A 144,179-nucleotide genomic window follows, 5' to 3' on the forward strand; every position below is an offset into this window, starting at 1 on the left:
AAGTTGCTCTCAGACAATTATCCGAGAGAATCTGAACAATTCTCAGATCAATTTTTCCCTTAGGCATCATTCAGCGGCATTGAGCTCCTGAAACCAACCTGCCACCTTGCCAAACTTGGCAGGACTGTGGCGTTGGCGCTGTTCTTTCAGCGCAATTTTCTTCCACGGATTCTGTGATTCGGGTCACTTCCGGAGCCTGGATGCCGACTCTGCTGAGCCCGAGGAGTCACCGCCGCCTGGCTCCGCCAGGAACTCGGCGCCAGCATCTAACTTTTTCTCTTCCTTTTCCTCTGGATTGCTCCCAAGTCAGAGAGTTCCTTAGTATATTTTAATATGCTGGTTTCTAAATTTTACATATGGCAATTATTTAGTATTTTATTTCACTAACCCAGACCAAGCTTCTTGGCGAAAGCCGCTTCCCCACAAGACAATAAATGGCCGACCCGAGCGTGGCAGGATAAGTGCCCGCACTAGGAAGCGCCCGCTCCACTGCCCCGCGCTAAAGCAGGTCCAGCGGGGCAGGTACAGTCACACACGCAACCCTGATTGATGCTCTGTGTGCACGCTCGGTGCACCTACTGCTGAGCACACAGGTGAGTGCACTTATTTATGGGGGTAGGACAGGCTCAAGTGGGCTTCTGGAGAGCTCTGGCCGCGTGGGTGGACGGCGGACTCACCCTAGGGCCTGGGCATTCGTGAGCATGCTTGTGTGAACAGACGCGGGGGTCCGTAACTAGGTCCCCGTGCCTCAGAGGGACACAACTTGACTGCCAATTTCTCTTCGGAGCACCCACTACCAAGACCAAGAATCAGCCTTCCCTCTCTTCTCCACCCCCCGCGGGTCCCTGTGGAAAGGGGTCCTCTCAAATGGGGAAACAAACCAAGAAAAAGACTATTTTCTGTTGCTTATGCCCAGTTTTGGGGTAGGGAGGTGGTTAAAAAATAATCATACACCTATAAAGATTTGTCAAAGAAGGTTGAATGAATCTTAGGCTCAAAAAGAAATGGGTCGGGTAGGAGGCGATGGGGAAGGACTGGGAACAAGAGGGAGGGAAACCATGATAATAGACTTCTGAAAAGCTGGGTAAATCTTAGCTAGAATAATGTCAAAGGAAGAAAGTAAATTATTCAGCTATCAGGAATCTTATTATTAATTTTGGTGTGGCTGTGTATTTGTTGTCATTTGCTGAATATAATACATATAAAATGGCATGGTTATGTCTTATACAGAAGCTTACAATGACAATATGTACTTACAGTTGGTCATGTTTCAAATCTATTTCTAAACTTGGTGTATTGGGGTCTGAAAATTTCATGTTTTAAGTCTTATCTTTAAAATGCTTTGTACTTTTAAGTAGTAGGGGCAAGATCATAAACAGTGGTGAATTTTTCCTTCCAAACGTTACAAAAATATTAAGAAAAGCAGATTGACTACCTTTCAAAGTTTAGCCTCATACTCACCTTTGAAAAAAGTTTCCCAAATGTGGTTCATCCTGGAAAGAAGAAAGCTCAACTGACCCTCTCCCCTTTAAACGTGACTGCTCCTCGATCCCTGCTGACTTGATCCTTCAGGGTGACTAGCTCTGTGAGTTCAGCCTTTAAGGAAGTGGGTTCTTTGCAAGGTCCAGAAACACCCACTGCGGTCTCCCGGCTTCTCTGGGCGCACTCCTTAGGCTGTGAAGCCAACAGGGGATCTCAGATGCTCTGCCCCATGCACATGGGAGACAAATCTGAATCTGCAGTTTCAAGCCCAGTTTTCACCTGAAGGCTGTGTGGGTGATGCCCCAGCTTCACGTTGCAAGTGCATATTCAGCTTAAGAACTATGTAGAGGAATCTGGTCCTACCCAGCTACGATCATCTTCGAAAAAGTCAAAAAACAAACAAAAAACCTGGAGCCCAAATATTCTTTTTTCCAAGAAATAAAATCTTTCATAGACATAAGTAGAAAATCCTTGTTTGTTCTCCCTTCTCTCTCATATATACGCATACACACACATATATGCATTTTGATGACTTGATCTAACTCTACATTTTATCACAACAGATACAATATCCTCCAGGAAATAATTCCCAGAAAGGCAGACTGTGTCCTTCTACACCAGGAAAAATGCACAGAAGACCCATTTCACCATCTTGGAGCGCTGTTCTCTATCAGATTTTCCTTGTTTCTCTCTCTTTATACTGTCCAGCGATGGTGAGTCTCCACAAACAATCAGAATTTGCCTTTTCCTGAATTATTCAAATGATCAAAAGGTGAGTGATGGGAGGAGGACTTATCTGAATTATTCGACAATTAAGATTTCAGGATTTTTATTTTATTTTATTTATTAATTTTAGAATGCAGGATTAGCATTCCCTATCCCCAACCTCAGGGGGAACCTTGAGTCTGTGAACCCGCCTCGCCTCACACAGTGGAGCCTGTAGAATGGGTTCTATGCTATTTGAGCAGGGAAGATATTTGTAATAACTTCAAAATCTCCCTTGGTTACAAATACCTAGGACAGTGAGGAACATCCTCAACCCCGCACCTCCCTCTCAACCATTTCTTCAACCTTGGTAGCTTCAGCATCAAGTATCAAAAGCTGTGGGGGAAAGTACTCCTTCTCTAGGCAGAAAAAGCACCTCTTCCAGCACTCCCCGACCTAGCCAGCTGTAACTGCAGGCTTATTCTAGGGGAGCCTCAGTGGAAAAGCCAGAGTTGGGGGGAGGGTTCATAATCCCGCTCTAGATCTTTCCTTGCAGAGAGATTAGTTACATTGTTTAATTTTCTTCTCTACCGGGGCTGTTCAGAGAGCTCAGGGATATTGTCTTTTCTAATTCCCCGGAAGCTTCATATTCCTGCCCCTGCAAACTGACGACCTCCTCTAGCAGAAATCAGGCGGAGGGAATGGCAGGAACTGCGTGGGGATTTCTTGGCGGAGGACTTGCCTTCTTCCCACCCCACAGCTGCGCAAGCTCGACTGGCGCTTGGGGGCTCCCGCCTTGGAGGGGTGTGGGCAGTGGACTTCAGGGCTTTTTCTCCGTCCCGCCCTGCAGGGGTCTGGAGTCCAGTGCCTCCAGGGAACCTTCTCCAGGCTTCAGGCGGCAGGGAGAGCGTACCAGTCTAGGAGGCAGTCCCAGACGGTTTGCACAGTCCAGAGATGGAAGTCCCACACTCCCAGTCTGGAACAGGGCGACCCTTATTTTCTCAACTTGAACCAAACGAAATCTGCAGCAGTCAGGAACTTCAGCTCCCAGACCGGGTGGCGCCTGCCTGTCCACGTCATTGTTTTTTTGAAGGGGATACATTTAAAGGGGGGAAAAAATCAACAGGGGAGAAACTTGCATTTTCAAACATTCCTAGCGGAACTTGTATGTGTTGGCTCTTGCGCTAGGGCCAGGCATCCGCCCAGCGCTCCCAGCCTTCCCCAAGGAGGTGGGTCCTCCTCCAATGTCTCTACTCGAAGCTGCTGCGGCGAGTCACTTTCCCCCAATAGCCCTCCGGAGACCCACCGACCCCAAAAGCCATTTTTCAAGAGGCGCAGTCCCCTCTCCAGCCTTCTCCAGAGGCCGGCCGGCGGGCGGTGGCCAGGGGACCCGACCCCACCAGCTGAGCCCGCTCTTCTCCCATCACTGGGGCGCAGCTCGGTCCCCCAGACCTTCGAAGCCCTCAGACCCGGCTTTTGGGCAGACTGCAGGGAAGGAACGGCAAGAGTGAATTGAGGGGTTACTGACTCCCGCAACCTCCAAAGACCGCTCTTTGAATGGTTGTAACGCTCAGAGCTGCACACGCCAAAGGCGGTTATGGGAACCCTTCTTCATCACGGCATTGGAAGGACAGGGCAGAAATTTCAATTGAAATGTCTACACTGAAGGGTTATGTCTTCTCCAAGTTCTTTTACTTAGACAGCCTTGGTTGTGTTCTGCTTTGGAATCTGAGGGACCTTCCTCTCTCCCCGGGTTTTGTTTTTCCAGCATGCGGTCCTGCTATTCTCAAGAAATGGGGCAGGGGAGGGTGCATAAAATAAAGCTCCAGTGAAAATACAAGAACAGAAAAATGCTCACTGCACACAGGCATGAACAAAGTAGTGAGTGTCGCTGCAGAAGAGTACCTCTGGGGGAGAATGGAGACGCCCTTTGATTTTAAATAGCAACCTAAAGGCCCAGAATATAGGTAACAGGGGGAATTGTGTTGCTGGAATCTTTGCTTTCCTTGATGGGTCCTGCGAAGTTCTTCGCTCCCCACCCCGAGTGAGAATCCAAGGGCGGCGGGTGTTTTTTTTTTTTTTTTTTTTTTTTTTTTGATAATAAATAGTCAAACTCTTCTTGTAATGACCTCATCCCTGCCAGATGTGTCTTCTGATCTCACCAGAACGCAGCACTTTAAAAAATTGAATCCAGTTTTGGAATTAATAAGATGTAAAATATGTTTATTTTATTTGGGGTTGAAGGGCCAGGCAATTCTTCTGCCTTCATGGATTTTACTGGCTTCTGTGTCCAGTGGCAAATTTTACTGGATTGTCTTTGATAGCAATGATTTTTTTTAGGGTCACATTCGCTTCCAGGCTCTCTGAGACCTAGGAGTTTCAGGTTCATATTCATTACACAAGAGATGAGAAGTTCCACTGGGAGAAGGAACCAATCTCCTGCAAGATGGCCTCAGTAGTCAAGCTATAGGAACCTTCCTTATCTTCACGAGGCAACTGAGTATGGCTTCCTTTGCTCTGGTCTTTCACAGAAGTTCTTTTCTCTCCCAGTCCCTTTTTTCACCCCACCATCCATCAACCTACGCCATTCAGAGACAAGTCCCTTTGGGGAGTGATGATCTTCCTTTTGGTGAAAGAGATACCCTCATAAGTTTGCTCCCTATGAGGGTTGAACCTCTAGTACTCCAGGAGGACCTTCTGTGTCCAAATTTGCCACTGAACACAAAAGCCAGTTAAATTTCAACCATTATAAATCTATACTAACTGCTCCCTCCAAATCCTGGGCCTACAGCTGGACTACACCCCCAGCTTTTTTTGCAGTTTCATATGGCTGTGTGACTAAGTTCTAATTATTGGAATGCATGTGCCATTTCCTGGCCAAAGCTTTTAACAAGTGGGTGTGTTTCCATCCTCCTCCATGCTCTCTGTCCTCTTCTTCTGTCAGGATGCCCACCATGACACCCTAGAGAATAGTTGACACACGATACGAAGATCCTGGATCCATATCCCTTATGGAGAGGACAGCCACCCACTGTCAAGAATCATCTGCCTAGGACTTTACCTGAGGGAGGAATAACCTCTATTGTGTTTAAGTGACTATATGTTTTGAAGTTTATTTACTATCACATCCCAGTCCAACCTTTACTAACACATCCTCTTTAAAAGGCAAAATGCAATTTCATTTTTGTATTATATCACCCTTTATCAATGTCAATGGATGTTGGCTAACACTTCTTGGCTTTTGGATTAAAACTCCAGGGGTCCCCAAGACTCTTCGGCCTGCTTTTAGGTAATAGCCCTATAACAACTTCAAGTCATATACACAATTTCAAATCTTAGGGAGAATCTCCAGGGCAATGTAGCTTCAAGACTCTGAGCTTGGTTTAATGTGATATTTTCTCCCTTCCCTCACTCAGGATTGCTTTAGCCTAGATGCATGTAGAAGGAAAGGGGTAGTTTTTGCTTTTTTATTTCTTAATCTTGTGTTTCTCTTCTTCCTCCAACCTTATCTGCTGTTTCAGACCCACTAGAGTTTCAAGGGATGAAGGACTGGCTCAGAGAATTTTCTAGTGGTTTCAGTTGTAGAGATAACCCAACTAGATCAGGGCCACTATAGTGGAAACTACATAGCACCAAATAAAGCAGAGAATTTTGGCAATTCATTACAAAACAGTAGATTTCCTGAATTATTCAGTTTTATATATTTCCAAATCTAAGTAAAGAATCACTATTCATTTCACTACATTGTATGGTAATAGCTCCAGTTGGTCCCTTGGAAAAACAGCTGGCACAAAAGCATTTTTTTTTCCAGAGGTGATGATAATACATTCTTTTGCATTGGTTCACCCAAATTTCTCCTCCTATTCCTTGGATATGTAGACTAGACCCAGTCCCAGCAGATGAGGAAATGAGTTCCTGGTTTTTTGGCCCCTGCCAACACCAAGAACTGGGCAGTCTCCTTCATGAGTTTTGTTTTGCATTCTGTTTATTCTCTCATGGAAATAACAGCAGCTGCCTTATAGTTAGGCTGCCTGCCAGACTCTCTGGCACTTTTGAGACATGGCATCTCTCTTTATAATGAGTGCCAAGCCACTCAGGCCAGCCTTGGGTCACCAGGTGGGGAGAAAGCCTGTCATATAGCATGCCAAATGAAAAAAAAAGAAGTGTTAATGATGCAGTTAACTTTGTCTATGGACACTGCTTGACTATGAGATTTTAGGACTGTCTTCATGCTGACAAAGGAAAATTTCAGTCCTTCATTGGATTACTTCCAAATATCCAGATATATGGTAGCAAGTGGATGGGTTAGCCAGAGAACATTTTTCTCTTGCCTACAACCAGTTGCTTGGCATTACAGAGACCCTTATTATGTGTGTACACCATTGAGTGGCACCAGCGCTATCCCAGCCTGGGCTGGGGGTAGAGACATAGAGTGGGATGTGGGCAGATAAAAAAATTGAAATCTAGGAGTAAGACTAATCCATACTTGGAGACCTACTTACCACTGTGAGCCCGGGAAGGATTCTGGATGTTCATGGTTAACAGCTAAATCAGTCTGGGAATTACTCTGGTCCTTGGAAAGAATGTATATTGTGTTGAAGATTGAATTAGCCATCACGGATGACCACTTGGTACACTTTCTCTGGATTATTTCTAATCTTCTATTCAAGTATATAGTGGATTATATTCATCATCATCCACTTTCAGGCAACAACGGAAGTGGAAAGTGCCTGGCATTCAAAGGAGAGGTTGTGGGTCCATATAATGAAACTCATTCTGACCGTGGGAATTGCTAGATAATGGAATGGGATTGATGTGTGGGACTCCCATTTCCCTTGTGTAGTATTTTGCATACTAGATCTTTCCTAATTTACCTGAGCAGAAACTAGACTGGAGACAGGGGCACGTCCAAGATGACCTCTCAAGGCCTCTTTTCTTGCCTTTGGCTTCTATAATTTTCTGACAACAGCTGTACCTGTAAAATGTGTCAGATTCAGTAGCAGGGTCAGGGGCTGCTGTCACTTGGCGGACTTCAACAACATGACCCTGGCGAAGACTTTGGAATAAAAACATCAGGAAAATAAACACTCAATGCTCCATAGCCAGAGGACCGGCTGGGAGCTGTCAGGTTGAAATACAAGTCTATTTGGGATGGGAAGGAAAAGGAGCAAGGCCTCCGACACTCCTCTGCCTCCTAGAAAATATCCCTCCAGCAGCAGAGGTGATGCCAAACACACCAAATTAATTAAGAAAAGAGATGGGAGAAGTATTAAGGCTGAGCTTCTACTCCAGCCAGTCTGTCAGTCAACACTCGGTCAGGAACAAGGCATTGCCTGGGCTGGGGGAGGGGAGCACCAGGAAACCAGAGACAAAGCCAGTTCCTGTGGAGAGCCGTACCCCAACTGTGCAGGGAGATGGAGCATATACTCAGACCCAGGCAGAAAGGTGAGAAGATTGAGTGACAAGACAGATGAGGGACATCAATGCAGGGAGGAGAAGCTGCAGCAGAAGCAAGAGGAAATAGACAAGGTAGTGATCTCCTCAGAGGGGAGAGATTCTTGGGGAGGAGAGCAGAAATGGGGCCCAGGGGAGAAGTAGGAAAAGACTTGTGTCCCAGGCTGGGCAAGAGCTCATGCAGTTTACAGCCTGGTGGAGAGAAGGCACTCATCTGGCTAAGCAGAAATTCTATATTAAGGAGTCAGGGAGAAGAGGCTGGGAAACTGTACATATGGCAGGATAGGATGAACCAAATAGGAATTGCCAGGAAAAGGTGTTTCTGACAAAAATGCTGATAGGAAGAAGCTTTTGTTCTGACCACCCTTTAGAAAAGAGGTAGCGTCCAAGCAGATAAGGGTGATGCAGTTATGTTGTCAGCTGCACAGCGTAAAGAGAAAAGCATGCTCTTCATTTGCTCCAGCCTTAAGTGACAATAATATCTGGTCAGCTATAGCAGGGGTATGCAAGGAAGATCTAGGGAATGTGTGGTAGCACATCTATATATGTCTCCTTGTGTACCTGTACATGGGTGTTTAAGTTTGCCTGCGCATGTGTTTATATGTTCTGATTGGGCTGCATCTGAAACACTTTAGAAAAGTATGCGAATGATGTAACCAGTAAACTAATACATTCTATTAGTAGGTAGACTCATGACACGGTTTGAGTAATATACACCCATGGAGGAAAACAATACAAAGCCCTCTACGCCATGTACACATACACATGGGCAGATGTTGAATAACATTCATATAAATATTAGAAATGCACATATACAAAGACATATCATTTTAAATATGGAAAAAGATGCAAATGCTATTGAAGAACTGCTATCCACTTCATAGGTATGCTGTAAGAAAGACTAAGAGAAAAGTAGATTTGAAATGGCATTTAAATCATCTTATCTATTTTTAAAAATTCTTTGGTCTATAAGAAACAATGCCAGCTTACCAATTCCTTCAAGCAGCATATGCCTTGTTTTCTGAAAGAACTATTGAGATTCGTCCCAGTCTCTAGCCCCTACTAGCATGTGTACTGTAGAGGAAAGTGCACTGAACCCTGCTGGAGTCAAAAGATAATGGATTATTCATCCTTATCTGCCTCCTAATAACAAAATATCCTTCAGTAAGTCATCTATCTGACACACACACACACACACACACACACACACACACAAGATCTCTCTGTCTCTCTCTTTCACACATATTATCCAAGTGCCTAGAAAATTAGAAGTTGACCACAATTGTCTACGAAACATCCAAACAACTTTTCAGTTCTGTTTTCTAATGACAAAACTCCAAATACAAGTTTTGACATTGTGAGGACTAAGGAGTTAATGACAGAAAAGATTATAATCCCGGCACTTTGGGAGGCCGAGGCGGGTGGATCACGAGGTCAAGAGACCGAGACCATCCTGGTCAACATGGTGAAACCCTGTCTCTACTAAAAATACAAAAAATTAGCTGGGCATGGTGGTGCGTGCCTGTAATCCCAGCGACTCAGGAGGCTGAGGCAGGGAAATTGCCTGAACCCAGGAGGCGGAGGTTGCGGTGAGCCGAGATCGCGCCATTGCATTCCAGCCTGGGTAACATGAGTGAAACTCCGTCTCAAAAAAAAAAAAAAAAAAGATTATCTTTAAAAGCTGAGAATGAACAGGTCAGTAGCTACCTGTTTTACGCAAATCTTGGAAATAAGTGCTTTTATTATGACTGTAATTACACAATGTCACAATAATGAGATGATTTAATTAAGTCAGCGAAAAAAATTAGGTATGTTGGCCATATGACATTGGATAGTCAAAACGTTAGCAGATCCTGTCTTTGTCTGTTATGAGTGTGCCCACTTCCATTATAAAAGAGGCTTGGGCCCTTTTCTTTCTGGATCTCTCTCACCCTCACCCCCAATACCCAGCAAGAGAATTTACTTAGGGCTCCTGGAGTGGCCACATTCTGAAAACCTATAGTATATACTAATATACCTTAATATTCTACATGTATGTGTATGTTGAATAACAGACCATCAAATAATAACATGCTTTCTTTTCTTGTTATTTTATTTTATTTTATTTTGCTTTAAGTCCTGGGATACATGTGCAGAACACACAGGTTTGTTACACAGGTATACACGCGCCATGGTGGTTTGCTATACCTATCAACCTGTCATAAAGGTTTTAAGTCCTCCATACATTGGGTATTTTTCCTAATGCTCTCCCTCCCCTTGCCCCCAGCTCTCCGACAGGTCCACACGCTTTCTTTTCAAGGTCCCTGGTAGAGCATTAGCACTTGTCACAATATTCCATTGCAAAAAAAAAAAAAAAAAAGGTTTGCAGCTGGTAAACTTCATCTTGAATGTCAACAGGGGGCTGATCCCATAACACAGCAGCCTGAGATAACCGGTATCACAAAGTCAAGCCTGGCTTTGATTACTTAGCATTTATATAGCACTTTATCTGGGTCCTGTATGTCAGCATCATTAATGGGAGATAACTCACCAGGAGTTACAGCCAAGAACAAAATTCATGACCAAAAAGGAGGAAAGAAGAGAAAGCTTAAAGAATCTGAGTAATCCCATAGGGTATGTGGTTACTCAGTAATGGGGAGGGGCAGACATGTTATATAAAGAGAACAAGGAAAGCTCTTTTGCCCCTCTCCTGTGGACAGAGTGGCTGAAGGTGCAGAAAGAGAGAATAAGTTCAGAATTAAGGAAGAAAACCCCTGCCAGTGAGGCTCACTAAGCCCAAGAGTTTGATTTTAAAAATTTATAGTTTGTCTTCTATCATACCTGAGATCCCAAGGAAATGATCATCTATCAAAGACGGTGAATAATACCTGGATGTTGGCTCTGTCTGAAGCAAGGGGATGACAAGACGCCCTTTTAAAGTAGCTTCGAAGCCCAGAAGTCTATTTAAAAAATAACACATTCAGAAATTCATCAAAGTTACATTGTGGCATCTTGATAAAGTACAAATTAACTCAAATCTGTTATAAAAGATAAAAATATAATCATTCAATTAGCTGGAAGCATGCAAATGATCACTGTAGCATCAGAAAATTTAAAGCAAGGCTTCCTAGCTGTGGTTCAATGCTAAAAGAATGAGTTTTAGAGACAAAAGACCTCAGTTTAAATCTTGGTCCCACAACTTTTTATCTGTGTGAATTTGGAGAAATTATTTAACTTCTATGAGCCTTAATTTTCTCATTTGTTAAATGGAAATGTTATAGTACATAGTAATGAGATGGACTTGTGTTTCTAGCATTATAACAAACTAGAATACTATAAAGCACCTAGAAATAGTGGATAAAATACAAAATTTTCTTTTAAATGCGCAGCTGAGCTTGATAGAAAAAAGAAAAATCCTCTAAGGAGCCAAAAATAAGAAAAGAACTAAAAACCTGGATGGCAAATGTGGGAGCTGATCCTGGAGCTTCCCTGGAGTGTGTTTAGAGATGGTTGGTGATCTTGGTAACCAAAGGGTTTCAACGGTCATGTACAAATAAGAATCAAAGTTCAGCCCAAAAAAATGGTAGGAAAAAATACCTGTCCACTGGTAAAGGGAGAGATTATAAATTATAAAACCTTTGTCTAAGTTTAAAATGACTCTTTGGGCTGGGCATAGTGGCTCATGCCTGTAATCCCAGCACTTTGGGAGGCTGACATGGGAGGATTGCTGGAGTCCAGGAGTTCAAGGCTACAACTGGTAGTGTAATGGCATGATTGTGCCACTGCACTCCAGCTGGGGTGACAGAGCAAAATGTGTCTCTAAATAAAGTAAAAGAAAATAACTCTTTAAATAGTTAGGGGAAAATTCCAAGTGTCAAGAAAGTGCTTGTCTTAGTTTCATTGCAGCGATGGCTTTCTTAATGTCAGTGAAATAATGGTGCTTCTTACCTTTAAGAGTATCTTAAATTATGTGAAGTACAATTGTCATTGTATCAGTCAGGGTCCAGATTGAAAAGAAATTTCTCTACATATTTTAAACAGCAGGGAATTAGAGGTTTACAAATCATCAAACAGGCTAGAGGAGAGCAAGTTCAGGTCACCTTACTGTCATTATCTCACCTGCCTTTCACATTAGCAAAGATAGATGCAGCACTAACAGTGATGCCTCAGAAAGGTGCCCCCACCATGCTTCTGCACTCTATGTCTAGGAGAGTCACTAAGGATAAAAATCAAATAGATAGAAGTGCATCCTTTAATTGTCAATTTATGAAATTACTCATTAGAAAGTAAAGCTACATGAGATACTGTTGTGTATCCACCAGATTGGGTCAAATTAAAAGATCAGATAAACAATAACATCAAGCATTGATAAGATTGTTGAGAAATGGGGTTGCTTATATACTGTTGAGGAGTATAATTTAGCACAACTTTGAAAAACAGTTTGGTATTATCTGATAAGATTGAAGGTATGCATACCTTGAGACCCAACAATTGTATTTTCTAAGTATGTAACCTATAAAAATGCACACCTGTATGCACTAGTATATAGGTATGGCTATGGTTTGAATGTGTCATCCAAAGTTCATGTATTGGAAGGAACAATGCAACAGTGTTGAGAGGTGGGGCCTTTAAGCGATGATTGGGTCATGAGGGCTCTGCCCTCATGAGTGGATTAATGATCTTATCGTGGGAGCCGGTTATCTCCAGAGACAGTTTCTGTAAAAGGATGAGTTCAGTACCTCTACTCTCTTGCACTTCCATCTCCTGCCATGAGATGATTCAGCAAGAGGGCCCTCACTAGATGTGGGCCCCTTGACCTTGGGCTTCCCAGCCTCCAGAATTATAGGAAATAAATCTCTGTTATTTATAAATTACCCAGTCTCATGGATTCTGTTACAGCAGCACAAAACGGACTAAGCAGATCCCATAATGCTCACAGCAGCGTTGTTCATAACCGCTCCAAGCTGGAAACCAAAAATGTTTACTGCAGTAGAATAGCTAAATATTGAGTATATTAGACAATGAAATATTTTATAAACACACAAAAATGAATGAGCATCTGCCAAACACAATCATGGAGGTGAATAATTAATATATAATATTGGTCAAAATATCAGGACACAAACATTTACATACAGTTTTTATCATTTTTAAAAGTTCAGAAAAGAAGGCTGGGTGTGGTGGCTCATACCTATAATCCCAGCACTTTTGAGAGGCAGAAGCTGGCAGATTGCTTAAGCTCAGGAGTTCAGGACCAGCCTGGACAACATGGTTTTTTTGTACAAAAAATACAAAAATTAGTTAGGAGTTGTGGAGTGTGCCTGTAATCTCAGTTACTTGGAAGACTGAGGTGGGAAGACTGCTTGAGCCCAGGAGACTGAGGCTGCAGTGAGCCATGATTGCACCACTGCACTCCAGCCTGGACAACAGAGCGAGACCCCGTCTCAAAAAACAAAAAAGTTCAGAAAAGATGAAAATAAACTATATTGTTTAAGAATGCATACTAATTGTTAAAAATGTGGTAGAACTTTTTATTTAAACAAAGACTTGATTGCCATAAAAGTCAGGGTTATGGTTACCTTTAGCGGAAAGGAAGAGAGCTGTGATCAGCAAGGGGTGCATGGAGGGCACTTGGAGTCTGACAACATTTTATTTCTTGATCTATAACTCAGCTACAGTAATTAATTCAACAATACATTTACGTTTTATGTGCTTTTATATATGTGTATTATACTTCAAATTTGTTTTAAGTTTACAAAAGAAACTTAACGGAGTCCAAGGTGGGCAGATCACTTGAGGCCAGGAGTTTGAGACCAGCCTGGCAAACATGGCAAAACCACCACCTCTACTAAAAATACAAAAAGTGGCCAGGTGCGGTGGCTCATGCCTGTAATCTCAGCACTTTGGGAGGCAGAGGCGGGAGGATCACGAGGTCAGGAGCTTGAGACCAACCTGGCTAACATGGTGAAACCTTGTCTCTACTAAAAATACAGAAAATTAGCCAGGCATGGTGGCTTGTGCCTGTATTCCCAGCTACTCGGGAGGCTGAGACAGGAGAATTGCTTGAACCTGGGAGGCGGAGGTTGCAGTGAGCTGAGATGGTGTTAATTGCACTCCAGCCTGGGCAACAGTGCAAGACCTTGTCTCAAGAAAGAAAAAAAAATTAGCCAGGCATGGTGCCGCACACCTATACCCAGAGCTCCTGGAGAGGCTGAGGCACAAGAATCGCTTGAACAGAGTAGGCAGTGGTTGCAGTGAGCTGAGATTGTGCCACTGCACTCCAAACTGGGTGACAGAGCCAGACTCTGTCTCAAAAAAAAGAAAAGAAAAGAAGAAAAACCCTAAATCAATGACTAAAAAGAGATCTAGGCATAGGTGACAAGAGAATTACGGTTGGAGGAGAGCTATGATGAAATTTTCCAGTAGATCATACGAGGAGATAAAGATGTAGGAAATATTAGAGGCTAAAAAAAAAAAAAAAACAAAACAACAACACACTGGAGAATAAGAAGGTACAACATACCTGTATTACAAGTTCTTGGGAGAGGGAACAAGGAAAACTGGGGAGGGGGCAACATTCAAAGAGATTGTGGCTTAGAATGTACCAGAATTAATAGAAGACACAAATCCTCAAATTTAGATAACACAAGTCTTCAGCAGGATCAATTAAACTAAATTTACACCCATATATATTGCCATGAACAAAAGAATTCTAAGCTCAGAGAGAAAAATACACTCGATATAACAACAATTATATTCACAAGAGACTTTCCAAAATCAACAATACAGAACAGCTGACAATTAATAATTTATTCAAAGTGCTGAGTGAAAAACCCATCAAGAATTCTTCATTCAGCTATACTATCATTCAAGAGTAGAAATAAAATAAATAAAATTCCAGACGAGAACAGATTTCTTATCACAAATAAACCTTTCACTGAAGGAATTTTCTTCAGGAAATTTGCTGATAAAAATTTCCACCCATAAGAAAGAAATGAGATAAAACTAGGAGTTTGGAGAGCAGTTATGGTGAGTAAAGAAATTGGAAAACGTGAGTATATCTAAATAAGCACTGACTGTACAAAGTGATTAATTTGGGAACATGAAAATAAGATGGTATTATAATACTGAATGACAATAACATATATAATGAGAGATATATAACCAGAGTTAAAGTATTCCAAGGCTCTTGAATTTTTTATAAGGATAGTAGGAAGTATTGATTAAGCCATTATGATTATTTTGAATTTAAAATTAAGGCAAATCATGAAAGATGGAAATAGAATATCTATAACTTTCGAGTCAATAAAGGAGAAAATGAATTTTAAAAACTTCATTTCAGTATAAAGCAGCAAGAGAGACACATGGAAAATATAAGCACAAAATAAGATGGAAGATGCAAAACAAAATTTGTCAGTAAACTCAACAAGTGTAAATGAACTAAACTCACCAGTTAAAATATTGGAATTGTCAGACGGGATAAAAAAATTTTAGTTATGTGCTGTTAAAAGTCATAATTATACAGAATGGCTGAGAGTAAAAAAAATGGAAAAATATAACAAAACAGATAGTATTGCTATATTAATATAGAAGAAATTGACTTTAAGATACATAGAGGGCCAAGTGTGGTGGCTCACACCTGTAATCCCAGCACTTTGGGAGGCCAAGGCAGGAGGATCACTTGAGGCCAGGAATTTGAGGACAGCCTGGGCAATATAGTAAGACTCTTACTTTTACAAAAACATGTTTATTTTAAGACACATAGATTAGTGATTACCAGGGGCTAGGAGGAGAGTATAACGGGGAGTTAGTGTTTAATGGGTAGAGAGTTTCAGTTTGAGGAAGTTCTGGAAGTGGGTAGAGTGATGGCTGCACAACCAAATGCATGTGTTAATGTCACTGAACTGCACACTTAAACATGGGTAAAGTGGCACATTACAGTTTATGTATATTGTACCACAATGAAAAAATAAGACTTTGAGATTTAAAAAATGTAGTTACTATATAATCATAAAAGTGACAGTTAACCAGGAAGATATAGCAATTATCTACCTTGATGTAATCACTTCAGATACATGAAACAAAACTATAAGAAGCAATTGTGAAATTCACCATAATAGTTGAAGATTTTAAAAGCCATAACTCTCTAGTATATTGATAAATTGGCAGACAAAACTTAGTAGAGACATAGGAGATTTGAATAACACAATTAACAAGCGTGTTCTGATAGATGTGCTTAGAATCCTTTATGCAGCAATTAGAGAATATACATTTGTTTAAAGAACATAGGGAACATTTCAAAAATTTACCATGAATGGACCACAAAACAAATCTCAACAAATAAAAAAAATTATATAAGTATTATACAGGCCACATATCTCCAAACACAATCAATTAATTTAGATATCAGTAACAGAAAGATAAAAATTTCCAATGCTTGAAAATTTAAGAACAGATTTCACAGCATAATTAATAACGGGAAGCAGATAAAATGCAGGCCGAACAACAAAGAAAATACACAATGAAAATGTGTGGAAACAGCACCAAGAACAAACCCTAATGCGAACAACAGACTTTGGGTGTTTCTGATGTGTTGATGTAGATTTACCAATTGCAGCAAATCTACTGCTCTGGTGGGGTATATTGATAATGGGGGAGCCTACACATGTGTGGGGCAGAGGGCATATGGTTAATCTCTCTACCTTCCTCTCAGTTTTGCTGTGAACCTAAAACTGCCTTTAAAAAATTATCTTTAATAAATGTGGAATACAGCTAAAGTCGCATTTAAAGTAGATTTATAGCTTTAATACATTAGAAAAGAAGAAAGAAAAAACAGAGCTAAGATCCCAATTCAAGAAATTACAAAAAGAATGTCACAGCAACCTCCCCTCTGCCACCAAAGCAAGTGGAAAGAAATAGTAAATGTAAGAGTGAAAATTAGGAAACAAAAATACATGAGGGAGAATCAACAAAACTACAAATTGTTGAATGTTCACTCACCAAAGGGCACTGACAGGTCTTGGTAATCAAGTGGACGAGATGGCCTGGTTCTGCAAATGTCAGTCAGCCTCTTTATCAAGCCACCCAGGGATTGCTAAAAGGATGCATTAGCACAGGAGCTGTGATGGCAAGTTGGAAATTATGCCTGAACTCAACAAAACAGATTTTCTCTCACCAAGGCAGATCTAGCTACTATGTCTCCTAAGAGATAATCCGCTAACAGCAGAGACCAATAACAAGTCATATGGTGTTCTAACTAAGGGGACCAGCCAAGGCGAGTTGATTATAGTGGACCCCTTCCATCATGCCGAAGGCAGTGTTTTGCCTTCACTGGAATGGATGCTTTTTTTTTTTTTTTTTAGGCAGAACCTCACTCTATTTCCCAGGCTGGAGTGCAGTGGGGCCCATCTGGGCTCACTGCAACCTCTGCCTCCCAGGTTGAAGTGATTCTTCTGCCTCAGCCTCCCAAGTAGCTGAGATCACAGGCACGTGCCACCACACCTGGCTAATTTTTCTGTATATTTAGCAGAGGTGGGGTTTCACCATGTAGGACAGGCTGGTCTCAAACTCCTGACCTCAAGTGATCAGCCCACCTCAGCCTCCCAAAGTGCTGGGATTACAGGCCTGAGCCACCACATCTGGCCAGAATAGATGCTACAATATGAGACAAAATTGACTTTAAGATACCTAGAGGGGGTCAGACACAATGGCTCAGGCCTGTAATTCCAGCACTTTGGGAGGCCAAGGCGGGCAGATGACGAGGTCAGGAGTTCCAGACCTGCCTGGCCAACATGGTGAAACACCATCTCTACTAAAAATACATAAAATTAGCTGGGCATGGTGGCAGGCGCCTGTAATCCCAGCTACTCGGGAGGCTGAGGCAGGAGAATTGCTTGAACCTGAGAGATAAGGTTGCAGTGAGCCGAGATCCCGCCACTGCACTCTAGCCTGGGCAACAGAGCAAGACTCTAGAGGGCCAGGCGTGGTGGCTCATGCCTGTAATCCCAGTTGACACTATGGAATAGTAGAATGGCCTAATGAAGAGGGTTACAGAGCCAGCTGAGAGACAACACCTTGTGGGGCTGGGTTGCTGTCTTACAAGACTGAGTGGGTGATCCATATTTGACTCCTCCTCTTTTTAGCCTTTCCACCGACTGTAAACATCAAACTCCTTGTAGTAAATTCCTTACTGCTTGAAATATCTAGAGTTGTTCCTGTTCTTGCACTAAGCCCTGACTGAATCGTATAATGATTAAGACAGTGTAGTATTTGCACAGACCCTGGTCTAAGCCATCACTTCTCATTTAGACTATAGCAATAAACTCTTAATCAGTCAGTCTTCTCACTTCCATCTTTGCCTCCTGGATATTATGATAGCAGTGATAATGAACCTTTGATAGTCAAATTGACCAATGCAATAGAAGAGAGAACACAGAAAACAGATCTGTGCTGTTTAAATCAGCTATCTGACATTTCAAACCAGTCAAATCTGGGGAAAGTCTACTCATGGGGACAGGGAAGGGGCAGTTAAATCTTTTTCTCTCACTATATAAAAAAATTAATTCCAACTGGATTAAAGACCTAAATATGAAAAAGCAAAAGCAGGCCGGGCACAGTGGCTCATGCCTATAATCCCAGAACTTTGGAAGGCTGAGGTGGGTGGATCACCTGAGGTCAGGAGTTCAAGACTTGCCTGATCAACATGGTAAAACCCTGTCTGTACTGAAAATACAAAAATTAGCTGAGCATGATCGTGGGCACCTTTAATTCCAGCTGCTCAGGAGGCTGAGGCAGGAGAATCACTTGAGCCTGGGAGGTGGAGGTTGCAGTGAGCCAAGATCACACCATTGCACTCCAGCCTGAGCAACAAGAGTGAAATTCCATCTCAAAAAAAAAAAAAAAAAAGAAAAAAGAAAAAAGAAAGACAAAGCACAACACCTTTAGGGGAAAATATATGAGAATATAAGGCGAGAAACATTATGCTAATAACTCTCAAATTTATTCCATATCTTGGCTCACTGCAACCTCACCTCCCGGGTTCAAGCAATTCTCCTGCCTCAGCCTCCTGAGTAGCTGGGATTACAGGCACGTGCCACCATGCCCAGCTAATGTTTTGTATTTTTAGTAGAGATGGGGTTTCACCATGTTGACCAGGATGGTCTCGGTCTCTTGACCTCGTGATCCATCCGCCTCGGCCTCCCAAAGTGCTGGGATTACAGGCTTGAGCCACCGCGCCCGGCCAAGTTTATAATTTTTTACCCCCTCTACTCTGTAAGTTCCATGAGAACACAGATTTATGCCTTGTTTTCCCTGCTGAATCCCAGTGGCTAAAAGAGTACCTGGATGTAATAGGCACTCAATAAAAATTGGTTGACTAAATTAAATAGGTGGTAATAGCAAACATTTGAAAGCAATCTCAATGTTCTCCCAAAGGAGAATAGCCAAGTAAACTATAGCACATTCTGTACATTGGAATGCTATATAGCAGTTAAAATGAACACAATTAAAGCTTCATGTAGTCACATAGGTAAGTATCAAAAACAATACTAAACAACAAAAGCAAGATGAAAAGGATAATTATGGTATGACACCACTTATACAAATTAAAAAACATATAAACAATGCTGCATCTGGCACATGTTACATACACATGTACTAAAATAGAGAAACGTCAATGGTAAAGGTAAGCACCACATTCAGAACAGAGATTATCTCCAAGAATAAAGGAACAGTAATGTGAGAGAGAAAGACCACCCATTGGCTTTCCATTAGATTTTGAATGTTTTATGTCTAAGCTGGAAGGTGGACATACAGGTGTTAATTTTCTTATTATCTATATATTTGTGTATGCTTGGAATATTTAATAATAAAACTAAGTGACGTAACAGTGATTGGTGCATCATAATAGTCAATATTTATATAGAGCTTGCTTTGAGTTATGCACTTTTCTAAGTGTTTTACGTATAACAGCTCATCTAAATTCTCACAATAACCCTGTGAGGTTAAGTCCCATTATCATCTTCATCCTAAGGATGAGGAAACAGAAACAGAAAAGTTAAGTCACGTACTCAAAACTAGATGGTGGAGCTGAGCTGGAAGGAAAAAAAAAAAGCGAATTGCCTCATAGTCTTATTGAGCACACAATAGGTTGTAAACATTCAGTCGAAACTTCAAGGCCTGGTGCTGTGGCTCACACCTGTAATCCCAACACTTCAGGAGGCCTAAGTGAGAGGATCGCTTGAGCCCAGGAATTTGAAACCAGCCTGGGCAACATGGTGAAACTCCATTTCTACAAAAATAAACAAATTAGCCAGGACTGTGGCATGCACCTGTAGTCCCAGCTACTCAGAAGGCTGAGGTGAGAGGATTGCTTGAGCCCAGGAAGTGGAGCAGAGATGGTGCCAGCGTACTCCAGCATGGGTGACAGAGCAAGACCCTGTCTGAAAAAGAAAGAAACTTAAAGATTGTAATTTTTGTAGGCCAAGTGGTCAAATATGCCAGCAATTACATATGGTTCAACTTAATGGATGGCAAATAAAATAAAAATAAAACTTATTTTAAAAATAAAAATAAAAAATAAACGGCAAATAAAAACAAATTAGGTTCTATGATGACTCTGTAATTAACTCAAAACTTACCAAAGTCTTCTGCATGCATGTCCTAAATGTTGTTACCAGTGGAGCATAAGGGAGTGAAGTTAAACACCAAAAGTAACTTCCCAACCATTAACACTGAAAACAAAGAAAGAAAGGAAGGCTTTTAACAAAAAAGAGTGGTGATGATCAGTATGATGTGACTTAAAAGCCCCAGCAGTGGGCTGGAAGATGGCTGAGTTGCTCCCTCGACAGCTCAAATCTCCCTTTCCCTTTCTCTCTCTTAGTTTGTCTAAGAGGCTGCTTCAAACCAGCCAGGACTTAGCTATGGGTTTGGCTCAGAAGTCCTTGTTTGCAGGCCTCCAAGAAAACTCCAGAGAAGCCCAGACAGGACAGCAGGCTTCCTCATTAGAACACCCCCCAGCATGAGATCAAAGGTCTCTTTCCCTCAGCCCTGGCTGTATACCAACTTCCAAGAAATTGAAAATAGGAGACAGGAGACAGATACACATTCCCCCAGGTTCAGCCTGTCTGGTCTTTGCAGTTAAGCCCTGATTTCTTAGTTCAAGTTTCCAGGAGTCACGTTTTGCATCTGTTTCACAGCATAGTCTCCTTCCGAGTCCGCCTGTCTCTAGTGAATCAAAGCTAACTCTCTTATATGTATTAACACTAATTTCCTCATGTCCTTCCTCAAGAACAATTATTTTCCACATTCAATCCAAAATCTTCAGTGTAGACTTCTGCAACTCCTCATCACTTTGACAGCATCATACCATGACAACTTGAACAAAATCTGCAACAGTGATGGGAGCTAGCTTAGCGTCTGTGTGGAAACAAAAGAGTAGACAGGGTTACTTCTGAAAAGTATAGTGAAATTGTGTTGCTCCCTGTTTCATACATGCTGTTTCTATGGAGTGAGTGTATGTGTATTCACATAGGGTGGGGAGTGGTGTATTTGTGCACACATGCACAAATCTAGTTGGTAAGTGTGCCTGAAGGCTATGTGAGCATTTTCTAGAACTCTATGCTCTAAGTTTCACTCCATAAATTTCTTTTATTGGCAGTATTCAGAAAACCAAGGGCCGTGTAATAATTTCCTCTCTTGCTCCCCTTCACTTGCATAGGATGAAATGCTGAAAATTGATGGTGATATCCTTTGGAGGAGCCAGGAGTGCCATCCATCCCACCTTGTCATCTGTCCCTCTATAGCTTTCCTCCTCACTCCACTCCTTCTGCTCTGCTCCAGAGGACAAACTTTCTCCTTTTTCCCCCCAGACCTTCTCCACTTATTCCTTCTGAAACTTCCCTGTGGAGAAGCCACCCTAGGTTAAGAAGCACAAGAAGGATTTTCAGTTAACCCAACCATAAGACTCAGAAAATATCCTCCATGGAGATCCAAATAGTGGTCTTCTCTTTCCTCCACTCAAAGCCATCATAGTCCAACTTTGAAAGGCTCTAGGGAAAGTGAGTCCACTCTGCTGCTGATCCTCAAGTAGAGTATTTGTAACTCTCTTTTATCCTTCCTACCATGGTTTTGGCCATATTCTATTGAGACTATTTTGTTTCTACTAAATAGGAAGTTTTGGGCAAAGGATAAGGAAAGTAGGAAGGCAGGGACAGAGAATGCTGGATAGAGTAGTACACAACTGTTTTTGTTTTTGCCCACTTTTGAACGGAGTTGTTTGTTTTTTCCTTGTATATCTGTTTTAGTTCTTTGTAGGTTCTGGATATTAGCCCTTTGTCAGATGGGTAGATTGCAAAACTTTTTTCCCATTCTGTTGGTTGCTGATTCACTCTAATGATGGTTTCTTTTGCTGTGCAGAGCTGTGGAGTTTAATTAGATCCCATTTGTCTATCTTGGCTTTTATTGCCATTGCTTTTGGTGTTTTAGTCATGAAGTCCTTGCCTATGCCTATGTCCTGGATGGTTTTGCCTACGTTTTCTTCTAGTGTTTTTATGGTGTTAGGTTTTATGTTTAAATCTTTGATCCATCTGGAGTTAATTTTAGTGTAATGTGACAGGTAGGGGTCCAGTTTCTGCTTTCTGCACATTGCTAGCCAGTTTTCCCAACACCATTTATTAAACATGGAGTCCTTTCCCCATTGCTTCTTTTTGCTGGGTTTGTCAAAGATCAGATGGTTGTAGATGTGTGGTGTTTCTTCTGCAGTCTCTGTTCTGTTCCATTGGTCTGTGTCTCTGTTTTGGTACCAGTACCATGCTGTTTTGATTACTGTAGCCTTGTAGTATACTTTGAAGTCTGGCAGTGTGATGTCTCTGGCTTTGTTCTTTTTGCTTAGGATTGTCTTGGCTATGCGGGGTCTCTTGTGATTCCATATGGAGTTTAAAGCGGTTTTTTCCAGTTCTGTGAAGAAGTCATTGGTAGCTTGATGGAGATAGCATTGAATCTATAGATTACTTTGGGCAGTATGGCCATTTTCACGATATTGATTCTTCCTAACTATGAGCATGGACTGTTTCTCCATCTGTTTGTGTCCTCTCTTATTTCGTTGAGCAGTGGTTTGTAGTTCTCCTTGAGGAGGTCCTTTACGTCCTTCGTTAGTTGTATTCCTAGGTATTTTATTCTCTTTGTAGTAACTGTGAATGGGAAATATGTTTTTTTAATTGTTTTTTAAAATTGTTCTTCAGGTTCTGGGGTATATGTGCAGATCATGCAGGATTGTTGCATAGGTACATACATGGCAATGTGGTCTGCTACCTCCATCCCCCGTCACCTATATCTGGCATTTCTCCCCATGTTATCCCTCCCCAACCTCTCTACCCCAAGTTGTCCCTCCCCTAAAAACTTGTTTTCTTTAAAGGCTCCATTTACAAAGTGACAAGTCACAAACTGGAAGATATACGCTACTCAATGACTTATAAAGAATTTGTACTCAAAATATATAAAGAATTGATTTTTTAAAGCAGTAATAAGACAACTGGAACACTAGAATAATATGCAAAAGACATGAATAGGCCAGTCACTTAAGTGAAAATCCAAGTAGCCAATAAATAGCCAAAATGCTCAAACTCTAGTAATCAATAAAATGGAAATTAATCCATCAAATTGGTAAAATTTAAGAAGTATATACCCAGCTGTCTAGTGTTTAGGGTAAAAATGCATCATAATACCAAATGCTGGTGAGGATGTGGAGCAACTGCAAGTCTTTCACACTGCTAGAGTGTGTACATTGACACAAACACTTTGGAAACAATTTAGGTTTATCTTCCACAAATGAAGATATGCATACCCCATCGCCTGACAGTTCTTTTTTTTTAAATTGTGGTCAAAAACCACATAACTTAAAATTTACCAATTTAACGTTATTTAAGTATACAGTACAGTAGTGTTAACTATATGTACATTGTTGTGCTGCAGATCTCTAGAACTTTTTCATCTTGCAAAGCTGAAACTCTACAGTATATCCATTGAACAAGCAATCCTTTTTCCCCTCCCTACAGCCCCTGGCAACCGCAATTCTACTTTCTGTTTCTAAGAGTTTGGCTATTTTAGATATCTTATAAAAGTGGAATTAAACAGCATTTTTCTTTTTGTGACTGGCTTATTCACTTAATGTCTTCAAGATGCATCCATATTGTAGCATATGACAAGACTTCCTTTTTTTTTTAAGGCTGGATAATATAGCACATTTTTAAAAATCCACTTATCAGTTGGTGGACATTTAGGTTGCTTTTACCTCTTGGCTATTGTGAGTAATGCTGCAATGAACACAACTGCAAATATCTCTGAGAACCCATTTTCGATTCTTGCGGATAAATACCTAAAAGTGGGATTGCTAGATCATATGGCCATTATATTTTTAATTTTTTTGAGAAACTCCAATCCTGTTTTCCATGGCTGCTGCACTATTTTACACAGCTGCCAACAGTACACAAGGGTTAAAGTCCTCCACACCCTCGCCAATACTTGTTATTTTTTAATTTTTAAAATAATGACCATCCTAACAGATGTGAGGTGGTGAACAAAACAGAAAAGAGAAGTAAACAAAACAGAAAAAAAGTTTTTGGAGTTTGAAGATGAAAACAGCAAACACTTTAAAAATATTTCAGCCAGGGAAAATTTTAGAAAACCCATACCAAGTTCTGTTATGTATGACCCGCAATTGTCCAGGATCTCCTGTGGTTTTGATTTGCATTTCCCCAATGATTACTGATGTAAAGCCTCTCTTCATATGCTTTTTGACCACTTGCATATCTTCTTTGGAGAAATATCTATTTAAGTCATTTGCCCATTTTCTAATAAGTTATATTTTGTATTGTCTGTGAGTTGTAGGAGTTTTTTATGTATTCTGGATATTAACCCCTTATCAGACATATGGCTTGAACATATTTTCTCCCATTCCATAGGTTGCTTTTTTACTCTGTTGATTGTTTCTTTTGCTGTGCAGTTTTTCAGTTTGATGTAGTTTTAATGTCTATTTTTGCTTCTGTTGCCTGTGCTTTTATGACATATCCAAGGAATCATTGTCAGATCTAGTCATGAAGCTTTTCCCCTATGTTTTTTTTAGTTTCAGGCCTTATGTTTGGGTCTCTAACACATTTTGAGTTGATTTTTGTAAGTTGTTGGCATTAGATAATGGTCCAGCTTCACTTTCTCATTCCGTTTTGTCAACTCCATTTGTTGAAGAGATAATCCTTTCACCATTATGTGTCTTGGCACTTTTGTCAAAGATCATTTGACCTTTTATTTCTTTTTCTTAGCTTGATTGCTCTGGCCAGGAATTCCAGTACTATGCTGAATAGAAGTGGCAAGAGCAGGCATCCTTGCTTTGTTCTTGTTCTTAGAGAGAAAGCTTTCAATGTTTCACCCCTGAGCATAATGTTATCTGTGTCCATCAGTTCTTAAATATACATCCTGGAGAAAATTTTGTACATATATTTCTTTCTAGAGACATGTACAACAATATTTATAACAGTATCATTTATAAAAACAAAGACCTAAAAACAACTGGACTGACTATTGACAGGAGAATGGCCAAATAAATTGTGGTATGTTTATTTATTTAACTATCATACAGCAGTAAAAATGAACTAAAACTATAGCCAGCAATAGGGAAGAGTGTCATAACATAATGTTGAGAGAAAAAAGCAGGTTTCCAAAGAATTCATACATTATAGAGGGAAAACACATTGAAAACCAAATAATATATTGTTAAGGGATCTATATGAAGACAAAACATAATGAAATATGATGAATGATAAATGCAAAATTGGGAGTGGAGGTTTCCTTCCAAGGGAATGAAAAGAGATAATCAGATAGGCACACCAAACAGGCTTCACCAATATTAACAATAATCTGGCCAGGCACGGTGTCTCATGCCAGTAATCCCAGCACTTTGGGAGGCAGAGGCGGGCAGATTACCTGATTTCAGGAGTTCAAGACCAGCCTGGCCAACATGACAAAAACCCGTCTCTTCTAAAAATACAAAAATTAGCTGGGCGTGGTGGCTCATGTCTGTAGTCCCAGCTACTTGGGAGGCTGAGGTAGGAGAATTGCTTGAACCGGGGAGGCGGAGGTTGTAGTGAGCCGAGATCGCACCACTGCACTCCAGCCTAGCGACAGAGCAAGACTCCATCTCTTTTTTCTTTTTTTCTTTTTTTTTTTTTTTTGAGACGGAGTTTCGCTCTTGTTACCCAGGCTGGAGTGCAATAGCGCGATCTCGGCTCACCGCAACCTCCGCCTCCTGGGTTCAGGCAATTCTCCTGCCTCAACCTCCTGAGTCGCTGGGACTACAGGCACGCGCCACCATGCCCAGCTGATTTTTTGTATTTTTAGTAGAGACGGGGTTTCACCATGTTGACCAGGATGATCTCGATCTCTTGACCTCGTGATCCACCCGCCTCGGCCTCCCAAAGTGCTGGGATTATAGGCTTGAGCCACCGCGCCGGCTCCATCTCAAACAAAACAAAACAAAACAACGACAACAAAAACCCACCAATAATCTATCTCTTATGTAGTAGGACATGGGTGTCTGTCCTAATTATTTAATCTTACATTTAAGCTATATATATCCTTTTATATGTATGAAATATCTGAAGATAATGAAAATACTTTCACTCATTCAACAACCATTTATCAAGTACTGACTATGTATCAGTCGCTGTTGCAATTGCTTGAGATATAGGAGTGAGCAAAACAGAAAGAAAAAACGTTCTGGAGTTTGAAGGTGAAAACAGCAAACACTTAAAATAAATATGTTAGCCACGGAAAATTTTGGAAAACCCATACCAAGTTCTGTTATGTATGACCCACCAATTGTCCAGGATATAGCACCCAAATCAGTTATCCCAGAATGAGACAGCAATTATAGGTAACTCCCAATTATTTATGCTGCGCAAGGGGCATAATGGTGTGGGTAATCTAAGACAAGGACTTATCTACTCAATTAGATCAATATCACAGGAAGGAAGAAGAGGCAGAGTTTATCCAAATAGTAATCTGCAATATCAGTTAATCCAAACAAGAAGAAAGAAGCAAATATCATTTGCACTTGTCTTTGGGGTATATTACCCTGCTGGTACAGCACATTCACTTAATGTACTTTCTCTTGCATGTTTTAAAAAGACATGTTGTTAACTTCACACCCACTGCCTGGGCTGCTCAGTAGAAAACTGCTGCTGCTTCAGTCACTCCCTCACTCACTGTCTCTACTAGATGTCCATCACTAGCAGTTTACATAAATGGAATCATATAGTATGCCCCTGGGCATAGGGGACACAAAGACAAATGAAATTTGATTCCTATCCTCAGGGAGCTTAGTTTGTAGAGTAGTGGTAAAGAAAGAGAGTTTTTCAAAAATCTTTAAAGCAACGTTAAGTGTTAAAATGGAAATCTAAAATATGTTGCTATTGGCACACAGAATGGGGGTATCTAACTCTTCAGAGAGGAATACATCAATGTTGCCTTCTCGAAGTGGTGCTGTTTAAGCAGCATTGAAGACTAGGTAGGAATTTCTTAGGAGGAGAATGAGAAGGCCATTCCAGACAGAAGGACTGACCTATGAAGAGGCTTGTGGCATCACAGGGCATGGGACAACAGGAAGCTCAATGTGGTGGGAGCCTAGGGGAAGCAAGGCAAAGTAGGATTGAGGTGCAGTTAGTGTCATACCCAAGAGCTTGGTCTCTATTTGATCAGCAACGCAGAGTCAAGGTTTGAGCAGAGAAGTGAACCAATCAGATTCATTTTTTGAAAGATAATTCAGGCCGGGCGCGGTGGCTCAAGCTTGTAATCCCAGCACTTTGGGAGGTCGAGGCGGGTGGATCACGAGGTCAAGAGATCAAGACCATCCTGGTCAACATGGTGAAACCCCGTCTCTACTAAAAATACAAAAAATCAGCTGGGCATAGTGGCCCATGCCTGTAATCCCAGCGACTCAGGAGGCTGAGGCAGGAGAATTGCCTAAACCCAGGAGGCGGAGGTTGTGGTGAGCCGAGATCGCGCCATTGCACTCCAGCCTGGGTAACATGAGTGAAACTCCGTCTCAAAAAAAAAAAAAAAAGAAAGATAATTCAGGTAGTAGTGGTGATGTCGAGTCGGCCTGGAAAAGAAAAGACATCTGGTAGAAAGAAGTATATGGTGGCTATGCAATAGTTCAGGGCAAAGATTATCAAAATCTAAGCCAAAGCAAGGCAAAGGGAGACAAAGGAGAAATGTGCTCAAGAGATATTTCTGGCCAGGTGTGGTGGCTCACGCCTGTAATCCCAGCACTTTGGGAGGCTGAGGCAGGAGGATCACAAGGTCAGGAGTTCAAGACCAGCCTGATCAACATGATGAAACCTTGTCTCCAAAAAAAAAAAAAAAAAAAAAAAATTAAAAGATAAGAGATATTTCTGAAATGCAATTCAATTGGCCTGAGTGATTAACTTGATAAGGAAGACAGGGAGTTGAGGATAACTGCAAATTTTTAGCCTGACAGACCGGGCAAATGGTGAGTCTGAAACTGAGATAAGGAATGCTCTGGAAAGATGATGGATTGAAGAGTAAGATGGAATTGAAGTTTTAGAGAAAAGAGACTCAAGGAAAACTTATTTTGGGCGAGGAAATGAGAATATGGGTTAAGGACAGGAGAAAAAAGAATATGTTGTTAGAACAGAAGTGGAGAGGTTGATCTGAAAGTAATAAGGCTATGTCTTTCTTTAATTAATATAAGAGATATGGAGGGAAGGATGTTTAGAGTTTGGAGGCCAAGGGGAGAAAAATTAGGGGAGTTAGCATCAGATGGTTGTAATTTGGGGGAAGCTGTGAGAGAGAAGCTGACCTACTGAGGGTGAATAGGAGATGTGAGGTGTGAGAATACCCTAGTACATGTACTTTCTCACTTACATATATTAACAAGATTCCAGTTTCAAGCCACACTTAAAATCTGCAATTGCTCATCTTAAAACACTTTCTGTTCTCTAGACGTTCTTCTTATCCATCATCAGGTCTCTCAGAACCTCTTTCTTGCAAGTACACCTGGAGACTCACAAAGTTGGTTGATAGCAAAACAACTCAATTCAGCAGGTAAGTGTCATTTCTTTCCATTTTTATGGTTGTATGCAAAATTAGAGCCCCTGAAAACTGAAACATCTACAAAAGCTTCTAGCCAGTTCAGGAAATCTGCTTAATATTTAGTAAGCCGCTTAAACATTTGAATTCTATGGAATCAGTGTAAACTCTCAAAGAAACATCTAGTTCAATTCAATGTTTACTGAGAACCTGTGTACCAGGCACTACACTAGATGCTAGGGACACAAGGACAAGCCAAACACAACCTTTTCCCTTAGAAAGCTCACGGTCTAGGGGAGCAGCTTCCCTTTTGGTAGGTAGAAGGCAGTATGCTTATATACAGTGAGCTGCAGGGAAGTCAGTGCTCTGTTTTTACTTTTAATGCAGAATTATTTCTTCTATGTGTAGATGACTGATATTCAGTCAGCTTTTAAAAGTTTTAATAAATTTTGACATAAGTGTACATTTGTAAAACCATCATTATATTCAAGATAATAAATATATCCATCATCCTCAGAAGTTTCTTTTCCATCTTCCCCTCCAGCCTTCACCCCTGCCCAGGCAACCACTGATCTGATTTCTGTCACAATGGAATACCTTACATTTTCTAGAGTTTATATAAATGGAATCATATAGTATGTTCTTTATTATTTGGCAACAGTCAGCTTTTTTTCTTCTTTTGTGAGACACGGTCTCACTCCATTACCCAGGTTGAAGTGCAGTGGCATGATCATGGCATGATCAATCTGCAGCCTCAGACTCCTAGATTTTTTTTTTTATATGTCAAGATTGTAAATGCCATTTTATTCATTTATTGTGTGGATTGTATTTTTGTTTGTTTGTTTTATTTTTATTTATTTATTTTTTCCCCCATTTATTTATTTTATTGCATTTTAGGTTTTGGGGTACATGTGAAGAACATGCAAAATTGTTGCATAGGTACACACATGACAGTGTGATTTGCTGCCTTCCTCCCCATCACCTACATCTGGCATTTCTCCCCTTGCTATCTCTCCCCAGCTCCCCACCCCCCACACTCCTAGATTTAAGAGATCTTCCAACCTCAGCCTCCCAAGTAGCTGGGACTACAGGAATACATCACTGTGCCTAGCTAATTTTTATTTATATTTTACAGGATGAGATCAAACTCCTGGGTTCAAGTGATCCTCCCATCCCAGCCTCCCAAAATGTTGTTTTTACAGTTGTGAACCACCGCACCTGGCTCAACAGTCAGCTTTTGACAGACCTTGGTAATGGAAAGAAATGTGGATAATTTTTCCTTCCCTCCTTCCCTCCTTCCTTCCTTCTTTCCTCCCTCCCTCCTTCCCTTCTTCCTTCCTTCCCTCCTTCCTTCCCTCCCTCCTTCCTTCCTATTTTCTTTCCTTCCTTCCTTCTTTCCTTTTTTCCTTCCTTCCCATCTTTCCCTTCCTTCCTTCCTTTCTGCCTCCCTTTCTTCCTTTCCTCCCTCCCCCTCCCATCTTTCTTTTCCTTCTTTCTTTTTCTTTCCCTTCTTTCTTTCTTTCTTCCTCTCCTTCTTTCCTTCCTTCCTTCCTTCCTTCTTTTTTGAGTCTCACCCCTCACCCTTATTGGAATGCAGTGGTCATAGCTCACTGCAGCCTTGACCTTCTGAGCTCAAGTAATCACCCTGCCTCAGCCCCCTGAGTATCTGGGACTACAGGTGTGTGCCACTATGCTTGGCTAATTTTTAATTTTTTGTTGAGGCAGAGTCTCACTATGCTACCCAAGCTGGTTTTGAACTCCTGGCTTCAAGCAATTCTCCCACCTCAGCCTCCCAAAGTGTTGGAATTACAGGCATGAGCCACCACAACCTGCTGCTAATTTCTTTTTTTATATCTTTTAAAATTTTTTTTTTTTTTTTTTTTTTGAGACGGAGTTTCGCTCTTGTTACCCAGGTTGGAGTGCAATGGCGCGATCTCGGCTCACTGCAACCTCCGCCTCCTGGGTTCAGGCAATTCTCCTGCCTCAGCCTCCTTAGTAGCTGGGATTACAGGCATGCGCCACCATGCCTAGCTAATTTTTTGTATTTTTTTAGTAGAGACGGGGTTTCACCATGTTGACCAGGATGGTCTTGATCTCTTGACCTCGTGATCCACCCGCCTCGGCCTCCCAAAGTGCTGGGATTACAGGCTTGAGCCACCGCGCCTGGCCTAAAAAATTCTTATGATAATCCTGCACATGGTGATAATTTCTTTTTCTTTTTTTAAATTTCTTTTTTTAACGTAATTACCACTTAATTTTTTAAAAATTTATTTATTATGCTTTAAGTTCTGGGGAGGGATAGCATTAGAAGAAATACCTAACGAAGATGGTGGGGCAATGGATGCAGCAAACCACCACCATGGCACATGAATACCTGGGTAACAAACCTGCATGATCTGTGCGTGTGGCCCAGATAATTTCTTAAAGTGGATATTTTTTAAATCATAAGGGGAAAGATTTTTAAACTAAATTAATACTCAAGGTCATGTGAATTGGTTAATAAAATTCTTCTGGAATTTGTGTGGGAAACTTAAATGCACATAGTCTGACCGTTGACGAAAGCAGAATATGCCTTTGAGCATGACATAGTACAAAATGGACAGCTTGGGAGCCAGAGTTGCGTTCAAACTTAGGCTCCACCTAGAAGAGTGATTTTGAGTGTATTATTTCAACTCTCTGAGTTTTGGTTGTTTAACCCATAAAATAGGAATAATAAGACCTCTTTATTGGGTGACTGCAAAGATTCAATTAGACTTGGATATGGAAAGTGTCTCAAGCTCAAATATTAGTTTCTCTTTCCCTAACTGTGTTTCTTGTTTCTATGAGAACATTACTCAGACTTGCAAATTAAGTCATTTAAGGTTTACCCAACATAAAAGTGGCCACTTAGCGATTTTGAGAACATATGTGTAGAGCAGGGCTAATCTATGTAATATTTTTTATACCAGCAGGTTGACCTTCGTAATTCTGTTTTCTCCTAATTGACATAAAAAAGCATTTGGCATTAGTGTTCCCCAACTTTTCATTAATTATGGTGGGAGAAGATAGCCAAGGGGCCAGTGAGAGTGGGAACTGACCAAAGAAATTACTGGGGATAATATAATATTGACCAAAGAAATTACTGAGGATAAAATAATTACTGGGTCTTCTGCTCTTACAAAAAGAGGAAGGGAAACTACTACAAAAATAGTGTCCTGAATTTTAAGAAAATGACCATCCACAGCGACCAATGGGAATCAGTTATTCCTTGATGATCTTTTCCAGGCCGTCTGGCCATGGGTCACCTGTTTTAGGCCTTCCCAAACCCTACCCTCCAGCCCCAGCACATCCTTGATTTCCCTCACTGCTAGAAAATTTCTCCTGTTGCTGAATCTCAGTCCATCCCATTGAAGTGGAGGCCCTCCGATTCTGGCTAACATTCATTTCCCTCTAGGGCTATTTGTCAAGGAGGGGGTGAGTAGGGACTTAATGACATGCTTTCCTTAACAATCTTCCAAACCTATCATCTGGGACAGGGTTTATAAGCATTCATCAACAACACCCTAGCAAACTAGGTTAGTAGGATGAGCCCACTACCTGTTTAGGAATCTGGAAGGCTAAGACACTTTTATCAAGACTCAGGGGTTTTAAACCCAGTTCCTTCTATCCACATGGCCTTCAGTAAGTTGCACAACTGTTCTGGGTGTCTATCTTCTTCTTGCCTTCCTTCCACACCCACCACTGTCATCTCTGTTGGCAGAATGAAGGCTGAGCTTTGCCTGACTTCCCACAGAACTAATTAAAGTCTACAAAGTACTTTGAGAACATTCAGTGTGGGGTTCTTGCCAAGACAGAATTACAGGTGGGAATGGCAAGGAATGGGATAGGTAAAACTGGGAAAGTTGAGCTGCTCTGAGGAAGGCTCCAATTAGCCTCACTCCACTGTGAATCTTCAAGTTTTTTCTCTCCTGTCTGCTCAGCTATTGTGCAGAAGAGTCTCCTTCTTTTCCCCTGTCAAAGAATCAGATACGAGACAACCTGGGAGCTGAGTTCTGCAATTTTTTCATCTCAAAATCACACAGACTGCTTCAGACAATACTTGTCTTAGGAAAAGGAAATAGTGGAATTAAATCTGAGCCTGGAACAAACCCCTCTGATGCAGGATGCTTCCAAGTGTGGTTGCTTAGGGATTGCTCTTGAGCTTCTTCTCTACCATGGCCTTCATGTGGGCACTTCTGGGGAGGGGGATTAAAAACTTCCTCTGAAGAGTCAGGTCCTGCCCAGGAGGAGTTTACCTGTGACGACAAAATACACACAATAAAAGCAACCTAAGAACATTTACAAAGCAACACATTAATATAGGCAAATAAACTAGCATTGGAGGGATTAAGTTTAGACTGCAGAAGAACTTCCTACCACAACAGATATTGTGGATTCTCCTCTGCTTGGTAGGTTTAGGAATACCTCTTTAGGAAAACAAGAATCTTTTACCTTTAATATTCCTCATTCATGTTACAAAAGCCTCAGTCTTTGGAGTCTTTTAAGTATATTCTGCATTTAAACAGGTCAGCTGTACCTTGGGTATTTTTCCTTTTCTTCTCTCACCGTTCTGTAAACATTTTCTGGCTCCATTTCTCCCATTTCCATATTCTGAATGGCAAAGGCTTTCTGCTGCCCACTATCTGAATCAACACATCACCCTGTGGGACACATGGAATCAGCCAGCATTCTTACAGGTGAAGATGAGCAGGATGGGTAGATACACTTTAGCACATGTCTCAAATGTACAAATGGCAGGACATCGTGAGGCCAGAAGGAGGAGGGGTGGGAGAAGCATCTAAACTCTCAAGAATTCATCTCCACATCTTTTAAACTAAAGGCTTTCTTTTCTTTTCTTTTTTTACTGGCTGCTTGGAGTTTATTTTCTGCTTGGTGCCAGGTCCACAGTTCCAGGTGTCAGGAAAGTTTGTAAGTGCTGAGGCCAGGGCCGGGGCCATAGACAGCGGAGCCCTCAGTCCTTTATAAACCAAAGACTTCTGAGGCTTTTCACTGTTTTAGGGAGGGTTCTCTGTGGTCTCAATTATCCATACTTCTGGTAGCAAACTATGACACTGAGAGCCAAAACAGGAGATTTCAGATATAACACAAGAAGGTGCTCCCTGAGGGGTCTGACCAAGCAAGAAGGGTTTCTGTAAGAGGAAGAAGTATTCAGAAGGTTTGTTTCATTCTAGACCTCACCAAATGATGAGTGAAGAGATGGCTGTGCCCAAGGATGCAGGACAACAGGAGCATGCGGGGCTAAGATGAAACATTCGCTGCAAATCACTCCAAAAATAACACACCAAGTAATGGCAAAAATGAACACATGATATTGGGGAAATGGTCAACTCTTGCCAGGATTATAGCCTCAACATCAGAAGAAACAAGGGAAAAATAACTCTAGTTTGGGAAAGGGAAGGAGATTATGGAGATAACTCCTAGTGCCAGGCTCATTCTGAAGCTGTGGTTTCAGGCCAAGAGTGTGTGTGCTCAAACTTGCAAAGCTCATGCCTGTAGGCTTGGAAGAGAAGACTCCATTCAATGTGTGGATTCAGTTAAGCCTAACAGGCCCAATTTTCTCATCCAGGCTTTAAGATTCTCTCTTCTCTTTTACCACCTTCAAGGTACCCTAATGTTCCTGACCATCTCTTTTCTTCAGACCACATATAAGGCTTTTTAGCCTCCACTGGGTGCACTTAAGGAAAGTAGACAAACTATATCTTAATGCAAAGCAAGCTCCCCTGATGTAGAGGATTAAATAACACATTTCATGAACTAGAAATGGCAGATGGACCAATTATAATTATCTGATGCCTGAGCAGGGGTCCTGTCCTAAAGGCTTCTATGGAATTCAATAATGTGAAAGAATATCAGGTCTGGTAAGAGGTGCTCACAGTCTAAGTAGAGAAACAAAACATAAAGACACACAAGGAACAATCGCAGAGCTCACATAAACCTAGGCAAAATTATGCAGTACATACTGAAAAAGGACAGATGGAGGCTGGATTTAGCTCTATTCTCCTTACCTACGCTTTTGATCATTCACCCACTGTGAGCCAGGCACAGTGCTAGGAGGTGCTCTATATACCTTCTTTACTATTTTTTTTTTTTTTTTTTTTTTTTTAGACAAGAGTTTTGCTCTTGTTGCCCAGGCTGGAGTGTAATAGCATGATCTTAGCTCACTGCAACCTCCACCTCCTGAGTTCAAGCGATTCTCCTGCCTCAGCCTCCTGAATGGCTGGGATTACAGGCATGTGCTACCATGCTCGGCAAATTCTGTATTTTTAGTAGAAACATATTTTCTCCATGTTGGTCAGGCTGGTCTCGAACTACTGGCCTCAGGTGATCCACCTGCCTCAGCCTCCCAAAGTGCTGGGATTACAGGCATGAGCCACCGCACCCACCACCTTCTTTTCTTTTAATCCTCACAAACCGTGTGATAGGTATTATTAGCATTATTTCAGACATAAGATTAAGTAACTTGTTTAAGTAAACGGGAGAATTAATTGAAACTGCTCTGGGTTAAAACCCAAATCTATGTGACTTGAAGTAGGTGCCCATAACCCCCACTCCATATTGCCGCCACCTTCAGAATAACTTTCTACCTTGAAAGAAGTTATGAACTATGTTTGCTTGAGAAGAGTTTGGACAACTTAGAGGTGGTGTTGTGAAAGGAAGGGAATGAATGATATGAACTGCTATCCTTCAGTTTCCTGAGTGGGCCATCTAGTTCTAGGCTGAGGAAAACCATAAAAACCACAAGCTCAAGAGATGCTAAGGTTGCACAAGCTCCCAGAGGCCTTGGGCTGAAACATACTTGGAGAGGTCATTCTGCTGCTTCCACATTTAAGACTTTAGACTCCACAGGATTCATGTTAGGAAGGTGAATGAACTACATTTTCATACAGAGCAAGCTCCCCTGACACAGATCATATAATACATTTTAGGCATCTCCAGATTGATTAGTTCCTCCCAACTTAGCTTTTACTATTTTACTAGACTCTAAATTAATAGAAAAGAGTGTTCTGGGGACCTTTGGTATTAGCTTCCTGGCATGACAACTTTTCCATATGTCTAGCTTCAATCCTGGCTCCTGCAAAATATACATTAGAGCTTTACACCCAACCTACACTCTGTAGAGTATAAAACTATATAAAATGGTCATAGCCCTCCAAGAACTTATGCCCTCATGTGTGGATAATTACAACAAAGGCAAGATTCAATATGTGAAGAGCGTGAAAAGAGCTTATAGTCCTTAGTACCAAGATCCTCTTTGGTCAATATTTACCCAGATGCTCACAGAGCCACAAACTTTTTGAGAAAGTTTTAAGCAAAAAGGTGGGACATTTGGGTCTTAGGCTCAATGTGTACTTCTAATCCCCCCTCTCCTGGGATTCATGGAACATTTACTGAGCACTTATGATGTGCCAGGCACTGGGAATGCAGAGATAGCTATGATATAAGCCTGCCAGCAAGGAACTCACATACATGCCTTTATCAGAGCTGGGAGCCACGTCCTACCCAACACATCCAATCAACTTCAGCAAGGTGCTTAACTTGAGAGTATGGGGCAGAGTGCAGGGACTAATGCTAATAGTGCTGAGTCAACAGTTTATCCACCCACCCCCGCAACACTTCCTCAGAAAGTGGGAGACTTGCAAGAAATCACATGAGTTTCACTAATCCTCCACCAATAGTACCCACTGCATTACTGGCCTCATTACTTCTTAATGGGACTTTGTTGATTACAGACTGCTTAATTACAGTGACAGACTCCCTTTTGGTTGGGGGGCCCTGAGGAAAGAAAATGAGGGTAAGAAGGTTAGTGGGGAGGGGGGAATTATGACTGTTGGCAATCCTCCACCTCCCACCCACTGCTCTGCCATCCAGGGCAGGAGCTAGTGTGAGAAAGGGATCTCTGAACAGCCATATTGTTCCTTCTTTCCTGCCCCCCTCACACTAATAGAAGCCTTCAGATCTGTTTTCCTAATACAGGTTTCTTCATTCAGCTTTGAAAATATGTTAATCAGAAAGAAACAGCAATATCATGTCACTTTTTTTTTTTGAGACAGAGTCTCACTCTGTCACCAGGCTGGAATGCAGTGGTGCAATCTTGGCTTACTGCAACCTCCAACTCCCTGGTTCAAGCAATTCTCCTGCCTCAGCCTCCTGAGTAGCTGGGATTACAGGCACAAGCCACCATGCCAAGCTAATTTTTGTATTTTTAGTAGAGACGGGGTTTCACCATGTTGGTCAGGATGGTCTTGATCTCCTGACCTCATGATCCGCCCGCCTCAGCCTCCCAAAGTGCTGGGATTACAGGAATGAGCCACCGGGCCCTGCCATCATATCATTATTAAAACATAGGTATAGTATAATTCTTGGCACATAGTAGGAATATAACAGATATTTGTTGAATAGATGAATGATTGCAGAGAGGCAGAATAATAGGAGAAAATGTATGCAGAGAGAACAAGCTGATGGTATGTCTATGCTGGGCATATAGCTAATCAAGTGGCCCTTTCATGGAAGCACTCCCCACCTGACTCTCGACTAAAATAACCAATTGCATGACCAAGCTGACAACATCAGAAGGCACCTTTGGTACCATACATATGCATCTAGTGACAAAAAAGAGGAAAAAAGGAAGGGAAAGAGGAAAGGGAAAGAGGAAAGAAGGGTTGTTGGTTTTTTTTTCCTGTATGTGTATGTATAGCAGTCCTGAAAATATAGAGGTAGGAAAAGCAGAGAATAGAAAAGGTGAAGTAAAAAAGCTTGAATCAGGCACACGACAGAGAAGAAGGTATGGGACTGAATGGGCATTTCAGGCAGTAAACAGAGAAAGTATAGAGATGGTCCAGACAGCCACATCCACTTCAAGTAGCACAATCAGTTCTTTTAATATCTTAAGTTGACTTTACCTTGCCACCTCTACCATACCTGTCCCAGGCACTCAATAAATAGTCATGGCTTAAACCCAGGCAACTATTGATCCTAGCCAATAAAATGGAAGTGGATGACCAAAAAAAAAATAGAGATCATCAGACTAGGTTTTAAATTTGATTTTACCCGAGGAGTTGCCTTAGCAATTAAGATTTACGTAAGCATTCATTGGGAAGGGTTTGCAATGTCAACTTGGGAATGACTAGGGTAGGGAAGCCAAGGTGTACACTGAAGGGCAAGGAATGGTCAAATCAGGATTTGAAATTTCCTGGAGGTAATAGGCATGCCCCAACATTTGGGGGTTGAGTATTTGTACCTTCATTCTGAACTATACAATTTAAGGAAAAATTTCTAATATCTCCATCTTTCATTTGTCTTTTTCATCATCAGAGGTAGATCTAGCTCAGGGTTCTTTTTCTCTTCTTTTATATAAACTGGCTTATTCTTTATGCTGGGAGAGTATTAAACTGTCTATAAAATTCCCTAAATTAATCACCAGATAGTTTAAACATAATAAACATGTGAACTGTCTCAGTTAATTGGCCCAAGAAATTGTGTTCACCCTCAGAATCATATTTTTTCCTCTATTACACTTTCCCTGTCATCCTGAGCTAATGTCATAAGCACAAAATATTGTTCTTGACTAAAATTGCATTCCTGTCTAAAATTAGAGCAACACCTTAAATAGAAATTTAAGGAATAACTCCAAAATAGGTAGAAGAGAGGATTTTGGATGTGTTCACCACAAAGACATGACACATGTTTGAAGTGAAAGATATGCTAATTACCCTGATTTGGTTATGACATGATGTATACGTGTATCAAAACATCAAACTGTACCCCATGAATATGTACAATTATTATGTGTCAATTAAAAACAAAATAAAACTTGTAAAAAAAATCCAGGCAAGGTGCAGTGACTCACGCCCTGTAATCCTAGCACTTTGAGAGGCTGAGGCTGGTGGATTGCCTGAGCTCAGGAGTTTGAGACCAGCCTGGGGAATACTGTGAAAACTCCATCTCTACTAACATACAAAAAATTAGCCAGGCATGACAGCATGAGCCTGTAATCCCAGTTACTGGGGAGGCTGAGACAGAAGAATTGCTGGAACCCGGGAGGCAGAGGTTGTAGTGAGCCAAAATCATGCCATTGCATTCCAGCCTGGGTGACAGAGTGAGGCTCCATCTCAAAAATAAATAAATAAATGAATATAATCCATTGACTTGGAGGATCATCACATGATGTGTAGGTCAGTCACTTCTGAGATGGCCACCAGGTGTTCAGGGATCAGGGAGAAAATTCAAAAGAAGAAGGAGATTTCGTCCCTTCCCACTGGGAGAATTCAGTACCATGGCAGTGTGGGGGGAGAGATACTGAAAAGCACTCATGAAGCAGAGACCGTGGCAAAGAGAGACAAGGACAGAACCAGGAGGCAGTTTGCTGAGCTCCAGAGGTAAGTGCTAGAAAGATGTGAAGAAACTAAATAGAGAAAAACCAATCAGGGAGTAAAGGACCAAAGTAAAGAAGGGCCATGGACAAAATTCCATGTGTGTGCCTCTGTGTGTGTACTTTGCAAGGAGAGGCAGAAAAGACTGGGGAAAAGGAGTAAACTTAGATCTGTGGAGAGAAGCAAGGAAAATCTGGGGAAGGCTCGGATTTGAAAGGCAGGGAGGCGTGCTATAAAGGATGCTGAAAACTGGGTCCCAAGACGTCTGTCCTCCATGACTATTTACACAAATCCACACTCACTATCAGTGGGCAGGCCAGTAGCTTTTTTGCAAGGTTATCTGACCTGTGTGAAACATGTCTTTGGGTCCAGGTAATGAAAAAGAGGGGTGTTCTTTACATTACAGCTTTGAGCCTCTACTGAGGAGCATGTAACTATTAAGTTCACTCTAATATGAAGTGATGGGAGATACTTGTCTTCAACAGCATAACTAAAGCGTATGCTAATATATGCTAATATAATGATAACTCTTCAGTTATCATTCAGAGGACAACTGGCAGCTGTGCTTCATTTTTTTCTGAGGACCTAAAAACGGTAAGGAAATAGAATGGAGCTACAGAGGCTACAGAAGCTGGGACTGAGTTAGAGGAAAAAAATTTCTGATGGAAATGACTCTTCTTTTTGGTACCCTTTAGGACAGCCTTTTTAATACCCACCCATCTGGGATGACTTCAATGCCAATTTGCTGAACTTGTGAGGAAATAGGGGTCCATGCAATGTTTCATGATATAGTTCAAACGCTACCTCATATGTAAGATGGGTAAAATGATAATGTTTCACAGAGATGATATGGGCAAAAATGCATAGCCCCATGAGCAGGCCCTGGTAGAGTGTGTGTGTGTGTGTGTGTGCATGCACTGTGGTCATTTCCTCAGTAAATACAGGTTTTTATCTTTCTCTCTCTCTCTCTCTCTTTTTTTTTTTTTTTTTTTTTGCTCATCCTCAATTTCCTTAAATAGAAAATGGGTATAGACTGCCTTAGAGAATTTGGTAGGAAGATCAAAGGAATTCATTGGATGGGAAAACATTTAGAAACTGCAAATTGCCACACACAAAGAAATAAAAGTTATCATTAGGCCCTCTGTGACAGTATTTTACTAACTGCCAATGTATGTGCACGTGGTGTGCGCATGGTAATGTTTGCTCTATGTGCATCTACATGCACATGCATTAAAAATGTATCCAGGCCAGTGGCTCATGCCTGTAATTCTAGCACTTTGGGAGGCCCAGGCAGGAGGATGGCTTGAGGCCAGGAATTCGAGACCAGCCTGAGCAAAATGGCCAGATCCTGTCTCTACAAATATTAAAAAATTAGCCAAGTGTGGTGGTACAAACCTGTGGTCCCAGCTACTTAGGAGGCTGAAGACAGAGGTTCACTTGGGCCCAGGTGAGGCTGCAGTGAGCCATGTTTGTGCCACTGCACTGTAGCCTGGGCAACAGAGTGAGAAGAAAGCAAGCAAGAAAGGGAGGGCGGGAGAAAGGAAGGAAGAAAGGAAGGAAGGAAGGAGGAAGGGAAGGAGGGAGGGAGAGAGGGAGGGAGGGAAGGAAGGAAGGAAGGAAGGAAGGAAGGAAGGAAGGAAGGAAGGAGGGAAGGAAGGAGAAAGGGAGACAGAGAGAGAAGGAGGGAAGGAGGTAAAGAGGGAAGGGAGGAAGGGAAGAAGGGAGGAACGGAGGGAGGGAGGGAAGAGAGAGAAAGAATGCATCAGAATGGAAATTATTAGTGGAGGGGAAGGTAGTGTACCTTATACCTTGGGAGGTTTGATATTTGGGTGAATGGATTATCAGTGTGTGTATACATTGTATAGCTGTTGAATGTAGTGTGTATATATATATATATATATATATATATATATATATACAGGAATAAGTGTCTATCTATAGCATGGCATAGGTGCTAGGGACATGTGTAGCCATGGTATATGTTTTTTTTTTTTTTTTTCTGAGAAATACGATAACAGAAACACGACACATGCAGATAGGACTCATTACCAAACTCAAGTGGAAAAATGAAGATTTATATAGCTTTGAATTGATCGATAACATAGGCAAAAACCTTTGTTTTCCATTTTTAATCTACCCATCAACTCGCTCTCCAACTAAGCCATCAAAATATAAGCATCATACTAAAAGTATGAAGGCAATGCTGCACGTGCTGTCATGATATAGCGTACATGCTATTAGGTTTCTGCTTTACAATGATCTGCTTTAAGACAACATCTCGAGCAACCCTGCATCTGAAAGCCTGGGTTCCTTGTGCACACTTGTGTCATTGTCTATGATGTACAACTAAATCATTAAAACATAAGCATCAGGAGGATGGGGACTTTGACTACCTTGTTAGCTGGTATATCAACAGCATGTAATGCAAATTTCACCTGGCACAGGGTAGATGTGAGATAACTATTGAGACAAATATTGGAATAAATATCTGATAAAGTGAACAAATGGTTTATTTAAACTACCTCGGGGCCCCATTCTGCCTCTGCCAATTAATGGAATAGTTGGGATAACAGCAGGGACAGACTGGGACCAGCAGGATGCTGATTCTTGAGGCAGAGAAGGCGTATGAAGAATGAAGCTGGAAATAATTCACCCTGGTGGGCTCCTTGGACAGATGGGAGTATAGAACAGAGAACTATCAACATTCCACACAAGAACTTATACACTGAATATTTATTCTCCAACGTTTTATGAGTGTCCATTGTGTGACAGCTGCTGTATTTGGTGATGTGGTTATAAAAATGAACAAGTTGTGGTCTTGAAGTATGCATTTTGGTGAAGACCAACGTGAAAACAAAAAAAAAATTATAAGATGAGCATTGACCTTTGAAAATGTTTTTATAAAAAGTATTCTGGGAGCAGATGAGATGAGTGAATATTTGCCTGGGAGAGGAGATAGGTTCTCAACCCTCTGGGCTAGCGTTTGAAGCATGAGTTTCTTGCTGACTTCCCAAGTGCAGAAGGGGAAAGTGGTTTCCAAGCAGAATAGGGCAAAACCCATGATGCTGTGTGGGAACAGGAAGGGCTCAGCTTGTTGTGCATCATGGACAATGACACAAAGTGTGCACAAGGAACCCAGGCTTTCAGATGCAGAGTTGCTCGAGATATTCTCTTAAAGCAGGTCATTGTAAAGCAGAAACCAAAGAGCATGTGTGCTAAATCTTGTGCAGCATCACTTTCATACTTTTAGTCGACAGCAGAAGGAGGGCAATGTGTAGATAAAGGTATTAAGAAGTTACGTGGAGGTTTGCATGAGACAACATCAAATGAACAGAGATGTAAAATGCAAATGAGAGGAAAGTGGGAAATGACTATTGAAGAGACTACATCAAAGAACCTAAACCCACATCAGAAAACATGGCACACTTACAGAAAAATGGCTTTAAAACACTTACAAAGCAGCATATAAATAAGTGCAAATATGTGGTGCAGGGTGAGGGTTACTTGGGAATGAATCAACCAAAGTTTAAAAAATAGACAGGATGAGAAAATTGTCAGACACCAACCAAAATTTACTTTCCTGACTTACTCCCAGCCTGGGCTGATTTTCTAACTGACGCAATGAACACGTTACTCATTTGCCAATTTGAACAGTCTGTTTTCATTTCCTACTCTGCAGACGCCCCCTCAGACACGCTACTCAGTTTCTCACAGGCAATTATGACTCTCAGAGTTCCTGTGGCTCCAGGAATATGAGGGGTCAGGTTGCCTTAGACCACAAGGAGGCAATTATCCAGATAATTTAGGTGTCAAATCATTTATTTGAATAATCAAGCTCATCTATCCAATTTTCCGCTTCCCAAAGTTCTGGCAGCTGACTCTCCGAAGATCAGCACACGCAGTACCAAGTCATGGGAGGACTTAAGAATTTCCAATAAAATATGTTTGTGTTGACATCGTGTAGGGTCCTCTGGGTCCTCAACCACATTTTATTTTATTTCATTTTACTTTAAGTTCTGAGGTACATGTGCAGAACGTGCAGGCTTGTTACATAGGCATACGTGTGCCATGGTGGTTTGCTGCACCTATCAACCCGTCATCTAGGTTTGAAGCCCTGCATGCATTAGGTATTTGTCCTAGTGTTCTCCGTCCTCTTGCCCCCAACCCCCAACAGGCCCCAATGTATCAACCACCTTTTCTAGCTTCCATTTGGTTTGACATACACAGCAATCTTTAGGAGCCCATGTCAATTTCCCATAAATGGAAGGGTACAGACAAGTTCTTGGTTTTATTTGTCAGGTTTGAAAGGCTTTGTACTTCACTCACTTAGAAAAGAAATGTAAGTCTAATTCCTCCTCACAGATATCTAAGCTGGAATAATGTTAGCCTACACTGCTTACACAGATCCATCCAGTCCAGTACAGATTGAAGTATGCAGCTGCTATCCACTTCAGAAAACATGGCACTGATATTGGAACTTACACTGATAAAGGGATAGGACTCTGACTCAGGAGATCCAGAGACTTTTAAACCATATATATGGGATATAGACAAGCTCTTCTCAAACCATAAGCAGCACTAGGGTTGATTCTTAACTTCCCCCTTTCCTCACCACTGTGAAAAGTACCTTCACGCCGCCTCCATCCAGAGGCCCGCAAACTTGGAGCTAATCTTTAAACTTCCCCCTAATCTTTGCCATGCAGTTACACCATCACCAAGTCCTCATTCCTCCATCGTACTATCTCTTGGAGTTTATTCTTCTTTCTTGGCCCAGTTTCCCTAAAATTTAGAGCCAGAAGTAAAAATTTATGTGATAATACTTTATTGAGAAACGCAGTCCCAGGGAAGAAAGAATGAAAGATAAAGAGAACAAAGCAGAAAAAAAGACACAGCAAATAAAAAGGAATGCTATATACAGCTGGCCATAGCTCCATGAAAAGCTGCTTACTTGATGCGGAAGGATGTCTTCACCATGTGAAGCAACTACATCCCCAAACAGTCTGTCTAGGGGAAGGAAGGGAAAAGAATTTACTTACTACCTCCCATTATTCAAGTTCTGTCCCTTCAGGTGTTAACCACCCTGCACTTCTGGGTCTTATATGCATATGTGCTGTCAACCTTCTTCTGCTTCTTCTTTTCTTTCTTTTTTTTTTTTTTTTTGAGACAGAGTTTCACTCTTGTTGCCCAGGCTGGAGTACAATGGCACAATCCTGCAACCTCTGCCCTCCAAGTCCAAGGGATTCTCCTTCCTCAGTCTCCCACGCAGCTAGGATTACAGGCATGCACCATCACACCCGGCTAATTTTATATTTTTAGTAGAAATGGCGTTTCTCCATGTTGGTAAGGCTGGTCTCGAATTCCACACCTCAGGTGATCTGTCCACCTCAGGTGACCCACCTGCCTCCACCTCCCAAAGTGGTGGGATAACAGGCGTGAGCCACCACTCCTGGCCTGCTGTGCACAACCTTTTTAAGCATGAGTGACAACAGGGAAGCCCCAGAGTAGGAGTAAAAGATGCACAGCAGGCTGGGCACAGTGGCTCATGCCTGTAATCCCAACACTTTGGGAGGCCGAGGAGGGTAGATCACTTGGGCCCAAGAGTTCAAGACCAGTCTGGGTAACATGGCGAGATCCCCCTCTCTACAAAAAATACAAAAATTAGCCTGGCATACTTGTAGTCCCAGCTTCTCAGGAGGTTGAGGCAGGAGCATCGCTTGAACCAAGAAGTGGTTGCAGTAAACTGAGATCATGCCACTGCACTCCAGCACTCCAACCTGGATGACAGAGCAAGACCCTGTCTCAAAAAAAAAAAAAAAAAAAAAAAAAGCACAACATAGGTGTGACATGAGGCTGCAGCTGTACATGCCCACAAGCACCATGAGAGAACTTGCTCTATTGTAACTGGGCTTCACCACCTCCTGACCAGCTAGGAAGCAAGGCAAGACATGGCTCTGGCCTGGCATGGCCCATCAACTGTATACTTTATTTACCATGTTTATAGTCCTAAACCTGGTCTAGAACCAAATTGGTTATGTCTAGATTATCTTAACAGACTCCTAACCAACTTTCATGCTTTCACACCTCCAATCTTCCCCCTCTTTTAATTTACCAGTCACGGCAACAAATCAAGAATCCATAAAAGCTGTTTCCACGAGATCCCCTTGTTATGCAGTAGCCACTGTTGTTCATCATATCAAATTAAAGCTCTTCCACTTGGCCTTGATTCATCCTTCATGCAGCTCCCCTTCCTCATCACTCCCACCTTCCACCATACCTCCCACCCCTACATCTAATGACTTTCTAAATGGAATCTCTTCTCTGGTTTAAATACTCCACTTCCTCTCTTTCACACATGACATCCTCATGCAAAACTTCAGGCCTTCATGCCAAAAATGTTCACCTCCTCTGCAGTAACTCAAATTTCTCTCCTTATAAAAATTATTGTAGCTGAGATTTCCTGAATACTTATTATGCGCCATGCATTGTGTGAAGGGTTTTGCATGTATCATCTCAGTTAACTCAAAAAATCTTTTTGAGGCAAATACTATTTTATGAAAGAGTTAACTGGTTTTTGGAAAGATCAGTCATTTTGCTCAATATTACATAGCTAATAAATTGCCCAGCAATGACTTAAACTATCGTTTGTCTAAACTCCACATAAAACTTCCTATTGGCAGGAAGACTTCACTTAACCCAACAATGACAATGCTACTGCTTTGTAACTGCACAGCAGTTACAAGTATAGTTTCATTTTGCTGCTTTGCCACTTGTTTCACATTATTAAGTGTTCTTAAGTCTTTTATTGTTGTTGTTGTTGATGGTAGTGTGTGTGTGTGTGTGTGTGTGTGTGTGTGTGTGTCAGAGACAGAGACAGAGAGAAAGAGAGAGAGAGAGAGAAAAAATTTTCCCAAACTAGACTCTAGAATGGGAGACCACAGAAGGCAAGGAATGACTTTCATTTGTTTATTTTTAAAATATCAATGTCATCTGTCATTGGAGGGCAGGGCTCTGCTCTTTGGCACTGGGAGCATAGGAACACTAGGATGCTCACAAACCAGTATTCAGAGGTGACTTTGTATAAAACAATGGTATGGCCACATGTGGGTTAATGAACTCACTTTTAGATTCTTCTCCTTAAAACACATAATGAAGTTAGAGATGGCCCATGGAAGAGGATGAGGGGCTGGCTTATGACAATAGTGATCTTTATCTAAAAAGATAAAATTTGGAGGGTAGGATATAGCGAAAATATTTAAATTAAAGAAGGCTATCCTGTGAATAAATATATTTGCCAATCCTGAAATAATGAACAAGAGAGGCACATTTTGAAACAAAAGAATAAGCTGTTTTGCATTCAGTTAGCAGACTACTAGAACTCATTACCCTGAAAGAATTGCTACAAGCTGAAAATACAAGAATTTCTAAGATGGCTTAGACAGACTTCCTGTTCAAGATGGCAGTATAAAAAGGACAGTCCTTTTCTCCTATTGCGAATCACCAAAAATAAAAAAATCACAAGGAGAATGATAAATCTTTCATGAAGCTACGAGAAAGATGAACCAAGCAACAGATAGAAAGGGCATCAATAGAAGCGGCCATGAACAGGACTGGGGAGAAAAGAGGATGCACCCAGCTGCAGATGTAAAGAATCAGTATGTACGCTGCTTCTAGGAACACACCTTCAGTACAAAACCAAAATCTCTCACAGCAGGGTATACAGGCTGGCAGCAAGAACTTTCCTAGGCCTACTTTGCTTCAGAGAAACAAAAGAAGTGGGACTGAAGGAATTACACAAACAAGCCTATTTTCAGAAAGCAGTGTGATGGAGGGAGAAGATAAATCTTGCCTCCTGACTAGTCCTACAGCAACTTATATTCAATTGGCTGGGGAAATAGACAGGATAAAATTCACACATAAACCTCAGATCTAAGAAAAATTCCTCTTAGCCTGGAACTCTGAGCTCTCAACCACTCGGTCTTCCTACAAATAGTGATACAGGGAAAACTTATCTCATTCAAAGATGAGTAGTTATAAAAAGCAGACTTCCACAGTAGGTAGCAGGAAAGAATAAACAGGTTTTTTTTGTTTTTTTTTTTTTTAATGTAAAGAAAATCTAAAGGCTATAAAGGTTAGAAATAGCAGGTCCAACAATCTAACAACAGAAGCCCCAGAAGGAGAGAAAAGTGGAGGAGAAAATATTTAAAGAAACAAGGAAGAAACATCTTCCAGAATTAAAGATTAAAGACCTTAGACTGGAAGAGCTCATACAGGGCCAAATAAAACAGATAGCAGAAATGCACAATTAAATACATTACACTGAATTTTAAGAACATCAAAGACAAAGAATTTTGAGAGAAAGAGTAGATTACTAATTAAGGAATAAGCATCAAGCTGACATCAGATGTCAACAGAACATAGGATGAAAGAAACAATGGAGTAGAATCTTTAAAGACATAGAGGAAAAAGGCTCATGACTATAATCCCAGCAGTTTGAGAGGCCCAGGTGGGTGGATTACTTAGGATCAGTAGTTCAAGACCAGCCTGGCCAATATGGTGAAACCCTGCCTCTACTAAAATACAAAAATTAGCAGGGCATGGTAGGTGCCTATAATCTCAGCTACTTGAGAGGCTGAAGCAGGAGAATCACTTGAGCCCAGGGAGGCAGAGGTTGCAGTGAGCTGAGATCATGCCACTGCACTCCAGCATGGGCGACAGAGTGAGACTCCAACTCAAAAAAATAAATAAATAAATAAGAACTTTGCACAGCAAAAGAAACAATCATTAGACTAAACTGGCAACCAACAGAATGGGAAACAATTTTCGCAATCTACCCAACAGACAAAGGGCTTATATCCAGAATCTACAAAGAACTAAAGCAGATTTACAGGAAACAAACAAACTCATTCAAAAGTGGGCAAAGGATATGAATAGACACTTTTCAAAAGAAGACAAGTATGAGGCCAACAAACATGTGAAAAAATGCTCATCATCATTGGCCATTAGAGAAATGCAAATCAAAACCACATTGAGATAGCATCTCACGCCAGTTAGAATGGCAGTCATTAAAAAATCTGGAAACAACAGATGCTGGAGAGGATGTGGAGAAAAAGGAACACTTTTACACTGTTGGTGGGAGTGTAAATTAGTTCAACCATTGTGGAAGACAGTGTGGCGATTCCTCAAGGATCTAGAAATAGAAATTCCATTTGACCCAGCAATCCCATTACTGCGTATATACCCAAAGGATTATAAATCATTCTATCATAAAGACACATGCACACGTATGTTCATTGTGTTGCTGTTTACGATAGCAAAGACCTGGAACCAATCCAAATGCCCATAATGATAGACTGGACAAAAAAAAATGTGGCACATATGTTCCATAGAATACTATGCAGCCATAAAAAACAATGAGTTCATGTCCTTTGTAGAGACATGGATGAACCTAGAAATCATCATTCTCAGCAAACTGACAGAAGAACAGAAAAACCAAGCACCTTATGTTTTCACTCACAGGTTGGTGATGAACAATGAGAGCACTTGGCCACAGGGAAGGGAACAACACTCACAGGGCTAGGTGGGGTGGCAGTGAAGGGGAGGGGAGAGGGGGCAGCAGGGAGGAGGGGGAGGGATAACACTGGGAGAAATGCCTGATACAGGCAATGGGGGTGGAGGGGTGGAGACAGCAAACCACCATGGCATGTATGTTCCTATGCAACAATCCTGCAGGATGCAGGACGTGCACATGTACCCCAGAGCCCAAATACAACAACAAAAAGAAAGAACAAAAGAAAGAAAATGGGTGGGGGAGGGGCAAATAAAAGTAACCTTATAAGGAGAAATAGAAAGGAAAGGTGATTAAATACTTTGGTAAAGTTTATTGTTTTTTAAAAAGCTAAGATTAAACCAAAGAAGAAAAGGCATACCTGTGAAACTACAAACTAAAAATCCAGACAATATCAACATGATAGAGGAATGAGTTATGGAAAACAAGAGATCCAACAGAATGCTAAAGAACTTGTCCAGTTAGGGTCTGAGATAATGACATATTTAAGAAATAGTAAAGGGGTAAATAACATGAATATGGCTATTAAGTCAAGGGAAAAACTACAGGAACTTCTGAAAATGCCATCTATCAAAGAAGCAGAAAACGTGAAAAAAATAGAAAGGTTTTGATAAATATTATTTCATCAAATAAGAATATTTTTCCAATAAAGAACATGAAGAACACATAAATAAAATTAACAGAAAGATGGTAGATTGGAAAAAACAGTTGTAATATTTAAATTTGATAAAAGACTTTACCTAGACCAATACTTTGCAAACTTTACATATGAAACACCTGGGGATCTTGTTTAAAAGTGGATCCTGAATCAGTAGGCCCGGGACAAGATCCAAGATTATGCATGTCTTATAAGCTCCAGGTACTGCCAATATTGCTGGTCATGAACCATTCTCTGAATGAAAAATATCTATTTTCTATTATCCTATTACTTCTGTTATTCTATTCTATTCTATTCTTTCTATTTATTCTCATGTTAATAAATAAAAAAAGGATGATAACCCTAATAGACTAACATATCAAGGATGTGAGGAAACTCAAATATAAATATATGCTCTCCAGTATTCTAAAGTTGCATGTATTGGTAATTTATTATTTCTATAGCTCAAAAGTATTCCTTTATATGTACATATCACTATTTGCATAATCATTCACCAGCTGATGGACATTTGGGTTGTCTCCAGTTTTTAGCTGTTACTAATAAAGTTGCCATAAACATTTTGTGTACAAGTCTTTGTGGGAATATATGTGTTCATCTGTCTTGGGTAAATACCTAGGAAGGCAATTGCTGGATTTTTACAATAAATGTATGTGTAACTTAAAAAGAAACCACTAAACTATTTTCCAAAGTGGTTGAACTATTTTCAATTCCCATCAGTAGTGTATGAGAGTGCCACGTTGCTCCATATTTTCATCAACATGTGGTATAGTCAGTCTTTTTATTTTAAGCCATTCTAGTTGTGTGTAGTGGTATCTTACTGTGATTTTAATTTGCATTTCCCTGACGGATAAAGATAGTGAGCAACTTTTTATGCATTTATTAAGCATTTGTATATCTTTTTTTCGTGAAGGCTGTTCACAACCTCTGTCCATTTCTAAATTAGTTTGCCTTCTTATTGACTTGTAAGAAGAGTTCTTTGTCTATACAAAGGACTATGCATGTCCCTTGTCAGAGACATATGTATATACAGCTGGGCACAGCAGGTGCCTGTAATTCCAGCTACTCAGGAGGCTGAGCAGGAGAATTGCATATTTTATGTATATATATGGATCTCTTCTCATGGTCTTGTGTTTTCATTTGCTTAAAAGTCTCTTTCAAAGAGTAGAAGTTCTTAATTTGAAAATCAAATTCATACTTTAAAAATTTTATGGATCCTGCTTTTTGTGCCCTGGAAAAATTTTACCTATTCCAATGTTGTGAAGATTCCTTCTTATGTTTTATTGTAGAAAAGCCTTGGCTCCATCTCAAACTAATTTCTGTCTATGATGTGAGGTAAGGGTCAAAGCTGTTGTTGTGATGGCTATCCAGCTGTTCTAGTATAATTTGTTATAATAGTATCATTTCCTACATTGAATTACCTTGGCAGCTTTATCCAAAATGGATTGACCAATAAAATAATAGAAACAGAGAATAGAATAGTAATTGCTAGGGGATGGAGAAGAATAAAAATGGGAAGTTATTGTTTAATGGGTATAGAGTTGCAGTTTTACAAGACGAAAACAGTTATGGAGATGGATGATAGAGATGGTTGTACAACAAACATTATGAATTTATCTAATACCAATGAGTTCCACATTTAAAAACAGTTATAATGGTAAATTCAATGTTATATATATTTTATACAATAAAAAATTGGAAAATAATTTTGACTAAATGTATGGCTCTACTTTTGGGCTTTTCTATCCCAACCTATCTTTATGTTAATATCACAGTGTTTTGATTATCACAGCTGTATAGTAAATCTTGAATTCAGGTAAATCCTCCAACTATTCTTTTTCAAAATTGTTTTGGCTATTCTAAGTCATTTACATTTCCATATGAATTTTAGAGCCAATTTGTAGATATCTACAAAAATATCTTGTGGGATTTTTATTGAAATTGCACAGACTCTTTCTTTTCTTTTAGTTTCTTTTTTTTTTTTTTTTTTTTTTTTTTTTGAGACAGAGTCTTGTTCTGTCACCAGGCGCAAGGTTGGAGTGCAGTGGCGCAATCTCAGCTCACTGCAATCTGCCTCCTGGGTTCAAGCAATTCTCTTGCCTCAGCCTCCCAAGTAGCTGGGACTGCAGGTGCACACCACCATGCCCAGCTAATTTTTGTATTTTTTAGTAGAGACAGAATTTTACCATGTTGGCCAGGATGGTCTCGATCTCTTGACCTCATGATCCACCTGCCTAGGCCTTCCCAAGTGCCGGGATTACAGGCATGAGCCACCGCGCCCGGCCTGCACTGACTCTTTCTAAATTTAGTTTATTTAATAACCAAATTGGGGAAAATTAACATTTTAACAATATTTTATCTTCCAATTTACAAACATGGTATATCTCTCTTTATTTATGTCTTCTTTAATTTCCTCAGCAGGGTTTTGTTGTTTTCAGTGTTCAGGTCCTACATATATTTTGTCAAATTAATCCTTAAATATTTCATGAATTTTTGGATGTTATTATAGACAACGGTTTTAAACTTCTTATTTTCTAATTGTTCATAGCTAACATATGAGAATACAATTGATTTTTTTAACATGCTGACTTTATATCCTTCAACATATCTAAATTTTTTAGTTCTAACATATTTTTTTCTAGATTCTTTTGGATTTTATGTATATATATATAATCATGTTACCTGCAAATGAAAACAGTTTTACTTTTTTCTTTTCAGTGTGTACGCTTTATATTTCTTTTTCTTGCCTTAGTGTACAGGCTAGGATCTCCAGAACCACATGAACAGAACTGGTAGGAATGATCATCTTTGCCTTGTTCTTGATCTTAGGGGGAAAGTTTTCACCATTAAATATGATATTAACTGTAGGTTTTCTGTAGATGCTCTTTAAAAGACTGAGAAAATTTTTTTCTATTTCTAGCCTGGAGAATTATTAGTGTTGAATGTTGTCAAGTACTTATTCTGAATCTGCTGAGGTGATTACATGTTGTCTCTATTTTTTTGTTTACATTGTCAAATATATTGATGGATAGTCAAATACTAAACTGACTTTGCTGGATTCAATTTGTTAATATTTTATTAAAAATTCTTATATCTGTGTTTATGAGAGATATTAAACTATAGATTTGTTTTCTTATGATGTTTTTGTATGGTTTTGATGTCAAGATAATTTTGGCACCATCAAATGGGTTATGAAGTACCTCCTCCTTCCTATTTTCTGAAATGTGCAGTATTGGTATTATTTTTTCATTCAGTGTCTGATAGAATTCACCAGTGAACCCATCTGGATTTGGTGTTTTTCTTCCAAGGAAGGTTTTAAAATTATAAATTCAGTTTCTTCAATAGAGCTAGAGCTGTTCACATTTTCAACTTATGTGCCAGTTTTGATAACTTGTGTTTTTCAGAAATTTGTCCGTTTCATCTAAGTTGACAAATTTTTTTAACATAAAGTTGTTAATAATATTCCTTTATTAGCTTTTAAGTCTGTTGAATCGGCCAGACATGGTGGTTCACGCCTGTAATCCCAACAGTTTGGGAGGCAAAGGTGGGGGGATCTCTTGAGCCCAGAAGTTTGAGACCAGCCTGGCCAACATAGTGAAACCCCATCACTACTAAAAATACAAAAAACTAGCTGGGCATGGTGGCACACACCTGTAATCCGAGTTGTTCGGGAGCCTGAGGCAGAAGAATCGCTTGAACCTGGGAGGGGGGGGTTGCAGTGAGCAGAGATTGCACCACTGCACTCCAGCCTGGATGACAGAGCAAGACTCTGTCTCAAAAAAAATGAAAATAAATAAAAATAAAGCCTGTTGATATATGGTATCTCCTTTTTCATTCCTGATATTTGTAAGCTGTATCTTCTTTGTTTTTCAAAATCTGTCTAGCTAGAGGTTTATCAATTATGTTTATTTATTCAATGATGCTGCTTTTGATGTCATTGACTTTATTATTTTTCTGTTCTTCATTTCAATTATTTCCACTCTAATTTTTATTATTTCATTGTTCTACTTTTGCTTCATTTTTTGCTTCTTTTTATAGGTCTTTAAAATGGAATCTTAGCTAATTGATTTGAGATCTTTCTTCTTTTCAAATAAAAACATTTACAGATATAGGTGTCCTTTTAGATACTTCTGTAGCTACATTCACAAATTTTAATATATTGTGCTTCATTTTTTAATAGTCAAAGTATTTTCTATTTTACCTTGTGGTTTCTGTTTCATAGACTATTTAGGAATATTATATTTAATTTTCTTAAATATGAGAATTTTTCAGATATACTTTTGGTTAGGTTTTTAATCTAATTCTGATGTGGTCAGAGTATGCTCTATATTATTTCAATTCTTTTAAATTTAGTAATGCTTGTTTTATGGTCCAGCAAAATGGTGTACCTTGGTGACCATTCTGTATGTACTTGAAAATAACATGTATTCTGCAATCACCAAGGGTAATGTTCTGTGAAGGACAACTCAGTCAAGTTGATGAGTTATGTTGTTCAAGCCTTCTATATCCTTAGTGATATTCTGACGACTTGTTCTATCATCCTGAGAGAACAGAGTTTAAAATGTATTCTAATTTTGGGTTTGTCTATTTCTCTTTATAGTTATGGCACTTTTTGCTTCATGTATTTTGATGTTCTGTAATTTGCCAACTATTATTATTGTTATTTCCTTTTGATCATCTGAACCTTTTTTCATTATAAAATATCCCTTTTTATCTGTCTGACTATTCCATGTACTGAAGTCTCTTTTGCCCGAGATTAATCTAGCACCTTCAGCTTTCTTATTATTTGTGTTTGCATGCTATATCTTTTCTCATCCTTTACTTTTAACCTGTCTCTATATTTAAAATGCACTTTCCGTAGACAGTATATTGTTTGATCATGCTTATTTATTTTATTTGACAATTTCTACCTTTCAATTGGAAGGTTTAGACCGTTTATATTTAATGTAATTATCAACATAGTTGATATTAAGTCTATTCATCCCATCTGTTCTTTGTTTCCTCTTTCCTCTTTCGGATTAATTAAGTTTTAGGATTCCCCTTTTGTACTGAATAAATTTTAGGATAGTTATACTTTTTCATTTGGTTATTTTATTGATTATTTTATGGGATTTATAGTATGCAACTTTAACTATCAAAGTGTCTATTCAAACAATATACCCTTTCACATACAAAGTAAGGACAACAGTTTGCTTCCATTTCCTTTGTGCTATTATCGTCATACATTTTACTGCTATGTATGTTATAAACCCCAAAATACGTTGTTTTCTCTTTTGCTTTAAGTAGCCTGTTATCCTTTTATAAAACTTTTTTTTTTTTCCATTTAAAATTGATTGATTGCTTGCTTGAGACAGCATCTCGCTCTGTCACCCAGGCTGGAGTGCAGTGGCATCATCTCAGCTCACTGCAAACTCTGCCTCCCAGGTTCAAGCAATTCTCCCACCTCATTCTCCTGAGTAGCTGGGCCTATAGGCATGTGTCACCATGTCTAGCTAATTTTTGTGTTTTTTTGCAGAAACAAAGCTTTGCCATGTTGCCCAGGCTGGTCTCTAACTCCTAAATAGCCTGTTATTATTTTTTTTTCTTTCCTTTTTTTTTTTTTTTTTTTTGAGATGGAGTCTCACACCGTTGCTGGGGCTGGAGTAAATGGCATGATTTCAGCTCACTGCAGCCTCCGCCTCCCGGGTTCAAGCAATTCTCCTGCCCTAGCCTCCCAAGTAGCTGGGATTACAGGTGCCTGCCACCACGTCCAGCTAATTTTTTGTATTTTTAGTAGAGACGGGGTTTCACTATGTTAGCCAGGCTGGTCTCAAACTCCTGACCTCGTGATCCACCCACCTTGGCCTCCCAAAGTGCTGGGATTACAGGCGTGAGCCACTGCGCCCGGTGCCTGTTCTTTTTTAAAGAAAATTTTAAAACGATAAAAAGCTTTAACATTTGCCCACATACTTACCATTTCTGGAACTCTTGTAAGTCCAAGTTTCTATTCAATATCATTTTCATTCAGTCTAAAAATCTTCCTTTAACACTTAGCATTCATTCAGATTCTGTTTGTGTAGAAACCAGTCTTTATTAACCTTTATTTTGAAAAACATTTTAGTTGGACAGAAAACTTCAGATTGGAACATATTTTTCATTCAGTACCTTAAAAATGTTCCTCCAATGTTTACTGGCTTACATTGATTCTGACAAAGCGTCTCTAATAATTCTTATCTTTGTTCCCTTACATTTAATATATCTTCCCTGGCTACTTTAAAATTTTTCAGCAATTTGATTATGATGTGTCTTGATGTAGTCGTCTTTATATTTAGCCAGCTTAGGGTCACTGAGCTTCTTAAATTTATAAGTTTATAATTTTTACTAAATTGAGGGAAAATCATCCATTATTCCACCAAAATTTTCTTAATCCTATTACATAAATGTTAAGCTACTTGATATTGTCCTGTTAGTCATTAATCCCTTTTGTTTTTCAGTATTTTTTTCTATCTATGCTTCAGTTTGCATGGCTTCTTTCTATGTCTTCAAGCTCTTTTATCTTTTCTTCTGTAGTGTCAAATCTGTTATTAATATTAAACCCATCCAGTAAATATATATATACACACATATATACATATATATTTTCACACACACATATATATGTATATGTATATATATACACACACATATACACACACACATAATATATATACATATATATATGTATTATGTGTGTGTGTGTTTATTTGTTTTTGTACTTGTTCATGGTGGAAGAACAAGTTCCATATCAGTTACTTCTTTGTCATCAGAAACAGAAATTTCTTATTTGGCTCCTTATTTTTCTCTTCATATTTCATGTTCTGTAGTTTTGCTAACACAAGTTTGGATTTTTTTTTTTAATTTATCTTGCTTGGAATTCACTGGGTTTCTTAGTGACTTTAATCAATTTAAGAAAATTCTGTGATCAAGGAATAATTTTGTTCTTGCATAGAAAAAAAAGAGAGAAAAATTCTGTCACTATTTCTTCAAACATTGCCTCTGCTCTATTCCTTCTCTTGTTTAATTTTTGAGTTTTAATTATCATTTGATACAGGTCTTCTCACTCTGTTTTCCATATATCTTAACTCTCTGATATTTTCATATTTTCACCACGTTATGATTCATTCTGGATTTCTGTTGACCTGTCTTCTAGTTTACTAATTATCTCTTCAACTGGGTCCAATCTCCTGTTACAAACCTTCTACTTGGCTCTGTTTTAAATCCACTAAATCACTTTTTACATTCCCTGAAACAATTTTCAGGCTTATTGTTTAACATGTGCCTGACAGTTTCAATCTCTGAAGTCTGTGCATCTGTTTCTGCTGCCTGTTGTTTTTGCTGATTCTCACTCATGGTGCCTTCTCTTCCTATGCGCTTATTTGCTTGTTGCCTTTGAAAAATTATTTGTGGAGATTTTTGAGGGTTAGGATGAAGAGGTCTTCACTGAGGAAGGATTTGCCTTTGTTCTTGCCAGGTGCCCAGAGGAAATACTAATCTGGAATCATTTTAAACTAAATTCAAATTTTGAGGTTTTGACTACCTAGTGATATAAATTTGGGCTGCAAATCAGGCTGGCTTGGACTTTTACTTTCTGCTCTGCTCAGTGCCAAGGAAATTTTCTTATAGTCCTTCCTCGGAGATGTGGCAAAGGGAGTAAGTTAACTTCTTGGTGTTTTGTTGGTTGGTTGGTTGGTTTTGGGTTTTTTTGTTTGTTTGTTTGTTTTTTGAGACAGAGTCTTGTTCTGTCACCCAGGCTGGAGTGCAATGGACAATCATGACTCATTGCAGCATCAGCCTCCCAAGTATCTGGAACCACAGGTGTGTGCCACCACACCAAGCTAATTTTGTTATTTGTAGAGACTAGATCTCCCTATATTGCCCAGGCTGGTCTTGAACTCCTGGACTCAAGAAATCCTACTACTTTGGTTTCCCAAAATGCTGGGATTACAGGCATGAGCCACCATACTCAGCCTAGGCTTACTTCTGTTTCACCCTTATACTAAAGGCATAACTCTTTGATTTTTCAGTTTTATATAGGGACAGTCTCCTATTAGATTCTTAACTTCGAGCCAGCCCTGAGTGTGAAGTTCTTAGGCCAGCCATCTAAACCTGAGTGCAAGTTTGCTTCTATCAGCAAATGCCTTCTGGTTAAAAGTAGCCTTTTTGTTTCACTTACCCTAGTAAAATGCTTTGTTTCACTTTGAGTTTTCACTTTCAATTAGATTTTGGCTTGATATAGCCTTACTATTTTGTTGGCTCTTTCATGCTTTTAAGATGTCTTAACTATTTTATCTAGAATTTTAAAGCTGTTTTCAGCAGGAAAGCTGATTCAAATAACCTAGCCCCAGCCTTTCACATTCCCAGAAACTGAAGTCAATGAAAAATAAAATAATAAAATTAAAAAATCCCATTAAATGGCCTCTATAGGTAATACAAACCATCATTGATTGTTTTTGGTTTGTTTTGGGGTGAAGAGGTTGTTTTTTGTTTTTACAGACGAATGTGTCTTCCTTAAAAAGCAATTGAGAAAATACCCTGTAATATGAGACATTGTAAGGATTCAAATATAAAATAACTTCCTCTTTTCTGAGAAAATAGTTTGGGAAGATAAAATCTCACCTTATGTTGAGTATATATGATATATAAAGTCTTTCACAATACCTAACATACAGTAGGTATTTAATAAATACCCTATACCTACTTTCCCTCCTCTCTCCTCTAGCTCTTCAGCTTTGAATAAAATCTAAGTTGTCCAGCTGCTTAAGATATTGTGATTCAAAATAAATAACCTGTGAGTCTATCCCTGCTTAGAGTAAGTGGGATGGTCAGTATGATATTTCTCTAAGACCCTCCTAGTCCACAGTGATAATTACATGAGACTCTGTCTCTCTCTCATGCGTGCGCGTGCACGCACGCGTGCACACACACACACACACACACACACAGACAAGACTACATAACCTTATAAATTACTACTTTTATGGTCTTTTATTTTCAGGGATTGTTATGAAGCATAATGATCGACATATCATAGAACAAACTTAAGTTTTATTTAGAAAATGAAGACTTTTAGATTCCAGAAAGAAATAGTCTTTTCTACTGTACTCACATAAGACTTGGGAATTTCCCAAGAAAGAAATGAGTAAGAACTTAATATAAGATCTTCCTTCAGGGACTTGAATGAGGATGGAGCAACCTTTTTACATTAGAACAAGCATTTTACTAGGGTACTGATGGCCACTATGCTGAAGATGTAGAAATCAGGCCAGAGCCACGTCCTTATCTTTTTTTTTTTTTTTTTTTTTTTTGAGAGTGAGTCTCACTCTGTTGCCCAGACTAGAGTTCAGTGGCACAATCTTGGCTCTTTTGTACTTTTAGTAGAGATGGATCTTTTCCAAGTTGGCCAGGCTGTTCTCAAACTCCTAACTTCAAGTGAGCCGCCAATCTCGGCCTCCCAAAGTGCTGGGATCACAGGTGTGGGCCACCGCGCCTGGCCTCCTTACCCTTTAAGGAACAATGTTTGTAAGATTGCAAGAGGATAAGAAGGTGCAGCAGTCTGCTCCCATTCTCACTACCAATTTCCAGTTATTACAATCAGTACTACCTCCGTATTAAAATGAAGTTTCTTCCCTATCAAGTATGCCTTTTAGTTCATATTCTCCTAACCTGTGATTTCCCTGCTTTTAGAGTTCTGTCCAAGATATTGAAAGACACCAAGAAAGAGAGGAAAGCACAAATTCATAACGTTTTTAAAGTTAAAGAAATCTTCAAGATGGCCTGATTGAAGGTTTGTCCATATGTAGCAGGAAGGCAGAGAGGTTATGAGGTGCTCAAGGTGATAGACCCACACTGGAACTCCAGGGTTCTTGACTTGCTATACACATCCCACTACACTGTGCCACTGGTTCCCCTCAAGCTCTCAGAGCTCTCCTCATCCATGCTTCATATATGGAGAGAGTAAGGCAAGAGCAGACCTTGAGGCCAGTTGAATGAAGTTTTTTACATTGCTGCTAGTGAAATTCAGATGAATTGGGACTAAACAGAGAACATAGAGTTAGGAAACATCTTCTAGAGAGGGAGAATGGGACAGGGTTTGGAAGTAATGGAAGGTCTGGACTGATGAGAGAGGGAAGGTATTCCTTGTAGATAAAACTCATATTTGAAGTCTCAGTCCAAAGAAAGGATGAGATATGTTGGGAGAGAAGCACAATAACAAAAGTGATAAAAAATATGGAATACTAGCTCAGGCCAACAATACTCAGATAACAGGGCATATTTCAAATAATATTAATTTTCCTACTCTAGCACAAGTAAGATATGGGGTCCAATTAATATTTGAGAAGCATATAAAAGAACTGAGTTAATTTTAGCTGGGAAGGTATAAGGGAGATGTGGCTCTTCCTTTCCACAACAGAAATGAACTAGAATTGCGATTAGGAAATTAAGATTGGGCATCAGGGGCAATCAGCTGTGCACTTTTAACTGAAAGAGGCCAAAGAGTCAGGAAATCTTGAAACAAGGTCTACAGGAGACACCCTTCAGCCTGGGATGAGTTAAGTTCAGTCCTGCCTGGAGGCAGAAGGAGGGATGAATGTCCTGTAATAGAGTCTAGAAGTCTGGATCAGGGCCAATTCATGGAAACAAAGCATCTCATTATGGAGAGAGGTGGAGAATAGCAGGAAAAATCTCCAGCCTATTTGCCTGGGACTTCAGAGCAGTGTAGAAGTTTTCCGGCTTGATCAATTTTAGACTCAGGTCATAACAAACAGATTTCAGTTAAACCAAAACGAAAGAATTTCCCATGATACTGCCATGAAGCTTGGATCTCACTCATTAGGGGGCTTAGCTCCTGAGAACAGTCAGCACAAACAACTTAGGCACTGCTGAGAATGAAAAAAGACGGAGGGGGCTGGGCGCGGCGGCTCACACCTGTAATCCCAACACTTTGGGAGGCTGAGGCAGGCAGATCACCTAAGGTCAGGAGTTCAAGACCAGCCTAGCCAACATGGTGAAACCGGGTCTCCACTAAAAATGCAAAAAATTAGCTGGGTGTGGTGGCAGGTACATGTAATTCTAGCTACTTGGGAGGCTGAGGCAAGAAAATTGCTTGAACCCTGGAGGTGGAGGTTGCAGTGAGCCGAGATTGTACCATTGCACTCCAGCCTGGGCAACAAGAGTGAAATGCTATCTCAAAACTAAAGAAAAAGAAAAAGAGGGATAAAAATTATTGCTAAGTTGGATGCAGCCATAAAAAAGAATGAAATCATGTCCTCTGCAGCAACATGGATGTAGCTGGGGGCCATTATCTTAAGTGAACTAACACAGGAATAGAAAATGAAATACTGCATGTTCTCACTTATAAGTGAGAGCTAAACATTGAGCACACATGGACATAAAGATGGCAACAACCTTCACTGGGGACTACTAGAGACAGGAGGGAGGAGAGGGGCAAGGACTGAAAAATTATCTACTGGGCACTATGCTCACTACCTAGGTGACAGGATCAGCCACACCCCAAGCCTCAGCATCATGCAATTTTTTAAAAATTATTGTTAAGTTGGAAATTTAGGATTCAACTCTGAGGCCTTGGAGCTTGTCAGGGAGGGTTGGTTAAGTGAGGGTCCTCCCAGCCTAGTGGCTATGCAGGAACTTGCTTCTGGGAACCCATGGTGAAGGCTGGGTGTGTCTGAGCGTGTGCTGAATTCCTGGCTTCAATTACAGACTACCAGGCGGCTGAAGAGTCTGTCATTGCCGATGTCATCATATTTACATGATTCAAAGGTCCCCTCTCCAGAATGAGGGCCTCTCTGCTCCTGCTGCCATCTCCTACCATTGTGTGTACTGTATGAAGAAGCAGGGCGTCATGGGAGGCAGGGTGAGGGTCTCCCAGGCGTGCCGGCCCACTCCCACCGAAAGAATGAGGTAATGATGGTTTGGATAATTCACACAGCACTTCCACTGTCCTGGTCATGGCTTCCATGTTGCAGGCTAGATTTGGCTAGATTTAACGGTGGGATGCTCTCAGAAGTGTGCTGTGGTGTCGTGGTTACCACGGTCACCTAATAGTGGAATGCCCTCACTTTAGAAAAAAAGAGAGATTTTATATTTTTCTGGGATAGAGGTAGAACTATGAATGAGAAGATTTTAAATTTTCCTTTCTTTTTGTGTGCATGTATGTTTTGTTTTGCTTTTTTGAGACAGGGTCTCACTCTGTCACCCAGGCTGGAGTGCAGTGGCATGAACAGGGCTCACTGAAGCTTCCATGTCCTAGGCTCAAGCAATCCTCTCAACTCAGTCTCCTGAATAGCTAGGACTACAGGCACATGCTCCCACACTTGGCTAACTTCTTTATATATATATAGATAGATATGGGGGTCTTACTACATTGCCCTGGCTGGTCTTGAAATCCTGGGCTCAAATAGTTCCTCCACTTTGGACTCTCAAAGTGCTGGGATTACATGCATGAGCCATTGTACTCAGGCTCAAATTTCTGTTGAAATACTCTACAATACTTTTCCGTTCTGTGCCTGTGAAAATCTATTTAAATTCTCTTCCTGCCAACATCCTAGGGGTTCAAAAGAGTGTGGGTGCTTCGTCTGACTCTTTCAAGTAATTGTTTCTAGGCTCTGCCTCTGGAGATGCCATTAGAAAACTGATAGGCACGGGGAAACAGCTTCTCTCCATAGAGTGAAACTCCCAAACAACCAGTCCCACATTCCTCTCTGACTCATGCTCCCAACCCCCCATTGTGCCCTAAAGGTCAATGGGCTGGGAATCAGGCCACATCTAGGACAACTGCAGCTGGAATAAGATGTCTATTCTGATAGCCAGGACTCACCTCCTCCCATCCTCAGCCCTGGGTAACTCCCTGGCCCGTGCCCCAAGTATTATGCTAAGATGCTGTCAGTCATGAGAAGAGGATAGTCAACAAGGAATCTACCCTAGAGCCGACAGCCTTGCTGGGGAGATCAGATCACAGGCTCCAGGGCTCATCTCTGATCCCTCCACTTGCCATAGCAGAGCATGCTCCTGGTCCCCGAGAAGGAGACACTTCTCATTACCTAAGTTAGTGGATGAGAGCAAAGGCACACATGATTTTTTCATTTGCTAAGTGTCTGCAATGTGCCACGTCCTATGCTAAGTGGTAAGTATGCAGTGGTGCATAATTCTTGCATGTAGAGTACTGTCTAGTGGTAGACGCCACCATTAAACAGGTTCACAAATGTAATTAGTGTTACAAAGAAAAAAGGGAAGTGAAATAAATCCTCATTGCTTTACCTTTGGATACCTGCACTCATAAACACACATACAAACACACCCTTTGAGTCTATTCCTGATGCTTGCTCTGACTCAGTGTTCCTATCAAACCCAAGGCAGTGGAAATATGGAGTCTGCAAAAATCCACAAAGTGGATAATGAACAAATCAAGAATAAAGAGTTGACCCTATGCCAGTATGAAAATTCACCCCTGCCTATAAGTCTAGCTAGAAAAGTCATATCAAAATTGGTCACAAATTCTATTTACACATCTAGGTTGAATAAATTTCATCTTCGATTCCTGAAAGCCATTCATCTCTGTAGCAGAAGAGCCAAAACAATTTTTTTTTGAGAAATAGAGGTACACTCAACCACAGGGAAGAGAGGCCTAAAAAGATGGTTTCAAGTCACCCTTACTTCCTCCCTCTATGTCCCATTCTGAAATCACCGAGTCTTCGGCCTGCAGACAGAGCTTTGGGGAGTCTTCTCCTTCATTTCACTGCCTCCAAAATCTGCAAACACGAATTGACCCCATTTTTCTAGCTCCTCAGACAGAGGGACTGCCCAGTTTCCTTCAGCAAGCCATGCTGTTGGAAAGTTCTTTGGTAATTCTATTCATTCTTTCTCTACAAAATTAATTCCTTTCTTGATACTTTGTCTTTTAAATCTAAGTATGCCAAGGGGAAGAGGTAGATACATTATAATATTGCCCCCTCATCCTTGCATAAAAAGGCTGAAAAGTGACCACCTCTTCCTTCTGCTTCAGAGAAAATTCCAGCAGGGGTTCAAGGTGGAAATACATAAATTTGGGAAGCTCAGGCTGGGACTTTTCTCCTCTGCCCTCAGCTAGCATAACCCAGGTTTGGAAGACCTCTGTGCAGCAGACTGGGAAAATCCAGGGGTAGTTTCTAGGTGGTATTTCCTTCTCTCACATATGGTCACTCCAGAAAGTTAAAGGTCAATGGACAGATGTCAGGTGTTAAAGCTTCTTTGCTTTACTGTGAAACCTTTTCATACAGAAAAAATGGGTAGACTGAATGACGCAAGAAGCATATGGCTGGTTAAATTGAATTCCGCAGGTCACTCTATGGTTCCAGAATAGAACCAAGCAAAACAAAGTGTGGAGTCCATTTGGACAGATAATTACAGCTGAAATTTAAACAATATTACAGAAAAATCTAGACATTAGGTTTACATTGTATTTGGTCTTTATGCTTTACTTCATGTGAGAGGAGCACCTTAGTCATATAGAAGTCAGAGTCCCAGAAACCTTAGCCTCTTGTTCTCAAAAGCTAAGGGGAAGAATAAACATTTTAGCCCTCCTGAAATTATTTTATTTATGGCCCTGCCTTCAGCTAGGAAGACACATCCTAGGTTGGTCATTTAGGTCCTCTACCAATTTCATTCTAATTTCTCACCAAACCCATTTCTTTAGACTTTTCCTACTTAGAGCTATGCTTCAACCAAGATAACCCTTTCAACAACACCCCCAGCCTGACTTATTCTCACGTTTAAGCCTCAGATTGAACAATGAATGCCTCCCATCACCTAGAGTGTTGTCTTCACAGGCTACTTCCCAAAGTCTCCCATCAAAACGCAGCTCAAATCCATTTCTTGCCGAGTCTTCCCTTATTAACTGCAACTAATTGAGATTCCTTCTTTACTCCAGTTTAACTTAGCCGTTTAGTTTCAGTAACATGTAATTACATAAGCCTGCAGGTGAGTGCACATGTGCATATGTGTGTGTTTCTATGGGACAGTGGGAGATTGAACTATCTAGTTTCCCCACTCCACTCCTTGGGGTTCTTCAGTAAATGCTAAAATTATTTTTGAGATGGACTAACTGCTCATGACAGAATGAGACACAAACACTCTTCTGTATCAAGTTCTGAGAGATGGGCCAATGATTAATAGCAATTTTAAGAATGGAGAGAATGGTTTACAGAGAATAGATACCCTAATGCTGTACTCTATCGGAATTCACACTTATGACATTGTTTGGGAGCATTTGATTAAGTAATTTCTAGTATCAGACCAATATCTAAACTCGCATTCAGAAACAGCATCGAGTATAAGCTTTATACAGGGAAGAAGCATGGTAACCTAGAGCAGCACCTCGCACATAACGGAGGCTCAGCCAGCATTTGTGGAAGGAAGGGAAGGTTGAAAGGAGGGCCTGAGAGGGGAAAGAAGGGATTGAGAGGGTCAATAGGCTCTAAATCTCTCTTTATTGTCAGTTGCTAAAGTTGGTTGATTTTCCCAGCAAGAGAAAGCCAGTCAATGATTTCTCTGACTACAGGAACTGGAAACCATGGGGATGAATATGAACTCTGGTTAATAGGAAAAGGAATATCAATATGGGAAAGTTTCTCGTACAATGGAAAACAAGATAGAGATAAACAGAGAGTCAATGCTGGAGTGCCATCATCGCTATGAAAGCTAAGAGAATGAGGGGTAAGGACATTTCTGGAAGGCAGTCAGAGAAGACTTTCCAGAGGAGGAAGAGGAGATAATAGACGAGTTTGGCAAGAAGGAAGCTACAGGATTGAGCACACAGGAGTAGGACTGAACAGAACAGCTGTGTAGACCAACAGAAATGAGACAGGGTAACTATGAAAGGGGAAACAGTTAAATAGTTTATCTTATCATGAAAAGGCTTTGTTGAAAGTCAGGAGAACTGAGATGGTGGGGGAGTGAGTAGTTAATGGGAGAAATTGGCAAGAGACCTAGGAGCTTTAGATTTGTCTTTTCTTAAGCATATGAAACATAAGTGCTCAAAAACATTCCCTTCTTCACATTTTAACAACAAGCAAATGGGAGCAGAGCTGTGAGCCCTTCCTCAGGCAACTGACAAGAAAAGTGCTGTCAGTGACAATATTGTAGCATAAAACAATCAGCTTGGTGCCAAAAGCGAAATGAATACCTTCATGCAAATACATTGCCCTTTTCTGCTGACATACAAAATCCTCAAACTGATCTTGTTCCCAGAAATCAGTATCTTTTCATCTTCAACTGCCTCTTCCTTGATCCTGCTTTGTCCCTGAGTGGGCCTGCACAGACAACCCTCCAAATGCCCTTTGCAAAACGGGAAAGCTAATCTCAAACCAGTCCAAAAAGTTTCCAAGGATGAATCTGGGTTCAATTTTGTTGAATTGATTCTCCAACCTGTCAGTTCCATCTGCAGTCTTATTTTAGATGCTCTTGGATATTACAATGAATAGAGCTGGAAACTATCCAAAGACAGAGCAAAATGGTGACATAGTTAGAGAAGCAATTGTAAGAACAAAATAAACATAAAACCTTGGCTCTGTAGTTTGGAGACTTCTCAAAGAAGTAAGAGTTGAACTACCACTTGACTCAGCAATCCCATTATTGGGTATATACTCAAAGGAAAGTAAATTGTTCTACCAAAAAGACACATGCACCCCTATGTTCATTGCAGCACTGTTGACAATAGCAAAGACATGGGGATCAACCCAGGTGCCCATCAATAGTGGGCTAGACAAAGAAAATGTGGTATATATACACCATGGAATACTATGCAGCCATAAAAGAATGAAATTGGCTGGGAATAGTGGCACACACCTGTAATGCCAGCACTTTGGGAGGCTGAGGTGGGCAAATCACGAGGTCAAGAGATCGAGACCATCCTGGCCAACATGGTGAAACCCTGTCTCTACTAAAAATACAAAAACTAGCTGGGCGTGGTGGCTCATGCCTATAGTCCCAACTACTCGGGAGGCTGAGGCAGGAGAATCACTTGAACCCCGGGGGGCAGAGGTTCCAGTGAGGTGAGATCGTACCACTGCACTCCAGGCTGGTGACAGAGCAAGACTCCATCTCAAAAAAAAAGAAAAAAGAAATCATGCCATTTGCAGCAACATGGATGCATCTGGAAGCCATCATCCTAAGCAAACTAACACAGAAACAGAAATCCAAATACCACATTCTCACTTTAAAAGTGGGAGCTAAACACTGGGTGCACGTGGACATAAAGATGAAAACAATAGACACTGGGGAATGAAGACGAGTTTGATAAAGCTATACAACTTTGCTGCCATGGACATACAAGTGGGAGACCAAGGAAGAGTGTGAAGTCTCTCTCTTTACAGGTAGGAGGGGTTAAGGGCTGAAAAACTCCCTCATGGGTAGTACACTCACTTCCTGGGTGAAAGGTTCAAGCGTACTCCAAACTGCAGCATCACACAATATGCCTTTGTAATAAACCTGTATGTGTAGCCCTGAAATCTAAAATAAAAGTTGAAAACAAGAAAAAAAAATCTGGCTCTATTATCCAAATTAATTTATATTTCTTGAGCATCTCCTATGCAAAGCATTATGTTAAGCCCAAAAACCTAAAGGGATATACAGTTAAAAAATAAACCATCTTGGCGGAGTTAGTTTTAAATTGATACAAGATGGCAGAGAAGAAGGGGGAAAAAAAAGAGAAAATATATATATCTTTCCACCTTCCCATAACCTACAAAATAGTAAAAGATATAAATACATAGGTGAATATTATTCTAGTACAAAACAGTAGTATAATAGAGACTCAAACAATGTGACACTATAGTTGCAGGTGGGTCAGAAATCATTCCCACTAGAGAGACCTAGGATGTAATCTTGGAGATTTCAAGCTAGGCTTTAAATGAAGGATCAGATCGTGGCAAGTTGATGAGGAAAGGATGGCATCCCAGACAGGAAAAATAGCATGTGCCAAGGTCTCGAGGCATAGAACAAGTTGAAGAAACTCAAATAGACCCATGAGATTGTAGTCTAGGTTATGTAAAGGAATGCTGATGTCAATATTATTGCTGCCATGGAGGGCTCTGAAGATCAAGCGACAGAATTCTAATTTTATTATCTGTGTATTAGAGAACCAGGTAATTAAGATAGATGCACAGTATTTCTTTGAAATTTCCAGACAACTGACTCATTTTCTGAAGTTTGAGAACACATGTCCTAGGTATTACAGGAAAATGAGATTTCACATGGACTCCAGCATGGAAGCTGCTGTCTTTCTCAAAGTCATCTGCTTCTATACAACCTCACTGCCGTGGACACCAAGGAAGGGTGTAAAGTCTCTCAGAAGAGAGAGGCCTTTAACAGAAGAGGTTTTAATCCACTGAAGAAGGTGATGGTAATAGCTCTGCTCTCAGTCAGGAGGCTCATTAAGGCAGATACACAACATTCCTCCATGGACACAGGCAGACAGTAGGTCATAGAAATAGATGCAAATAATATAATATTGAAGAACTAGTAGAATGCTAACATAGAATAGTAAACTCCTCAGAGTCAGGTGAGGTCAATTAAGGAAGTTTTCTGGTGGAAGTGAGCTTATGACCAGGTATCTATAAAGAAAATGTATACTACTGGTCAGGGAGGACAGAGAAACAGTATCTGGAAAAGGAGGAGGCAAGTATGAGCAAGCAGATGCAAGGGGCATCATGTGTGAGAGGCAGAATGAACTCAGCTGGAATGGAGAGTCTGTAGCAAGAGCTAACATGGATACTGTCTACAGGTAGACGGGTTTCCAGCACAGCAGCCTGGGTCAACATTGGACACTATACCTGGCCTCTCCAGAGGGAGCGATAGGAATTTCAGTCTTTCTTTTCTTCTTATATTTTCATAAGACATGGGTTACATTTCTAGTTGTTCTGGAACATCGACTCATCCTTCCGTAATGAATGTGAGTGTCCTAGTGTATGATGCTGTCTATTGTACTAAGAGACAAAGTGAAGCCACGGCAAAGGAGACTATTAGGCCCAAACTCAAATTATAATTAAAACTAAGCTCTGGCTGGGTGTGGTGGCTCACACCTATAATCCCAGCGCTTTGAGAGGCCGAGGTGGGAGGATTGCTTGAGCCCAGGAGTTCAAGATCAGCCTGGGCAACATAGTGAGACTCTGTCTCTACCAAAAAAATAATTAGCCAGGCATGGTGGCACATGCCAATAGTGCCAGCTACTCAGGAGGCTGAGGTAGAAGGATCACTTGAGCCTGGGAGGGTGAGAATTTTTCAGTGAGCTGAGACTATGCTACTGCACTCTGGCCTGTGTAACAGAGTGAGACCCTTTCTCAAAAACAAAACAAAACCACTAAGTTCTGTTGGGTTTTGGTATTTTTTGGTATTCCTCTATTCTCCTGTACATAGGAATGTTGAATTCTACCTAAGCCAAGGGAGAAAGTGGTCAGAGGTGGAAGTAGAGGTTATTACAGGAGACTGTGGAAGACTTGACATGCTGCCTCTCATAGCCCAGGCTCCCTAGGTCAATGCCAACATTCCCATTTCTAATCCCATCTAGAGTCACAGATACAAGTGGCCACAATGGAAATTTCCCCAAAAGCCTCAATGCTGGAGTAGAAACTGCCCATTGGCCATTCTGAGCAACCAGTGAAGTCATGTTGACCCTATACCATGAGGGAAAAACTGAGTCTAATTTTGCTGAGTAGAGCAGAACTTTCATACAGCCCAATTGTAATGAGAAGGGGGGACCAAAGCGTCCCTGAAACCCAGCTAGGGAATCTTTCCCTCATGTTCTCTCTAAGCTTCACGTTCCACCATAGAACATAGTAAAAAAGAGATTGCCCCACACCCTTCTGTAGGAAAAAGGTACATTTTGGGAGGGTTTGGAGGCATCAAAATGGTAAGCAATTTTAGGGTACAATTAAGACCTGGCTGCTCAACCCTACAATAAATTACCATCAAAGGCACTCACACGTCAACAGGGAAAAAACACATGTGCTTGCAAGACGATGTGTGTTTGATGCTCATAAAAAAGATAAAAATATGGGTCATCATCATGTAACGAGCTTGTAGGTGTCAGAACGTGTGCTGTTGGGGGAGGTAGGGGAGGGAAAATGGAGAGGGATCAGCAAACCGAGGAGCTGGAAGTCAGACTCTCATCCCCAAGTTCTTCCCTTCTGCCAAAGACAGTGGGCTGGCAGTAAGGGGGGGAAGGACCCCTCCCCCATTTTCTATTTCTTGGGTCATCCCCTTTCCTGTTCTCCCCAGCTGGATTTCTGACATATTAATCATGGCTCTCATTTTGAAATCAGCCAGTCAGGCTATTATTCGAGCACTGTTAATGACACCATCGGCCAAGGTATCAATTAGGCAAGTTGGGATAAGAAGAGCAGAGAGTAGGGCTGGCCGGAGAGCAGAACACAAGTCTGTTTTGGTGTAGGCAATCCACATGGCAGCAAGACCTCCTCATGCTCTTAATTCTGTTCCCCTTAAAGGCAACCTCAAATGCACTGAATTCTCCAGTCAAGACCCAAGCCAAACTGTTACTTCATAGTATCCCCTTACTTGACCCTTAACTGGACTTCAGCTAGTCACATCAAATCACTCAGGATATGCAGGAACAGGGTCACAGATAACCAGCTCTGGCAGTGCCTATTCCTGTGGAAATGCTTCCTGCATCATGCTTATGCTGGCTGCCTTGGGTAGAGTTTCTTCTCCTTTGCCACAATATGCATTCTAAAGGTCCTTTAAAATCTAGCTCAACATCTTTTTCATCAAGGAAGCTTTTGTTTTAATGAAGAAAGTCTTTACATTTGTTGATTCTTAGTTTGTAAATCTGGTTATTCTTTATTTAATTTTTTGCTAGATCTCCCTGCCTTCCACAGCTACCAATACTCCTTTTCTCTGTCAAGAAAGGCTCTGTTTAAAGGGGCAATTCAGAACAAATAGGTGTGACAAGTACTCAGGTCACTGAAGTTTGGATCCTGGAGAAAGGACAGAAATGAAGATTAGAACTGAAACCGTAGCACAGTATGAGTCCAAGCATTCATCAAGATATCCAAGTTCCTTCCCATTATACACCTAGGGAAGTCTTCAGAGCATTGCGTTTCTAGACTCTAGTCTTCTAGAGTCATTCCCTGGTTTCCTGTCACCCTTCCATTCTCAAGACAGACACAAGGTTCTCCCTGGCTTTCTTCCCCACCCACCAATTATCCAGATCTTCAGAAAGATGTAGGAGACTAAGGACAAGAGGTCAATGTTTCATACTTTTAGTGTCTCTGGACCCAAAGAAGGTGGCTGGGTCAACTCAGTTCAAACACCACCACCAAAACTAGAAATCTCAATAAAAAAACATTTGTTTTTGGAGTCTTGACACAAAACTTACCTAAGCACATTGGCCAGGAAAGTGAACACGCTTCTCAGCTTTTCCCAAAAAACTCAGCAACTTGACTTCCCTTTCCTCCTTGTTCCACCTCTTGCTTCTCCTTTAAGATCTACCCTACTGGCTGGGCACGCTGGCTCACACGTGTAATTCCAGCACTTTGGGAGGCTAAGGTGGGCAAATCACTTGAGCTTAGAAGTTTGAGAACAGCCTGGGAAACATGGTAAAACCCAGTTTCTACTAAAAATACAAAAATCAACTGGGCGTGATGGCACATATCTGTAATCCCAGGCACTCAGAATGCTGAAGCAGGAGAATAATTTGAACCCAGGAGGCAGAGGTCACAGTAAGCTGAGATCGTGCCACTGCACTCCAGCCTGGGCCACAGAGCAAACCCTGTCTCAAAGAAAGAAGAGAAAAATCTCCCTACAACTTTCATTCTATGCTCCAAAGCACTGAGCTGATAGAAAAATGAAGAAATAGGCCAGGTGCAGGGGCTTATGCCTGTAATCCCAGCACTTTGGGAATCTGAAGTGGGCAGATTACTTGAGGTCAGGAGTTTGAGACCAGCCTGACCAAAATGGAGAACCCTGTCTCTACTAAAAATACAAAAATTAGCCAGGTGTGGTGTTGAGTGCCTGTAATTGCAGCTACTCAGGAGGCTGAGGCGAGAATTGCATGAACCTGGGAGGGGGAGGTTGCAGTGAGCTGAGAGCCACCACTGCACTTGAGCAAAAAAGCAAGACTCCCTCTCAAAAAGAGAAAAAGGAAAAAAAGAAATGAAGAAGTAAACTTTCAAAATGGAGTAACAAAGATCTTATGATGGAGACCAAAAGAATTTCCGATTACCTTGTAGGTTCCCTAGGGTCGGCACTACATTATAATTTCCCCTTCCTTTTTTTCAAGGAAAGTTTTATTGAGACATAATTCACATACCATATGATTTACCTATTTAAAGTGTACAATTTTCCAGTTTGAGTTGGTGTTTGGGGAAAAAAAAGAAGTGTACAATTTAATGGCTTCTAGTATATTCACTGAGTTGTACAGCCATCATCAAAATCAATATTAGAATATTTCCACACCCCAAAGAGAGAACCTATAACTATTAGCAGTCACTCCCTATTCCCCACAACACCCCTAGTTTTGGGCAACCACTAATCTACTGTCTCTGTAGCTTTACCTATACCCTGAACTTATACCCTGAATATAGCATATACCTATATCTTTATGTATAACCTGAATACCTATACCCCAAATATAGGGCATACCTATACATCGAATACTTCATATAAATGAAATCATACAATAGGTAGTCTTTTATGACTGGCTGCTTTCAGTTGGCATGTTTTCAAGATTCATCCATGTTGTAGCATGTATCAATACTTCATTTCTTTTTTATTGCCAAATAATATTTCATTATATGGATGTCCCATATTTTATTTATCTGTTATCAATTGATGGACATTTGGGTTTTCTGCTATTATGAACAATGCTGCCATGAACATTCATATACAATTTTTATATAGACACATGTTTTTATTTCTCTTAGGTATATACCTAGAAGTGGAACTACTGGGTCATATGGTAACTCTAGGTTTAACACTTTGAGGAAATACTGTTTTCCAAGATGGCTGCATCATTTTATATTCCCACCAGCAATGTATGAGGATTCCAATTTTTCCACATCTTCCCCAACACTTACTATTACCTTGTTTTTATTATTGTTGTAGCCATTCTAGTGGCATCTCATAGTGGTTTTGATTTGTATTTTCTTGATAGCTAATAATGTTAGGAATATGTAGGAAACATTTTCCTGTCCTCACTGGCCATTTGTATATCTTCTTTGAAGAAAATTCTATTCAGATCCTTTGTCCATTTTTAATTGGGCTATTTGTCTATTTTTTTGAGTTAGAATTCTTTATATATTCAAGATACAAGTCTTTTATCAAATATATAAATTGCAAATATTTTCTCCCACTCTGTGAGTTTTTTCACTTCCTCAATGGTGTGCTTTGAAGCAAAAGTTTTTAATTTTGATGAAGTCCACTTGATCTAGTTTTTAAATTGTGCCTTTAACTAAGAAATCATTGCATTATCCAAGGTCACAAGGATCTACACCTATGTTTCCTTCTAAGAGTTTTATAGTTTTAATTAACTCCTGGATTTAGTTCTTTGACCCATTTTGAGTTAATTTTTGTATGTAGTGTGAAATAGAAATCCAACTTAATTCTTTTGCATGTGGCTATGCAGTTGTCCCACTTGAAAAGACTTTTTTTTTTTTTTTTTTTTTGGACACAGAATCTCACTCTGTTACCAGGCTGGAATGCAGTGGCGTAATCTCGGCTCACTGCAACCTCCACCTCCTGAGTTCAAGCGATTCTCCTGCCTCAGCCTCCTGGGTAGCTGGGCCTACAGGTGCATGCAATCACACCCAGCTAACGTTTGTATTTTTAGTAGAAATGGGGTTTCACTATGTTGGCCAAGATGGTCTTGATCTCTTGACTTCATGATCTTCCCGCCTTGGCCTCTCAAAGTGCTGGGATTATAGGCATGAGCCACCACACCCAGCCAAAAAGACTATTTTTCCCCATTGAATTGTCTTGACACTTACATCAAAAAGCAATCAACTGAAAATGTGAACATTTATTCTTGGACTCTTAACTCTATTCCATTGGATAAGTATATGCGTACCCTTACACCATAAGGCATGCAGTCTTGATTACTGTAGCTTTGTAATAAGTTTTAAAATAAGGAAATGTGAGTTCTCCAATCTTGCTCTCCTTTTTCAAGATTGTTTTGGGTAATTTGGGTCCCTTGGATTTCTATATAAATCCTGGGATCTGTTTGTCAATTTCTGCAAAGAAACCAGTTGGGATTTGACAGTGATTGTGTTTAATCTTTTGATTAACTTGGAAAATATTGCCGTGAACATGGAATGTTTTTACATTTATTTAGGTCTTCTCTAACTTCTTCTAACAGTGTTTTGTAATTTTTAGAGTATAAGTTTTGTGTTTTTTTGTTAACTCCATCCCTAAGAATTTTATTATTTTTGATGGTATTGTAAATGGGATTTTTTTTTCTTAAATTCATTTTTAGGTTGTTTGTTGCAAGTATTATGATTTTCCTTTAAATACTATAGTGATAAGCATAGTTATTTAGAGTACCTACTAAGTGAAAATGCTAGACTGATGGTAAATAAAGAGTATAAGACTCAGTTCCAAAAATGAAGAAACTTACAATCCAGTTAAGAAAAAACAATGCCTTACATGCTTCTCCTTTACAACTTTTTGAAGTGATTTCAAATACTTCATAATACTTGATTTTGACAACATCATTCATCCATTTACTCAAAAGTATGTATGAGGCTGGACACAGTGGCGCCAGCACTTTGGGAATCCAAGGTAGAAGAATTGCTTGAGGCCAGGAGTTTAAGACCAGCCTGGGCAACATGGTGAGACCTCCCTCAACTCTATAAAAAATAAAAAATTAGCTCAGCATGGTTGTGTACCCCTATAGTCCCAGTTATGTGGGAGGTTGAGGTGGGAGGATCATTTATGCCCAGGAGTTTGAGGTTACAGTGAGCTATGATCATGCAACTTCACTCTAGCCTGGGTGACAGAGCATGATCCCATGTCTAAAAAAATAAAAAAATATTTATTGAGTGACTGCTATGTGGAAGCACCATACTAGATGCCGGGAATTAAATGGAGAAGAAAACAAATATAATACCTGCCTTCATCTTACCATCTATTTAGGAAGACATATTAATCAAATATAAAGCATAAATTTTAATAAGTACTATAAAAGAAATGCACATTAGGCTGGGCATGGTGGCTCACACCTGTAATCCCAGCACTTCGGGAGGCCAAGGCAGGCAGATCACAAGGTCAAGAGATCGAGACCATCCTGGCCAACATGGTGAAACACCGTCTCTACTAAAGGTACAAAAATTAGCTGGGCATGGTAGTGCACACCTGTGGTCTCAGCTACTCGGGAGGCTGAGGCAGGAGAATTGCTTGAACCCAGGAGGTAGAGGTTGCAGTGAGCCAAGATCGCGCCATTGCAGTCCAGCCCGGCAACAAAGCAAGATTCCGTCTCAAAAAAAAAAAAAAAAAAAAAAAAAAAAGAAGAAGAAGAAGAAGAAGAAGAAAAGAAATGCACATTAAATAGTAAGTGGGGCAGGAATTGTTGTAACCGTATTACAGAAAAGAAGGCTGAGGTAAACAAGAGTTTTAGTGTTCTAGAGGCAAAGAGCAAAGAGAAGGATCAGGCCCCCCAGCTTTAACACTGAGTTGTTTGATTAGATGTACAACATTTGGGTTTTATTTCCCTTCCTTCAAGAAAAAGGAGGTGGAAACACGTTCACAAGGGATGCAAGCCCTCCTGTTCCAACCAGGTCAGCACAGTTTGGCCACCACTCTCACTCTCTCAAACAGCGGTTCTGTGGAGGAGGACGCAATGCAGTCCCCATGCTCTGTCTGCTGCCCCACTGCCCTAAGTGTGGGCTGGGTTTAAACCGTTTTTCAGCACTGGCAGAACTAAGCCAAATGGGCTTTTTAATATGATCTCACTTTCTCCCAGGTTCCAGCTTCCTCAGTACTAGTTAACCTGCCCTAACTTTTAACAGTGTCACAGAAAATTAGAAAAGGACAAGGTTATAGAGAGCTGACAACTACTTTATGAAAGGATTATAGAAAGAAAACTTTTATTTTATTTCTTCTACATTATAGACATACTGGAAGGAAGGGCAGCATATTTTATTTAAATAGGGAAGCGGTATCCTGGTATTGGTCCAGCATCTTCCCCTAATTCCATCTTGACAAGCAGTGACATGGCCAAGCCACAAACTGCAATAGCAGAGCCTAGACCAGAACCCAGACCTACTGACTCCTATCACAGTGCTTTTGCCACTGCATTTCAAGAGTCTTAAATCCTTGGTCAATTCATGGAACAAACAGGGCACCATCATTAGGACTAGGAGACACAAAGTGGAATAAATAAAGTTCCAGTGCTCACCATCTGATTCTCAAGAGGCCACCCTCTGTGCAGCCCCCACCCCAAGGAGTGGATTAGATTCTGTTCCTTTGTGCTTTCATAAAACCTTGTGCATTATTTCTATCACTACACATAAAACATTATAATTACCTGTTGATAGGTTGATTTCTTCTGCTAATTCAGTGAGTACCTTGCAGGTCTTGTTCTTTGCCATCCCAGAACCTAGCACAGTACCTGGTACATCATAGAGGCTCAATAAACCTTCACTGAATTAGTAAATGAGGAGCTGGTCCAATCCTCCTCACCCCACTTCATTCTGCTGACACAAACCCACATAATAGGTGACCATATACCTCCCAGGTGAAAACCGGAAGGCCGATATGTCCGCACTGCGACTAGTGGAATCACCAGTAGTGTGGGTGAAACAGCGACTCTACAAAACTCACAGAGCAGTTCTACTCCTTTTTCCTACACAGCCCTGCGAAAGAGGAGGTTTGGATTCAAGAAAACAACAAAGTTGATTTCACGTTGTACATATTTAATGAAATGGGATATCCAAGACTGAACAAGCTAGAAAACTCCCTTTTTAGTTCATTGATGGGTAGCCAATCTTGGCTTTGGACAGGGTTTTCTTTTTCCAAGGCCAGGTTTGTTTTTGTCTCCCCATATGCCTCATTTCAGTTTTGCCAACAAGTTAAGAGAAGCAGTTAGGAAAATGAGATGCATATTTAAAGCTAAGTTGTTGCAGAGCCAGCTCAGAGAGAGAAGAGTCTTATTAAAACCCATCTATATTCTTTTTCATAAAATATCACCATAAATGGACCTGTTAGGCAGAGTCTCCGGAGTCTCTGTAGTCGGCTGAGCTTCAACTACCCACAGGGGGACAGGAAGATGGTAGTGGATGGCTTCCTTCCCACCCTCCACTGTCCACCGTGTGACTCCGAGCCCCAGCTCTGGGAGGTGTTTTGGGGAGACATAATTCCAATATCTGTTCCATTTTGGATGCAGAATCAAACTATGTTACCAGATAAGCAGAAATGGCATAGAAATCGGATAAGGGTTTTATAGTGGTTTGTAGACAATTTCTTAAGCCCTCTGGGGACAAAAGCGTAGTCCTACATATGTTAGCACACATTGACATGTGGATACTGTGTGCTAGTCTATTGTGGTCTCTAGAGATCACTTAGGTTCACTTCCTCCCCTTCATGGGCCATCAAGATGCAGTCATTCAAGCCCAGAAAGATATTAGGGTCAGTTTGACAAAAGAGCGAGCGAGTGTCTGTGTGTGTGTGTGTGTGTGTGTGTGTGCGTATTCATTTATTTGGCACCTGTACTTGAGAGGAGGCTAAAGAGAGAGAGATTCAGATTGTGACTTCATTGCAAAGCCAAGTTAAAATTATTTTGCTTAGCTATTTCTTGGATAGTTTTCTACTCCCTCCCTCCAAGAGTGCAGATAAGTAAAAGTTGACCCAAAGGTCCTACTAGCTATTCACACACAAGCATCCTCAAAAATAAAGCGAAGTGCATTCATCTGGTTCAAATTCCTAGTGGCCATGTCTATATAGCACCAAATAAGTGAAGAGTTTAGAACCAGATTCATTCAGTTAGTAAACTCAGGTTATCTAAGCCCCAAAGTAGATGATTTGAGTCTGAATTGCCCACTTTGGCTATCTACACAGATTCAGTACTCTCTCTTTGAAAAAGGTAAGATAGATAACAACAAACATCTGTATACAAAATAGAAAATACATACATACTTCATAAATCTAAATAACTTGGAAGCATCAGAATATTGATGAAATTTCCAGTCAAAATATTAAAATGGCTACAGTTCTTTAAAAAAATGCCTGAAATAGCTTCACAATTACTTCCATACCCTATAAGGCTATTGTCATTATATAAATAAATTTATATACCAGTCTATTTAAATCTACACACATGCATACACATTATATAAGCCACTAATATATATAAACCTATATGTTTATATGCTGAGATATATGGGGATTCATAGGCACATTTGTGTTATTTATTTTATTAAATCATTTATTAGATTTCTATTAAACATGTCTATTTTGGTTTATTATCTGGTAAGAATCTGGCCCCACACAGCCCTACCCACCCTCTTTTCATAGTTCTGGCTGCCAGGAGGGCTTGTGCCCTAAGGCACTGTGGGAGAAGTCAGCCATGGCTTAAATGAACTCATAAATACATCCCCATGTCCTAGAATGTCCTACTTGTGCCAGCCTACCCATATCGTACCTGCCACCTATGGAGGGTCCACTGTCCTCCCTAAATAATCTGTATGTCCTTCTGTATGTAAACAGAGATAGAGCTTCAACAGAACTGTCACCTCTCCTGGAAAGGGGAAAGAGGTGGTAGGGGAAAACTATGGAATCCTGTTTACACCTACTACATTTAAATATAACTTTGAGTCTGAATAAACAGGTAAGGCTCTGCCCCTATGCTTACATTATCTAAAATAACTACACAGTGAGCTGAGCAATGCAGAGTCAAACTGAGCCTCATGACCCTGTTTGGGGGTCTTCACTAATCACCCAAACCTCACATCATCTGTGTGATACAAACACAGCTGCCATCTCTCCAGTAGTTCTCATCCCCAGCTGCACATTAGAGTCACCCAAGAAGCTTTTAAAAAATATGGATGCCTGGGTCCCATGGCACACCAGTTGACTCTATACATCTAGAAGTGGGAGCCAGGCATCTCTATAGTTTAAAAGTTCCCCAGGTGATTCAGATCCACAGTGAAGATTGAGAGCCATTGATTTACACTGACCTAATTCAGTATAAGGCAGAGAAGTATCCCAGCAACTGCGGACTGGTAGACAATTGGGGAGATTCTGGCCAAAAAATAACCAACAAACAAAAATCAAAGTGAGCTTCCTTTTGCAGAAGATTTTTACTATGTTGATATCTGCTCACACAGCCAAAGAAATTGGGCTGGAAATGTGAAGACGATTGTCACATTTGAGAACCCATTCCCAGAATAGTTACAAGGAAAATTGGGGCATACACGCACATATACACAACACACACACACACACACACACACACACACACACACACACACCCCATGTGACTGCTAGCAACTTAAAACAAAAAAATTTTAATTGAATTTCGGGGCCTGAGGAAGATCTGAACCTATAATTATTTCTTAGCAAACTTGCTGAACACAGGGTTTCCCTCCTCTGGGACGAGATGAGACGGGTAGCATAATCAACCCTCTTTAATTAAAAAATAAAATGTTTTAGGATAATAATATTCTTCCAAGTTACATTATTTGTTTAAAAGAAAGGATAGATGGTGAGAAAATGTCAGTTTTCAAGTGCCCCGTGCTAGGCTGCCTCAAATGGACTCATTTCTCATTCAACTCTGTAGATCCAACATTAGATCCTTAGGGAGGCACTTGAGTCCTTGTATTATTCCTAATACAAAGCTAACTTTTTAAAAACCCTATCTCTACTCCCACTTCTTTTAAATGCAACAGGCAGGTTCCAGCCAATTGCTTCAAGTAAGGAGGGAGCAAAAGTCAGGGCACCGAGAAACAGAGACTCCTGGTTCAACAGCTCTTTGACCCTAATTTTGTGGGATTCTCATGTTTCCCATAGAGAGCTCTTCCCCAGTTTCTTAAGAGATACTTGGGATGTGAGTAGACAGACAGAGATGGGAAAACACTCATCTAGATCTTAGGAAAATGGAGGGAGGGGAAGGTGGAGGGAGGCACAAGCTCTGATGAATTGAAAATGTCTCTCTTCAGACAGGAAAACTAGACTAAGACAGAAGCAGCGGAGAAGCTTCACCTGGGTTCTCCCTCTCAATGGGATCTGTGTGCGTTGGTGGCCTTGGGGGACAGTCAATGATCAACCACCAAGATAAATATGAGAAATCCGATTCAGGAGGTTTCTTTTCAATTTTGCCATTCTCGTTTTCTTTGATTCGTATTTCCTCTTCTACTGCTTCTGGGTGCAGACCCCCTAAAGCGAAAATTTCTGAATGAAGATATCTTTATTCAAGGGAAATAAAGATATCTAATGAAGATATCTTTATTCAAGGGAAAAACTAATATATCGGAAAATTTAAATGGAAATCTGCTCCGCCTCCGCCAAGCTTTTCCTACACTACTTTTCTGAAAAGAAAGTAAAGATACGAAGCAGCCTAAAACCTAGTATTATAGTTTACTTTACACCAAAAATGATCTCTGATAGAATCTACATATTAGGTTGTGTCTATAGCCCCCCCAGATTAGATATTGTGGCTACTTGTAGGCAGCTTCCTTCACCTCTTAAATTAGGTTACAGCCTTTCCCTAGGCAGTATAAATCTGTGCTCTCATAGCCACTTGGGGAAACATCTACACTTCAAGCTACATTTAGACAAACACACATGCACATAACCACACACACACACACACACACACACACACACACACACCTCTCTATATACATATCACACACCTATGGTGCATTGACTGTTCTCAGATGCACTTACACCAGCTACCTGGGATTCCTCTAAGTTCCTACTTATGAATTTAGAAAAGGCAAAAATAACGTAGGCAAGCACTTGCTCCCAACAAGAGTGTAGACATGAACAAGTAAAGGTAGTGGGAGTGGGAAACTCATTTTCTGAGATTTTATAAGACAAAATAGGGTAAGGACACACACACACACAAACACACACACACACACACACCCCACATGTGCCGGAAACACTCACCTGCTGTGGCTGAATGCAAAACTGAAGAGGCCTGGAAATCTACTGGTGGGGAGGGGCCTCACAGTCAACAGCCCAGAGAGCTTCGCCCTACCCAGGTCTACACCTGCCCAGGGAGAATTTTGGTAATTTTAATAAAACCAAATTAAATCCTAAAGTAAGCCCAGTTGGTGATTCAGGAGGGATAGCCCCAGACCATTATAGGGTAGCTATAAAATAAAAAATTATAGATGGATAAGAATAGGAGCAAAGCAAATAAAATCATTTTAATGGAGGAGAGAGGGAACATGGCAGAGAAGAGGGAAAAGTGCCAAGTGTGAAGAGGGAGTTGCTTACAGGATTCTCCAGGATAGGAGAAGCTCCATGACTACCTTTTCTTTTTGTGGCTTTTGAGATGGGGGCCTGCAGAAGACAGAAAAGATTGGTACAAATCCTGGGATTTGTGAATTTATAAAGAAAACAGAGCATGTGTCAGTAAATGCTAAATAAAACAGAGAGGCAAAGAGATCTGTGGTATTAGAAAAAGTGGAGGGGTGTGGAAGGCAGCAAGCCATTGACATCCTTGCTGTCAAGAAATGTATGTTTTAATTAGAGGGACAAGTTTGGATGCAAGACACTCGATGGATGTTGGGACTTTATGTTACTGTGTTTTACTTAGTTTTTCATGACGTCCTGTGAAATTAATAGTATATTACTCAATTTAGCCAAGGAAACTGAAGCTCAAGAGGTTAAGCAACTTGCCCAAGGTCAGAAAGCTAGAACGTTGAAGTTCTAGGATTTGAACCAGGTCTGGCTTGCTCAAAGCCTAAGCATGTTCTTCTTACTAATGCTATGAAAGAGACCAAATGTAGTGCTGACATTTCGCAAGTAGATAGAGATCTGGAAGGAGGGCCAGTGTGCCAGCTTGTCCAGGTTACTGCTCCTTGTGCAAAATCCCTGCCCTACTCTCTGGAGCCCCTTCCCTCACCCAAGAACTACCGTGGGCAGGGCCTCTTTGGCTGAGGTTGGCTTCTTTCTCCCAACCCCCACCCCTTCACAAGAAGAAGACATCAAAGATTGCGCAAGGTCATAAAGAGAGGGAGGGTGTTAGAAGGGAGGAGCCACCCTAGGCTCATAAACTGGGTGGGGGAAGTGGGGGGGGGTGGGGACCCACCCATTTGTCAGGCAACACTGCATCTCACTTTCCCCCAAAACTGACATCTCAGCTCTTGCTTCAAGGCAGGATGCTTAAGCAAAGCACTGGTGGCGGAGTGAGAGGAGGCACAATTGGGTGATTGGAGCACCGGGTCATTCTGACAGAAATGGCGCCTCCTGTCCACCCACACCCTGTGAGGCTGAGACATTCAGGTGGATTCATTTGGTTCTTATTTCAGTTATGCTGCTCTGTGGCCTTGAGGATTTTCTTCCTGTCCTCTCAGTGCCTGACACATAGTAAGCAACCAATAAGGTGGCTGTGGGAAACCAGCAAAAGTTTCTGAGCAGAAAAGTGACAAAGAGAGAGAGAGAGAGAGAGAGGCAGGTGAAGACTGGTAAGCCTTATTCTACTCCCTCTAACAGAATGAGTGGGATAACAGCAAAAGAGATTTAGATTAGGTGTAAGATGAAGTTAATAATAGATGGGTCAAATATTACATGAGCTCTTGTTCCCCTGACATCTTTAAGAACTGGGCGTCCCATTAAAAAAACAAAAAGGAATGAAATTATGTCCTTTGCAGCAACATGGATGCAGCTGGAGGCCATTATCCTAAGCAAATTAACACAAGGGAAGAAAACCAAATACCACATGTTCTCACATGTAAGTAGGAGCTAAACGCTGAGTACACATGGACATAAAGATGGGAACAATAGACACTGGGAATACTAAAGTGGAAGGGAAGGCAGGAATGAGGGTCGGAAGACTACCTATTGGGCCGGGCGCAGCGGCTCATGCCTGTCACCCCAGCACTTTGGGAGGCTGAGGTGGGCAGATCACTTGAGGTCAGGAGTTCGAGACCACCCTGGCCAACACGGTGAAACTCTGTCTCTACTAAAAATATAAAAATTAGCCGGATGTGGTGGGGGTGCCTGTAGTCCCAGCTACTCGGGAGCCTGAGGCAGGAAAATCGCTTGAACCCAGGATGCAGAGGTTGCCGTGAGCCAAGATCACACCACTGCACTCCAGCCTGGGGGATAAGAGTGAGACTCTGTCTCAAAAAAAAAAAAAGAAAAAAAAGAAAAAGAAAAACTACCTATTGGGCACTATCCTTACTACCTGGGTAATGGGATCATTCCTACTCCCAACCTCAGCCTCACACAATTCACTCATGCAACAAACTTTCACGTGTGCCCCTTGAACCTAAAATAAAAGTGGAAATTTAAAAAGAATAATAAATAAACCAAAGAACAGGGCATCCAACCACATGTTAACCATGTGGCCTACAGATGGGACCCTGGACAGATTAGCCTCTGGGGATTCCTTCTAAATAAGATTGCTTAGAATGTTCAAAACTTCAGCAATAAAATATTATCTGCACGTAAATGATGGCATTTTTTCTCAGTTTTCTTAATATTTATCTGACTTTGCAATTAGATTTATTTTATATTTTATACCTAGTATCTTTTGGGCCCTAGGCCAAGATCATCTTATCCTAAGCCTATGAGTTAGGAACACTTCTGTGAATTAGAAACTCTGTATTCCTCATCCTGAAAAGTTCTTCAGAAAGGGTCTCCCTAACTCCTTCTTCCATAGTTGGACAATAAAAAGACCTTCCATAGTCACTGCATTTTGATCAAATGCCAACTGCGTGTCACTTATTGGTGTTGTAACCTTGAGGAACTCACTAAACACTGTGTTCCTCAGCTTTCTCATCTGTGAAATGTGGGCAAGAATTCCAAGCACACAGGGTTATCATTGACTGATGATAAATGAAAACACTTTGGAACTGTGAAATACTTTTTAAATGTTAGTTATTATTATGACTCCACTGTTTCAGTATTATGGAGGGAGAGGGAAAAGGAGGCAGCTGGCAGGAATTCTGACACCAAACCTCTTTTGATTTACATAGCTTGATTTACACATTTGAGTTTTTTCTAAATCAAACAGTATTTTTGAAATTCTCAATAAACTGAAACACTGATTTTTGCCAAATGGGTAGCATCTGGGAGTTCAGAAGGCTTCGTTGAAGTGACTATTGTGTGTCATTCAAAGGATGAAGCACTGGGGGTCTCTCATGACATACTACAGGTTAGGTTTTGCAGCTGTTGGCTCCTAGCTGACTTTAAAGAACTTCTAACCTCCAAACCCAGCAGAGAATGCTGGGACAGGAGCTAAATCTGTGATGGGAGAGGTGTATGAATTCTGCTCCAGGGTGTGAAAATGAGGCCTACAGGGAAGACATCAAGCAAATAAGCACCTTCCTTCCCCAAAGTCCTATTTATAATATAAATAATTATTGTAGGATTGGCAGATATGAGCTAAGGTTGGGGGACAAGGAGCAGAGCTTCCCTGAGCCCCAAAGACAGCAATTGCAATGCACTACATGTGTTTAGAGTCAGGCTGATGGCTGCCTTGCATCCTCAAGGAATAAACAATAATAACCCTAATCATCATCCCTCAAAGTCAGAAAATAGTCATTAGTGCCCTGCTCCTTCTACACCTTCCCCAGGAGTACGGCTCAGAGTTGGTTCCATTTTGTAGATAGAAAATTGACACATCATGACTGATGTTAGCTGGGATAGGTACCAAGTTCAGGAAAAAGTTCCGGGTGTTTCCAGCTGCTATTTTATCCACAAGCACAGGTTTGTCCCCATAAAGATCTCTATCCAGCCACAGTGGATGCCTATCTGGATTTTGGCAGTGACTGCAGTGGGAGGGAGGTGGAGTAGCATGGGCACTGCCATGAGAGGGCACAGGGCAGAATGGGGCAACCCGGCGTCCCTCAGGGGGATGACGCTTAGTGGGCTGGACTAGGGCACCTCTCACGTTTGGAAGCTTTGAGACTCTGCATTCTCAATGATCTAGTCTCTCCATAATTTCCTTGCAACTAGTGACAAAGAATTTCTAAGGACCAAGTATTTCCTCTTGCTTTTAAGTCTTGTGAAATCTAAAATAACAGAGGAAAGAAGGACCCTTAGGATAGAAGACTTTTTCCCTTCTCCCCTAAATTAGAGAGAGAGTGGGGGGGCACACCTTATTCTAAGCAAGCTTGTTTACCAGCTGCCAGCCCAGACACCCTCCAACAAAATGCCATGGAGAACGATGTTGTGACTCACGGCTTGGCATGTACCAAGATTATGCCCCAGGCTCCCAGATACCACACTGGCTCCTCCAGGTCGCTCTGGCTGGATCTCCTCCTCCTCCGTTTTCCCAGAGGCATTCTTCATTTTGCCCTCTCCTCCCGAGCCCCTCCCACCATCAAAACATTCTAGGTAGTGGGAATGGGGGAGGGGAGAGGTAAGCAGGGTTAGAATTGGGATTTGGGTTAGGGTTAATTTCAGGATCAGAATTAAGGATAGGGTTAGGGATAGGGATAGAACTACTTCAGGATTTGGTTTAGTTAGTGGACTTTTAGCTGGTAGAAACAGTAGAACTCTACTAACTTAAAGTGTTCAAGTCCTAGGGTTAGCCTCCAAGATGTCTTGGTGACAGGTCCACTCTTCTTGGGCTCAGATTAGCAGGGTTAGAATCTAATTTAGAAAATAGGAAATGTCAACACTTAAAGATGTAATCAAGAATCACCTCTAGGAATCTAAGCAGAGGCTTTCTGGAATCAATGACATTTCTAAGGGTTGTTCATACTATAGAACCATTATATCCACCCCCAGGCATTGTGCAGTATTTTGTGACTTTACCTTGACCTCAGTCATAGAACTTTCTAGTATAGTCAAGAGTCTTGGATTTCTTTCCCTAATCTTTTCCTTGTCTTACTGAATGAACTGTTCCTTTATCCCGTCAGCATTGAGAAATGACTGGGGGAGTAACTGAAGAAGCAAGGCCCTGAGATTTGGGTACCTTGGGCGCCACCTTGGCGGAGAGGTACTCAGCAAAGCATGCTGGGGCTTCCCAGACTGAGACATCTGTCAGCGCGGCTCGAGAGGTTCTCCCTCAGGCAAAGGACAAGACGTATAGCAAGTTCTGAGCTCAATTTCTGAGTCCAGGAAGAAAATAAAACTAGGAAAACTGCAAGGGCAGCAGGGAGGTATGGAGCAGAAGACTTCCCAGGAAGTCATGGGAGGCATCCAGGAGAAGTTGGAAGATAAACCAGAGTGGTACTGTGGAGTTGAATTCCTAGAAACCCATACTTAGAGAACATTATCACGCACACACACACACACACACACACACACACACACACTAGCACCTCCTTACATGAGGAGTCCAACCCAGTAAGGTGAACTAGCTGGCAGCACACCCACTACTGTGCGACCAAAATCTCTTCCATTTGAAATGGGGTCTCAGTGTCTCTTCCGTCTTTCCTCACTCTCCTTCCCCACATCTGGCTCCTTTAGTGCTTGGAGACCCTTCTGTGGAGGGACTACAAAGGTACGAAGCTGGCAAAGCCCAACCTCAGGGGCCCATGAGTGGCAGCAAGATGGTGATGAGCTGCTCTCCCCAAGGCTCAGAGGCGAGGGATTTTTTTTTTCCTTCAAACATGTCACATCTGGCACATCTGCTTTCTTAGCAATGATGCATCCCAAAGGGTATAATCAACAGTTGGGGCGGAGCTCGGATGCAGGTCTGTACTGACAGAAGCCTGAGCCAGAGACGCCGAGAGCAACACTTAAGAGCACCAACTACCCCCACTCCCTATCCACCGCAGGGGCTGAAGATGAGCTCCATCCCTATGCATCTTTCTGCCTTAGAGCAGGTGCCCTCCTCACAGCCCACACGTATATTAGGGCACAGAAGACAATGCAATGGTACATTTGCTTTGGGCAATCCTATAATCCTTTCTTTCGTCCAAGCTTAAACTCTCCTGCTGGACTTAGAAGGGAACTGGGAAAAACCAACTGCTCTTTCCAGCCCACAAGCTCCGAGTAGTCAGAAAGGCCCTGCAGTGCCTTCTCCAGTCTCTGTATCCTCTCCTCTCCTAGCTGCTCTCATCTCTCCATTGCTCTTGCCAGGTCCAATCCCTTGCAACAGGCAGGAGCCTTCCCTCTGTGGACCTGGTGTTTCAAAGGCACTACCTAAATGCCTCGCAATAGCTGTTTGACAAAACACCACCACCAAGCACTCTGACCCCTCTGCCCACCGGAACATTCCGCTTCCCCGGTTTCCACTTTCCTGTGACTCCATCATTCAGACATTCTGCCTCAATTAGGAAAAATGGCTTCCTTCCATGCAAATTTCCCTCTTTCTTAAAGCTCACTCTTCTTTCTTATCAAAGACACCCTTCTTTCCTTTCTCTTTGGCCCTAAACCTTCTCTTCCAAACACTCCCTGACAAGCCTCCTGAAGGAAGTCTTCTGTTGACAAGCCACCGCATTGCCTTCAATAGTCCCTCTCCATCCGCCATCCCTGCCCTTGTCTTCATGTCAGCGTTTGTTGTGTGTCACATCGTTTCCATCACACCAGGAGTCTCCTGGGCATAGGGACTCGGTCTCCCCCTCCAGTGCTCTGTCTACTCCAATGTTTCCTGATTCAGTAAAGGAAGGTAACTGAGTGAGAGAGAGACATAGGAGCTGATACCTGCTTTCCTTCTATAAAAAGACATAACCAATGTACACACATGTACAAACACACACACACACACACACACACACACGTCATCCGAAAAATGACTGAGCTTGTCAGAAATAAATCATGTTTGACTTTCAAATGCAACAGTAATTACACGGTATCTTAACTATCTGTGCAAACTGTCAGAGAAAATATATTGGCAATTCAGTGAAAGAGGAGAGGGAGGCTGCAGCATCCATCGAACACCACCCTCACCTCCTCTGAAGTCATCCGGAGAGAGGACAGCACAGAAGGGCAAAGGCGTGCTGGGGCCAGTCCCAACATTTTCGGAGTCTAATGGTTTTTCAGGTGAGATGTGTTGTCACAAGCTCCCAGGGAGGAGGGGACATTCAAGATGAATTGTATGCATCACCAGTCTTGAAAGATGTTGCAAGGAGCAGCAGGAGGGATTTAGGCTAAATTTTCTGAGGACATCCTGACCAAGTAGATTCTGGAGACAGGGGCCCTAGAGAGACTGAGTCCTCTCCGTTGAGAGATTCAGTCTAACCTTCTGTCCCCAGATAGACTATTCCAGAAAGTGGGGAGAATGATGTTTTAAAGATCCTTTTTTTTTCTTGAGACAGAGTCTCACTCTGTTGCCCAGGCTGGAGCGCAGTGGAGCAATCTCAGCTCACTGCAACCTCCGCCTCCCAGGTTCAAGTGATTCTCCTGCCTCAGCCTCCCGAGTAGCTGGGATTATAGGCATGAACCACCATGCCTGGCTAATATTTTTGTATTTTTAGTAGACATGGGCTTTTACCATGTTGGCCAGGCTGGTCTCAAACTTCTGACCTCAGGTGATCTGCCCGCCTGGGCCTCCCAAAGTGCTGGGATTACAGGTGTGAGCCACTGCACCTGGCACTTGGCTAATTTCTTTGTATTTTTAGTAGAGACAGGGTTTCACTATGTTGGCCAGGCTGGTCTCAAACTCCTGACCTCAGGTGATCCGCCTGCCTGGGCCTCCCAAAGTGCTGGGATTACAGGTGTGAGCCACCACGCCCGGCCTAAAGGCCACATTTTAAATTTATATTAATCTATTGAAATAAGACCCTGCCTCTGAGATTTGGGTTACTATGTTTCTTCTTAGTTCTAATTATAATTCAGGGTGCTCCTCCCCCGATTCCTACACCCTCTAACAGTTTGCCCAATCCCAGACTTACACTTGCCTCAGCGAAGTACTTTTCCTAGAAGTATCGCTCACCCCTTTCCAGGCCACTTTGCTTTCACATCTTTCAGCTAAGGTTTTAGAGAAATCGGAGTGATGAGTTTCAGGACCCCAAAAGTACGTGGAACAGAGGGACAGGCCAAGGAAGGAGATGTGAAAGATGGGGAGCCAGAGTGAGGAGGGGAGAACAGGTAGAGCACAGGAACCAGGGCCTCAGGTTTAGGATCTCAAGCCCGAAGGAGGGTGCGGGGAGAGCAGAAGCAGCAGAAATTTCTCTTGGCTCCTTTAGCCCAACCCTTGGCTCAGGGCTGATTTCACAGGCTTGGTTACTCACAGCACCAAGCCAAAGAAATGTGTTGTCTAAAGCTGAGAAAAGAATCATGTATTTATCAAGAAATTGTTTGCAGGCATTTCTAATGTATGCATGTGTAGGTATATACGAGTTACCTTGTGGGCAAGGGGAGAAGGAAAGGTGCCATGGCAAAAGGTTTCCACACATGGCAGCTGGGCAGAGTCTCAGTCACTAGAGATGTTAGAAAACGAGATGCATCTCATCTGTCCGGTATGGTTCTAGATAATTCATCATTATTATTATTATCATCGAGACAAGGTCCCACTCTGTTGCCCAGGCTTCAGTACGGTGGTGTGATCATAGCTCGCTGCAACCTCAAACTCCTGGCCACAAGCGATCCTCCTGCCTCAGCCTCCCATGTAGCTGGGACCACAGGCATGTACCATCATGCCTGGCTAATTTTTAATTTTTTTGGTAGCGATGAGGTCTTGCTATGTTGCCCAACTAGTCTCAAACTCCTAGCCTCAAGCAGTTCTCCTGCCTTAGCCTCCCAGAATGCTGAGATTATGAGCATGAGCTACCATGCTTGGCCCGATAACCCGTTCTTATATCATCCCAGAATTTCCTGACCTAACCAATGAAACAACACCAACAAACAAAACCAAAAAAAAAAAAAAAAACACAAAACAAAACCCCAAAATACATTGTATTCCTAATAGAAACCAAGTATTCCTAAATCATACATGGTAACCCCCATTTCCCTAGTTAGCATCTGGATGAATTCTATTTGGTTCAACACCCCAATTGTCTCTCTTGACCCACAAATCCCTCTGTCAAAGGAATGAAATTCTCTCTATTTTTCTCACAGGTCCTATTTTAATGTATGCTCTACCATACAGTATCTTATTCCCCTAGAGTTGATGTTCAGGAGGCTTTTAACTATCCTATAATAACAGCCACCCTATCTAGGGGCTAAAAGTAGTATGTATGACAGTCACACGAGTAACAGAGAGTCAAAACAGATATCCCTTGGCCCCTAATGGCTGGCAAAGCCTTCCCGCTTTCCCAGAGGGGTTATCACATGCTGTGGGATGGGGAACTAGAGAAGTGAGAGGCGACTCTTTTCCAGTTTGTGGAAGATAGAGCTCTAAGGCCACTCCCAAAGTGTCTAGGTTTCTAAAGATCCAGCATTCCCAAACTTCAAACACTGCTAGACTGAGATTTCCTGACCTGTCCCCACAGAGCCATGAAATCCAGTTATAAGGCAAACAAGGCCGTGTTTGTCCCATAAAACCACCATGTGCGAGCTAATTAAATGACATCATAAAACAGGGAGATAAACGCAGGCAGCAGGGAGCCCACCTAGGGATGGGGATGGGATCAGATGGGTGGCAGAAATAAAGACATGCCGGGAGAAAAGTTGGGAGTGAGCATCCTCAGCCTCAAGATTACTTAGGAGCATCCCCAGCAACAAGTGAGGGGTGAGGGGAAGGAGGGTTTGAAGATGGAGAAAAGCTCCACCAGGCTCAAAGGAAGCAAGGGGACCCTCACAGATGTGGACCTCCCCACAGCCTCCACAGCCACTCCCCATAGGAGTGAATCCTGGTGCATCCCCTCATAAAGATTCTTACATATAACAGTTAAACTGCTGTGCATTTATATCTATAGTCCTATGTAGAGATACACACACAGAGTCTCCTATACACAAACATTCTAAACAGGGTAGTCCTCCTCCACCTCATCTCATAACTGAGTTAGATGTCTTCTACTCAAACCCAGGAATTTGTAAGCCATGACCTTAGGGATTTCCTGTAGCCTTTTAAAAAACCTCTGGTTTTGTGATCTCTGTACACACTGGGAGCATTTTAAAGTGATACATTGTTGCTCCTTCATCAAAACAGGGGCGCATTGCGAATGTCACCAAGATGATGGACACATGGAGAAAAAATCATGTTCTTATCTGGCCACACGACCCAGAGCTCTGCTGCTTGCAGTGGAACAGATGAAGGCTACAACGGGTGACGTCGCTTGTCCCAGACGATTACTCCAGCAAGTGAGGGACAGGAACTCACAGAATTCCTGGAATAAATTTTAGATTTATGTGTAGATCTTCACAGGAAAACTGACGGTGAGTCTCAGGAACTCCTTCCGCCCTCACCCTCTTCCATCCCCGGCCCATCCACCCACACATCTCTTCTCACTCCTCCCCTCAGGCTCACATCCCATCCAGAGAAGGTCAACTGGCAGTTCAATTTCTCCTCCCCACTCCCCTTCCCAAAGATGTTAGTGTTGGAAGGAAAAGTTGGGACTGGGGAAAAGGCCCAGATCCATAAGACAAATTCAGGCAACCTGCCATTTGTTCATTGATTCATTCATTCACACATTAATTCAGCAAACAGTTATTAAGGGCCTTCTATGTACCAAGCACAGTCTAGGAACTGAGGATATGAAAAGGAATGACCCCTAGCCCTGGTCTTGAGGAATACACATCTCCTTGAGCAAGGCTATTTTCCCCAGCAATCCCAAAAGAATCCTGATCTCCTATACCACTAGCCTCAACTTTCACCATTCCCCAGTGAGTTATTTTTTCTGCTGAGTCGCAGAAAACTGGAGCCCTGAATCACTGGCAATAGAGGAGGTAATCTCCCTGGACACCTAGGTTCCTTGCCTGGCTCCACCCTGACTCCTTGGGCAGTTCTGGACAAGTCACAGACTCAGTTTCTCTACCTGGGAAGCGGGGGAGGCTCCCACTCACTGGTTCTCAACTTCAAGAGCAGCTTGGTGATTAATGGGTTAATGTCCGTGGGAGGCTTTGAGCTCTTGGGATGAAAGACACTCTAAAGCCCTGACTCTATTGGAAACTCTGCCCAGCTAACAAGATACCCTGAAACCAGAAAGGGGGCCTTTGATCATGTATTAAGGGTTGTCTTTGGAAGAATGAACTAGAGGGAATGAGTTAAAACAGCATCAGGAATTAAGGTAGCCTGAAAAAAGGACTTTCTGGCTCCTGGGTGGAGTCTCTTCTCTGGAGCTGTTTACAGATCTTTCACCTGCCTATGGAGAGGGGGCTCTGGATCATCGCAGAAGCTCCTTTTGGAAATCTTACAATCAACTCCATGTTAGGTGCCTTCCCACAAATATTTTATCCTTAAGCGGTTTTCTCCCACCAACAGCACGAATCAAGCCACCTCCCCCCTGGCACAAGATGGCAATAAGCATAAAGAAGGACAGCCTATTCAATTTTTAAACAATTATTTAACAGAATTAAATGTACTTAAATTTTTGTTATATAATTTATCTAAAATCTATCAAGTATTCATTATCAAGACAAAGTGTAAATATTAAGATTAAAACTCCTGAACCCAGGAGGCGGAGGTTGCGGTGAGCCGAGATCGCGCCATTGCACTCCAGCCTGGGTATCATGAGTGAAACTCCGTCTCAAAAAAAAAAAAAAAAAAAAAAAGATTAAAACTGGGTTTATGGAGTCAGGCTGAAGTTCAAATACTGGCTCTGCCACTTACCAGTTATATAACTTCTAGCAGGTTGCTGAATTACATATTTCATAATCTAAACATATAAAGCATTTAATTAGGTTATCGCTGTAAAGTGCGTAACAAAATGCCTACTACATACTAAGATCTCAGTAAATGTTACCTATTATATCTATCATTCATTCACCACTCGTTCAGAAAGTATCGGTACCATTCCTTCCCTCCACCAATCGTGGTATGTATGTGGACATGTGTTTCTTATTTCTAATCGACATTTACTGATGCCCCACAATGTGCTATACACTGTGCTAGAAGGAGATGAACTGGACAGCGTTTCCTTCAGAGGAACTCATTACAGTGATCTGAATGTACCAAGACGGCTCCTGCTTCTCCTTAGACACAAGGAGCCATCCAAACTATCTCTTCCCATATACCTGGGTTAAATGTTAACTTCTCAAAAATGACAAAATCCTAAACCAGGATTTCCATCCAGAAGGAAACTCCCACCCCAACCCCTGCTCCATTTTTACCAACCACATGGCTGCCCCAGACCATAAGTGTATTCACCCAGCTACACACACACCCCACACAGCACAAATCACACCTGCCACACCCTCAACCATGATAGAGAAAAAAGGACTGTGATGAAAAATTCCCCCAGTGTCTGCACTAGCCCCCTGCTCATCCCTCTCCACCCCAATCCCACCAACCCAGCTTAAGGGCACGAAATACATTATGACCCTGGGCCTTCGTTTACATGTAACAAACAGAGGTCAATTTATTTCTAAATCACTTTTTTTATGGCTCTATTGAACTATTTGCCACATTATTTATACGTTAATGGGCCAGGCCCCTCTGGGAAGCTCCCCATCTAATAAATAACTTGCCAAATCATTAAGCAAGGTGATAAAATCAAAGCCATTTAAAAATACATCAACCTGCGTTCCCTTCCAGTGAAATAAGCTCCAGGGAACCAGGGAAGGGAAAGGGGAAAAAGAAAACCACTTTCTATTACTGAGTTTGGTCAGGTGTAGGGTGTTTTCTTCCTTTTTTCTTTTTTTTTTTTTTTTTTACTGGGCTTGAGATAAAAATCAGAGCTGGGAGATGTAGATAACTGCTGCTTACCCATATCCCCAGCAGCTGGGGGAGAGGAAGTGAATTGGTATTACAGTAAGGATGGTTCCATGTCAGCTTCAAGCAAGAGGAAACAGGGCATCAGATTCTACTTCCCTCCTGCCACTTAGGAGTATTTGGGGCAGGCACAGAAGCCCAACTGGGCAAATAAAGTTATGTCCTCTGGCTGGGCATTCGGGAGTTCAAAAGAAAATCCACTAGAGGCCTTCACCTTCCTACCTATATCCCATCACTATAATTCTCTCTTAGGAATTTCAGTATTTATAATTAATCTGAGTCACAGAGAAGAACATTAATCATGGTGATTACTCCAGCTTCCCTCCATTCCCCACCCCTCACCCCAAAGGGCTTACCACACCTTTTCACCATCAACCCACTCAGAAAACCCATGCATGGCTAGCACAGCAGTGGAGAGAATATGTGGCCTGGAACACCTGCTTTTGAGGCCCTTATGGAATACAACCCTCCAGTGATTCTGAGAGAAGGGAATGGAGCCCATCAGTCCATCGCTATCCTGAAGCTCCCTGTGAGTAAATGCCAGCCTTAGATGCTAGAAGGAATGACCCAGATAGATCATATTATGGTTGATGGGAAAGTCAAAACCCACTCCTCAGGACTCTAAGCAGCAATACAAATGAAGAAGTACAAACTGAGCGTCTAAGCAGAGAGGACACCCAGAGCAAATAAATTATCTGTTGGATAGGGAAGAGTTAAATAAACATGTAAGTTGAGCCAGGTGTGGAGGCTTCCGCCTTTAATCCCAGTACTTTGGGATCACTTGAATCTAGGAATTCAAGACCAGCCTAGGCAACATAGGGAGACCTTGTCTCTACAAAAAGTTTGTTTTTTGTTTCTTTTTTTTAAGATGGAGTCTCGCTTTGTGGCCCAGGCTGGAGTGCAGTGGTGCAATCTCGGCTCACCACAATCTCTGCTTCCTGGGTTCAAGCGATTCTCCTGTCTCAGCCTCCTAAGTAGCTGGGATTACAGGTACCTGCCACCACACCCAGCTAAGTTTTGTATTTTGAGTAGAGATGAGGTTTCACCATGTTGGTCAGGCTGGTCTCAAGCTCTTGACCTCGTGATCCGCCTGCCTCAGCCTCCCAAAGTGCTGGGATTATAGGCGCCAGGCCCAGAAAGTTATAAAATTAGCTGAATGTGGTGGCACATGCATGTTTTCTCAGCTCCTCAGAGCGTTGAGGTGAGAGGATCGCTTGATCCTCAAGTCAAGGCTGCAGGAGATCATACCACTGCACTCCAACCCGGGCAACAGAGCCAGACCCTGTCTCAAAACCAAAAACAATGTAAGTCTTAAGCAAATAAACCAAATGTTTAATTCAAACCTAATAGGAGCCTTGAAAGGTAATTTACAGATTCAAAGAAACTAAAAGATTTAATCAAGACCGCACGCATGTAAGTAGAGGGCCAGGGTTTGACTCTAGGTCTTTTTGTTGACAAAAAGCTATATTATTTTATTAAATCATCATGTCAAGGAGCAGATGAGCTTTGAGTTGAGTTACAAAGAAAGAGACACATATGGATAAACTAAGAGAGGAGGGGAAGTATAGTTTGCCAAATAAAATACAGGACACCCATGTCCAAATATTTCATGGAACGTATACTAACACTTCTTTATATGAAATTCAAATTTAACTAGCATCCTGTATTCTTATTTCCTAAATCTGTAGCTCTTAAAGCAAGCAACTCTTAAGCCTTAAAGCAAGGCAAATGGCCTGGGTAAAAGCTCAAAAGAACAGGAAAACAAGGCTTGTGGGGAGGATGAAATGTATGTTTACCTGGTTGGTGCAGATAGTTCCAGAGTGGGAAGTTGAAACACCGGAAGATGGGCCGGGCGGGGTGGGTCACGCCTGTAATCCAGCACTTTGGGAGGCCGAGACGGGCAGATCAGTTGAGGTCAGGAGTTCGAGACCAGCCTGGCCAACATGGTGAAACCCGGTCTCTACTAAAAGCACAAAAATTAGCTGGGCATGGGGGCACATGCCTGTAAATCCAGTTACTTGGGAGGCTAAGGCAGGAGAATCACTTGAACCCAGGAGGCAGAGGTTGCAGTGAGCCAAGATTGCACCACTGCACTCCAGCCTGGGCAACAGAGCCAGACTGTCTCAAAAAAAAAAAGAAAAAAATATTGAAAGATGAAGTTGGCCATAGTCAGGGGCTAGAAAGGTCTTCCAGAATGGACAGTGTAGACTTGATGGGCAATAGAAATGCTTTGATTTTAAGTTGTAAACTTGAGGAAGAAAACAATCACGGTTTCATATGATCACAGAATTTAGAATTACTTTATAACAACACCATGCCTTTTATTAGCATAGTACTTTATAGTTTGCAAAACACTTTAACATTCATTATTTAATTGGAGACTCAGGTACCCTGCATGGTAAGCAAAATGGACACTTTCTGCCTCGGTTGACTCTGCTTCCACTCAGCCTATGAACTGGTCTCCATTCTTCCCTTGACTATCAATATCCTCAAATGCACTACCTGTCCCTACTCGCAACTCTACCGCTGTCCTGAAACTGTTGTCACAAGGTCACCAGTGACATATCTGAGGCTTCTTTTCATTCTTCATTACACTTTCCCTCTCTTTAGCATTTAACGTTGTTGACAACCTACTCTATCTGTGTTGCTGTTCATCTCTTGTTCTCCTACTTCCTGGATCACTTTTTCTCAGTCTCTTTCACTCTTCTCTTGTTCTATTCTCCTTCCCTTAAAGTGGCCATACCCAAGTTTCCACTGGTTTTCTCCTTGGGCGCTTTTATCCATTCCATTTTCAAGCCCTGAATATGTGCTAATGATTCCCAAATCTATATCTCTTTCTAGATTAGAAATTTAAATTGCCTCCTAAACATTTCTCTGTAGTAGTTCCACTCCAATTCATTCTCCTACTACCAACAGATCTAGCCATCTTATCCACTTGATGAACGCTTTACTTGCTGGATAAGGTCCAATTCTCCAGCTAGATTTGTCGGTAGTCACACAGTTACAGCATAATCTTGTCTAGACCAGGAGGTTGGCAAACTTTCTTTGTGAAGGATCAGACAGTAAGGATTTTAGGCTTTGCAAGCAGCATTCAGTCTCTGTTTATCTTTGTTGTTGCTGTTATTGTTTAATACAACCCTTTTTTAAAATGCTACAACTATTCTTAGCTTGAAGGCTGTATAAAAACAATGTTGGGCTTTAGTTTGCCAACCCCTGGTCTAGCTACCATCTGGACTCCTGATTCCCAATCTTGTTCTCTTTCCCTTGCTTGAAGAAGTTAAAAATGTATAGTTACAGAGTATTTACAGCTTTAAAAAATTTCTTTCTTATACATTATTTTACTTGTTCTTGCTTCTTTGAATCCCCATAGGACTTTATCTGTACCTCATAGTGTATATCCCAGTTCATATTCTATGACTCTACTAGGCTATTGTTTTTTTGTTCTTTTTGCCTTTATACTGTTAGCATCTTTACTAATCTGCTAGAACTACTGTAACAAAGTACCACAAATTAAGTGGCTTAAATGACAGAAATTTACTGTCTCTCCATTCTGGAGGCTGGAAGTCCAAAATCAGGGGATCAGGAGGGTTGATTCCTTCCGAGGGCTGTGAGGGAAAACCCATCCCATGCCTCTCCCCTAGCTTCTGGTGCTCTGCTGGCAATCTTTGTGTTCCTCGGCTTGTAGATGCATTACCTGAGCCCTTGCTTTCATCTTCACATGCCATTCTCCCTGTCTTAAAAAAAAATTACATCTCGTTCATTTTTGTATATTCCATAGCAACTAGACCAATGTGTTATTCATAATACATAACTTAAAATTAAAAACCTAGTCGTTTTGTTTTTAACTGCAATGGGAGAAATGAGGACGGGTCTGAAGGTTAAACATTCGCTCAGGTGGCTGGTGCTAGCTGGGCAGGTAATGACCCTGCTCTGGACTGTAACAATAGCCATGGAACAAGAAGAAATGGGAAGGAGGAGAGAAACCCCATGACACCAAGCTCTGTGCTTCGCCCACTGGGAGTTCCTTCTCTCCAAGAGATGAACTGCCTAAGGTTTTTCCAAGAGAAAACCCAAGCTGTCTAGGAGCTATAATTGCCCCCAGGGGTCCTAACAGCTTCATTTGAGTATCAGAGCCCTAGACCTGATTGAAATGGAATCAGAGAATCTTAATATGAGAATGGACCTTAGAGATTCAGCTTCCCATCAGAATGGCTATGGTCAACTCCAAGTTTTATGGGCTAACATGGGAGGGCTGTGACATAGCTCTTGACAAGTCTGTTTTTAAAAAATGAAAATTATTTATTTCAGACTTTTTAATGTAGCCTTTTTTAAAACGTTCCAAAAATGTGTGTCTGCCTTCAGAATTGTCTTAGAAATAATGTCTCATAAGTATATCTTGCTAGGGAATAAAGGAGAAGTCACTCTTGATTAGGAAAAGACATTGAATGAGAGTTGATTCCATTATTCCTGCAGCTCACCTGAGACCTGAGGGTTAAGATAAAGTCATTTCACTTTAATATCAAGGCCTCAAAAATACTTGTTAATCAATCTGTTAATCTACTCTTTTCATGGAGCTTTGCCCTCATATGTCTTCCTACCTTCTCTTGTTATCTTTGCATTTAGAAGAAGCAAAGTTTCTAGACATTTGAGCTTGGGAATTCCAGAGGCACAGTTAATCAATAGTCTACAGCTGAAGCCTTGAAGCATGGACACTTTCACCCTAAATACCTAGGGCTAATTCAATTAGTGGCCTCAATGGAATAAAAATAGAGGAGACTCCTTCAGTGGCCGTCAACCAGTAGACATGATCAGAACCCGTGGTGTGAGCTGGGCTCATACCCAGTGAGTCTAGAGTTGCCCTCCCTTTGCTTAGGATCAGTTCTTTGCACAAGGATCTCAAAGACACTCAAAACAATCAGGCCAGTTGGAACTCCCTTTTTTTCTCCCAGAAGGAAACTGACCATAGGTTTCGGTTTCATCTTTTAAACAAATGTCATATCAAGTTAGGAAATAACTCTGATAGCTCATGACATCGGGAGTCAGAAAATGGTATAGACAGGTAGGAAACACGCTACAGAGCTTCACTGCGCAAGATGTGCTCATGGACAACAGCATTGGCATCACCTGGGGGCTTACTACACATGCAGAATTTCGGACCTCACCATATAGTCACTGAATCATGCTGTGCACTTTAACAAGGCTTCAGCTGATTTGCATGTATATTAATGTCTCAATGCACTAATTAAGAGGATAAGGGTTTACTACTTAACAGCCATGTGACCTTGAGCAAGTTATTTGACTTCTTCATAGCTCAGTTTCCTGATCTATGAAGTGGGAATGATAACAGTATCTCCTCATCCAAACGTTGTAAGACCTTAGTTAATACACGAAAGGCTTAGAACAATGCCTGGCACTGGTAGACATTCAGTGACTGCTAGCCATTATTACTATTATCTTTAATGCACTCCTCTGTGGTGAAAAGACAGACCTCAAACGGATAAGTGGGAGAAGCAGGGAAATACATGTTTGTGTGTGTGGTGGAGTGGAGAGAAGGGCACTGATAACAATAGGAATTACTTCTTTTTTTTTTTTTTTTTTTGAGATGGAGTCTCGCTCTGTCACAAGCTGGAGTGCAGTGGTGTGATCTCAGCTCACTGCAACCTCCGTCTTCCGAGTTCAAGTGATTCTCCTGCCTCAGCCTCCTGAGTAGCTGGGACTACAGGTGCTCCACCATGCCCAGCTAATTTTTTACATTTTTAATAGAGATGGGGTTTCACCATGTTGGGCAGGATGGTCTCAATCTCTTGACCTCATAATCCACCTGCCTCAGCCTCCCAAAATGCTGGGATTACAAGTGTGAGCCACCATACCCATACACTTCTTCATAAAGAAGTGTGAGCCTACTTCTTTAATTAATAATGAAAAGTTTGGGGTACCCAGAACTCCAGGACAAGTAATTGGTCATTCATATCATAGATTTATTAACATATACCATTGGCAGGCCCTCTGTTGGTACTAGAGATATAGTGGTAAACAAGACAGACAAGCCCTCAGTCCAGAAGGTAGGGAAGGTCTGTAATGTCCATTAACACTAAAGGAAGTCAGGCCTATCAGCATTACATTGTTGTGCTGCATTTAGACAAACTGATCATGGGGCCTTGGAAATTTGGTTTGGCTCTCTCCACAGAGTTTATTAACCTGATAGTTGCTCCAATTCTCTTTCCTTCCATGTCTCATAGGCAGCCAGCTAGGGCAGCTCTGCAGCTCTGGATCAACTGTGGAGCTGAATGTGGTATGACTAAGAGCTGGCTTAGAAGCTGAACCCTCAGCTTCACTTTGAGATAGGACGATCCAGTAGGCCAGTTGTTCACACAGTCCTAGCTTTTGGGAATTGTCTTTCTAAAATGCAGATCTTATCTTGTTACTCCTCTGTTTAGAAACTTCTAATGGGGCTGGGCACAGTGGCTCACACCTGTAATCCCAGCACTTTGAAGGCCGAGGCAGGTGGATCACGAGGTCAGGAGATTGAGACCATCCTGGTCAACATGGTGAAACCCCATCTCTACTTAAAAAAAAAAAAAAAAAAAAAAAAAAAAATTCACTGGGCGTGGTGGCGTGCACCTGTAATCCCAGCTACTCGAAAGGCTAAGACAGGAGAATCGCTTGAACCAGGAAGTTTGTAGTAAGCTGAGATTGCACCACTGCACTCTAGCACTCTAGCCTGGTGACAGAGGGAGACTCCATCTCAAAAAAAAAACTTATAATGGTATACAAGGCCATTTACACTCTCGCCCCAAACTATTTGTGAAGATTAAGCAAATCAACACATGTGAGGGCCTAGAACAGTATGATATGAATATGAGCTGTTTTTATTCTTTTTAAAAATTATTATTAATATTAACAAAAACGAACAGGCTTTATCATGCCTCCATACCTTTAGTAATATAGTTCCTTCTCCCTGGAAATGCTAACTCCCTTCTCTGTGCTGCAAACTCCTAGTGTTCCTCAAAAGATCCAGCTTTTCAGGCTTCCGTACCCAGAATAAGTCATCTCTTCTATGCATGTACTCATAGCACTCTAAATATTCTATATCACACCTACTCTAGTGCACTGAAAATACTGTTTTCATGCTTCCAAACACTCTCCACCACTAGACTGTGAACATCTCTGCAGTAAAGATCCTATCTGATTTACTCTATATCACCAGGACTACGCTAACATATGGAACACAGCAGGTACTAAATGAGTGTTTGCTGAGTGAATAAATGGAAGTCTGACTGAATGATTAGATGCTTTCAGGAAAGGGCCTAGAATGGGAGTTCCAGAGAGAAGCAGGGTTGGGGAGTGAGATAGTCCTGTATCTTCTGCCCTGCATCCCCCACCTCCTCGGCAGCAAAGCCAGCCACCAGCACAAGTTCCCAATTTTACTAGGCCTGACTGTACCTCTCCGCCAAGAACACTCCCCAGTCCCCCCTCTTGCTATAGACGCTCCACTTGCCTCTGCCTCTGGCAGCGACAGAAATGAAGAGGATTACATCATTTGTTACAACAAAATGGTTATTATAGTAATAAGTATAATTAGCATTCGACAATTACAATAATAACACATTTCCTTGCTGCAAAGGTACTTTTTTAACAAACAGGTTTATTTAATGCCCCCTACATTCCCCCCTTAAGAAAAAAACAACTCTTTTCACGAAGAGCAGAGGCCTCTTGCATTCTGAGATGCTATCTTAATGAAGGAACATTATTGAGAAACCCCATAAACTGGGAGCAGATTCCCTTGGAGTAAAAAATCTCTCTTGCTCTCCCTCTGGATTTCTCTGGGGAAAAGAAAACCTGTGTCTCTCTTTCGAGGGAGTAGCAGAACTGGTTGAAGGATAGAAAAGATGTGACCAGGGAGAGGCAAAAAGAAAAATTTTCTCAGGCAGCTAGAACTTAATATCCTGTTATTGACTCTCTCATCCTTTCTTCCTGGGTTGGACAGACCGGGAAGGGAAAACAAGGTATTCATTCATAGCGGTGAATGGGTGTCTTAGGTATTTTTCCAAGCTGTATGGGAGCAAGAAGTGCTTACAGTGAGATAGCACAAAGATCTAGGAGGAGATCGAACATGCATAATAAAGAAGGCACAGTCTTATGTCACATAGACATACCTGCACTGGATGCATGCACGTCCTCATACTCAATCTTTTTAGCTATCTCCTGCTTTTTCCAAAAAATAATTAGGAAGAGATGACAGTGATGACATTTAAAGGAGGATTAAAAATTAGATAGGAGAGAATATCAGTATACACTTGAGCATTTCAGGAACTTGGTGGCATATACATAAGGGAAGGTATGCCTTCCAAGCATGTTTATAGACTTAGGCACACCCCATATACATACATAGGAATATACCCTGCACACAGTAGGCTCTCAATAAATAGGTACTGAATTCAGGAAACCCCTAAATACAAAGAAACATAAAAATAAGTAGTTCAAATAGATACAATTTAAGATACAGACATAGAAATACATATAAACATTCACACATAAATCTGAATGTGAATATAATATTAATACACGCCTCAAATACATAAACTAGACCACTAGCCGTATGCACATGTAGTGTACACACATATTACACACATACGTAAAATTAAACCTCACTTTTTTTTACAATAGGCATAGCATAGGTAGATATAAAATCACTTTGCAAACTCATGTATATATACAAAACATGGTCACATTTCCACATATATGTGCAAATGCACACTTACATAAAAACACATTCATACACATAGGTGCATATAGACCCAACACACACACACACACACACACACACGCGCGTGCGCACGCACATATAATATAAATCAAACCAGAACAGCTATAAAGATAAGCATCTCTGCTCATAGTTTTTATCTTCTCTTAGTGACAGTACCCACAGGCATGGACTTAATCTAGAGCACTAGTCCTTCACACCTAATGCAAGAAGAGGCAAGAGGTTTGGGCCACCCACTAGAGAACCTGTCTGTCTCCAAGGCCATCCACATACCCACATGTCTTGTCCAAGCAGCCTGAAGCCTTGACCTTACCACAGATCACTGGGAGTGAAATACGCACTGACCCACCTTCCCAGGTGCTCCAGGTCAAGTTCCTTTACCTTTATTGACTCCCAGATCTGGGTCATTCCATCATTATTCCCAGATGAACTTTCTTTGACTCCCTTTGAATTATCAACCGAATAGTTTGCCCCGTAAACCAGGGATACCCCACCTCTCCACACCCACTCCTGTCAAGCAGAGAGTATCCTCTCTTTCCTCTTTTGACACCAATGCTCCTCTTCCAAGGAGACTTCTCATATCTTTCCCTTAAGACACTCGGCTGCACATGAACATATCTTCTTTCCACAAATATCTTTCCTTTCTTGTAAAATGCATTTACTCCGTCACTTTTTAGTCACAGTTTGGTTTAATGTTTTATTGTATTATTTGTATATCCTCTATTAGTATGTCAAGATATCCACTTAAGATTTTGCTTCTGGTCCATAGGAGATTGGACCTGCCTGTGGATGCCTTTGTACAGAACTAGAAGAGGGCTGAAGGATAATTTAATTCAGCCTCCTCATTTTCCAGGTAAAGGAATGGAGGTCCACAGAAGAGAAGTGATTTGCTCAGAGTCACAAAACTGAGTGGCAAAGAGGGATGCAAGTTCAGTTTCCTGTCTCTTCATTCACTATTCCTGCTACTATATCAGCATTTCTCAAATTGAATTTAATGGAACGCTAATGTCCCAAGAACAAATAAGAGGTTTTTCTTTAAAAGGGGCTTCCATGGTCTAATAATTTGGAAAATATTGCAAACTATGTCTCCCTCTTGAGATTTGAAATGAATATTAATACGTTAAAGGTTCTGAGAAGCCCTGCTGCTTATGATTTTAATTTTGCTTCATCCATTGTCTCCTAAAATGACCTGATGTAGGCCAGGTGCAGTGGCTCATGCCTGTAGCCCAGCACCATCCAGGCAGGCAGATCATGAAGTCAGGAGTTCGAGACCAGCCTGGCCAACATGATGAAGCCCAGTCTCTACTAAAAATACAAAAATTAGCCAGGCCTGGTAGTGGACACCTGTAATCCCAGCTACTTGGGAGGCTGAAGTAGGAGAATCACTTGAACCCAGGAAGTGGAGGTTGCAGTGAGCCGAGACCATGCCATTGCACTCCAGCCTGGGTGACAGAGCGAGACTCTGTCTCACCAAAACAAACAAACAAACAAAAAAAAAAAAACCTGATGCAATGCTTTTTCAAGAAACCCCTATTAACATCATGTGAAACCTCAGTGCTTTGAGGATTTCACAGTTTAGGAAACAAGACTCCTTTAAACACAACAATGGGGAGGGTCTGAGCTGGGTTTCTTCTTTTTAAAAACAGTGAGAAGGAATAAGCTGAGCACAAATACACGAGCATGAGTCTGCCTCCTCTTCTGTGGAAGAAAATGGGAAGCAGGGTTTGATGAAATCCCAAGAGGTAAAAATGATCCACCAAAGGCTTAATGAAAGGAGACGGTGTGGGTTCAGAGCTAAGTCCTTCCAATGGTGGGAAGGGAGAGAACAGGTATTGTTAATACTACAAGATGTCAGGAAAAGGGCACTTCAAAACTTTTACTTAAAATATGGAAGCATTGGGCTGGGCATGGTGCCTCACACCTGTATTCCCAGTGTTTGAGGAGGCCAAGGTGGGCAATCACCTGAGGTCAGGAGTTCGAGACCGACCTGGCCAACATGGCAAAACCCTATCTCTACTAAAAACATAAAAACTAACCAGGCATGGTGTTGCACACCTGTAGTCCTGCCTATTCAAGAGGCTGAGGCAAGAGAATCACTTGAACTCAGGAGGTGGAGGTTGCAGTGAGCCGAGATCATACCATTGCACTCCAGCCTGGTAGAAAGAGCGAGACTCTGCCTCAAAAAACATAAAGATGAAAGCATCAGCATTCTCCATAGCAAAAATCAGTAAGCCCCCATCCTCAGAGAGGAGAGCCTCACATAGAGCAGGTGTTCAATAAATATTTGTCAAATGAATGAATCAGTGAAGCAAGCTGATTTGCCTCAAGCAATGGAGTGAGCCCAAGCCAAGTGAATTGGAAGTCGTTGCTAGTCTTCTGCACCTCCGGGAAATATTAACGTTCTAAGGGAAGAAAGAGTACGAATATATGACCAGAGAGCCCTAACTTTTGGCTCTCTAATTTTCCACAGGGCCTCAGGGATGTTTCCGGTAAACCCCAGCAATGGACCTGAGTATAGCTGGTGGAGGGAATGAGTCAGGTTGAGTTGTTTGTTTGTTCTCCAGGGCAGAGACATGCAAGAGTCAATAAACACACTGGAGCCTCTTTGACTGGAGCTTGGAGCAAGAGATCAGCTTGTTTACTCTAGAGAACTTGAACCTGGGTCAAAATGGCTCTCAAGGCCTCCCTTCCCTGAGGTAGAGGCCTCCAGGCGGCAACTGAGGTCATGCATTGGGCAGCCAGGTGCTCCACCTAACAATGCATTCCACATAGGAAGATCCCTCCACCAAGCTCATTTTTTTCTTTACAACCTGCAGTGGACATATCAATCTGCCATCTACTAGTTATCGGATGTCTTAGTATTTAATACAGGCCACAAAATTGGTAATAGCATGAAGATAAGGTAATGGCATATCCAAGTAGGTTCATAGCGTTACAGAATCCCAGGATTGGAAATAACCATAAGAAGGAATTGCAAATAGGTACCCACTGCCTCTAAATGGAATCAGCATTCTCACTATCCCTAAGCCAAACAGTCTTCTTTTCTATCCCCAGATACAGAGGTCATTTGAACTTTCTCAGACTATCCCACGTCCAGCTCTAGTCAGGCAGCAGTATAAGCTCCCTTTGTGTGTTCTGCGGGGCCTTCACCTTAAGAAGCGCCTCATCTAAGCTCCTCATCTAAATTGACAGAACACAAATATATGTTTCTTGCAGAGCCAAGAAACATTCCAAGTAAGAAGGGGTTATTTGGGGAAGGCTTCCTGCAAGAGGGAGGATGGAACTGGGTTGGAGAGGAAGAAAGGAGAGATGGGGCCGGGGATGGTGGCTCACGTCCATAATCCCAGCACTTTGGGAGGCCGAGGTGGGTGGATCACGAGGTCAGGAATTTGAGGCCAGCCCGGCCAATATGGTGACACCCCGTTTCTATTAAACATACAAAAAAATGTTAGCTGGGCGTGGTGGCGCATTCCTGTAGTCCCAGCTAGTTGGGAGGCTGAGGCAAAAGAATCACTTGAACCCAGGAGGCAGAGGTTGCAGTGAGCCAAGATCGCACCATTGCATTCCAGACTGGCCACAGAGAGAGACTCCATCTCAGAAAAGAAAAAAAAAGGGGGGAAGGGAAGGGAAAGAGAAAAGAAAAGAGCAGAAAGGAGAGAAAAGTAAAGCCATCCTAGCCTGAGGAGAGGGAGTGTTTTCGGGAGGTTTCAGAGGCAGAAAACGTGTGGCATGGACAGGAGGCCAGGGAGGAGCTCAGTCTGCCTAAAGCAGACAACAGGAAGGGACAGAAAAGAACTGAGGGGAAGGCGGTTAAGGGGAGCCTTGCAAGTGAAACTAGAGTGTGTGATGCGCAGTAGCACAGTGCAGTATCGAAAGTGTGAGGCAAGAGACACAGGTTCCAGTCCTGGATTTGCCACCACCTCATGTACCATAAATCTCAGTCTCCTCATCTGTAAAATAAGGACATTGTATGAGAAGATTAATAAGGTCCCTCGCAATGCTGAGGTACAAGAGACAGTAAGGACTACCACAGCGGTCCTCAACAAATCCATTTAATATTTTTTCCCTTATACAAGACAAGTCTAAGTTCCCTTTATCCCTGCAACTGAATTACAACTTGAGCATATTTACTACGTCAAAGATTAATCCTCTAAACCCGGCAAGCTCGCTGGCTGAGCAGCAAGGAAATATCTCTATAAAAAGAATAGACTCTATAAATTATTGGTCACTTACCTAGGGTTGTTACTAAATTATTTTAAAAGGATATATATTCTGCTCCTACACTCTCACTTCTGTCTCTCTCAGACTAATTGCTTCCTGAACTAGGAAGGGTGTCCAGACAGAGACCCAGGAAGTTTGATATATTCCGGATCCTTCAACTACTGGGATTCCAGATGATAAATAAACTTCGCAGTGGAATTTGAAACAACCTATTCACAGACTTGAAAGGAGTAAGAGGGTAAGCCATTGCAATAACCCTCCTTTTCCTCTTCCACATTCTGAGCAGCATAACATTTTAACTGGCTTTAATTGAGGTAGTATCAGCTTCTGCCCCAGCCTTCAGCATATTGTATTTTCATGTTTAATTTTTCTGTCCACCACTCTAAATAAGAGTCAGCATAGTGACTGGCACATAGTTGGTACTCAGCAAATGATCCCTCTGTGCATGAATGCATAGATTGAGAAATCATAATCTAATTGGGAAGGTCTTCCTAGCGGCTAGCCTTAGTCTGATGCTGCCACAGCCACTCTCCCCTGCTGCTGGTTGGGCCCATAAAGGACTCCTCCCTGCACCGGAGTTAGGTTGTCTACCGCCTCATCCCAGTACCCTAGGCACTCCTCTGTCACAGCTCTTCTCATGCTCTGTTGTAAATTCTGGTTTACTTGTTTATCTCCCCACCAACCTGAAAGCACCTAAAAGGTAAAGACCTCATCTTATTCATTTTTCCATCCCTTGTCCAGAATAGTAGCAATAAAAAACAAGGCAATTTGTTGAATAAATCGATGAAACATAATAAGTCATCCTTTCGGTATTTTGAACAAGGAAAGACTTTTAGAAGAATATCAAAGGTCAATTTCTGTGATACACATATCCTCATAACATTGTGTCTGCTTGACCAAAGAGGATTACAGGCTGGGTATAGTGGCGCATGCCTCTAATCCCAGAACTTTGGGAGAAGCTGGAAGATCACTTGAGCCAAGGAGTTTGAGACCAGCTCGGGTAATACAGCAAGACCTTGACTCTACTAAAAAAAATTTTTTTTTAATTATCCAGGAGGCTAGGCACGGTGGCTCGCACCTGTAATCCCAGCACTTTGGGAGGCTGAGGCAGGTGGATCACCTGAGGTAAGGAGTTAGAGACCAGCCTGGCCAACATGGCAAAACTCCATCTCTACTAAAAATACAAAAATTAGCCAGATGTGGTGGCATGAACCTGTAATCTCAGCTACTTGAGAGGCTGAGGCAGGAGAATCACTTGAACCTGGGAGTTGGAGGTTGCAATGAGCTGAGATCCCACCATTGCACTCCAGCCTAGGCAACACAGTGAGACTCAGTCTCAAAAAAAAATTTTTTTTCCAAGTATTGTGGTGTGCACCCACAGTCCCAGCTACTTGGGAGGCTGAGGTAGGAGGATCACTTGAACCCAGGAGTCGAGGTTGCAGTGAGCTATGATCACACCACTGCACTCCAGTCTGGGTGATAGAGTGAGACCGTGTCTCAAAAAAGAAGAAGAAGGAGGAAGAAGAGGAGGAGAAAGAGAAGAAGAAAGAAGAACAAGAGAAAAAAGAGTGCTATAGAAGCAATAATACGTATATTTTAACTCTTCAAACATGCTTCAGAAAAACAAAAGTTATCTACACAGATCAAATTATCTAGGTAATTGTTCATCTCTAGCACCTTGGAAAATATGAATTCTGGGTCTAAAGTATGCTGTGAGAGGTATGGAATGAAGCAAGAAGTGCGAACACCGGCCCTGCTATCAGGAACTCCTGGACAGAAACACACATCAGTAAGATTAACACAAGAAAGTTGAAGACCATTAATGGTATACCATTAGCCAAAGAAAGGCATCAGATAAGGTAAGGCTCAGAGGTACTTGGCTTGGGAAATGAACAGAGTTTGCTGATCATTCACATTTTTACACACTTATTGGCCCGTGAGAGTTGCTTAGGTATAATAAGGAAAGAGTACATTGCTGGAAGGATGAGAAAAAGACAATCTATTAGTTTGAGGATCTAGTAGTTGGAGGATTTAGTAGTTGAAATCAGAGTCTGAAGTGTAATTTGGAACAATGTTCAGCCTTATAGGGGAAGAGGAAATAAACCAAAAAGTTATTGAACAGGGGTGGACCAAGCAGAGTAGTGGTAAAATAGGAGATCTCAGGCCTGATTTGTAGGGTGTCATGAAGTTCTTATAAAAGCTGGGGGTGTGCTGAGGGGGGTCATTAGGAGAGACTGACAGGAGTATGAGCTAATTAATCAACTAGAAAACTAAAATGGCAAGACTCTCGATGATCTATAATGAAATCTATGCTCCTACGGTGGTCCAAATCTCAAAACCACCTACCTCTACCAAAGGCCATTTCCATTGCCTTAGCCCAGGAGATGGAGGCTACAGTGAGCCATGATCACGTCACTACACTTCAGCCCGAGTGGCAGAGTGAGACCCCATCTCTAAAAAGGAAAAAAAAAAGTCATTTCCTCTATCTAAGAATGACCTTCTCCTTTTCAACTCCTTATTTGCCTCCTCCAGGAAGCCTTCCATAACTAAAATGTCCTTCCCCACACACAGATATTTAGAGCTTAGCCAGGCTATGTACTACTCATTGATCCCTTGACCTTTTGTCACTCATGGTCTGCCTCTGGAGACTACAGCCTGGCTTATCTCAATGGAAGGGCTCCTAGAATAGAAACGGTCATATCCTCCTTTGTGAATTTTGCTCCCAGAAATTGTCATATTAGGAAAGCACAGACTGCCTGAAGAAGACAGCCATCAGATGGCTCCATTCCCCGCATCACAGCATCTGCAATGGGCTCTTCTCTCACCCTGGAGTTATGGAGCAGGAGTTATGGCTCTCCCTGTAAAAAGTCATTATAATTATGAAAAATGTCTACAGCTCTTTCCACCATTTAGGCAAAGCCTCTGGCTGTCCCGATGAGCAGAGATTTAAGATCCTGTTCTCCATAAAGATGGCTAGATAGCCCAGGAGATAGATGTGTTAACACCTAATTGGTCAGTGTTGAGTCATCAAATCTGATTCAGAGAGCAGGATTGGACAATCCTGGCAGACAAGGGAGGGCAGGAAGCAGCCAGGGAGGAGAGTGGCAAGGGATTACTGCAGTCAGTCCTCTCTGCCCTGGCTCCCCCTACACTTTCTCTGTTTCTTTGCCTAGCATTTCCAAGAACAGTAGATTCCAGTCCTTTTCAAGAGCAGCCTCATTTGACTCCCCAGTAAGACACTGCTTCCTTTAGTCCAATCCTAATTCTCCATGTCTACAGTCCCAGTTGTTTCTGCTCTGGCCTCTGGAAAGGTCACTATTCTCCTGTTCTTGAGCTTGCAATACTTTAAATTCATTGATCAGCAGTTTCTTTCCTCCCTGTTTTCCTCTCTCTTCCTCCTCTGTACCTGACCTTTCTCTTCTCCATATAAATCACAACTTTCTCACTGATATCCTTTTTGCAAAGCCATGTGACTTTTTAAAAACACTTTTCTAGACCTCCAATAATGGTAATAAATATCACATAATTCAGAGTGGGTAAAATATATTATCTAAATAACAGCACCTGTGGTAGCAAATAATGCAGAGATACAGACCAAACGCCAGGGACCTGGAGACTGGGAGGGTAATAACTGATCCAGGGTAGATGTGAGTGAAGATGGCACCATCCAAATTTGTGGGGTTTCTTTTCTTTCTTTGAGGTGGAGTTTTGCTCTGTTGCCCAGGCTAGAGTGCAATTGTGGGATCTCGTCTCGGCTCACCACAGCCTCTGACTCCCGGGTTCAAGCAATTCTGCCTCAGCCTCCCTAGTAGCTGGGACTACAGGCGTGCACCACCATGCCCAGCTAATTTTGTATTTTTAGTATAGATGGGATTTCACTGTGTTGGTCAGGCTGGTCTCAAACTCCCAATCTCAGGTGATCCACCTGCCTCAACCTCCCAAAGTGCTGGGATTACAGGTGTAAGCCACCTTGTCCAGCCAAAATTTGTGGTTTTAAAAGCAAGGGAAAAGAGGACAATCTGTGTGGCTAAGGGAAGAATATTAACGCTAGAGTATGCGACATCTTCATTTCAGGCTTTAAACACAAAAGAGCATCTCTCTTGGATGCCCCATCTTTAGCAAGATGGGGTTAGAAGATTTTTCAGGAAGTAAACATAACTTCCCAGGAAAACAAGACAAAAATGACTTCTCAACAAAAATCTGTGACTTTTCCTCCTTTCCAAGGAAGATGATTGTGTTTGTGGAGATGGCAAAGGAATGGTGTTCATTCCTACAGTAAAAGTGCTTAGGACAAGGAAAGATGGGAAATAAGCACTTGAGGCCCCGTTCTTTCCACCTGTGGTCCTCCCGCCACCCACCCCACCCTAGTGCTTGCAGGAGCCATGGAGCAGCCAGCCCATTGTTACCCCCTCAAAATACACCCCTACCATCCACTGTTATTAGGGAATAAAGCCCAGAACATAAACCTCACCCCTTTCAGGTAGAAAAGTGGAACGTGGTTGTCCCCTGAGGACTTGTTCACTCAGTCCTTAAGGTTATCCTGGGTGGTCCTTCTGCCTCTGCAATGCTCCTCCTCTCCCTTCATTTAATACCCTGCAGAGTTGGTGCCTCTACCACTTCCTTGGTTTGTCACGCTTCCTACCTCTTCTACAAATTTAAGATTATTTCTGAGTAGCTATGGTTAGAACTGCTTTCCTTTTATTCTCCTGCCGTGAGAAAACCGGTTTCCTCAAGCTCTCCTGCACCAAGCATTCCTCTCTCCTTTCAATTGTAGACACAGAAGACACAAACAAGGTGGCTATCCTCTAGCCCTGGCTTCTGGTTTCTGTCATTCTATACTCTTCAGACCACTTCACCCCCTAGAGACTGAGGATTTTAGAATTTACTGAGCTTCTGCAGTGCTACCTGCCCAGCTGCAGCGGGAGGATGGCAAACGGTAAAAAGAACCTTGCTAGGATGCCATCAGCACCCAAGGCAAAGAAGGCAAGGCAGCTAGCCATTCCTCCAATAACAAGGCACTCCCTTCAAGGACAAAGGGAGCTGGATGTCCTGATCATCTAGAGTAATTGCTGCCGCCACTACCCTGGCAATAATAACCCCAGAACCACTGACAGCCCTTTTCATCTGAAAGATCTCAAAGCACTTAGCCGCCAGGTACTCATTAAGCCCTCTTGGGTGAGGTTGGCCCGACGGGTCTGAGCCCTTGCTGCAGACCGTCAGGGTCAGGGGGTGACTCAGAGAACCTAAGGAGCCAAATGTTGCAGGGAATGGGGGCCCATCAGCTTCCTACACGTGGGAAAATGAACCTCCTTGGCCCAGGTCTGGGTTCTGACTCCAGGGGGATGGAAAGAGGCTAGCTCCTCCCTCAGCGTCTACAAGCAGGATCATGTAGAATTAATCAAACACGGAGCTCATTTACCCCAACACCAGACAGGACTGTTTACACCCCAAGAACTGGCGCAAAGTGTGAGGGAATGGACAATTTGGTGGGGGGTGGTAATTTTGGAAGACAGAAGCAGAAATTAGAGAAGCCTCTCCTCTTAAAGGAGATGGACAGTAGCTGAGGGAAAAACTCCCTGAATCAAGAGGGGGATTGGAGGATGATGATTCTGGGAAATTCAAACCTCAGGACTGACACTTCTTAGCAAGGCATGGAGGAGTTGGTCTTCATTTTCCTGCCTTTGAAAAATGACCACAGGCTAACTCCATGGACCATTCCAACAGGGCACTAGAGAGACTGTCTCAGACAAGCATATCCTCCACTCATTCCTTTTTGCTGCTACAATGAAACAAAAGTCTAAAAGGCTTTTGCCAGATGACATGTGTGTTTTAGAATAGAGTCAAGCCTGCATCAGAAGATACACTTTAAAATGATGGCATTTTTGGTAACAATATGAAAATGCATAAGTGAACAAGATTGCATACTTGTTCTACTCTGTTCGGATGACCCAAAGACAAAACACAGATTCACCTGTTGGCAATTGCTGAAATTTCAAACACAGGTGCCTCCAGGAAAACTGCACCAAGCACCAATCTCTCCTCTCTGTCTTAGACACTAACCTTAACTAATACCTCAAGCCTGAAAGAAGACAGTAGAGTTATAGTGACCTAACCTGTGAGCTTAGAAGAAGATGACTCCCTGACTATCAAATTTATAAAACCAACCAATGACTAAGAGAAACATTGTTTGTGGGAAGAGATGGGGTCAGGTGACAGCTCCCTGGCTTGCCTCTGGAAACCAAACCCCAGGAGCCTTCAAGAAACCCAAAGACCCCCCAGCAGGACAACCCTACTCTTGAAGATTGCTGTCTCTCCAAAACTCTAAAACTGGAAGAAAGATTAGTGTACTCCTAAAAGTCACCTCGGTGTCCCTCTGCCTCTCCTCACCCACCAACCTCCAACATCAACTCTTCTAGACACGAACAAGGGGAAGGCATCCATTTTCCAAGAAATTGGGGGTCCCCCCCCAGCCTCCAAGAGGCGGGGAAGGCAGGGGAAAAGACACTCATTAGCAAGTTGCAGGTGGTGTTACCAGGGTGTTATTTATTATTTGTTGGCTGCCAAGGCTTTCCTGAGCCTGCAAAGACAGAGCCATTGCCTCAGGGGCTGCAAAGTCTGAGACAGACAAACAACACACAACCCAGCCATGAAATCCACCCCACTGAGGAGCTGGGGGCAACCTGGGGATAGGAGCCACCCTTTTCTCTGGGGAGTCCTCTGGTTCCTGGAGTCTTGGGAAGGTACAAATGTGCAGGTGCAATCCTAGATCAGAGCATAGTGGGCTCTGCAAAGGAATGAGAGGAGCACCAAAGAAAGGAGCCCAGGCACAGGCTGAGGCAAGAGGTCTCAAAATGGTGTGAGAGGTAGGAGGAAATGAGATCAGGGTTACAGGCTGGGACAGCAGGCAGAGGAGGCGGGTTGGGGGGAGAGGTATTACTGAATGGATGGGGGAGGCCAAGAGATGTCATCAGCTGTTGCGTGGGGGGAACAATGATGCCAGAACGCAAGTTGTGGCAAGAAATGAACTGCCAGAGGTAGCGAACGATTGAATGGGAGTTTAGCCAGAGGGGAAGAGGGGCTTGGTCATCAGTAATACCCTATGTTGAGTTGCTACTGCTCTGTTATAACTGGTTCATTCCCAGTATAAAGCAGACTGCAAATGAAAAAGATCAGAGTATGGCATGGCGGGACTCTTCAAGACAACATTTGGCCATGTATGGGAGAAGCCCAACCATCGGAGAGAGTGGTGAGAGCTTTAAGTCTCACTCATGACCTCTTTCCCTAGGAAAGTAATTTGAGAGCTCACTATCCCCTAGGAGTTCCAACCACTGGAAGCTGCTCTGTCATCCAACTTCTCATTCTGGCCTCATCCTATGTACAGGCCTCACTAACACAGGGAGCTTGTTTGACAGTTTAGCAAGAAGGACAGAACCTTGTATCTAACCAAAGAAAGGTGCTTTTTTTTTTTTTTTTTTTTTTTTTTTTTTTTTTGAGTATGTAGCTTCAAGAAAAATATACCATGAAAGGGAGAGGGAAGTAGAGACTCCCATCTGATCAGCCAGGTCAACCTGGAACTGATGAAGTGAGAGATGTCAGAACCACACTTGGCCCTTGCCCCAACATGGAGCAGCAGAAAACAAGGCCCAGGAGGAGGACAGAGTAGACCCCAAACTAAATGAGTTGGTTGTGTGCCAGCTGTCAAGAAGTTCTTTGCTAGGCATGCACAGTGGCTCACCTCTGTGATCCAATCATTTTGGGAGGCCAAGGCAGGAGGATTGCTCGAGCCCGGGCGTTTGAGACCAGCCTTGGGAGTATAGTAAGACCCTGTCTCTACAAAAAAATGAAAAATTTAGCTGAGTGTGGTGGCACACACCTGTAGTCCATTACTTGGGAGGCTGAGGTAGGAGACTCACTTGAGCCGGGAGATAGAGGCTGCAGTGAGCTATGATCATACAACTATACTCCAGCCTGGGTGACAGAGGAAGAATCTGTCTCAAAAAAAGAAAGAAAAAAGTTGCAGTGAGCTATGATCACACCACTGCACCCCAGCCTGGGTGACTACTGTACCCCAGCCTGGATGACAGAGTAAGACTGTGTCAAAAAAAGAAAAAAAAAAAGTGGCAGTGAGCTATGATCACACCACTGCACCCCAGACAGAGCCAGACCCTGTCTCAAAAATAAAGAAAAATAAAGAAGTCCTTTTCTGAGCTTAACTTCCACACCTCCAGCTTTACCTTACCTCTTTTTCTCTTATTTGGAAAAGGAGACTACCAAGTAACATTCTCCTTCATTTGGGAACCCAGGAACCCCAAGCTAGGTCATCAAGTCCCTCAGCCCTGTCTGAACTCAGCCCTCTCCAGTGTCCTTGCAGTGCTCTTCTCAAGGCTACCAGGCTGGGCTACACGAAGAATTCTGAAGACAAGAAACATCCTAAGGCTGGGCATGGTGTCTCATGCCTGTAATCCCAGCACTTCTGAAGGCCGAGGCAGGAGGATTGCTTGAGGCCAGGGGTTCGAGGCCAGCTTAGACAACATGACAAAACCCGATCTCTACTAAAAACACAAAAAAATTAGCAAGTCTGCCCACATAGCAAAACACTCTACAAAAAATACAAAAATTAGCTGGGCATGGTGGTGCATGCCTGTAGTCCCAGCTATTCAGTAGGCTGAGGTGGGAGAATCACTTGAGCCCAGGAAGAAGAGGCTACAGTGAGCAGAGATCATCCCACTGAACCCCAGCCTGAGCAACTGAGCAAGATCCTGTCTCAAACAAAACAGAACAAAAAACACGTATCATTACTAATATCTTTGGAGGGTTCACCCTACAAAAATGACTTAACATGGGCAAGTACTGCAGGCTGACCTCCCCTGTAATCCATGCCCAAGCAGAGAGGCCAAATACCATCTTCTTGCTTCAGGTTCACTACACCTATCTGTGACAGGATGGACTGAAAGCTTTCATCTAAAGTGGCTCTAGGAGGCTGGCTGCAGTGGCTCATGCCTGTAATCCCAGCACTTTGAGAGGCCAAGGTGGGCGGATCGCCTGAGGTCAGGAGTTCGAGACCAGGCTGGCTAACATGGCAAAACCCTATCTCTACTAAAAATATAAAAACTTAGCTAGCCATGGTTGCGCACACCTGTAATTCCAGCTACTCATGAGGCTGAAGCAGGAGGATCGCTTGAACCCGGGAGGTGGAGGTTGCAGTGAGCCGAGGTCATGCCACTGCTCTCCAGCCTGGGTGACAGAGCACGACTCCATCTCATTAATTAATTAATTAATTAATTTAATAAAAATAAATAAAGTGGCTCTGGGACACTTAAGTAAGGACACCTCTCCTGGAGGGACAGTTACAGAGTCACTAGAAAGAGTAGGACTGATCTCCTCCAGCACATCCCCGAACTGTAGTGCTAAAAAGTCCTCTGCCCTCAGCTTCCTCCCAACCATCAAACCCCTTACAATGGGGTAAGAAAGCGTCACAACCATAATGCAGGATAAATCTCTCTATACATTCCTACTTCCTCCCCAAATGGTTAATTCCTAAACTCTGCGAACGCTGGGTCTGAAAAAGAATGGCTAAAATCTACTTGGTTCTGAAACGTATTATATGGAGCTTTGGTACAGTATTCACCTGTTATATTTAGGCAGACATCTCATTGCTTTTCCTTAACACATGCTTGCTTAGAGCTGTGGAGGAGAAGCCAGCTTAAAGTTACAAATCCCCAGCAAAGATGTCACAGAATGGAAAAGAAATAATCGACCATGTTGAAACAGCCCATTTCCTACCAGATTCTCACAATGACTGTGCATGGAGAAACCCGGACCTGCCGCCATCCACCAGGGGGCCAGGCAGCCAGCAGTCCTTCCGATAGCTAACACAGGGGCTGACAGAAATTAGGTATTATTTCCAGCCACTGCGGTTTTCGGGACACAGGAGGGTCTATCCTCATAACGTTAGTAGTAGTGGAATCAATTCTATCCTTAAATCTGTTTTCAATTTGACTCATTTATTGAAGAAGGAGGCAATCAGGGCAGACACAGTGGAAATCTTCCTGATAGGAATGTGGGCCTATTAACCTCCAGGATCTTTTAGACTGATTGGTTTTAATACACGCCCAGAATCTGTTCTCCTTTGCAAGCTAGATTATAGGTGAATCTGTCCTGCGGCAATGGGGTTGGTAAAATGACTCTCCTGCTTCCTCACAGTTTTGAATCTTCTTGCTTAGGAGAAGCCAGATCCAATATCCAGGAGGCGAAGGCTGCAGTGTTATTTTACAAACAAGCCCTCCCTATATCAACGCCACTTACTGTACTGGAAGCCAGTATTAAGTGAACTGCTGGTGTAGTGCATCAAGGGCTTATTGAATATTGATTCCCATTTACGTGACAGCAAAATGGCCTAAGAAATCTTCTCTGGATGCCTCAGCCCCTTGATAAAGAGGGTGTTAGTTTTGTTTTATGAAGCTGGGATCCAGGCCAGTCACATCTTATAGCTCCACTTAGTTTTATTTAATAAAAACAAGGGATGATATGAGTGAGGAGGGGGAGTGTGCTGTATCATGTTGTTTTTTAAGAGGATTCAATCTGTTAGTAAAGCAAGAGGAACAAGAGTTAGACCACAGGAAGTATTTTGCATCAGGCCATGGGCCAAGGAAGGGAATAGAAAAATCCCCAAATGGACAACTCCAAAGGCAGATACAGGTCTTTCTTCCAAGGGAAAAAAAAAACACCTGCCTGGGTGAGAGAAAGAAGGCATTTTGCTGGCCAGCAAATACCACACCAGCAAGCAATGGAAGAGACTGCTTTTGGTGGGACGAGATTGCTTTCAGTAGCAAGAGCAGAATCACAATCTCTCGTCAGGGAGGCGGGGATCCAAACATTGCCACATCCCTTCCCCATGTGCCAGCTCTCCACTAACTCAGCCCTTCGCCTATATGGGAATTCTTCCTATTCTCCAAATTCCCCAGAAAAACAGATGATACTAGCTTTCCCACCTCACCTCACCTCACTCTCAGTTTCTAGCAAAGAAAAGCTCCCTGATGTGAAACCCTACTTCTATTCCCCTAGTTCTTCAAAATGTTTCTCTTAGAAAATAAGCTACTGAGGGGGTACAGTGTCTCATGCCTGTAATCCCAACACTTTGGGAGGCTGAGGCAGGAGGATCACTGGAGGCCAGGAATTTGAGACCAGCCTGAGCAACATAGCAAGACTCCATCCATAAAAATAATAATAATAATAAGCCCAGAGCAATGGTACATGCTTGCAATTCCAGCTACTTGAGAGATTGAGGCAGGAGGACGGCGTGAGCCCAGGAGTTTGAGGCTGCACTGAGCTATGATCCTGCCATACACACCAGTCTGGATGACAGAGCCAGACTCTGCCTCTACAAAAAAAGAAAGAAGAAAGAAAGAAAAGCTACAATATTCTCATTGAATGGAACTGACAGCTCTATCCAGAGCACAATGGGGCAGGGCAGGGGTGGGGAGAAGAACAGGGGAAAGGCTTAGAAGGTGAATCCACTCCTGGATCCCCTTCCCCACCCCATTTAACCTCAACTCTTAAGGCTAGACACATGACAAAACCTCTCAGTGTGGAGGACAGTAACCTCCCAGAAGGCTGAGACATCTCCCTAAAGAGCTTTAACCACCAGAGCTGTTTCCTCCAACCTGACTAGATGGGGTACAGAGGCAGAGGGATGACAAGATTGGAGATGGCAACAGGGAGGGTGAACAGAGGAGCTGGGGAGTGACCACAAATCGGTCAGCCTGCCAAGAGCCACTGACCCCGTTTTAATATCCCAGAGGTTGGAGGCGAGAGTAGAAATCACAGGTTCCAGAAAAAACAATCTTTGAAAGAAAATTGCCTGTCGCAGCCAGAGATATATGAAAGTGCAGTTACAGTTGGGGGGAGCGACTGTAAAACTACACCTGGTTATTGCACTGACTGGCTGACACCGTGATGCTTTTGTACTCCAAACAGTTTTTTTTGAAATGAAAAATCCCTACGGACTTAGGTAACTAAGATGGTGTGGGAGGAAGAGTGTAGAAGAGAAGGGGGCAGGGCCGCTCAAGCTTCAGGGTAGAGGCAGATCTGCATAAGTGGGTTGGGGGTGGGATAAACAGGGAGGAACCGGGTTGAGGGGACCAGAGACTTAGAACTCAAGTCACACAATAACAAGGGGCAAGAAGGCAGGAGAGCTCTTATTCCAGGGGTTTTAAACCAAGTTCCACAAATTAACTCTCCATTTCTGTCCTCTGGCAGTCTTTATCTGGCTCTCAACTCATGTCTCTGCCTTTCCATTTGACTTTCCGCCTCTTCATTCCTTCACTTACCTTTCACTGCTCCTCTCTCCTTTGTCCATCTTTGTATCTTTTACTTAATCTTTCTTCTGCCTGGTTTTAACTATCCGTTCCTCTAACTATAACTATGTTTGTGTATCTGTCTCCATGGTATCCGTCTGTCTTGTTATCCCTCCATTTTCCTTAAAATCACTCTATTATGTTCATCTATTTGGGCATCACCCTTTCTCTCCCTGATTCTCTCTACTCTAATGAAAAGTAGCCAAGAAGCAGAGAGAGGGAATTCTAAAGAAAATTGTTAACTGCCTTTTATTACAAGCACATGCTAAGTGCCAAGCCCTCACTTAAACATTCTATTTAACCCTTACAACTAATCTGAGCAGTGAGTTTTATTCACATTTTACAGATGGGAAAACAAGATCAAAGAGTCTAAGTGATACGATACTAAGTGACAGAGCTGGGATGCAAACCCAGGCCTGCCTGGATTCAAATACCCCATGCTTATCAATTAATGGATAAGAAATACCAGAGAAAAAAATGGTAAAAAGGCAAATAGATGGGGCAGTTCCTGGAGAAAACTGTGGAGGCAGCAGCAGGTAAATGTCTGAGACCAATCAGTGGGAACAACTAGATGTAACCCTTAGCTTGCCTGCATTTGGACATTGTGAACTAATTACCAGATCTATTGAGATCATCAGCACTCTCCTGAATCCAAAGTTGGGCATAAGTGAAAAGAAGACCACTGGCCCCCGGAAAAGCATCATGCTCCACAATCTGGACCTAGTCTTTTTCTAAACCTCCCAAAGCCAATCCTTTCCAACTGAGCTCTCAAAATCTTTGTGGGAAAAGGCTAGTTCCTTGTGGCTTGGGACAACACTATCTCACAATCAAAGATACCTAATCATTTGTTACATGTAAATAACATCATCAAAAGCAACACTGGACCACAAAATTCTAAGACTAGAAGACAAGTCTTTTATCTATCCCTAATAAATCCCTCCTTCATGTTAAAGCTTCAATCCTTTCCACATGCCCCTTCCAGTTCCTTAAAACCTTTGCTGTTCTCAAAGTTTTTTCTTAGCACTTATGTCTGTCTCTCCTGCTAGAACTAAATCTTGGTGGAAACACTCTGCCTATCCAATTCTTGTATAAAGGATAGTGTCGTCTAGTTCCCATGAGTGCCTGGCGTGTGCCATGGAGCATGAGATGGGATCTCTGTTATCTCAGCGTCATTACAAATGGAATAATTGGTCATAAAAATTATGCAGCCTGTTGGAAAAGAAATAACACATACTTATTCACTCATTATAGATTCCTGAGATAGCTTTTCTTGGCTAAGATTTCATGTTTTCTCCATATCCCAGTCATTACCAGTATCTTTCTACCTCCAAGTGACCAAAACATTGAGTCTTTCTTAGAAGAATCCCAAGACAGACTATAGATCAAAGCTACAGCCTTGTCAGAAGTTTTGCTCAGTTGAATCAACACAAACTGACCTAGAAATTGAGTTGTTTTTTTTAATGCCAATTCCTTCCCTTGTAAAGGAACTATATGCAAATGATCCATATCTTAGATACTTTTTGAACCAGAAAGGTGTTGTTTTCTTAAATTCTCTCTTCATCAGCCAGTCTGTACTGACATTAGTACGAAGTGAGATATGGAGAAAGGAGGCACTATCTTTGCCCTTGGGGAGCCCTCAGGCTCAAGAGGAAAATTGACTGTTTAGAAAACAGAAATACTGAGCCAAATGCTATAGCAATGGTTCTAAGAGTTAAGTCTCAGAGCTGGTGCAAAATACAAGAGTGAAATTACATGGTGATAGATGAAGTGATCGACTCCATGCCACCCCAAGAGACGAGAGCAGTGAAGGGTATTAGCATTTAGTCAGAATGACTGACATGCTGGACACCGTATCCTGAAAGCCCTTGACTGCGACCCCTCCCTTCTCCTCATCCTCACCACCAGGCCACAGTGCCTCATCCTGCCACTTCTGGTCATGCAATGACACTCAAGGATTAGATAATAGCATGTGGTAAAATTCAAAGGGTACTTCTTCGAAGGATACACACTTTTGGAGATGACAAAAGACACATGTGAGGTCTTCTGCTCAAGCTGTAATATCTGAAGGCCTCTGCTCTAGAAACCTTTACCAGGAGAAGAACAAGAAACACATCCCTCCACCAACAGAGCAAAACCCAGATACCCAGGGGCTCAGAAAAACATAAGACTCAGAGTAATTTTTTCCCATGATTCTGGGAAACACCGCTTATTTACATTATTTTCCCACTTAACAGGCCTCCTCCTCCCTAGTTTACCCCAAACTGCTTTGCCCTCCAGTTGCTTTCTAATCCCTTCATGCCCTAAAAAGCAGTGAGGCAGTGGAGCCTGGCATGTTCTCCTGGAGATAACCAAGAAGAGGAAGGCTCTGACCTAAAGAATTCCAAGCCCCTCCCACCTCACAGCCTTTGCTCCAGTCCATCACAGCTCTCTTGTACCTGAAAGTGGGAGAGGAGGGAAAGATATTCCCAAGGGGAAAAGGAACAAAAAAAAAAAAAAAAAAAAAATGGAGGCTGGATATGAGCCAAGCAGACTCAGAGACCGGCTCCAAGCTTTCCCAGCCTCGGACTCAACTTCTCGGAGTGAGAGCAAAGAGTGAGACGAGACGATTGCTATGTGAAGAACAGGTTTAACTCCCACACCCTGTCTCCGCTCTTCATGCCCCTCCTCACTCCCTCTCAGTGGGATGAGGAAGGAGGAGAGAATTACACCAGCTCCTCAGCCATTCCCAGCTACAATCAAACCTCCTACAAAATATGAATCAGCCCCAGCCACGGAGACAGAAGCCAGAAGATGATTTTGAGACCTGGAGCCCTGCTTCCTTCCCCCAGGACTTTGGTGACAAATGTGTGCTTGGGGACAAGTGTTTAATTCTGGGGAAACACTATCAGCCAACCTCAAAGTGAACTTTAGAAAATTTTGCCCGTCTGCCTAACTATAAGACAGACAGCTGGGGACTTTCTCATTATGTAAGCCTCATGCTTCCCCGTTGAGAACACTGACTCCTGTACCCTCTCAGCTTTGGAGAGTCAGCTCCTGGCTTTCTAGGCAATTATGTTAGAGACTCATAAGTTTGAAGGACACAAAATATCCTTCTTCCCTTCCTCAAAAATATCCATACAGTTTGAATGTAGTCTAGAGGTATTACTTAGGTAATTTCTAGTTATGCACACCTGCAATATAAATTATTTATCACTCATCCTTCAGCAGTGCTTCTCAAACTTTAATGTGCATGCCAATAATCTGGAGATCTTGTTAAAATGCAGATTCTTATTCAGTAGGTCAGGGGTGGAGCCTGAGATGCATTTCTAACAAGCTCCTGAGTGATGCCAATGCCACTAGACCCCAGACCACATTCTGAGTAGCAAGGACATAGAATAGATACACTAATCCTAGCACAGATTTCAGCAAGGAACTCATGCCTTAAGGTCGCCTCCCAGTCTGAGAGGGAAATAAGACACAGATAAAGAAGCAAGAACAGGATAAGAGCAACCAGGCAGAATACTAGACAGAGATTGTGAAGTGGGTGGGGCATATTAGAACATCAGGATGTTCTAAAGCAGAAGTCTAAAGTAAGGGCCAAACTGGACTGAAGGGAAGAATGGGGAGGGGTGATACACACAGGATCAGGCAGGGAAGAGGTCACTTGCCTGAGGACTAGGACCCAGAATTGCCTCTCAGAGAGGGACTCTGAGCCAAGAAGTGACAGAAACTCACTGGAATGAGTCTGCAGGTGCCAATAGAGAAGTTCTTAAAATTCAGTCCGAGGAGTTGAGATTTAAAAGAAGATGAGGGCCGGGCATGGTGGCTCATGCCTGTAATTCCAGCACTTGGGGAGGCCAAGGTGGGCAGATCACGAAGTCAGGAGATCAAGACCATCCTGGCCAACATGGTGAAACCCCATCTCTACTAAAAATACAAAAATTATCCAGCATGAAACTGGAGGAAAGAGAAAAAAAGAAAAAAAAATACAAAAATTAGCCAGGCATGGTGGTGCGCACCTGTAGTCCCAGCTACTCAGGAGACTGAGGCAGGAGAATTGCTTGAACCCAGGAGGTAGAGGCTGTAGTGAGCCAAGATTGTGCCACTGCACTCCAGGCTGGGTGACAGAGCAAGACTCCATCAAAAAGAAAGAAGAAAGAAAGGGAAGAAAGGGAAGAAAGGGAAGAAAGAAGGAAAGAAAGAAAGAAGAAGGAAAGAAAGAAAGAAAAGAAAGAAAGAAAGAAAGAAAGAAAGAAGAAAGAAAGAAAGAAAGAAAGACAGAAAGAGAGAGAGAAAGAAAGAATGAAGGAAGGAAGGAAGGAAGGAAGGAAGGAAGGAAGGAAAGAGAGAAAGAGAAAGAAAGGAAGAAAGAAAGAAGTAGTCCCAGCTACTCAGGAGACTGAGGCAGGAGAATTGCTTGAACCCAGGAGGTAGAGGCTGCAGTGAGCCAAGATTGTGCCACTGCACTCCAGGCTGGGTGACAGAGCGAGACTCCATCAAAAAGAAAGAAGAAAGAAAGGGAAGAAAGGGAAGAAAGAAAGAGAAAGAAAGAAAGAAAGAGAGAAAGAGAGAAAGAGAGAGAGAGAGAGAGAGAAAGAAAGAAAGGGAGGGAAGGAAGGAAGGAAAAAAAGAGGGACTCTGTGGTCAGAATGGTGCTTTAAGAAGCCAAGTCAAATCATAGTGGAAGCCCATACTCGTAGGCTAGGAGGAAGGGGTTATGGAGAGCTCATATTTAATGAGTATGAAGTTTCTGTTTGGGAAGATGAGAAAACTCTGGAGACAGATGGTGTTGATGGTTGTGTAACAGTGTGAATGTATTTAATGTCACTAAACTGCATACCTAAAAATAGTTAAAATGGTACATCTTATGCTATGTATATTTTACCACAATTTAAAATCATAGTGAAGGCATAGGCATTGCTATCTAAACATGACTAAAATCCAAGCCCACCCTAGGCTGAGAACACGCTGAAAGATGGGCCTCCTGAAATGAAAATAAACTCTGACTCAATCCCTCCCCTCCCCCTTCACTCTTCTATCATAAGATAGGTTGCTTATGTTCTTAAGGATTTGAAAGAAAAACAACCCCATTACAAATGAGTTTCTGTTGTGCCTTTGAGCTCAACCTGTTCATCTTGAGTCATTAGGAGCTGTTCTGCAGCTGCCATGCATGCATCTGCTCCCTGCAGCCTGCAGATGAAAGAACTGGAATGAAGGAAGGTAGGCTCTTAAAATGCCCAGGCTCAGAGTCCTTGGGAACATGCTGCTGCTTTCTGGCTCCACAAGGACATTAGGGAGAAGAGGGATGAGCTGAACTGGTAGAAAACGACAACAAACTGTGAAAACAACCTACCGGCCATCCAAGTTGGAAACATTCCCAAGAAGAGAAGAGTGGCTACCCTAGAGACCAAGGCAGCAAACCAGCAGCTCTGCCTAAAGAAGGAGGCATGGGAGACACAGGAAAAAAAGAAAGAGCAGGAAAAAAGAGGAAAGTATATCCTTTCTCTTTAGAGAGAAGGAGCAAAAAACAGCAGGATACCAGCACAATATATAAAAGTTTCTAGCGGGCCCAGGCTGTGAAGAAATGGGATTTCCCTAAAGTAAAGGAGGAAGGCTCAAGCTGGACAACTAGCAGCAATCCCTGACAGTATTACTGGGGGCTGAAAAGGGAGATCGAGAAACCAAAAGCATTTGCTTGGGTCAGTCTGGAGGCAGGCAGAAGAGAAAGGAAACCCTGGAAAGCCAGGCCATTGTCCTGAAACCCATTATGGGGATCCATCGAATGGAGAAGCAACAGACTGATACCCCATTGCCACCCATCCATCAAAGCTGGCCCAGAACAAGGACTCCAGGGAGCTGGGAAGAGACTGGCCTGCCTACCCCAGGATCCAGGAGAGTTCTCTGCCCCTGAGCAGCTTCTCTGTCCCTGCTCTCTGCCTCCTCCCTCGGAAGGTAATGGAGTGAATCGAGTCAGCTGCTCTTAAGTCATTACCAGGAGCAGAGCTTGATGATATTTTCTGACTCAGACAACCTAGTCAGACTCTTCATCCCTCTTGGAAATACATCATCTAGGATCAAGCATCACTTTCGCTCTCCCATGTAATCCTCAGGCTCCTTCCGGATCATCACAGCAAATCCCTTAACTCCAATAATAATGCAAAGGAGCCGCGTTGTGATGGGGGGATTTGTCCCCTGACTTATGTGTTCATACCTAAGTGGTTAAGGGCTGCTTTCTGAAGTCCTTCCTCAATCTCAAATACTGCAATAAAAGGCATTTGTTTTCTTCAAGAAAATTGTTTAAAAGGGGCATGGGTCTCATTGGCTATAAAGATCAAAGAATTGTTTTCTGTAAATAATAAGTAAATAGAAAAGAGACTAAAGTTTGAAGCAATTCAGAGTTATTTAAAATTATCTTTTGAGGTGTTTGGCTTGTAGGAGAAAAAGCTCTCTTCCATTCCCAACGAGAAGTTTACAGGGAATCCTATCTAAGATTCACAAAGCTTTCAGAGGACTTTGACACCTATCATTTCAACCCATCTTCACAAACACCCCAGGATATGAGGAAAGTGGGCATTATTATGATACTCATTTTAAAAATAAAAAGTATAGTGGAGTAAATTAAAGCAGGGAATGACCTTGATTTCAGGAGTAACTAAGGCTAGGCATTGAGAAGAACTTGCCATCTGTAGGAATTGTGAAACACTGGAATTCCCTACTAAGGGAATGTGAGTCAATTCCACTCGCCATAGCTGAAAGACGGCTTTGGAAAAAGAAGGCCAGGGGGCTTCACTTGTCACATCGTATCCGAATTGCTCTAGTCCTCGTGTGTCTCCCCTGCTAGATCCTAAGCTTCCGCAGAGAGCTTGGAGTCTGCGGTGGTTCATTGTTACAGCCTCAAAGCTAACCAGAGGGCCTGACGCTAAACAAGTACTCAATAAATATGTGATGAAGGAAGGGGGAAGGGAGAAAGGAGAAAAGGAAGGTAGGAAAGGCTGAAGAGGGGGTGAGCAAAGGCTGAGAAGAAACTAGGGGAAGGAGATGAGAGCTAAAGGGACCCAGGAATTGCACAGGAGTTGCAGTAAACAGGAGGAGGAAAAAAGGCAGGCATTGGCAGGACACAGGAGCAAGAGAATTAGGGACTGCCAGGACACCAGTGAAAACAGAATGGAGGGAGGTCGCAGAGAGAAACAGAAGGTGGAGGGGAATGCCTGGGCAAGAAACATTCCCTTATGGCTGCAGCAGGTGGTGCCTCCTATTGGTGGCAGGCCCTTCTCCAGGATCCTTTCAGCCAGGGACTATGTCAGGTGCTAAGGACATGATGGCCGAGAAGAACTATGCACAGGACAGACAAGCAGGAGACAGGTATTTACTCAGCAAACATCTTGTAACCTATTCTCCAAGGATGGAGGAGCCAGCTTTGGCAGCTGCTTTACTCTGGAGTCACTAGACAAGTTGGGCAGGTGGAAGGAATTTGGGGAGCACATAGGAGCTACTGTGCCTAAGACATGATCTCACTCTGCTGGGCATCTAGGTACCCACCTCAAGTCAGAGCCAATTACAAAACAGGTATGACTGGGGCAAAAGTCAGGGTACTCTCGGACAGGAAGCAAGTTTGAATTCTGGATGTGCTGTGTGTTTTTCGGTGAGTCACTCAAGCTTTCTGGCCCTCACAGGGAAAGGGGTTAGAATTGGACAGCTAATTCTAACTTGGATTTTTACAATATCCAAGTCCTATAGGTTTGACACTGGCACATTTGATAATATCTTTTTCACTCGCCTTTCTTACTTACCCACCATTATCAACCTCTCCTTCCTGATTCAGTCCCTAGTGCCCAATAGCAGGCACACTGTGTTGAGGCTCCTTGAAGACCTGGAGAAATTTAGCATGTAGGAAATAGGTTCCTATTGCTCCAGGGGGAATTTCAAGGAAGGTTACTGGACCATAGAGACCCAAACTTAGTCTCCGGTTTCAGAGAGGCCCATCCGTCTATACTCTAATTAGGATGGCACTGCTGTGAAGGTGCTTCCTGAAGCTTCAGCCCACCCTACTGATAAGAAGTGTCTCTGGTTCCTGCTGCCACTCTGTATCCACAAACTTCTTGCATGTACCTAAGGATCCTAGAGATACTGGAGGAGGTCACTCAATTAACCTTGGAAGCTAGAGACACTACCCTGCTAAAGACCCACACCCTCGCCAACCTCCTCAGCCCACCTCAGATCATGATTCTTTAGAGGAGACGAAAAGGTAGCATTTCTCCCTTACAGCGTCTTCTGACATGCTGCAGAGATCAGGAAATAGAAATGAAGATTTCAGCTGTCACCATGGAAACTGGCAGTCTCTATGGCTTCCCCTCATGCACACTCCCCATCAACTCCTTCCCTCCCACCTCTAAGTCATATAAGCTCATAAGATTTCTCTTTGTGGCCAATCCACCAATTCATTTGGAACAAAGAACAGAAAAAATAGGTAGTTTGGAGAAAATAGGCTGACCCCTGGCTTTCTAACCACTCCCCTAGGGCTGAGGTTCCCTCCCAGATCATCATATCTCTTCTTCATTCACACAGACCCCACCACCACCCCATCTCACCATCCCTCTGATGCCTTCTCCCTATTGTCACATAGTTCTTCCCAGACAGAACTGCTGTCCTATTTATTGGTCATTAATGTGCGTCCTTTAGCTTCAAAAGCCTCCAGTTCAGGACCCGCCTCAGTCTCAGACTTCCATGCTCTGAATCCAGCTGCCTTCATGCCCATCTAGACCCATTCTTCATGCCACCTCTGTGCAGACCTGCCATGTGCACAGAGCCTCAGATTCCCACCCAGGCACTCCCCATTCTTAATGTTCCCCAATTCAGGTTCCTCATCCCCTATCGTTCTGCATATTCTCAAGCACTCCCTTATTAAAAGGAGTCTTTTAAAATATTGATGTTTCCAATCATTCATTCCCATTCTCACCCCCTCTCACCAAGTCTTAATTCACTCTCCATATTGAATGTTTGAACACCTGTGCCCCCTTGAGAGAAGAGAGGGAAAAGGGAAATCTCTCTCTGTGCTCTCTTCTCCTTTCCCTCTTCCTGCCCCAGTGCCCAGTGGGGGCTGTGAGACTTAATTAGCCTTCCCAGATTACTCTAAGATTCTTGAGGGAGGCTCCAAAAGGCTATTCTGTGCTGGGAGAAATTTTATCGGCGTCTTTTACGGCTTTGTTTGTTCTTCAATTTCTCCAGCTCGGACTCTTTATCCGAGTCTCTTCAGTCATAAAACAACCTCAAAAGGACAAGCTGAAACCTAACTACCTAGAACCACCTTGATGTCTGCCCCTCGCCCCACCCCGTGATTGAGAAGGGGCCCCTGGATCCCTATGGCTGCCCCCCCATCTCCCCTACCCACCCACCAAGCACCCATCCCAAAACATGGTATTCCACTGCCCACTCCCATCTGGGAAAATGGAAATGGAGGATGACTCAGGGGGTCAGGGAGGATCAAGGCTTGTTTAGAGCTTTGAGATCTCTGGATGAAACGTAAAAAGGGTGGGGAGTTGTGAACAAGTCAGGTGAAGCGTCTGGGGCTCAGGAGCAAATCACTGTCCACCCCACCCACCCACTTCCCAGACTGAAGTTCTTAGTCTTTCATAAGTGTGCAAAACAGATTTGCACTGAAGCATGAGCACTTTAAGCTAGCCTGTGCAGAACTGCCCAAGCCTTTCCTTCTTCTGTAGAGAGCTTAAAATTGAGAAGACAAACATGTGCCTAAGATAGCCTCCATCTGGTTCAGCCAGATGAACAAAAGTTTTTTCATGCAAGTCCAGCCTATTACTGTTCTGGTCAAGATCTGGACTTCTGTGGAGAAAAGAAGACTTACAGAGGACTGAGAATAAGATCTGTTAATGTTTCTAGAGAATTCTTTAATCTTGTCTCTCAAGAACAAGACAATAAAGAGCTCGTAATAACACCAGAAGATGTAAAAGTGACCCTATTGCATACTCTCTCCTTACCAAAGTTATCTTCGACTTTCCAGTTTTCCCTCTCCACACTGTTCTCCCCCAATTATGTCATCTATTTCATGGCTTCAATCATTACTGCTATGTAGGTGAATTCTGAATCTGTTCTTCCGGAGCTGGCCACATTCCCTCTAGTCTCCCCCTTCCAGTGTATGATGAATGCAGTCTCCACCAGTGCTGTAAACCAACTTAATCTAAAATGTAATTTACACTCCCTTCAAAACCAGGCTCTTGGGCCAGGTGCGGTGGCTTATGCCTGTAATCCCAGCACTTTGGGAGGCCAAGGCAGGCAGATCACAAGATCAGGAGTTCGAGACTACCCTGGCCAACATGGTGAAACTCTGTCTCTACTAAAAATACAAAAATTAGCTGGCTGTGGTGGCGGGCACCTGTAATCCCAGCTACTCACGAGATTGAAGCAAGAGAATCACTTGAACCCAGGAAATGGAGGCTGTACTGAGCCAAGATCACGCCACTGCACTCCAGCCTGGGTAACAAGAGCAAGACTCTGTCTCCAAAAAAAGGAAAAAAAAAAAAAGGCTCTTGCTCTAACATCCCCTTTTTCTGTTACCAGTAGCACTATTCTACTAATAATCAAAGCTGAGAAACTCTACCCTCATCTTTGACTCCTCCTTATTTTCTTTTTCCTCCCATCTCCCCCATCGCTATCTCACCAAAGTCCATTAGTAAGCAAGTTCTGTTCATCACATTCTCACAATGTTGGTACCTCCATCCACTCATCTCTATTTGCATAGCATGATCCTAGTTTAGTGTTTTAGCATTTATCATCTAAGCTTCGATATTAGCATCCTAACAGCTCTCCCTTCCTCTCATCTCTTTTCTAAGTTATCTGCCTACTGCCTCAAGAAAGATCTTATTTAAGCAGTTTTTACATGTCTTTTCATCCCCTCTTCTAGAGTTTGCAGTCCTACTTGTATCTCTTTCAAAATGCCCTTACATGAACCCTCTGTGCCAGATAAATGGGTCATTCATTGTTTCCTTCATTGCACAAATACACATTCAACATCCAGCTACTATATATTCGGTATGTTAAGAAATCAAATGTGCATATATATCATGCTGGACCTCAAAAAGTGTAGAGAAAGCTCTGTTTAGCATCTGCAGAATACAGTTTGCTTTCTTGCTTCATTAATGTAGAATGTTCTATCTATTCTCAAATTTTTCCTTAAAATCCTACCACTTCCATGAAGCTTCCTCTAGCCATTCCATCACAATTCTCCCTCCCTTCCCAGATTTCCAATAGCACTTAATTGTGGTTACCACACACAGAGCATTGTCTTACTGCCTTGACCTATAGCTTTCCAATGCCATACTTAAATATACTGTGTGTGTGTGTGTGTGTGTGTGTGTGTGTGTGTGTGTGTGTGTCCCCAAATGATTTCAAGCATCTGGAGAATATGGACTGCCTTTCTTTGTACCTATGGCACTTAATGTAGTGCCTTACACATATGATTATGCACGTAATATGATTGAAGACACTATAGTGGCAAACTGAAGAAGGGCATTTCTGAAATAGACATGCAGTACAGTGTCATGGAAAAAGCAATGATTCTGACGTCAGAAAAAGTGAGTTTGCCTTCCCGCTCCACCAGTTACTAGCTGAGATCTTAAATTCTGTGCTTAGTATATGGGTTTTTTTGGGGCGAAAGTGTTTTTTGGTTTTTGGTTTTTTTTTTTTTTTTTTTAAATGGAATCTCGCTCTGTCACCCAGGCTGGAGTGCAATGGTACGATCTCAGCTCACTGCCACCTCCACCTCCCAGGTTCAAGCAATTCTCCTGCCTCAGCCTCCTGAGTAGCTGGGACTACAGGCGCCTGCCATCATGACCCAGCTAGTTTTTGTATTTTTAGTAGAGGCAGGGTTTCACCATGTTGGCCAGGCTGGTCTTGAACTCCTGACCTCAGGTGATCTGCCCCCCTCAGCCTCCCAAAGTGCTGGGATTACAGGCATGAGTCACCACACCTGGTCATTCATGGGTTTTTTAATGAGAATTTAACTTAATGAGAAAACATATGGAAAGAATAGACTAGTGCCTAGAACCTAGTAAATGCTCAATACATATTCACTTCCTTCATTTCAGTTTGATTCTAGTGAGGCAGGATGGGTGGGACAACCTGCTTTGGGGGCTGCTACAGCTTTAATGTTTACTTCCCCAAACCTCATGTTGAAATCTGATCCCCAGTGTTGGAGGTGGCACCTAATGGGAGGTGTTTGGGTCATAGTGGTGGATCCCTCATGAATGGATGCATGTCCTTCTGAGTAGGGGTGGTAAGTGAGCTCATTCTTATTAGTTCCCACAAGAGCTGGCTGTTAAAAAGAGCCTGGAACTTTTCTCCCCTCACTCTTGCTTCCTTTCTTGCCATGTGATCTCTGCACAAACCGGCTCCCCTCCACTTTCTCCCATGAGTGGAAACAGGCTGAGGCCCTCACCAGAAGCAGATGCTGCCATCGAGCTACTTACACAGCCTGAATGTATCAGTAGCTTGAGCCAAATAAACTCCTTTTCTTTCTAAAGTTCTTTTATAGCAACTCAAAGGACTAACGCAGGAGCCTTCCTACTTCAGCTTGTGTAGGCCCACAGGAACACAACTGAGAGAGAAACACTAACCTACTCAATCACTGCTGACTTTCTCTCCATCTTTATTCTTGAAACCCTCAGCACTTAGCCTGCTCTATTTGTAACATTTGTTAAATCTCAACTCCCTTTCTCTGGGAAGCTTCCCACTCTAGTTTATCCCTGTAGTCCTAGAACTGCAAGTCTGGGGAAATTATTTTCTCCATCCCACTGTTCCTAGACCTGGCATCGTCTTATGTATGTTTTCTGAAGATGCTTAACTCTTCTAGGGTATTAGGTCTAAGGATCTCAACACCCCAGCAAGGAGCCCATTCTCCTCAACCTTAACCACCATCTCTCCCAGCCCCTCACAAATATTGCGAAGAGGCTTGGGGACAGTGACCTGAGCAACGTGTGGCCAAGGAAGGCCCAGGAAAGTCTAGCACCTCCACATGAAGTCTGAAATAAGTCCAGGGTCATACAACCCAGAAGAGTAAGTGTTAAAGTTTCTTTTCATTTTTCTTTGGACCCAGGTAAAGATCTAAAACAACAGACAAAAGAGAAACACAAAGGGTTAAAACCTAGGAGTTCTGGCCAGTGGAGTCATCCTCTCCCACTACCAGCAGTGGCAACAGGTGTCTACTAGGGCTGCAAGAGCGCCTCTGGTAGAGAATGGGGTAAGGGGAGGGATGAGTCAGCACAGGCTGAAAACAGAGGGTTTTGTTCAAAGAGAAGTCTGTGATGCAAGCTCTAGGGAAACAACGTGTTCCCTGTTTCTTCACCCCTCCCCCCCCATCAGGTCTTCACCACCCTATCCTCCCCACACTCCAGTCGGGTCACTGACCAAGTCTTTGGTCAGAATTAAGACAACAGAAGCAGCCTTCGAAGAGCCTCTGGTTTCCATCTAGCCATTCTCTACTTAACAACCTTAACTTTCACCATCATCCTGACTTATCCCCTTGTGGGAGGCCAGCAGTGGCTGACAATTATCCCTAATTTCAAATCATTATTCCTCAGCTTCAGTATCAGAGCTTAACTTGATGCTGTGACTCCACGATGCTCACTCTTCGCTTTTAGCAAAGCAAATCTGCTTCTATTCTCCTGCCTCCAAAGACATAGACCTCTGACACAGTCTTTTGTTTTTTTATCTATCCCTTCCTTTCTTTCAAAAGGTCTATTTCTTTCTTTCAAAGGCTGCTCGGTATTCTCCTCCAGGAAGCCTTCCCTGAGTAAGCCAACTCCAACAGCACTTTTATACTGTGTACTCTTAGTATCTGGTTTCCAATGTACAATTTTATTTGTCTGCATCTCTGGCTCTGCCTTGTATAGCCTGACTCCTTCTTAAACTAAGAGCTCCTCCTTCCCCTCAATAATATTTTGAGTGTTTTATGTTCAGAATCAAGCATAAAAAGAATCCAAGTTACAGAGTTATAAAAAATGGAGTGGGCAACCTGGGGAGGGAGGCAGTGAGCAGTGATGAGTGGAAGATCACAAAGGTGGGAATGTGGGATGTACATTTGATATAGGAGGCACCAGGATACAAGGATACCATCATTAAGTTTTTCTTCATTGTTCATCTGCACATACTTCTGGGCTGGGTGTTATACAGAGAAATGACACAGATAGCCTTTTGCACTTTAAGGCCTCATAATATAGTCACAATGATATAATAAAGGACAAATGACCCCAAAAAAGAAAAAATCAAAAGATAATAGGCTGAAATATGAAATTATAGTATCCCACAGAAGTCGGTGTCATTGAGAATAAGGACCAAGATGTGTGCAAAATGAAAGGGGAAGACAGAGTTTGAAATCTGGGGTGGGGGAGGGGTAAGGAATGGGGGTGTATCCCAAGTCCAGGTATAGGGAGCTCAAGGAAGTCACCAGCTCTCCTCTAGTCCAGGGAAGCATCCTGGAAATGAAGGAAGTTTTTGAATGCCCTGAATGACGGGAAACAGATGACTTACTAACAGCCTAGCCCCTCTTTGAAAGAAAGTGGAACATAAACAAGCAGAAGAGGAGCACAGCAGATATGCCTGAGCCAGGAGCAGCAGGATTTTGCTTCAGTCCCAGTCCCTCACCACTCAGCAATGCAATCCTAGCACGAGCGCTCCCCAGAACAGAGCATGTTCCCAACAGGACTAGACTGGTTGGAATGAATTCTACCCACCCACCCCCCCCCCAAATCCCTTCTACTCCCTCCTAGAGGGCAGGACTTCAAACCCTGAAATAAATCCCCTCATCAATACCACTTACAATGATATCATCTTTTACAATTCTCAAAGCACACTCATGTGTGCAATCTCATGTGAGGATCCCACTTCCTACTGAATCTCTATTCCACTCCCCATGCATAATACTGAAACTCTGGCTGGGCGCGGCGGCTCACGCCTGTAATCCCAGCACTTTGGGAGGCCAAGGCAGGTGGATCACCTGAGGTTGGGAGTTCGAGACCAGCCTGACCAACATGGAGAAACCCCATCGCTATTAAAAATACAAAATTAGCCGGGCATAGTGGCACATGCCTGTAATCCCAGTACTCAGAAGGCTGAGGCAGGAGAATCGTTTGAACCCAGGAGGCAAAGGTTGCAGTGAGCCGAGATCGTGCCATTGCACTACAGCCTGGACAGCAGGAGCAACACTCTGTCTAAAAAAATAAAAAATACCGAAACCCTGTATCACAAATAGACATGAGGCTCCTAGCACCTATTTCCCAGTGTCTGGTACCTAGCTAGTGCTCATGAAATGCCAAGGAACAAAGGGTTGATTAATTGATCAAATGTCTAATTTCAACAAAATGGGATGAAATTTAATATCATAAAGGACTTCCTGACTTTGTGAATGGAAACCTATGAAAAGCCAGAACCAATGATAGTCACAGAATTGGTCTACAACTTCTGAGACCAACATGGTACCTCCAAAATGTCTTTTCCTCTAGCCTTAGCTTCTGAGAAAGAAAAGAAAGTCATACTTACAACATCCCTACTAGGTGCTTGTCATAGGTACTTATACATACAGCAATTCATTTATCCAGGCCATACTCCAGCCCAGCCCTTCCAGAAGGGTTGCTTATACCTTTTTCTTTAATATGTTACAGAGGGTAAGTAAGACGGTAACTTCACACATTTCACATGTGCCTTCCCACCTCCATTACTGAGGCTTTCCTTTTGAGTAAGGGCATTAGTTTATGGTGCAGTTTAAATCCCTTTCCATTCAAAGCAACTCTCTTAAAATCCCTGCCTTACCCCAGCACCTACATACATCCCTCATAGACTTTGTTTTCTTCTCCCCTGTGGTCCGTGCTTCCTTTACCACGCCAAAGGCAAACAGCCCTCCCTAAACCACAAAAACGTAGCTGAAAAGAAAAAGAGGACACTGGGACAAGGTAGAGGCCTTGAGCCTGGAGAGACTAACGAGGGTGGGAGGAGAGAGCCACCCGCCCTCCGTCAAGGTGGCTTTGCCTGCAGTTTTTATTATGCATCGATTTTCTTATCCATCTTCTTTAGAGCCTCTTAGATCTTCAGGCTGCGGCTGTTTCTCCAAATTGTCATTCACTCCAAGCTCTCTAGCTCCTTGCAGCAGCTAAGGGAGGGAGATTGGGGGGAGGCAGTGGCGGGAGAAGGCAGCCAAGAGAGGTGAATGAGGGTTGCTAAGTAACCGTTGCCAAGGAGCCAGTACCAAGGAGCATCCCAAGCTGCCTGCTTATTCCAACCTACCCCCCTTCCACATCCTCCCTCACTTAAGTTCTCTCAGGTCTATAAAGCAGCTTGATTCTGTCACCTTCACCAGCTGCAAAGCTTTTTCCTCAGCCCTTGAGATGCAGGGCTGCAGAATCCGGGTTCTGAGAATCTCACATTCCTAGACCTGAGCTGGTCATCATGGGCACCCTTCTGTCTTTATGCCACCATTAAAAATAAATGATGACAAGATTTAATTTGATTAACAAAAAGAAAGGTCCTGTCTGCATAGGCAGGATACTTGTGGTAGCTTGTTCAGAGGGTGGGCACAGGGGGCAAGTGGAGACCCAGACAGTGTCTGTCTCCCTGAGACAATTTGAACCTCCTCAGGGAAGCCTCACTACTCCATCTGAAATTTTGTGAATTCTAAGAACACAAGATATGTCATGTTTCAGGATCAATGATAAACTAAAATGGCATTTTGGTTACTTCAAAATCTGATTATTAAGCTGGGCACGGTGGTTCACACCTGTAATCCCAGGATTTTGGGAGGTCGAGGTGGGCAGATCACATGGTCAGGAGATCGAGACCAGCCTGGCCAACATGGTGAAAACCTCTCTCTACTAAAATACAAAAAGTTAGCCAGGCATGGTGGTGGGTGCCTGTAATCCCAGCTACTCAGGAGGCTGAGGCAGGGAAATCGCTTGAACCCGGGAGACAGAGGTTGCAGTGAGCCGAGATCATGCCATTGCACTCCAGCCTGGTGACAGGGCAAGACTCCGTCTCAAAAAAAAAAGTTTCTTTTATTATTAATTAGGTTTATCCATGACTGTCCCCTCAATTGATGCAGAGACTCCAGAAAGTACTACATAATATTTTATTTAAAACTTGCCTTGTTAATTCCATTTAAGTCAAATAAATATTAGAAGTTCTATGGTAGGGCTGGCACAGAGCAGGAAGAACTGGTTTGGGCAGGGAGACTGTCATTGAGTTAAACTAGTCTAGAATTCAAACTCTGCCACAAATAATCCAGAAAGCAGATGATTGTTCTGCCAATAACCCCAGACAACCCCAGAATCGCCATCCCGCAGAGGCAAGTGCAGAGGAGATTAGGTGATGATCGCAGATTACTCTGGACTCTTACAAGGTTCCCTATTTCCTAACTGACTAAGGGCATTCTCTTCGCTAAACCCACAGTTCCTATCATCTGCCACACATTGTTCTAGGTACAGCCAAAAAACATTTCTGTCTTTGGTCAAAAGTGTCTCTCAGGCATCCTCCTGCCATTACTGAGAAGGAACAGTTCCACCATCTTCTTCAAAATCTACCAGTTTTCCAGGGCTGAGTCAATACCTCTTAAATTTTCCAGATGCTGCTTCAAACCAAGCAGGTGCACTAAGGATAAGAATTATTTTTACCTAAAGATCTCCGAAAGGTAGTTGTACAATATAGCACAGTGGTAGTGAAGAGCCAGGTTTTAGAGTCAAATAGGCATAATTTCATGAGCAAGGAACTTGAGACCCTCATCTTTAAAACAAGAACGATGCTGCCTATTTCACAGACTTCTCATAGAATTAAATAAGAAGGAGTATGTACCCAGTATTAATGTATTATAAGTGCTCAATAAATAGTTTCTGCTGTTATCAACATCATTATTATCCCTGGCCTACTCATAATAGGGTAAACAAACAAATAAAAACAGGAAGCCCACTCACCAAAGAATCTGTAGCCACCATGTTTCCGTAGCCACTCACTTCCAAAACTGAGCTATTACCAACTAAATGAAGGCAAAGGCTGAGGTTAGGTCTAAGCAATAACATGTCCAAAGAAGGTAACCTACACTGAGGCTGGGATAGAGCAAGAGTCCAGGGTATAACCATGACCCCAGCACCTCCTTAAGGATCACCACTGACATTATAAGCCCACAAAACAAATTCTGAATTAAGAAATTGAGAAGGGCTGGGCGCGGTGGCTCAAGCCTGTAATCCCAGCACTTTGGGAGGCCGAGGCGGGTGGATCACGAGGTCAAGAGATCGAGACCATCCTGGTCAACATGGTGAAACCCCGTCTCTACCAAAAATACAAAAAATTAGCTGGGCATGGTGGTGCGTGCCTGTAGTCCCAGCTACTCAGGAGGCTGAGGCAGGAGAATTGCCTGAACCCAGGAGGCGGAGGTTGCGGTGAGCCGAGATCGCACCATTGCACTCCAGCCTGGGTAACATGAGTGAAACTCCGTCTCAAAAAAAAAAAAAAGAAAAGAAAGAAATTGAGAAGAAAGAATGGGTAGGAAAACACTGCTCTATAGGACTAAGGAGTTCCCTTTCCCTGACCTTTGAATCTAACCACATTTTATTTAAGTCCCTATCACCTTCACCCCTGCCCCAACTATTAGGAAAGATGGGTCAGGAGGCAACTGCCCCTTCGACCACCCATGTCAATGTCTAAAGGTTCTTCTTGCTGGTCCTTCCCGATGCCTAACCACCGTGACTTCTGCTGTGCCGCAAGCCCACTCCCTCATGCACACTGCCCTATAGCTTATCAGCTTGAGGAGTGCTTTGTCACCTCCTCAAGGTTAGAATCGTAGATGAAGAACAGTGGGGGCGAAGAAAAGGAATGGAAATGAGAAAGAAAGCAAGTGAGAAGGACTGGCCAGGTGATGGATGGAGGGAGTTAGGAGGGTTAGAGGCAGGGATGAGTGGGATTGCAGGGGAAGAATGGAGTAGAGTGAATGAAACGTACAGAACCGTCTCCCCAACTCTGCTCAGTGGTTACAGAAAGAAACAGGCCTGGTGAGGAGGGGGAAAAAAGAAGAGGAGAGACCAACGGGGAGATAGATAAATAGCTTTTCACGGGAAAGGGAAATGAGTTTGGGTCTAAGAGAGAAATCCCCAATACAGATGCTGCCTTGGTGTTGCAGAGCCTGTTGCGGAGGAGACTTGGGACTTCAAGGTGTTCCACCGGCTGATGTGGGCCATCGGGGTGTCTGCTCAGGGGTAACTTGACAAGATAAATTCAAGTGACGTGGAGTAAAGGATTAGGGAAATATTAGCAATCTGGTCTTTTGGAAAGTGGTTGAAAAAGGATAAAGCATGAGAGTAAAGTAGTTGATAGAGACCATGGTTTTGACTAAAATCTCATCCTCTATTTCATGCCCTTATTCAAGGAACCCAGAGAGGATAATCAGACCCTCTTTCTCCCTCTAACTCCCTTCCTTTCCTCCTCCCCTACTGTCTTTTAAACATAGTTCCTCGGGAAAATCTGTCATATTTGTCTGCACTAATGTCAACCCTGGCACCAGAATCCACACTGGTCTGCGCTGACCCTATTCCATCTGCCTCAGAAGGAACCAGTAGCAGTGCCACCCACTGAGGGATAGACTCCAAAGGACTTCCAGCTAAGTACTAAAATAGTAACATAATAATAATCTCAGAGATTATTAACTCTGTGCCCTATCTAAATCTGGGCTCCCTGGATTCAGAAGTTAGCTTAACTATTCCACTGCCTCCATATATGCTCTTGCTTCACTCTTCCTTTCCCCTTTCAAGTAATGTTACTTTCTCTTCCACCTCATTTACTTGGCACCCACAGCATAAAGTCCCTGACCAGACCTAAAGCCAGCTTCAGCGTCTAATCTCAGGTGCGGGCCCAAGTGCAGATGGAGGAAGGCGTGTCACTACTTTCGCATGTTTCCTACTTTAGGCGCAGCAAGTGTTCCAGCTTAGACAAGAATTTAGGGGTTTGACTTGAAAGGCTATGGAAGTTCCACTATTCTAAAGTGCCTAAAGTCCATCTCTGATGATCAGGAGTCTGTCTTATGCTCAACCTCAGCAGCTAGTAGGGATTGCAGTTCTTTCTCTTCTAAGTACCTCTTCAAAGCCAACAATATGAGTCCTCTAAGTGCATGTGTGGAGCAAAGAGGTAGGGTTTATCTTGAAGCAGAAGTACAATCTCCATCCTTGGTCAGGATGTTGCTTGCAGAGAGGCTGGTCCCAGTGGGGTGGGGGGAGGCTGAAGAGAGGTAAAGGATACAATTTTAATTAGAGAAATCTACATTAGCCAAAGGAAGACCTTCTCAGCAGTCTGAGGTATTCCTCAGCATGACCAAGGAGGCCAAGTCCTTTGTGAGAAGGGGAACCATTATTCCTGAGCTAACAACCAAAGAGTGTTATCCCAACAGGAAGCAGGGGCTGGGAAAGTGACCAGTATGCTACAAGAGACGTGAACTCATGCCACCAACTTGTACCAGGAGGAGTGGGGCAGGAACGTGGTCAAAGCAAGACCCTGGCAGTGAACGGCTGCTGGGGATCGGCAGACCACATGCTTCTCACAGCCCTGGTTGCTTCAGCCTTCTATCAGGATCCAGGAATGACCAAGAGGGTCTCTAAAATCACCCAGGGGACATCTTTCCCCTCCGCAAAACCCTAAAGCCCCTGACCCACTCCCCCAAGAAGTACAGAGTCCAGAACCTACTGAGACTGAGATGGGAGGGTAAAAGGGGGTCTCTGTGACAGCAATTTGTGTCTCCCTTTGTCTACCTCTGTCTCCATCTCTTCCCCCAGCTTCTCACATCCGCAGGCCTTATTTCAGAGGCCTCTACCTTGATCTGTCTCCAAGTCTCCTGCAAGATCAAAGCTCTTAACACCTGTTTTGCTTGCTGGCTCCTAGGCTAGAGAAGAAGGGGCAGGGTCCATCCTGAGGCAAGGGGAGGGCCCTGACTGCTCCTCCTCCCTAGGCAGAGGGGAGGGCCCGAGGCTGGCCCAAGGTCGGAGCCAAACCTAAGGCTGAGTTGAAACAACGCCCCCTGGTGGGAAGGCCGTCTTTCTTATTCAATTATTGATTTTATTATTACTGTTTTTCAGGTATACATTGAATTAGCTCATAATTATAGTAGGGTAAATATATTACAGTGACAAGAAAAGCCTTTCATAATCTCCTCATCTAAAGAAGGAAGATTCCCTGGTAGTCTCTATAGCAAGAACCTGTTTATGTCCTTCTGGTATTTATCATAATCTGTAATCATTTAATTGCTTGTTTTCTTGATTATTTCCTGTTCCCCACTAGAAACAGCTCTATATGTGAATGAAAAAAAGAATGGGTGATGACTAAATCAGTTATAATGGAATAAACCTACCAGAGAGATTAAAAACTTCCCTATAATATGATATATACCTGGAAGTAGCATGTCCAGATCTTAACAATAGTATCTTTTTTTCTTAGCATTTTGATATGTATTTCCAGATTTTGCTATGAACAATTTTTTACATTGCTTAAATAATATACAATTAAAATAAAAATAATATACACTTAAAAAGAAAAACACACCATCATATACATTTATGCTATTATAAACTCACATAAATAACCTTTTTATGACAACATATTAGAGTTCAAGTTGGAGTGAGATCATCATGTATTCACAATAATATCTTTAACAAATATCCATAATGCCCTTACTTCCATCCCTACCCATGACCTCTTCTTTACAACTGTACATCGCTCATTAAATTTATTTAACAATTGTTTGCTCTATGTTAAATATTGCATAGAGAATATAAAAATATACAGGACACAGTCCCTCTGCTCCAAAAGCTTATACTTGAGTCAGGGAGAAACAGAAGATGCACAACTCTAGCTGACAACCAGTCAAAGGAGGATAGGAGTTCAAAGGAAAGAAATTGCTTCTGGCTAGGGCTACCCAGGAAGGCTTGGGTAGGAGCTAGCATCTAAGCTAAGCCACGATGATTGTGTAGGATTTCAGTAGTCAGAAATTGGGAGGAAGGAATTTCAGGTGAAAGACATAGCTAATGGGAAGGAATTCTTTGACTTTAGGAATCATTTGATACAGAAGTGCTCTTTATTATTAGAAACGCAAAAAACAGTGAAATTCAAAATAAAATGGCAGAAGCTTGAGGCTTTAAAAAAGAGTAACAAGAACCAGGACCTGGGTCCCAGTTCAGTTTCCATTTGTCCCACTTCTGTGGCATCCAGTGTGATTTAATGGGTGCGTACAAGGTTCCAACAGGACAGGGTGTCCATTGTGCTTCCTTCTATATGTCTCTCATCTTCCTTCTCCCCCCACTGAGTTCTTTATTAACAATGAAATGATTTCTTAATCTCATTACTGAGAAAAGCACAAAGCACAGAAAAGCATATGCTACACAAATTAAGTTGGGTAATTTGCATACCTAGGGAACAAGAGAAACCCCTCCCCATTCCTTCTCTAGAGTCAATTTTCCTCGATCTTCTGACACCGTCTGTCAATAAATATCTATATTTCCTCATGCCCTGGACAGGAGATGCTGTTAAATGTCAAATGTAAAGTAAAGTTTGTCATAAAAATCTCTCATAAAAAAATCTCCCAACTACCAGCACCGAAAGATGGAGGAGGGAATTCCTATGTTGTTTGCCTCCAAATAGTGTTCAGGTCATCCAGCTTCTTGCTTCCAGGAGCATCATAATCTTTTCCTAAAGTTTTCTACCAAAGCTGGCAGAGGCATTCAACTCCTCTTACCACCCTTGCCTCAGCAAAAGTTTATTCTCATTGTTTTTTTTTTAATAAAACAGAACCACTGTTTAAAGAACCACGAGTTTCTCACAATCTCAACTCTAGATGTATTAGTACATTTTTTAATTCTCCTCTTTCTGACCGAAGTATAGAGTCTCACTTAGAAGCAAAGAAATAAATAAAATGAGTTCTCTGAGCACCTTTTATCAGGGGGTTCTAGGAGAGTGATGGTAGATGTGGTTGGTACTCCTACAAGGGCGGCTGTGTATTAGGCTGGAAAGTAAAGGACAGGAGAGGATTGCCTTGTGGTTGCTGTTTCTCTTTCTCTGCAAACCTCCTCTGATTATAGCAGATTTATAGGGGCCCCAAAGCAGCCCAGCATCTTAGCCATAAACTTCCCGGAAAGAAAACTCATTGAGGTTCCCTTGAGAGGTGATGAAAAATAAATATCAGGGTTTGGTACAAACACATCAGCCAAGACCAGGGGTGGAAGGCAGCCAGTTCCCTATAGCTGATTTAACTCATTCAGGATTTGTACATACACACATACAACATACACAAAAAGTCTAACAAATGTACTCGTGTTTATAGACCTATGGAGATAAGTATTCCTTACAGTTCAGTGCCTATTTCTAGTCCAATGCAAACACATATCCATATAGCACATATACACACATGACTTTCAATGAGTTGTTCTACACCCAGCCTCTCCCCGTTCCCAAGCTACTGACTGCAGGGTGGGGCACAGCGAAGGTGAATGAGGGAATGTCTGAGTATAAGCTTGCATGTGTCACTAAGTGTGGCTCTGACTATATTCCAAAAAGCAAATAGAAATTGGTTTTTTATTATTCACTGTTTGGATTATCCACTGTTTCTGATTATCTCTAAATACACCATGAAGTTTCAATGATCAGCTATCCCTTACTGAGCCACTACTCTGTGCAGAATATAACTCAGGGGTTAGCAGCACAAGTTTTGCTCAGACTTTGTGCGAATGCTAGCTTCACTACTTACCTTGCACAAATTATTTAAGCTCGCTGAGCCTTAGTTTCAACTTCAGTAAAATGGGAGTAACAACACTTACTTCATGGAACTGTTGTATTACATTAGATAATTATGCAAAGCACTTAGAACACTGTATGGGGCACAGTATTCAACAAATGGTAGCTATTATCACCATCATTGTATTAGATGTTGAAGATTTATAAAGGATATATATGTATGAGTAAGCCAGGCATGGCGGCTCACGCCTGTCATCCCAACACTTTGGGAGGCCCCAGTTTGAGCCCAGCTCAAGTTTGAGACCAGCCCACCTTGAGCCCACCTTGAGTTTGAGACCAGCCTGGGCAACATGGCAAAACCCCGTCTCTACAAAAAAAAATGTTTTTGTAATTGGCCAGGTGATGGCCCACACCTGTAGTCCCAGCTTCTTGGGAGGCTGAGACAGGAGGAAGACTTGCACCCAGGAGGTGGAGGCTGCAGTGAGTCATGGTCTCACCACTGCACTCCAGCCTGAGTGACAAAGTATGAGCCTGTCTCAAAATATATATGTGTGTATGTGTGTGTGTGTGTGTGTGTGTGTGTGTGTAAAAGAGACGTTCTTTTTTCTTGAGAGTTTTAGAAATCTCATTGGTAAGACAAGATAGATATATGGGGAGAAAGGACGTGGAAACTTAAAACTGTGATTTGAGCCCTAAAATGCAAATTATTCTCCTAAATTTTAGCCCTATTTTGAAATTTTTAGAAAGGGTTTTAAAGCTCTGATGAAATTAGAGCTTTAAATCAACCATTCATCATCCCCATGCCCCATCAACTTAAATTCACCACACATCCACATAGCCTTTCATTTAAGGAGCTGAATAGAGAATCCTTGGGATAGAAAAGATTTTGCGAGTTTATTTTATGCATTTTCCCCTTTCAGGGCAGGAGCCCTTCCTAAGCACTCCAAACTAAACTGAGAAACACACATGCATGGCCAGAAAAACCTCCCCATCCCCTTCAATCCTCCCTTTAACTCCAGAAAATTCTTTATGTTCAGTTTCAATCTATGTCCCTTCAATATTGACCTTTCCTTTTTATTTATTCTTATTGCAGATAAAGTACATAAACTCTTCAAAAGCTTAAAAAAAGTTCTCAAATGCCACTTGATAAGTTTTTTGCATTGACTATGACTTCAGGTCTCTGGAACTCTATGTCTTGTATATTTTGTGATTAGTCCATTAAATACCATCACAAGATCCTTTAAAAAGTATTAATTTGGCCCCTCCAAGGATATAACCTTTACCCATTCATCTGGTCTCTCCTTTAAGCCTTTGAAAGACAAAAATACCTTAATTTCCATTACAGATAGTTCAGAACTCCTACTTCAATTCCTCCACCCCCATAGTCTTCTCAATTAGTATCATTAGTATCATCAAATTGTCACTCATTTGATTAAGGGATAGTACAACCCTGAGGCAGGGGCATGACTGATATGACCTCCCAGTCCCTTTCAGTCCATCCATATGAAGTAGGGAAAGCAAAACTGACAGCAGTCCCAACCCATGCAATGCTTGCCTGAGGGGAGCCCCTGAGCACCAGGCAGACTCCAGCGTGGGCACAGCAGGCATTTTCCCAGAGTGGGCCGAGTGCCAAAGCCTGGCATGGTGACTGGTGTGGGAGGCCTGGAGACAGGGAGGTGAGCCAGGGCCCACACTCTTCCCTCCTCCCCAGATTCAGTTTCTCGAGTCTGAGCCTCTCCGCTAGCACTCCCAATTCCAAAGTTCCTCAGCCCCTATCTATTCTCTTCCATAGTGCCCACCCCAAGCGAGACACCTCTCACCAATCATCTAGGCCTGTGCCTCTCAGACTTAAGAAAT

At 42.3% G+C, this 144,179-nt stretch overlaps 1 long non-coding RNA gene across 1 annotated transcript; it reads right to left on the reverse strand.

Annotated features, from left to right (window-relative positions):
* Positions 1-31,866: 31,866 nt before the first annotated feature.
* LOC116560617 lies at positions 31,867-95,170 on the reverse strand. The gene is made up of 3 exons (XR_004273048.1): positions 95,045-95,170; positions 33,190-33,809; positions 31,867-32,993 (listed from the first exon to the last, which is right to left on the reverse strand). It is a non-coding gene; the product is annotated as an uncharacterized LOC116560617 (long non-coding RNA).
* Positions 95,171-144,179: the final 49,009 nt, after the last annotated feature.

The sequence above is a fragment of the Sapajus apella genome, unplaced genomic scaffold, assembly GCF_009761245.1.
Source record: "Sapajus apella isolate SASKATOON/1434 unplaced genomic scaffold, GSC_monkey_1.0 scaffold2, whole genome shotgun sequence".
Taxonomy (NCBI): domain Eukaryota; kingdom Metazoa; phylum Chordata; class Mammalia; order Primates; family Cebidae; genus Sapajus; species Sapajus apella.